The sequence below is a fragment of the Pipistrellus kuhlii genome, unplaced genomic scaffold, assembly GCF_014108245.1.
Source record: "Pipistrellus kuhlii isolate mPipKuh1 unplaced genomic scaffold, mPipKuh1.p scaffold_m20_p_1, whole genome shotgun sequence".
Taxonomy (NCBI): Eukaryota; Metazoa; Chordata; class Mammalia; order Chiroptera; family Vespertilionidae; genus Pipistrellus; species Pipistrellus kuhlii.
In genome coordinates this window covers 41,614,766-41,758,944 of record NW_023425404.1, presented here as the reverse complement: position 1 = coordinate 41,758,944, position 144,179 = coordinate 41,614,766, and the positions used below count along the sequence as shown (strand labels likewise).

Here is a 144,179-nt window from a genome sequence, read left to right as displayed (position 1 = left end):
AGTAAGGCTGGGGTGACAGTCTTTGATTACTACTTCAAAAGTTCTTTGTTCTGACACCAATTTTGTAATTTCATTTTAGTACTAACTTACCTAATTTTTCAAAACATTTCTGTAATAATCTTTTTAAAAAATCACTTTTGGGGGAAAAAATACTAGAAGTTATGGCCTCCAAGAAACTTCAGCAGTCCTCTGATATTACAGTCTGCACCCCATTTGGCACTGATCTGTTTCAAGACCCCTCCCTTCATCTTGGCACCCTGAACTCAATGTGGAGAAGGTACTGGGGAGGAGGGAAGGTTGAGGGCCAGCATCTATTGTCAACACCAATTGCCCCAGCCAGGCTTACCTCCATGCTGATGTTTTCCAGCTATTAGGATGGCTACTGTTTTATGAGGTTTTTAATGTTTTTGTTTCTTTTCTTTACTTTTCTTTTCCTTTTCTTCTTCATGGTGGCAGTGGAGCCAACCATGAGCTACTCAGATAAATACTTAAGATTCACACCTAAAATCCTCTCCTACCCTACCTACTGCCCACGGTAGGTACATTCTACCATTGTAATTGAGCATGTATTCATGGCAGGCTCTGTGCAAGATAATAGGAAACTTCGGGAGGAACAAGATACGAAGGAGCCTGCCCTTTTGCAGTTACAGTCTAGCGCAGTACTGTCCAATAGGAATATAATGCAAGCCATTGGGTGTAATTTTTAATTTTCTAGTAACCACACTTTATATATATATATTTTTTTTTTAATTGATTTTTTACAGAGAGGAAGGGAGAGAGATAGAGAGCTAGAAACGTCAATGAGAGAGAAACATTGACCAGCTGCCTCTTGCACACCCCCTACCGGGGATGTGCCGCAACCAATGTACATGACCTTGACCGGAATCGAACCTGGGACCTTTCAGTCCGCAGACCGACGCTCTACCACTGAGCCAAAGCGGTTTTGGCTAGTAACCACACTTTTTAAAAAGAAACAGGTGAATTTCATTTTAATAATATCATGGGCTCTTTTATGCCTCTCCCCCCAATTCAAATGTTCAAATCCTAACCTCAGCGCATCACAGCGTGTATTTGGAAATAAGGCCTATAAAGAACTAATTAAATTAAAATAAGGTCGTTAGGGTGGACCCTGTTTCAATATGACTGGCCTCACAAGAAGAGCAGAGTAGGACACAGATGCACAAAGGGAGACAATATGAAGGTACAGAGAACATACAGCCATTTACAAGGTGCCCAGAAGTAACCAGCCCTGATTACACCTTGATCTTGGTCTTGGAGACTCTAGAACTATGAGAAAATGAATTTCTGTTGCTTAATCTACTCAACCTATAGTACTTTGCTACAGCAGCCCCAGAAGACTAATACATATAATATATTTAGTCCAATATATATAAAACATTATCATCTCAACATGTAAGCATTATAAAAATGAATTAATGTGCTGTTTTACCTTTCTTTTTTGTACTAAGAGTTGAAAATCTGGGGGCTATTTTACACTAGTAGCACGTCTCATTTCTTTTTTTTTTAATATATGTTATTGATTTTTTACAGAAAGGAAGGGAGAGGGATAGAGAGTTAGAAACATCGGTGAGAGAGAAACATCCATCAGTTGCTTCCTGCACACCCCCTACTGGAGATGTGCCCGCAACCAAGGTACATGCCCTTCACAGGAATAGAACCTGGGACTTCTCAGTGCGGAGGCGGGCACTCTAGCCACTGAGCCAAACCAGTCGAGGCCACACATCTCTTTTCAGACTAGCCACAGCTGTAAGTGCTCAATAGCCACCTAAGGCCAGTAACTGTGGTGAACAGTGGAGGTCTAGAGACCAGCCCTCTTCCAGACCACAGCCTGAAGCCCACACAAGCTCCTTGCTTCAGGGCTGCTTGCCTCAGTGCTCCTTGCAGTTTGTATGTGTGCTTGTTTTTCATTCATCTGCCAGACCTTCTTACTTCCCTCTGCTTCTGTAGCATTTTATCGTTGGTTATGGAGAGAGAAACAGCAACCCAGGCTGAGTTAATCATCCTGTCAGGAATCAGAAGTCTCCAAACAGGATGGGAGGGCTGGAAAGAGGGGGGAGATGTGAACTTTTAGACACACACACTGTTCTTGGCTGGTCAGGATACAAATCAAAGAGCATTGTAATGGCTCAGACATCTCCCTGCTCAGTTTTACACAAGTTTTCCTCTGTAGATAGTTGGGTTTTTCCACAGCTTCAAAAACAGAGAAATTGAGTAGGACATTCAAAGGTTTCGAATGTGCACTGAGGGCTCTGAAAAGAAATAATAGCATAGAACTCCAACTTCCAGGGTCCCCATAGCAAAGACACACTTCTGTGTAAGACCCACTGAGACACAGATGAATAAGATAATTCTTGGCCAAAGACGGCTTTATTCCCATCTATTAAAAAGAAGAGCTATTTCATGTATCTTCAAACATTTCCTTCCCCTATGTGTTGAACACTGGAGTTTCAGCTTTTGTGTTCACTTCTAAAGTTCTGATTCATTAACACCCTAATGAAAATTCATAATACTCTTTAAAATATACGTAATCCAGATATCAGCTGGCATTGACCTATTTCTTAGTATCTAATAAAATAGTTTAAAATCTCCATGCTATGGGTGGTATAAAAATGCAGTGGCCTTCTTGAGACTTCCGCCCATTTCAGAGGATGGGGGAACTCCCTAACTTCCACTTTTGATTCTTCCCCTACTGAGTAGATATTGAGATGAGGGTCCTTTATCATCCATTCCCATCCTGCTCAACCCTGTTCTGCCCTGGTTGTTCTTGTCCTTAATGTCTCCCCAATGTATCCTTCTAATCAAGATATTTTGAGTGAATAGAAAGCATTATTGAAGGTAATACAGAAATGATTTAAAGTTCAATGATAGAGATTTGTATTGTAAAGGTTCAGTGGCTATTTCCTCAACGTGGGCACCAGCCAAGATCCATCTTGTTGCTTCTCTCTCTCCTTCATCCCCATCCTCTTTTGTCTCTCCCTCTACCCTGAGCTGTGTCTAAACCCTGTTTATTTCTAAGGTACACCACTTCAGCTCTCACAAGTTTGCCTTGCTCCTACAGACCCCCACACCTTACCCTATGGTTTCACCTGTGCTTCAAGTAGCTTATCAAGGTATTTTTGCTCTTTAAAAAATACCTATAACTATACTTCAAAATATCTCAATTGAGTCAATTTTAAGATTTGTATTCATCTGTTCTGTGAAATTAAAGAATATCCTTTTTTTCTCTTTCTTCATCCTTCCTTCCACCTGTACTCTTTCCATCCATTACATCTCCATTTGGGGTCTGCTATTCCCTCCTTGCCAGAATCCAATTCCTACTTTAAAAATAAAAATGTGCCCTGGCCAGATGGCTCAGTTGGTTGGAATGTTGTCCCATACACCAAAAGTTGAGGGTTTGATTACCAGTTGGGGTGAGTATGGGAGGCAACTGATCAATGTTTCTTTCTCACATTGAGATAGATAGATAGATAGATAGATAGATAGATAGATAGATAGATAGATAGATGATAGATAGATATAGATATAGATATAGATATAGATATAGATATAGATATCTTTCTCTCTTTCATTTTCTAACTCTAGAAATCAATGAAAGCATATACTCAGATGAGGAGAAAGAAAAAGAAAGGAAGAAAGAAAGGAAGGAAGAAAGAAAGAAAGAAAAGACCAAAAGAAAGAAAGAAAGAAAGAAAGAAAGAAGAACGGAAGGAAGGAAGGACGGAAGGCAGGCGAGAGAGAGAGAGAGAGCAGAGAGAGCGAGAGAGAGAGCGAGAGCGAGAGAGAGAGAGAAGGAAGGCAAGGAAGGCAGGAAGGACTGACAGGAGGAAGGACGGAAGGAAGGAATGAAAGAAAGGAAGCAAGAAAGAACGCCAGGCCGGAAGGACAAGGAAGGAAGAAGAAGGAAGGAAATATTATAGGATCTTTTAAGTTTCACTTTCATAGTTCCTTGTTTTCATTTTCTCTGGCTGATAGCCAAATGTGAGCTGATGTTATATTAAGATGTTTTCTTTTTCAGTGGGTATTAGCACTCTAGCAGAAGAGCTAGGGCCTTACCAAGCTGACCAAAGCAAGTAAAAATGCAGGTGTCCTAATCTTAAGCACAAGTTACAGTTATCTAAAACCAGAGCACCCCCTTCGCCTTCCTGCCTTTGGTGGCCATCATTAGACTTGAACAGAAGGCTGGTCTTCTGATAAATAAGAAAGGTGACTTAGAGGAGTCTAACATCAGAAGAAGAAGTAAACAGATAATGTAACTCATTTCGTCTTGATTAGAATCTCAGCATCTTAATCAAAGAGCACCTTTGGTTAGGGATGCAGCCCCAATGGCCTCATAATCAGAGTCTGATTATGTTTTAGGAGAGGCTCAAGGGGAGAGAGAGGCTTTGCTATGAGGTGTCAGAGTGTGTGAGATACACCTTAAGAAGTGGGGTTTCATCTTCATAGCCCCCCCCCTCCCCAGCAGGCAATTATTTCCCATTCTTCTTAACTCACCTAGTATCTCTTCATCTATGCCCGCCTTACAGCACTTACTTTCTGCCTTCTGGGGGCCTTGGTACTTGCTTTTCCCTCACATCAATGTATCTCTGCTCAAATGTCATTTCTCAGGGAGCCTTTCTCTGACCAGCCTATGTAAAAAGAATACACTGTCTATTCTCGCCTCTCTCTCCATTCTCTGCTTCATTTTTATTCACAACTCTTACCACTGTTTGACATGACATTTTTACCTGTCTCCTCAATGCACTGTTAGGAATATTGCTCTCTGAGAAAAGAGACCTTTATTACAACTTTGTTTCTAGCTTGCAAATAGGCTGGCATATAGTAGGCACTCAATAAATATTCATTAAATGGATCAAAAAATCAATCCTTTTTTTTAACCTATTTTCTATGTATCCCTCACAGTATTTGGTACATGGCTTAGCATTTCTTAGGAACCTAGTAATTATTTGAAAAGGGGAGGAATGAAGAAAAAAAAAGGTAGTAAGGAATGAAAGAGGAGAGGAAGAAAAATAGGTGAAAGAATAGGGGAAGGAAGGAAAAAGGAAGGAGAAAGAAGAACTAAATGGCTAAATAAATGAATAAGTGAACAGGTTCTACAAAAGCAACAAATCATCTTGGGAAATTATGGGAAAGACTGCAAGCAACATTAAAACTGACTGGTACAAGAATGAATAGAGGCTTTTTTCCTTGGTATAGCCATTTACTGCAGAGAGTCAAGATGCAAGGAAAATTACTGCAGGAGAATGTCATCCTACAGTCTGGCCAAGTGAAATATTAAATGAATTTAGGCACTAGCATTGCTTGGCCAAGAGCCACAGAGCTAATTGTTACTTGTTTGAGTCTCTTAAGATTGCATCATTAAAACTTGTATTCTCAGTACAGTGAACAAATAAATGTCTGTGATCCCCATAATTAAAGGATGGTCTAGCAAATTAAGAAAATTACTTTTTCAAAAAAGGAAATTAAGATATGGAATCAGTCCAGGAACTTATTCAACTGCCTCTGTATAGGACCAATTCATATTTTCCCCCTGTCTCTTCAAACATCTTTTGGCCATAAAAACCACTCCTCTTCATCCTCATCTGACTCTTATTAGCCAAGCCATGCTGACTAGCTTTTATGTTCCAGCTACTCAACCATTAGGTACATATGAGGGTGAGTGGGCTTATTCCCTAATGAATAATCAAAGGGCACTGAAGGAGTCCATAAGATAGTAAAGCATAGTGACTAAGAGTTCAGGATCTGACATCAGATTCCTGGATTCAGATCCTGAATCAGTCTTTTAATTGCTGTGTGATTTTGGACAGCTATTTAGCCTCTTAAGTCTCAATTATTATCAGTAAAAATATGTAATAATAATGTGTATGTCATATTTGTGTAACAAATATGGTTTATGCCCAAAAAAATGTGATACATTTTATATACAAACATGGTGTTGTAATGGTGTATTTAATATAGTTCTTAGCAAAATAATTAGTGCCCAATAAATGTTAGTCCTTTTCTGTCTTATTTGGATTTTTTTTTTACTCATTTGACAGATAAATTCCTTAAAGAAAGAAACCATGTCTTCTCTTTTCTTGATAATGATTCATTTTTACTAACAAAATGTTCTTTTAAAAAAGGTGTGTACTCACTTTAGGGAATCAGCAATCTCCACTTATATTTTGCTAAAGATAGCATCCATTGTGAAGTCATTGGAAAGACTCATGAGTCTGCAAGTGGTTAGTATGGACCTGTGTAGTATTTTCAAGTAATATTTTGTTCCCTATCATTTCTTTTTTTACTCTTCTCTTCCTCTTAAACTTGCTGTCATCTTTGACTTCATTCTTCTACTCCAGAAACTTACATTGGATATTTGCCACCAAATTCTTCCCACTCACTTGTTGTATAGTCTTATGAAACTCAACCCACATTCTCCCATAAAACACAAAACCTAACTGATGAAGGATAATGTGATTTTCTAAAGTTGGGGGTTTGGTCTCACCACTCTCCCCACTTCCTGTTGAGTCAAAATGCTACTCCTTGTATCAGCTGGAATGGAAACAAGCATGGTAGACACCATGCTCTAGAATACTGAAGCCAGCAGGTGAGAACACAGCACTGACATCTTTGACCCTGATCTGCAGTCCTGCTGAGCGACTTTGCCAAGTCAAAGACTGTTTTCTTGCCATTGTTGAGGCTATAAGGAACCATTCCATTAGTCCCACCAACTTCATCCCATTGATGTGTCCCCTTTCCATGCCCCAGATCCATCAAGAGGGATCACAGTGCTATAGCAAGAATATCCAACCCACCACGGTGTTCATTTGCACTATGGCAATTCAGAGGTTTCCCATAGAAAGAGAATTTTTAAAAAGATTAAGAAAGGAAAGGAAATAACACCTTAATTTTGGACTTCTGGCCCTCACATCTTTTGGAGAATAAATGTTTGTTGTTGGGGGGAAAAAAGGGGGGGGGGAAGAAAGGAAAAAGGGAGGAAGGTAGGGAGAGAGGGAGGGAAGAAGGAAGGAAGGAAGGAAGGAAGGAAGGAAGGAAGGAAGGAAGGAAGGAAGGAAGGAAGGAAGGGAGGAAGGAAAGGAGGGAGGGAGGGAGGGAGGGAGGGAGGGAGAGAGGGAGGGAGGGAGGGAGGAAAGAAGGAAGGGAGGGAGGGAGGGAGGAAGGAAGGAAGGAAGGAAGGAAGGAAGGAAGGAAGGAAGGAAGGAAGGAAGGAAGGAAGGAAGGCTAATGGAAGTCTGCACATATCAAAAAAAAGACTCAAATGCATTGGAAAATGATAAATCTGAGTATGCAAAAAAAAAAAAAGTCAGCGCACAATTACTTTCTAAAGAACAGAATCATATTTGGAGATCACAGATAATTCTAGTTTCACCATCTGTCAAAAGCTTAAGCCTGTTTTCTTACATAATCAAAACCTGGGTACAGCTGATATTAATAATACATCTGTATTAATCATAATTGCTTCAAGCTCCATTTTGGCACAATTAAGGATAACCATAATCTTTTGAAGAGTCTATAGTTTATTCTGTTTAAAGCTACGGTTAGAGTTAATGCATTTTTATTTTTCTACTTTCCATTCAATTAATATGAAATCAAATACACATTTATTTTGATTGTGTCAACTTTTATCTTTTGTTCCATATACCAAAGCAATAAGTTTGAGTGTCTATTATATAGGAATAGATTTATGCATTTTTGTTACCAAATCCTATAAAATTCTTAAAATATGCACAACAGTATCACATGTATGCAAAGGTCATATGTAAAATGGCTTCAGCCATCTAGTTTGAAGCTAAGAGCTCATGAGTACTTGAAAACTAAGGAACTTGGCACCAAACGTAGAGATTGCTACTGGCTACATAGCTGCCCAGTGAGTGGCCTTCTATTGCTGGTTTACTACCAGCAATAGTCACATCTGCAACCAGGCAAAGTCAGGCTGCCAAAGGGTAGGGGTCACCATAAAACTATCCTGAAGACATTCTGTTTCTGGGTACCTTCTCACACTACCAGTCTGTCATATTTCACCATCATTCTGCCACTCAAGACTTTCTTGGAAGTGTGAAAATTCCTTTAGCAGATCCATGGCTCTACATATTTCTTATTGCACTTTCAAAGGCATACCCCACCGAAGCCTTCACGAGAAGGACCAGGCTCTGGAATTCATCCTCTGGAATTCTTTGTAATGAAGTTATCAATGTTACTGCCTACACACTGCACACTCCTATGAAAATGCCAATTAATTACCCCAACATGCTCCTCTCTCCCCAGTACCCAGCTTTTTTACTAGAAGGGCTGTAGTCAACTCCATCTAGACTGAAGGTCTTACTTTCCAAGCCAACCCATCTGTTCCATCCTTCCAATCTTCTAAGCTTCCCCTTGACAGAAATCTTTTTTGTCTGGTTCCTGAAATCAGCATCCCTCTTACCTCTGTCCTACAACTTCTCTGCTTCGTGTTCTAGCCTCCCAAAAAGAATATGCAGATTACCTGAGTCACTGAGCCTAACAGCCTCAGATTTTGACTGGGCCAACTCTTTTCCTTGCTAAGTGGCTCCAGCATACCCTGCTTATCACTAAACTGTGTATATCCTGGTGGTGGGTCCACTGTGTGCAGGCAACACCCCTCCCATGCCACCTATGAGACACTAACGTCTGCAACAACCATGTGTGAGACAGGTTTGGGACCCTGCTGATGATGCAGCAGGGGGATGCCTCAGGCTCCCTTGTGTCACAAAGAGTCAGGTCACATCAGGCTTTCTATGGCCCCCTTTCTACTATGTAGGCCAGACCGCACTTCAAACTCTGACACAGCAGGCAACAGTGACAATTAGGTGCACCCAAAATGGAATTCTATTAAGGATGAGAAGTCAGATTTTAAGAGTTTCTATCATATGCAATCCATAGCAGAGGTGCCCTTTGTGTATCTGACCATCAATGATTAGATTTTCTATGGAATGCAGCATTCTGTGAAGTGTAGTAAAGGACATCTTTGGAAAATCATTATGAAATGATCTGTATTAAGACATTTATAGCAAGAGACTTGAAACATGTTAGGTTTTCAGAGTAAAGTATAGATGAGCTTTAAGAATGGAGTCCTAAGTTTAACACTACTTTATTTCCTTCATCCGTTCCTACTGTCTTGAGAGAAAGGAACAATTCATCTCTCTTTGACTCTTTATACTCATTGACATGTTCCTTAAATTACCTTTCTTATAATTATTTCACAGGTATACTCTAAGATAAATTCTCAAAAACAGACAAATCTTACTCTGCATCTTACTTGGTTTTCCACATTCTCCCTCGTTCTTTTTGCTGGTTCCTTCCAGGGGTCGAACTAACCTCTTCTCAACCTTCCCCCTTACAGATATTCTCGACCACTGTTTCAGCTGGCTTGTCCTAAGCAACATGCCCGCCACTCGTTTCACATGAATAAATTATCTTACAACCATTCTGTTTAAGTCATATGATTCTTTTCAAAGTAAATGATGCAAGATGAATTAGTATCCCTACAGACCTTGAGTCCAAGAATCCACTGAAGTAATCTGAGTGAGGTTCTATAAGTTGACTTTCAGAACAGGTATGATCGGGTATAAGTGTTTGTTTTGTTTTGTTTTGTTTTGTTTTGTTTTATTTTGTTTTAATAAAGAAGAGTTCAGAGCCGAAACCTGATTGGCTCAGTGGATAGAGCATCAGCCTGCGAACTGAAAGGTCCCTGGTTCGATTCTAGTCAAGGGCATGTATTGTACCTTGGTTGCGGGCACATTCCCAGTGTGGGGTGTGTAAGAGGCAGCTGATCGATAATTCTCTCTCATCGATGTTCCTGGCTCTCTATCCTTCTCTCTTCCTCTCTGTGAAAAATCAATAAAATATTTTTTTTTTAAAAAAAAAAGAGTTCAGAGAGAGGAGTTGGAGCATTCCTTGCTTAAGAGCAATTTATATTGCTATAAAAAATCTGAAAGTCCTGAGATAATTACTAGTTTTTGCTTTCTTTGATAATATATCTATAAATTGTTTTATGAGATGTTTTCAACCTGTAGCAGTGAAAATCACTTATTTACCCAGCCAGCTGTGACAGTATTAACTGAAGAGATAAATATGAAACAATCTCAGGAGATAATGGATACCAGAGGCCTGAAAATCTACTGAGAAGTTTGTGGAGTAAAAAAGAGGTGTCTAAAGAAGGGAGGAGAGGGGGTCTGGGAGGGGATGGGGGGGCTAAGGAGCTGAAGAACCCAAACAAGCAGAAGGCCACTGGAGATTCTTTCCAAACTCAGCCAACCCCTTGCTCCAGCTTCCTCCTTCTCCCACCTTCCTCCTAACTTTTTCCAGCTGAGGTTTCAAGAGAAAGGAGCGGAGATGAGGCAAGGGACAAGAGTCAATCATGGCATCCAAGGATGCCAAGGGAAGGAATAGCAAAGCAGAAGCCCTTGTTTCCCCAAAGAAGATTATAGAAACAAAACACCAACTCCAACTTCTGAAGGAACCTAGGAAGGAAGGGATGGAGGGAGGGAGAGGGGGAATTGAATTCCTGAGGGAAAAACACAATGTTCATTAGAAATCAGATACTGTATAATCAGCATTTCTTTTATTCCTACTGTCTTCTACAAAAATTAAAAGTCATATAACTTCCCAAGGCCAATTTTTGGGTAATTTAAGTGCTTTACTATCACCTCCAGGCAAATACGTTAAGAAAAGGAAGGGTTTGTGCACATTAGGTTGTATAAGTTCTGTGTAATTGATAGCCAGTGTTGAAAACTTTCATTGCCTCAAATTTAGACGTGAAGATATACAAGGAGCATTTTTGCATTTTCATGTTTTAAATTTTCATTGTACTTCTGACAGAATTAGTGAAATAAAAAATGCTGTGGGTTGGGTTTTGTTTGTATTTTTTTTACTTTTTTGTGTTTTATTTTTTATTTTATAGACTAAAACAGACTTTGCCAGCCCTTTCAATGATATCACAAATACTTAGTGCCCTCTACTGGCCACCCAGCCACACTGCTGCTCCATGGCCTCTGAGGCTTCCTGGATTGTTTTAAACCTTCTGCAGCCACAGTGCTGTTTGGATTGAACATAAATCATATGAGAAACAAAAAGGGAAATAGGTATGATGGACTCTAAAATCAAGCATTAAAATTACTTACAGCAGGGTCAATAATTATGTATATTTCCTCTTTCAATAAAAGATTTAATTGAAACTTAAGGGTATTATTATGCTAAGTGAAGAAAGTCAGATGGAAAAAAACAAACACTGTGTGATTTCACTCTTATGTGGAATATAAAAAATTCCAAAACAAACAAATAACAACAAATAAACAGAAAACAAACTCATAGAGGCAGATAACGGATTAGTGGTTTGTGGGTGAAGGAAGTGAGAAGAGGGCTAAACAGGTAAAGGGAGTCAATGTATGATGGATAGAAACCAGGCTTTTGATGGTGAACACACTGTAGTACATACAGATGTACAGTTAGAATGTTGCACACCTAAAACTTGTATAATGCAGTAAACCAACATTACCTCTGAAAAAAAAAGGGGGGGGGGGAGTGAGGAATAAAGGAAGGAAGGAAAGAAGGAAAAAAGGAAGGAAGGAAGGAAGGAAGGAAGGAAGGAAGGAAGGAAGGAAGGAAGGAAGGAAGGAAGGAAGGAAGGAAGGAAGGAAGGAAGGAAGGAAAGAAGGGAGGGAGGGAGGGAGAGAGAAGACATGTGTAGGTGAATAAGATTTTGAAAAATGGAAAGTGTAAAAAATATAATGGTAGAATTTGGATTGCAAACTAAATAATTCTGGCTAACTTAGGCAGAAAATAAGTTTACTAAAAAAATTTCAGGTAGTTCATAAAATTGATGAGATATCTAGAAGCTGGAAAAAAATAGCAGGAGAAAACTCAGACACAGTAACAAAACTGAAATAGACTAGTTAGGATTCCATGGTAACTGCCATAGTGATTAATCTCTAATTGTCCTACATCTATATGTCATTGCCTCAGGATTCAAAGCCTAACAAAGGAAGTTATTGGGTCATTTGGCAAAATCTCAATAAGGTTAGATAATAGTATTGTATTAGTGTTCATTCCCTGCATTTAATAATTGTGCTATGGTTATGGGAGAATTTCTCTTGCTTTAAGGAATAACACACTGAAGTGTTTAGGGGTAAAGAAGATCATGTCTATCATTCCTCTTATAATTTTTTAATCTTAAAAAAATATTTAATTTTATTTTTCTTAAAAAACCACCTTGCTACATTGGCTGAATTGCCAATAATTGTGGCTTTATATAACTCATTTCAGAAGTAGACAATGAACTTAATCAAATCTAACCAAAGTCACCCAGCGAGCTGGGGAGTGATGAGAGACCATCATGGTAGCCATAAGGGGGGATGCTAATTCTCTCCAGGTTTAAACATCTTAGACTGACCTGGGAATGGGTTTAGGGAGTCAGACACTGAAAGGAGAAGTACCTTTGGGAGGAAAATTGGACGCTGTCAGAGAGCAACCCATTCAAACTCCTAGAGAACCATTTCTTTGCAGGAACCTTGAACCCTGTAGTGTTGGATCCCATTGCTTTTATATGACATTACAGAATGACTCTTGTTGGGTGTGTGTGTGTGTGTGTGTGTGTGTGTGTGTGTGTGTGTTCCCGATAGAAGACGTTGTCCTCTATACAAAGGTTTATCTTATCCTCAAATATGAGAAACTCAGAACTTACAAATTTGCTGGGGGTGAAAAAGAGAAAAGTAACAAATAATCCAAGAGTAGTTTGCTCTGTGAAGCCACTAAAAGAGTGAATTGTGGTCCTGACTCAGCAGTGTTGAATCATTTGTGGGCCAGGAATTGGACAGGCATTGGAGGAACAGAAATACATAAAACAGTCTCTACCCACAAGGATTCCAGTTAAGTAGGATACAAAGACAAGTGAACATAATTAGAATATAACACTGCACACTCAATGGTAAAATTATGCACAAAGTGGGAGCAAAGAAGAGAAGGCTCAGCAAGATGCAGGATTTCGAAGTCACTGTTTGTATGGCACCCCCAAATTCACCACATTCAGTCAGTGAGGATTTGGCGGTCACCCTAGTTTCTCTCATATACTTTTGATACATGGTTGCAGAGGAAAAAGCTGGTGGTAAATAGATTAACCGAGTATGATTTTCTTATAATCAGATAAGCATCAAACATAACTAACAAGCTACTCAGAAATATGCAAGAGAGAGTTTCAAGGAAAGGATGGTAGGCTGTGTCAGCAAGAGATGAGGTTGAGGAAAATTCAGATTCCTGGACTTGGCAAAAGGTCACTTCTGAATTCAAGACAAGCCACTTGGGTACAGAGATGAATACAAGAAGCCAGGCTCAAAGGAAAAGAAAAACACACAGGCACAGGTACTGTTGTAGGTGCAGTTACCTTAAGTGACACCAGAAGGGAGTATTTCCTCTCGGACAATGAAGGTCAAGAGTGGGCTCTCCAGTCCTATAGACCTGGGTTCAAATCCCAGCTCTGCCACTTAAAACAATTGGCCTACATTATATGAAATGCTGAAAGATATTCTTTAAGAAGAAGAAGAAAAAGGTAAAGATAAAATTATGAACAACAAATACATGACTATCAAGTGAATCTAAAAATCAAGTGAATAAAAAAATCTGCTGAACAGAATAAACTGATGAATATAATAGAATCAGGGACATAGAAAGGGAGTGGACTGACAATTCTCAGGGGGAAAGAAGTGTGGGAGGTATGGGAAGAGACTAGACAAAAAGCATACACCTATGGATGAGGTCAGTGGGGGGAGGTAAGGGCAGAGGGTGGGTTGGGAACTGGGTGGAGGGGAACTATGGGGGGGGGGGGAGGAACAATTGTAATAATCTGAACAATAATGATTTATTAAATTTTAAAAAGATATTTGGCCTGCAAGTCTCCGAAAAATGGGTAAGTGCAGCACCTACCTCATAAAAGTGCCTAGCACTGAGTAGACACTCACTGTGGAAACTCTGAAGGAGCCAAAGGAAGCACCATAGTTCTTCAGTTCTAAAACTCGTATTTTAACATTTCTGAAATCAGGATGTGTCATAGCTTAATTGCTAGCATTTTCCCTTCTTAGCAGCACATCAAATAATGAATCATCTAACAATCAATGGCATCTTAGGTTTAATGAGAGAGTTCATCCCTAATCCTGAAGCAGCCGAGTAACTGGCCTGACCTTATGCAAATTGGTTTATGAAGAAATGTCAAAGTGCACATTTTGCTTAAACTCACGAGGTTTAAAGGAATCTCTGGCTCCTTGCTATTAATAATATGGTCCACAAACTAGCAGTATCAGCATCTCCTGGATCTTGTGAGAAATGCAGAATCTCAGGCCCCATCCCAGACCCATTGCGTCAGAATTCTCCTTTAACAAAGCCCCGAGGTAATTCATGTTTGCAGGCAAATTTGAAAAGCACTGTCCTCACTGTTGTTGTTTTTCCTTAAGTACTCAGCAAAATTGCATTCTTTCACTAAAAATATAATGGCAAATTGGGATTTAGTTAATGCTTTAAAATCTTTCAATATTTATGATACATTTGGGGATTAATATAATTAGAAAAAAACTATGGAAATCACAGATAATATTAATGCCAAAGATGGGGAGATGGAGAATAAAGTTTTAATTTAAAAAAAACAAACAACTATTTCTCTGCAGCTTTGATGAATTTGGTTTTGATATTATGCTCCAAATTGGCACATTTGTACTGCTGGCCAAGTGGAGTACCAACTAGATTGAACACTTATTTTGCATAAAGACTGAACATTTTGAGTCTCCAATTAACCTGGCCTGGCCAGCCTAAGCAAACAATAGGCTTCCAGATATTCTATTGAACGTCATAGAATTGGAAATACTGGAGTGTTATGAAATGCGTTGCTTGGTAATAACTACCGTAGAAAATATGTCATTAAAAAGGACTTTTGTGACATCCTGATTGAGGACAACAGTACAATCATGACCAGATATAGCACAACTTTGATTATCCTATTATTCTCCGTGGCGTGTTCCATCAAAAGAGAACATAAAATTAAAAAGCGCAGCCCTGAAATGGAATAGTTAATGCTCCACATATAGAGTCTAAATTGGCTGCCAGAATGCAAATAACTAGAGTGATGCATGCAAAAAGATGACTAGTTCAGATAAACCTGGACACTGTTACTTTATAATGCACATAAATTGGGTTTTCCATCATTCATGTAGGTGGAAGGAATTGGATTTGGCTTTCTTTTTTCTTTTTTTAGTCCTCTTGGTTTTATTACGCTGAGTAGGCACACACGACTCCTCTCATAGCCCCAGGAATCTGCTGGCCATCCCCAGCTTCTTGCTGAAGGGGTCCCTTTGCCAGCTTGTTGGCATGCCCTTGACCAGAATCAAACCTGGGACCTTTCAGTCCAAAGGCCGATGCTCTATCCACTGAGCCAGACCGGGTAGGGCTGAATTGAAATTTTGTTTGCAACTTAAAGTGACTATGACAGTGTTATTAACTGAGAGTAACCAGAAGAGTCATGGCCTGGCCACTTTTCATCCAGTGTCGAGCACAGATTACTCCCACTCAATACATTTCATACGGAAGATGGGAGACCAATAAAGTTAATGTCAATCACAGGCCACATCCCACACTTCAAGCCAGTTCAACTTTGGGTTACAGACTGCCTAACCTAAGAAATTCACATTGACAGTCTTCCAGCCTCTAAGAACTAGAGCAATAACTGCTACTAAAGTGCCTATGTAGGGTACCTGGGTTTCATTTACAAATCTCATTTTCTTTCTTGAACTTAAAATGAGATTAAACCTGCCACTTACCTAAACTGATGGTGCTCTCAGTAACATAGAGAATGACACAAAAAGGAAGTGACGGAAGACCAAATCAGCAAGCCAAAACAAAGGCAGATTTCTCCCTTGTGGCCACAGTCTCCAGATGTTAGGAAACAGCTGAGATGACACCACAAAGGCTCCGAGGAGATATCTGTCCCTCTTTTTCTCCTCAGGCATCAAACTGAGAAACTTCTCAAAGGTTCCTTTGTAGTAAATGGTCAATTTTTAGGGCATTTTTCCAGGACTGGGCTTTCAGGCTAAAAAAAAAGGGGGGGGGAGGGAATATTCCACATGGTTCTATAAAACCAGATAAACCAGATGACCAGGTGAGTCCTAGAGCAAATTAAGCTTGAAACATCACTGGAGGCAGAAATGACAAAACTGAAGTTGTCCAACTCCAGGCATACCATGAATGACAAGGCAGGTTTCTTTGGAAAAGGAAATAATGCTGGACAAATAGAAAGTAGCAGAAAAAGAGAAAGACTAAATATGAGAATAATTGACTTCATAAAAGAAGCCATAGGCATGAGTCTAAAGGAGCTGAACAGGGCTGTTAAGGCAGGACACTGGGGACATCGCTTATCCACAGGGTCGCCAGGAGGCAAGGATGACTCAACAGCAAGTAAAACACAACACCACACAACAAGAGGAAAAAGCAGGTATGTCAGATGATGGTGAATTAGTGAGAAAAGAAAGAGGAAAGACACAGCGAATCAAAAGAACAGAAGTAAAAAGTGGCAAGTTACTTTTCAGGGTTTTAAGTGGAAGTAGAGAAAATAAGATAGAATTTCAGACAGATATACATATTTAAAGAAATGGACTCTAATTCTGGAATATAAGTAAACTACTATAATATTCTGTGAAGATTCTGAATACTTCTCAACATTTCCTTTTGAAATCCTAATTAAATGAAAGGTCATAGTTCATAGCTTATCAGCTGCTCTTCATCTATTTAAAATAATCCATGAGGAAATATTAGCTCAAGGCTGTTAACAGTGTTCAAACTAATAATACCTCAGAGGGTAATCACCTTGGGTGGAGGTTGGGTTGGGGGCGCGGGGAGGAATGCTCCCAACTTCACTATAGAAAAATTGCTAATCTTATGACCTCAGTAATTACTTTAAAAATCACAGAATAGTTCTTGTTATGGGGCTGGGTAAAGCCTCACCATTTATCTATATCTAAGTCTGAGACAGCTGCTACCCTAACCTTGTCTACTAGACACAGCATAAATCACAGGCCAGGAAGCTATGAACAGTGAAAGGACAAAGTTATGAAAATTTATGGTCATCCAAACAAAACCAAGTGACTATATACTGATTTATTTTTAGATCATCCTCTAACCACCTCTCCTTCATGATTTGAATTTCGGGAAAGGCAAGTTGACACAACTGGTGACTTATAACTAAAGCTCATGTTTAAAATAGTACTCAAAAAAGTGACCAAAACCTCATCGCTCCTAATAAAAAAACATTTATCATCAAAGGATTGCTCTATTATTAAAACTCTTTTAGGAAGTTAGTTCTCCATCCAGATTACCATCCAGGTAGTTTGTCTGAATCCTGTGAATATTGGTCTATGCCTAAAAAGATCAGAAGTGGATGACTGAAGGGCAGATTAGCAATAAACAAAATTATTTTTATTTTAAAATGTCAAAAATTATAACTATTGAGTGGGAAAGCAAATTGCAGAATTGAATATATAGTGTGATTACTTTTTAATACTAGTAATCTCTAAATATATAGATAGATAGATAGATAGATAGATATATGCACACACATACGTACACACACTAAGTGGCCAGATTATTATGATCTCTGATATATATATATATATATATATATATATATATATATATATCAGATAATTATGATATATATATATTAGAGGCCTGGTGCATGAATTTATGCATGGGTGGGGTCCAGCCAGCCTAGCCAGGGGGAGGGGACATGGGGGGTTGGCCGGCCTGCCTGCTGGTCGAACTTCTGGTTGAGGGGACAATTTGCATATTAGCCTTTTATTATATAGGATATACACTGAGTGGCCAGATTATTATGCTTTCAGAGATCAAAATAATCTGGCCTCTCAGTATATATGGTTTGTGTGTGTGTGTGTGTGTGTGTATGAGTAAAAGAGAGAGAAGAAGAAGAAGAGACTATACAGGGTGCCCCCCAAAAAAAATCTATACACATTTTAATAGCTGATAGCTCAATTTTAAAAATAAAATGTATTTTAATAAACACTCTCTTTATAATTATTCAAAGTATATGTATACATTTTGGGATACCCTATATATTAAGTTCTAAATAAAGGTTGTACCTAATGTACATAGTTTTGTATGTTTGTTTGTTTGTTTGTTTGTTTTGAAATAAGCAGTCATTTATTTATTTAAACCAATGAAAATACCTTTTTTTATCTCATCCTAAGCCTTACCAGCATGCAATCTTTTAACAGTTTTCTTCTCTGGTAAAAACAGGGCATATTCACAGGTTATGAAGGAAATTAGACAATCTATTTCATTGGCTTATAACATTTTCTAAAGCCAACAACCCAAAATTAAAATTTATATTCAAATTATATTATGGATTATTATTTATTTTAATGTGTATATGTCAACCTTACAAATCAAATGAAAATAAGACTCTTGAGGAATAAATGTTTTAATAAAACAATCTTGCATTATATAATGAATTCCATTAATAATAAAGTATTATAACATTCTGCTCCTTTGACATTTATTAAATTTTTTATCAGCATGTCAATATACAAAATAAAAGTTTGGAAACACTCTGGTTCTCTTATCATAATCCAACTGAAGTATAATAAAAACTAATATGAAAAACAAAGCTCAAACATTATGATTTAAACAATAGCAGAAGACACAGAGAAAATGAAGCTGTGACTCAGAAAGAAAGGATCATTGGACCCAGAATGAAACATGAGACATGAACTCGTCATCTTCTTGTCTCCACACCTGAGTATCTAACCCAGCTCACCATGCTTCACTCCACTGCCGGTGGAAGCATTTTCTCTCTTCCCATATATCACCTTTTCTCTTAAGATTGCAACCCAACTTTACTAACTCTCCTTTACTTTACATTTTTTCTCCTTTCCCCTCAACATATTTGTAAAGACTCTCCCCCGTAATGTAACCTTCTCATCCTACTGTCCTTTAGCTCTTCTCTCTCATTGGCAACTTTCTCATGGAAGTCAAATTATCTCTACGTTTTTATGCCAATTCACTCACTGTAGTAAGGCTTCAAACACTCCATCCCCAACACTTGCATGTCGCCTAACAAAGGTCACTGGCGACCTCCATCGTCAAGTTCAATGTACTCTCTCCTGACCCTATAATAGAATTCTACACCTCTCTGCTGCATGCAATGCCATCAACCACTTCATTCTCCTTGAAACTAGTTTCTTGACTCCTCTATCACAGATGTCTCCCTCCACCTCCCTGACTGCTACTTGTCCAGTTCATTTGCTGACTCGGCTCCTCTGTCTCTGATGGCCCTTATATGTTGACACTCTCTGGGGATCTGTCATTCTTGCCAATAGTGTCAGTGGTCCACCAGATTCTCTTTGCAGTTTTAATACATAGTTTCAGCAGCCTGAACCTGCTTCTCTTTACACGTGCTGGGGTTCACTTTGCCTGTCTGCACTAAAACCCGGAAGTGCTTGAGAAGTCACATCCCCGAAGCAGCCACTAGCCAGTGCTGGCAGGTGCAGGAGTATAAATACTCCCTCTCCCTAAGTCCCTATCAGGTCATCTCCCGTGGAACCTACCCTGTCTCCAGAGCTCCCCTTGGGTTTAAAGCAAGGTCATTCTCTGTGAAATTTTGCTCACTATCACACACCTTTCTTGACTTACTTCCTTTTCCTGATCCACCTACTTCCTTCCCTACTTGTCTTGCCTATTAAGCCATGTTTACATGAATTCTCATCTCTAGACTACTCCTGGGGAACCCAATCTCAGGCAGACATTGGAAATCTTTCCTCACACTGCTCTCTCTATGGGTAATTATTGTATATTCATGTTCACAATATCATCTCTTATCTGTATGCTGATGACTTCTAAATAGTTCCATTAAACACTATTTCCCTCTTGATCTTAGGCCTGTGCACTCAACTGTATACTTGGAAAACTCACCCCTGATGTCCCCCAGATGACCCAAACCCAACACATGTACAAACCTGAACTCAGAATTTAGAACCAGTTGGCTCTTTTTGTATCTTCCCCTTATGCTAGAATAAGGAGAAGATACAAAATATCCCTCTTCTGGCACCACCAGGAACCTGGGACACATTCATCATACTCAAGAGGTCTGTCCTTCCCTTACCCTCCACATCTATCCTGTCCATTCTAGTTTCTTAACACCTATCATATCAATCCCCTCAGTTTTTTTCTCTGGTATTGCCTTGGTCAGATCCCCATTAGCTGTTTCCTATACCTTTTTCATGTGAAAAGAAAGCATAGTGTACTATCATATACTACAGTGTAGGGCAGCTCAACTCGGGCACTTTGGGTTCAAATCCTAACTCTCCCACATACTACCTGTAAAATGTTGAGAAAAGTACTTATATTTTATTCACCTCAGTTTCTTTATTTGGAAGAAAAAGAAGAAGAAGAAGAAGAAGAAGAAGAAGAAGAAGAAGAAGAAGAAGAAGAAGAAGAAGAAGAAGAAGAAGAAGGCGGAGGAGGAGGAGGAGGAGGAGGAGGAGGAGGAGGAGGAGGAGGAGGGGGAGGAGGAGGAGGAGGAGGAGGAGGGGGAGAAGAGGGAGAGGGGGAGGGGGAGGGGGAGGGGGAGGGGGAGGAGAACAGTGTAATTACCTATCACCATAGAGTAGTTGCTTGGTCTAAATATAACTTAATAAAGATAATACACTTAAAAGGGCATCTAGCATTTTCTGTTAAAACACACATGCAGCTGAAACCAGTTTAGCTCAGTGGATAGAGCGTCGGTCTGCAGACTGAAAGGTCCCAGGTTCAATTCCAGTCAAGGGCATGTACATTGATTGCAGACACATCCCCAGTAGGGGGTGTGCAAGAGGCAGCTAGTCGGTGATTCTCTCTCATTGATGATTCTAACTCTCTGCTCTCTCTCTTCCTCTCTGTAAAAAAACAATAAAATATATATTTTTAAAAACGCACATGCATATATAGTTATTATTATTGTTTTTGTTGTCTTCCAAATGGTGAATGGCAGCAAGACTAGCTCATGGCAGCAACTAGTATTGGGGATGAGATAATGAGTGTATTTCATCCCAAGTCAGCACAGGCCCAAGAGCAAGACCTCAGTGACTCCAACAAAGAGAGCATCCATGGCACCACCCCAACCCGATAGGACTACCAGAGGCTCTTAGGAACTACAGTAAGTCCTCACTCAATGCCATCAATAGGTTCTCGGAAATTGAGACTTTTACTAAGTGAAATGACACGTAATGAAACCAATTTTACCATAGACTGATTGATATAAGCAAGAGTTAAATTCATCTGGCATATTTCTGGTCACAAAAGCATCACCAAACTTTTAAATAAAAACCCAAAGCACTTCTAATATTAAATGCTGAACTAAATGTGAGTTTTCCATACATTTAAGAAAGACTGATAAAAACAAAAGTGGGAATCAGCCCTGAACGGCCGCCCTTCCATCAAAGGGTGCACTAACCCACACACCCACACTCACTCAGACTGGAACCACTTAGACATGCCAATCAACCTAACATGCACATCTTCTAGATGTGGGAGGAAACTGGAGACAACCTACACAGACATGGGGAGAACATGCAAATTTCAACCAGACAGTTGCCCCAGCTGGAAGTCTATTATTTTTTCTCATCAATGTTATAGAAAAACAATGTTGAATGCTACAACATCATTCAAGAAAATGCTACCTATGGAATTGCCATTTTTGTATTATGTAATTTCATATGGTTCAGTTTGATACTTCAATAAAATATACAGAAATATGTTTACAGGAGAAAAATATTATCTTTAAACCTACTTTGTTAAGGATGTTTAAAGACTGATCCCTCTTTTTAGATCATTTTAGAGTTCCTCTGAGCCATATTCCTGTAACTTAATGTCATATCTCATCTTCATCAAGACCTCATCATCATCTGTGTGATCAAGCAAGCTCAGGACAAGCTTCTGCTTCTCAGCCCTCACTGAATAGATTCCCTGGGCCTCTGCCATGAAACCTGTGAACCACCAGATGCTAATTTTAACCCAAGATCACGGAGTTCTTAGCTTCTCTTCTTGGCTTAAACATTAAAATCCCTAGCGGAGATGTTCCTTCCTGCAGATGTTCTAAAAAGCTGGTGCAGCGTCTATTTCCAACTTGCACAGCATGTCAGCAAGTGTCCTGGTCCATTTTGATGGTGTCTGGGAATGACAATGGCAGCAGTTGCTGTAGAAGCATCTCTATCTTAACAAAAAGAGGAGAGGAAAAGCGCTTCTGGCCGATGCTGAAGGGGTGGGGTGTTGAACAACTAGATGTGCTGACTTTGCAAAGGCAGCTTGGTTTTCAGCATTATGTCCCTGTGAACTCCCACCCCAGGTCCAAATAGTTCAAACTCAACACCACAGCTTCTGGTTGACTGTCCAGGAGAGGAACATTCTTAAATGATTTCCCCGCATGGCATCACTCATCTGCTTTCAATCCAGACCCCCAGGCACTTGTGGCAGATTCTATAAGAGAAGGTGTTTTAGGAAACGGGAAGAGTAAAACATCAAGAATACTAGGTCTACCGAAACTGGTTTGGCTCAGTGGATAGACCTGAAAGGTCCCAGGTTCGATTCCAGTTAAGGGCATGTACCTTGATTGCAGGCACATCCCCAGTGGGGGGTGTGCAGGAGGCAGCTGGTCGATGTTTCTCTCTTATCGATGTTTCTACCTCTATCTCTCTCCCTTCCTCTCTGTAAAAAATTATATATATATATATATATATATATATATATATATATATATATATATGTGTGTGTGTGTGTGTGTGTGTGTGTGTGTGTGTGTGTGTGTGTATGTGTGTGTGTGTGTGTGTGTGTGTATACACACATATATATAAATAGTACTAGACTAGGTCTGGGGACCACTCTGACACACTATGAGGAAAAGCAAGGCTCTTGGCTTGAGAAATGTTAAATCAAGAGTGGGAGTGAGGAAGACTCCCCGCTCATCTCCAGGCACTGATGAGTTGGGCTGAAAAGACAGCCAGGATAGAAGGGAGGACATTAATACGTGCACAGCAGTGGCCTAACTCCAGTGGCCACTCCTAGGCTGACAATAAGGAGACAGGGTGGCAGCAACAAAGGAACTCAAAAGAGGACGCCAAAAGCTGCTCAGAAAAGGGAAAGGAGAAAAGAAAATAGATCCAGAGACAGAGAAACATCGATCAGACCATAAAACCTCAGAGGGAAGTTAAATGAGGACGGAGAGAGATCAACCAAAAAGGACTTGTATGCATGCATATAAGCCTAACCAATGGACTCAGGCAACAGAGGGGTGAGGGCATGAGTGGAGGAACAAGGACATATATGTAACACCTTAATCAATAAAGAAATTTAAAATAATAATAATAATAATTTTAGAAAGTAAAAAAAAAGAAAAAAGAAACATGTGGAGACAAAACAACCAAGGGCTTTGAAAGAAAGCACACATGTCTAAAGGGGATTCGCTTTTTAAGTTGTTTGTGTTGGGATGTGACACAAATCCTCTCCTCCGCCTTTCCTACAGTCTTCTATCGCAGCCGCTGATTGTTTTATGCAACCAGAAATCTTTCTGTTGGCTATGGACCCTAAAGAGATTCTGAGGGTGGCATCTAGGTGGGCCCGGGGATTGACCATGGAGATGCTGAAACTGGGCTGCCGGGAACATCTGGGGGAAGCTCATATCCTGAGGCCCTCTCAGAGGCTGCGCTGAATCTTGAAACGCTCCCCTCTCTTCAGAAGAGGCTTGACTGACTCCGGGTTCGCCTTAGCTCTAAGAACAGAGGCTTCTTACAGAGCAAACACTTGACCCTGCATGACATCTGAGTCAGACACAAAGCCAGCAAAGAGCCATTCCCTGAGTTGCAATCAATAATGTACGTTTTCTTTTCATTTATAAGTAAAATGGAAGGTGAAAGCATCCCAGGGTGACGAACCTAATGAAATGATGATGTTGTAGAAACACCGCAGCAAAGCTGCACAAAAGGTAAACGCCAGACGGTAACAGCACTCAGGGGCCCAGGAGAACCATGGCGCCCTCCAGCCTGCACCACAGTGGCGGGCTTTGGGCAGAGGCAGCCGCTCTTGATGCGGCTCTCCATGCGAAGGGGCCTAGCTCTCTCTGAAGAGTAGCTCCTGGGAGTAGCTCCCAGCCTGAAGAGCTGTCGTCTGAAAAGAAGCAGGAATGACGTCTAAAAGAAACCAAGGAGATGAGACAAGTTGGTACATTTTCATCTATGACTTTCACACAGATGTGTGAAAGTAGAAACAATCTGAATGGATTTCGCTAAAATACTAAAGAAAATGGGGTACTTAACTATGTGCATGCACTGCCAGGCAATCCTTGCAGAAAGATACTATCTACTCTCTCAGCACAATCGTTAAACGGGCAGGAAGTTGGGGAGTAGAAGGCCATGGTGGCAGCACCTGACATTAGGGTCAGCAGCCAGAGGAAGCGGTTGCACCCCCATCCTCTCAAAATGCCAATATCAACCTGACCAGCCAGTGAAGGCAGGGGGCCATCCAGGATGCAGGGATGGACGTGCAGCGGAGAGAGAGCTAACTGCGGGAGATGAGGGTAAGTGGGGACAGTGGAAAGATTTTTGTTGAATTCCAGCTTGGGAGCTGTGATTCAATCTCCCAATTGATTTGGGCAGGGGCAGGAGACACTGTGTTATATAACTGATTTACCAAGCCAGCTGAGCTCCCAGAGCCAATTCTTCAAACTAAGAGAGAGAGACAGGAGAGGGAAAACCCAACTAAGTAAACAAAATCCCCAAGACCTGGGGTACCTGTAGTTATCAATTTCCTGTTGTGCAGGAGTGGGCAAAAGTAGGTTTACAGTCATTCATATGGAAATAGACATTCAGGTTAAAAACAAAATAACATAAGAATAAACTCTGTGTTTTGTGCACTCACAATTGTAAAACTACTTTTGCCCACCCTGTATACCAAATCATCACCTTGTACACTTTAAATATCTTACCATTTTGCTCATAGATTAAAACTTAAGAATTACATTAAGGAATTCTAATGTATTCCCAAGGTTGAGAATTCCTTAATGTAGGCAGTTGATACAAAGGTGTTTTCAAATAGTGCCTTTTCAAGAGAAATTTTACTAAACATTTTTTATTTGTTTCTTTATGTTATCAAATGGTTGGACACAGCAAGGTGGACATTTTTAACGTGATGTTTATATAACTTCAGCTGCAGTTACATAATTATCCAAGTACCTAATCCACCATGGTTGCTAACTGTTTGCTTCTTGAGTTTGAAACAAACTGGGGTACAAAGAATCCTTTCTATTCTTTATTGGAGTTTGGGTAATACTCTATCTGGACCAATGTGACCTTGGAATTAAGCAGTGAAGATGGCATTTGCCAGGATCTGTATATTTTATCTGCTTTAATTCTCCCAATTATGAATGGCCTGGCTAGGACTCCTCCTTGAGTCTTAAATGAGGTGCCCACCATAATCCTGTCCTTCCATTTGTGCTCCTGTCTTGGTCCATCTTTTCACACAAAAATAAAATGCATCTACCTTTCAAGAGAGGTGAACAGGATGTTTAAGTAGAAGGAGTTGGGGTCTTTATTTTAAGGGACATTTAATGAACCATTTGTGGGTGGATAGAGCTGAAAGAAGAAATGTTACTTGAAGCACTTTTTATACCCTTGTTATGATCAGATTTGCATTTTCCTAATGACTTTGAGGTTCCAGGTCCATTAATTAGATATGAGCAGGTACACAGCATTATGCACATGAACTATTCAATCTCATTTTGGAATATTTCCATCACAAACACAAATGTTTAGTCAAAGAGGCATCTTCCAAATATTATAGTCTTGATTTACAAAAATATTCAAAGAAAGAACTTTTTTATCTCTATGATTTCCTTCCCAGGAAGAAAGCTGCATAGTCATGAGGGCAGCAAATAGGTATTATCCTCTAAAGAATCAGTAGAGCTAGGGAAATTCAACAAATTATTCATTACTTCCTTACCCTCCCCCCCCCCCCCCCCCCCCCCCATCTCTTCACTCCAACTGCAAACTTTAAACTCTGAAGTGTTCAAGTCTTGGACTTTTAATCTGTCCCTTTTTTAAATTTTTATTTATTGATTTGAGAGAGGAAGGCAAAATCAGACAGACAGACAGACAGACAGACATCGATTTGTTGTTCCACCCATCTATGCATTCATTGGTTGCCTCCTGCATGCACCCTGACAAGGGATTGAACCTACAACCCTGGCACATTAGACAATATCCCAACCAACTGAGCTATGCGGACAGGGCTCAATCTGTTTCTTTTTAACACCTCCCTTCTTCTTTGAAGTCAAAATGCATCTATTGCCTTCAAGCTCAACCTCAAATATATTCTTTCTGGATAAGTTTCAAAACTAGTAATTTGCCAGATGTTTTAAATTTTAATTGCCATTCTTTCACTAACCCAGTGATCCATTCAATAAATGCTGAGCTGCTACTACATGCCAGACACTGTTTCGGACTCCATGTGGACGTTGGAGAGAATAGAGAAGAGGGCACTCGATTCCTGTAACCAATTATGTAATTACAAAAAGGTCATGGAACGCCGGGGGGGGGGGGGGGGGGGGGGGGGGGGGGGGGGCGCGCGTGCACGCAGGAGGGGGATGTCCCAGGGAAAGGCTGACACCAATCTCAAACAGAAAATGATGCAATGATGTGTCAACAGTTTCAAAATAAAATTTAGAAAGCACACAAAATAAACTAAGCAAAATAAGTCAGACAGAAAAGGTTACGAACCATATGCTTTCACTCCTATGTGAGATATAAAAGAGAAAGCAATAAAGGAACAAATGAGAAAAACAAACAAAGACAAATAGACACAGACAACAAATCGATGTCTGTCTGTCTGTCTGTCTGTCTGTCTGATTTTGCCTTCCTCTCTGTGAAAAATCAAAAAAATATATTTTTTAAATAAAATAAAATAAATAAACTTTTATCTTGAAATCTTAAGAAATATAATCGAAGGAAGTGATCGTGTGCCCAAATACATATATACAAAAGTATCTTCATCATATTTTAGCACATTTATTTAATTTTGTGGTGGGGGAGGGGTGTTAATCCTCATCCAAGGATATTTTTCCATTGATCTTTTAGAGAGAGTGGAAGAGAGGGAAAGATCAATGTGAGAGAAACACGTAGATTGGTTACATCCTGTAGGCACCCTGACCAGGGCCTGGACAGGGGAAGAGCCTGCAACCAAGATATGTGTTCTTGACCAGAATCAAACCTGGGATCTTTTGGTCTGCAGGGCAACACTCTATTCACTGAGCCAAGCAAGTTAGGGCTAACATAACATTTAAAACCAGGACTGGGAGAAAAAAGAAAAGAAAAAAAAAAAACAGGACTGGTTAAATAAGCTATAGTGCATTGTATGATAAGCTATTCTGCATCCATTAAAAAGATGCTGCAGAAATTTTCTAATTACATAAAAATATGCTCACAACATGTTGTTAAGTGAAAACTGCTAGTTTCAAAATGATTCCTCTAAAACAGTGGTTCTTAACTGGGGCCTATTTGTCTCCCAAGACATTTGTCAACGACTGGAGAAACTTTCAGCTGTCATGCTGGGATGGTACTATTAGTATCCAGTGGGCGGAGGCCCTGGCTCCCGATGGCATCCTACAGTGCATCAGTCTCCACAACAATTATTTGGTCCGAAATATCAATAGTGCTGACGTTGAAAAACCCTGCTCTTAAACGACACCATGCACATTGAAAAAACAAATGCCTTTCGCGTGCGTAGTGTCGTGGATGATTTTTAGTGTTATTTTTCTTGGTGTGCTTATTTGGACTTTTGTTTTAAATGAGGAAGTATTGACTTTGTAATTGAAAACAAAAAGAAACTATTAACAAATGTGATGCTAAAGTCTGGGCTCATTCTCTCAGCCTCACGGTGCGTTTCCTCAACTGGCTCAGGCATTTATGTCTCTTCCTGCTGCCCTCCTGGCTTGTGCACAGCCTGCTGCCTGTCTCCGTGACGGGTCTGAACAGTATCTGGTCCTGACTTAGTCCTGGAAAGAGGGTTGATGTACTTGTCTGCTTAGTAATGAGCTAATATCGGTCCAGAGAAGTCATTTGTTCTGTTTTGAATAGCATGTACTTAGATGGATTTTATTCTAAGGAAGTTAGGGGACCTTCCATCCCTCATCACAGGACACAGAGAGACCAGGATGCACAGTGACTGCCTCAATGGCTGAAGTTCCTCTGCAGTAAACCTGCGGTGCAATTCATTGTCGCTTTTTCTGTTGTTGTTAAAACGGTGTGGTTTATAAGGGCCTAAATGGGCTTGCTAATTTGACTACCACTCTTTTTATAACATATTTTTACTGACTTCAGAAAGGAAGAGAGGGAGAAAGGAATAGAAACATCAATGATGAAAAAGAATAACTGATTGGCTGCCTCCTGCACGCCCCCTACTGGGGATCAAGCCCACACCTTGGGCATGTGTCCTGACCAGGAATTGAACCAGTGACCTCCTACTTCATAGGTTAACACTCAACCACTGAGCCACACCAACTGGGCTTGGCTACCTCTTTTTAAGGCCACCACAGAAATAAAGAGTAGCAATAAAATTCCTTTTACAAGATCCCGAATTTTATCTGCAGGGAACTTGGGGCCAGGGGTGCTCTACTGGTTGGTGAAATGCTATTGGGGTCTCTGCAGAAACTTTTTCAGGATTTCTATTACTTTATATATATATATATATATATATATATATATATATATATATATATATATATTGATTTTGTTCAGACAGGAAGGGAGAGAGATACAGAGTTAGAAACATCGATGAGAGAGCCATCGATCAGCTGCCTCTTGCACACCCCCTAGTGGGGATATACTCACAACCAAGGTACATGCCCTTGACCGGAATCGAACCCGGGACCCTTCAGTCCCCAAGCCGACGCTCTATCCATTGAGCCAAACAGGTTTCGGCCAGGATTTCTATTACTTTAAATATGCATGTTTTATTCATCAGGGAAGGACAAGCATTGTCAAGTAGGCAAGGCAGATTCTGTTTTCTCTTTCACTGGACTCCTTCCTTTTCTAACTAGAGCTTGTATACCCCGTGCTAGAAATTAATTTACTGTGATTCTTGCAACATACCCATTTATTGGGACCCACAATTGTGGGTGTGGTCCCTTTGATTACTTCAAATGTCCTCCCCCACCAAATAAAGATGCAATTAATTCATCAATAGCTGGTTTGCTTCCATGCATAAGTACTAGTTTATGATGATTCCGTCAACACCTGCACATTAATTTATTTCCCATTCAATCAGTGTTTAAATGGACCTGGGATCAGGCAGAATAAAACACACAGTTTTGCATAATTTATAACAGAGCAAACAGAAATCATCACAGGACGCTAGGATTAGCAACCTCCCTGCAGAAGCACAGCTGACTTAGGAGATGTTGGTGTGGTTTTTTTTTTAATGTCCCCAGGAATAAATCCTTTATAAGCACTATATTAAATTCCTAATGCCCGTCTGACAATTAACTTTGCATTAATTACTTTAAATTCTCGTATGCTGTATGCAGCTCTGAGCAGAAATCCTACAGAGTGAGCTAACTGTGGAGGCACTTCCTGTCATGCTCCATTAACTTAAATTATTAGGTTGTTCACAAAGGCATTTCTCCCCAGACTTGTCTAGGGGGCAAGTTCATTATTTAGTACCTGTCCCTCTGTGCTTCTCTCACCTTCTTCAAGCCGTGCTGCTGATATACAGGTTTGCCTGTGGGAAGCTGGGCTCCCTTGGAAAACTGAATTGACAATTGTCTAGGAACTCTCTAGACCAAAAATTGCACTTGCTGGTTTCTTGCCTCCTCCACACTACTAAGAGAGAGGCTGAGTAAAACGTGCTCTAATTTTTTGTCTTGGAATTTTTTCCCTCCTCCTCCTCCTCCTTAATAAATCATTACAAATACCATTGAATTCTCCTCTTCCACTCTGCCACCCGATTTCCCTCCTTCAATTCCCAGAGAACCACTGTTTCCGAAGTGGATGTCTCCTTCCAAGCATGTCTTTGTAATTTCACTAACTGGTGTATATCCACAAACAATGCAGTACATTATTTTACATGTATTTAAACTTCAAAAACATGGTCTCATATTGAAGGTGTCCTATTATATATTACTTTTTTTCACTAAATATTTTAAAGTTATATCCATGTTGTGCGTACATATAGATCTAGTTTCTTTATTTTAATGATTGTAGAGTGAAGATGCAAATCAAAACAACAAGCGGTACCATCTCACGGCTGTCAGAATGGCTATCAACAACAAACTACAAGTGTTGGAGATGATGCGGAGAAAAAGCAACACTAGTGCACTGCTGGTGAAAATGCAGAATGGTGCAGCCACTGTGGAGAACAGTATGGAGTTTCCTCAAAAAACTTAAATGGAACTTCCATTTGACCCAGTAATCCCACTCCCAAGAATATATCCCAAGGAACCGGAAACGCCAATAAGAAAAAATGTATGCACTCCTATGTCCATAGCAGCACAATCTACAATAGCTAAGATTTGGAAACAGCCCAGGTATCCATCAGCAGATGACTGGATCCGAAAACTATAGTACATCCACACAATGGAATACTATGCTGCCAAAAAAAAAGAAGGAATTCTTACCATTTGCAGCAACCTTGCTGGAATTGGAGAACATCATGCTGAGTGAAATAAGCCAATCAATTAAAGAAAAATATCACATGATCTCACTCATTTATGGATAATAAAGAACATTATGAACCAATGAACAAAAAGATAGATACAGAGACAGTAAAGCATCAGACTGTCAAATTTCAGCAGGAAGGTTAGGGAAAGGTGGGGGAGATAAGAGATCAACTTAAGGGCTTATGTGCATGCATGTAAGCATAACCAATGGACACAAAACGCTGGGGGTGAGGGCATGTATGGGAGTGAGTTGGGGGGGGGGATGTAAGATATGTACACAGATAATACCTTAATAAAAAATGAAAAAAAATTAATTATAGTAGAGTGTTCCCTCATGAGACCATGCCACAATTTATTACCTATTCCTGTAGTGAGGGATTGGAGCCAGGGCAATCTAGAGGAGAGGGGGCTGTTTAAAATGGAAGCTCTCATATATCACAGGTTTGAAGTTAAACAATTCTGTTTGAATCCCATGTGAACCTGGGCAAGTAATTTGACCTCTGCAAGTCTCAGAGATCGCCTCCGTAAATTGAGGATAACAGCACTTACTATTTTTGGTTGATACATATAAAGAGCTTATCACACCTAGTGAATGTTTGCTGTTACCATCCTCTTTATTTTAATGGGTCTTTGACAAAGCCTAAAAAGTGGGCTCCTTCCCTTTGAAGCGACAGGCCCAGGCTGCAGGCATTACCACACCCGGGTTTAAAGTGACCTACGTGAAATTCAAAGTCCTCTCAGCTGAGAAGTGATGCATTGGATATTTTATTATCCTTTCTCTTGCCAAGGAAGAGCTTTAAATTGATTTCGTTTTTTCTGGCTCTAAGCTGGAGTAATATATGCATGTGATCATCACAGAAGTTCCCTGGTCCTGTGTTAAGCAAGTGCTGGGGGATGCAAATGAGTGGGATGTAATTAAGATGCTTACAGCTCGGTAAAGGAGATAGATGGGTTGTCACCCAGCTCTCATACAATGTGACGGAGTCCAAGTTGAGTTATGAGAAAGTTGTTAATTCCATGGGAGGGTGCAGAGGGCTCCAATGATGGTGTTAAAAATAGAGGACATTATTGAGCTGAGAGTCATTCTGCCTCTAAATTCCCCAGTCTGTGGAGGGCCGATGTCCTTTATCTCTACTAATGATCTCCATCAGCCAACAGAAAAGTGTCCCCCTCGAGGCCATCGCCAGTAGGAACAGCTCCGTGGTCTAAGACCTGAGCTCTGGTTCTCTTCTAAGTACTGCCCACCTGCTCGCACCCGCCTAAACTTCACCCGTGGTGGTCTCTAAAGTGGGATGTGACCACTCAGAGGCTTTGCAAGACAATTTAATTAAGATTAAAGCTTTTATTTGCATCTAGCGCTCAATAATCCTTTTATAATATATGTGTGTATTTTTATAACCACATGTTAGCACATCAATATAATAAACACACGCATATACATATATATTGAAAGTGAGAATTCTTTTTAGTGATGGGGTACCCAAAATCATCAAAGGCAACTACCTTAATGTGTTAGATAGAACTTGTGGTTTCTAATGAAAGAAATCGGCTCGCACTAGCTCATGGAGGAGGGGTACTCTATGGCGCTCTGAACTGAAAAGACCAGGTAACCTCAGGCATGCGGAACCCAGGGTGCAATGATGATGTCATTTAGTTACAGACTTGGCGAATGGACAGTGCTGGTACAGTGGCCTCATCCTCTGTCCCTCGGCTCTTTCTCTGTGTTGAGCAAGATGGCAAATGTGGGCCTGCACTTACCCTCTTTCAACCTGACACCCAGCCAAGGGCTGACGACCCTCCTGCAATAGCAGCGAAGCCCCAGGGGAGGCTCACTGGTCTGGTTGGGGCCCCGGCCCACTCAACCCCGGAGGTCAGTGGGAAAGGAATATTCCAGCCACTTGATTTAAGACCATGCTGTGGGGGACAGGCTTCATGTAGATAAACCCCACAGGAGCCACACGGCAAAGGTCTGACCGTGGGAGGAGGAGGGAGACCTGGGGAGTGGGCAGACAGGACACGTCTGCGAGTGGAACCGATTGCCCGGAGGCGGGTCAGGATGGGACAGGTCCCATGCAAAGATGCAAAGACCCCTACCCAATGGGTAACTTTTGCTACCATTAGAGGTGGGCATGAAAAACCAAGGTAAGCTGCTGCACTCATTTTGAAGCTGAGGAAAGCTTTATGTGAAATGTGCATACACGTGACAGCACCCAGTCGAGGCGAACGTGGTTTCTGATAAACTCCCAAGTTACAGAAAGACCCGGATGGGACGTCTGTCCCTTTAGAACCATCGGTGTGCTTTCTCTGTGTATCTTACGGTGGCCATCATGTTACAGGCTCTGCGGTCAGAGGGGCCTTGGTTTTTCTCTTGACTCTGCCACACAGTAGCTGTGCACAGGCTGGTAATTTACCAGAAACTCAGACTCTCGTTTATATCGCCCGACCCTCCCTGGCAGTGCTGTTGTTGGGAAGATGAAATGAGAATGCCTAGCATAGTTCCTAGAACTCAATAAATCGGAGCTCTTGTGTTGACACTGCTCAGGCTATTTCCCTTTACTGGCGGTGTGGCCCGTTTCCTCCGGCTGAGGACACAGGGCTGATCTGTCTTTGGAATCCCCGCTGGGTCTGCATCGAGGTCCGCATGTAGCAGATGTTCCATAAATACTTGCAGAATGAGGAGTGAGGGAAGGAACGCAGCTTATTTTGTTTCCAGTCATTCCCATGAGGCTCTATTATGAAATGCTGCTCAGACTTTCAGCTCTACCAAAGGGCCAACTATTCTTTGAAGAAGAAAATTATTTTTTAGGGCTTTGCCTCTAGTCTTCTGAAATATGGACCAACATCACCGCAGAGACACTGAGCAGCGCCCTGGGACTGGGCTGGATCTGGGCTGAAGTGCAGAATGTTTCATGGCTCATTCCACAACTTTGTCAAATAAGTTGAGCTGTTTTTCCAAATGGACCACAGGAGCCTTGAAGGAGCTGTTCTGGCTCTCTCCAAAAACACCCTCCCCCCCTCACAGGGAAGCCTGGCATGGCCTGGGGCTGTCTGGGCCGCTTGGAAGAGTAACTTGGGAATAAAGGTGATGGGTTTTCTCAGGCCAACTCCGCACTACTGTGACTCTCAGTGTGCGCGGAGGGCGTTGCCATGGAAAACCGTTATTTAAGAAGACAGGCTGCAATTTGGGAAGCAGTGATCAGGCACAAAGTGGTACACATTGTCCGCATGCTGCTGGGGACCTCGGTTTCGAAAGTTCTATTTGTCCAAAGAGTCACGGTAGTGCAGAGTTGGCCTGAGAAAACCCATCGCCTTTATTCCCAAGTTACTCTTCCCAGCAGCCCAGACAGTCTCAGGCCATGAGAGCCAGAACAGCTCCTTCAAGGCTCCTGTGGTCCGTTTGGGAAAACAGATCCCCATATTTGACAGAGTCGCAGAATGAGCCATGAAACACTCTGCACTTCAGCACAGATCCAGTGCCGAGCCCCAGGGCGCTGCTCAGTGTCTCTGTGGTGCTGTTGGTCCATATTTCGGTGTCAACACAAGAGCTCCTATCTATTAAGTACTAAGAACTATTCAACAGATTCAGTGCTGAATCCCAGGGTGCTGATCCTCCCAACAACAGCACTGCCTTAGGTGCACTGGTGCCCCAAACACTATCAGAACCCCCAGCCTCAGGAAGGGATTAGGGGGTTGGCAGGGCTCTCACTTCACGCCCCAGACTGGAAGCTTCCTGAAGACAGAGCAATGACTCAGGAACGCTCCTCTCCCCTGGGTGCTGATAGTAAAACAGACAGATGAAGGGGTAGCGTCAGGGCTAATTTCTGATCAGGACCAACGTCACTTTGGACTTTTTATGTGAAGTTTGAAAGATTCTACGAGGGACAAAGGAAGTTCGGTCATGTAGCCCCTCAGTCCAGGCGCTGAGCAAGATGGAAAGGACTGCCTGCTGCCTACGTGGGGAAATGAAGCTAACCTGGCAGTACTCAACAGTGCCATTCAGGAGCGATGTCACCAGCCTGCATCCGTCCACAAAGACCAACAAGGAGGCGGCTCTCCGTGGATAAAAACAGCTCAGGGAGCCCTGGAGTCCACATAAGCAACTTCAGCAACACAGCGGACATGGAACCTGAGAACAACTCACAGCAGAGAAGGAAGACAGATGCATTTCCCCTGCATCACCAAGAGGGCATTGCTGGGCAGGAAGAGTGAGCTCTCAGCTAGAAAGCGTTCCCCTCACTCCGAGGAAAAGGGGGGGGGGGGGGGGGGGGCGGCCAGCGCCCTAGCCTGTCAGGGGACCGCGTGAAGGTCCTGCCTCACTGCCACCCACTCCACCGGGCACGGCTGGGCCGCACAGAAAGGCCAGGCCCAGGGAGGAACGAAGGGCCTGCCAGCAGCAGCCAGGCCGCAGGAGTGGCCGTGGTGCCCAGGGATCCGGTCTGCAGGCAAGCCTGGCAGATGTCGCCACCAAAGAAACGGATGGCACAGCACCCTGGGCCGCCTGTAGACTTCATCAGCTTTTGCCCCGCAGGTATTCACATCTGCTGATGCTACTTCCTTCCCGTGTGTGTGTGTGTGTGTGTGTGTGTGTGTGTGTGTGTCCCCGCCCAGAATCCCTCTCCACACCACCCTGTGAAAGAATTCTGAAACCTAACAGAGCAACCCACACTGGGCGGATGAGGGAAAAGGCCCCACTGCAATGGGGCAATGGGGGGGAGAGGCTGGCACAATCCTGCCCTCACCCCCACCCCTGTGCAGTGACTCACAATCCGGAGGCAACTTGCAGTTCTGCGATTTCCCTGAGGAGGGAAGGGCTTGACGTAGGCGCCCTGACATTTAAGAGCTGCAGCTGAAGGCCAGTGGGGCTTGCATCCATGAGACCCAGAAGGCTATCGCAAACGGAGGACCAGTCCTTAAAGGGCCCGGGCAGGGCACCCCAAAAGGCCCAAGTGCTAATCACACCCCTCCCCGCACTCTGCTGCTGGCCCGGGGGTGCGTGTCTGAGCGCACCCCTGAGAGTGAGCTCTGGCAGGGAGAGTGTGCTCAGGAATTAGGCCGTGGTCAGTGGGCAAGGAGAAACCACAAGCTTGAGCTATAGCACCACCTTCTGGAATACGAAAGGCGGGTTTGAATTGTAAGAACCAAAGAAAGTAGAAAAGCTTAGTTAAAATGACCACTGTTGGCTGATGATGTGATCTTATTTATTGAAAATCCCAAAGACTCAGCAAAAAAAAGCTACTGGATCTTATCAATACATTCAGTAACATGGCAGGAGGTAAAATCAATACAGAAAAATAAGTTGTTTTTCTGTACACTAACAACATCTAAACATTAAAAAAAAAAAATACACTGTTCATTCACATTAGCATCAAAACTAATAAAATACTTGAGAGTAAATGTATCCAAGGTAGTAAAAGATCTGTATAATGAAAACGACGAGATTTTGTGAAAGAAGTCAAAGAAGATAAAAAAAAACAAATGGCCGAAACCGGTTTGGCTCAATGGATAGAGCGTCGGCTTGGAGACTGAAAGGTCCCGGGTTCGATTCCGGTCAAGGGCATGTACCTTGGTTGCGGGCATATCCCCAGTAGGGGGTGTGCAAGAGGCAGCTGATCGATGACTCTCTCTCATCGATGTTTCTAACTCTCTATCTCTCTCCCTTCCTCTCTGTACAAAATCAATAAATTATATTTAAAAAAAAAAAAAAAAAAAAATGGAAATATATCCCATGTTCACAAATTTTAAGGGTTAATATTGTTAAATGTCCATGATTCGCAAAACTATGTTTAGATTTAACACAATTCCTATCAAAATCCCAATGGCATTTTTCACAGAAATAGAAAAAAATCCTAAAATTTGGATGGAGCCACAAAAGACCCCAAATAGGCAAAGCAATCCTGAGAAAGAAGAACAAGATTAGAGGCATCAAACTGTACACAAGACTATAGTAATTTTACAAGTATGGCACAGCCTGGCCAGCATGTCTCAGTGGTTGAGCGCTGACTTATAAACCATGAGGTCAAGTTCGATTCCCAGTCAGGGCACATGCCCAAGTTTTGGGTTCAGTCCCTGGTGTGGGACATGCAGGAGGCAGTAGATCAATGATTCTCTCTCATCATTGATGTTTCTATCTTTCCCTCACTCTTTTTTCCTCTCTGATATCAATAAAAAATATTTTTAAGTATGGTACAGCATAAAAATAGACACAGAGACCAATGCAACAGAATAGAGAAAGCCCAGAATTAACCCCTGTGTATATGTTAAACTAATATTTAATAAAGGAGCCAGGAGCATCCACTGTAAGGACGGTCTCTTCAACAAATGGTGCTGGGAAGAAACTGGAAACATGAATTGAACCACTCAAAAAGTTAAGTGAGATGTGTGAAGGGGTTAAAAGATAAAAATGGGGAGAAACATACATAAATCACCTATAGGCTGCGTATTCTGTTTCCCAAAGCTTAATTCCAGGCTATATTTTTCTCCCCACCACCTTCCCTTTCTCCTTCCCTTACCATATTAATAGTTAGAAACTGCTTGGACACATAGTGGATAAGGAAGGGAAGGAGGGGTAATAATAGTCTATCCTCCAGGAAGCTGCAAAAGAGACGTACTGTGGGCAAAAGAAGACAAGAGTAAAGACAGGTGCACATCCTGTTCTGCTTCTACATCCTTTCCTTGCCCCTAAGATGATCTTAACCCCAAACAGAAAACAGAGAATTGGACTCTGCAATGTTAGTTTGCTGGCGCAGTTCTTGAGATTAGGTAAAGATTCCATGGAAAGCAGTAAAACTCCAGCATTTCCCTTTTTCCCCCATTAAACATTTGGCAATAGAGCCTTTATTATTCCTCAGAAGGAAGGGGAGGTGGGAGGGAGGGAAGAGGTGAAAGAACTTGTATGCGTGTATGCATAACCATGGACACAGACAATAGGGTGGTGGAGGTGAAGGGTAGGCAGTGAGGGTGGACTAGAAGAAGTCAATGGCAGGGGGGGAGGGGACATAAATATTATTCTAATTAGAGAGGGTTGTGTTTGTAGAGGAACTGATTCCTTTCATCTGCATCCAGCATTCCATTTTTGACGCTTGTCTGGACACAGAACTGCCCCTGTCATATGTATGCTAGTTAGCCAGAATGAGGTTTGCTAAGATATGGGGGGAAATTAACTCAAATGGATAAAAGAATTAGACAAGAGGCCTGAAACTGTAAACCTCCTACAAGAAAACACGGCAGAAGATCCTCTACCTTGATGATGTCAATTGTGGCAAAGATTTTCTGGAAATGACACAAAAGCATAAACAGCCAAAGAAAAACCAACAGCAACAAACACGTGGGAATATATCAAACTTCAAAGCTTCTGCACAGCAAAAGAAACAATAAAATGAAAAGCCAACAAAACAAAAAAAACTGGAGACCATTTTTGCAAACCATGTATTAGATAAGGAGTTAATATCTGAAATATAAAAAATTTACACAACTGAATAGCAAAAAAAAAATTTTTTTTATTAAAAATGGGCAGAGGAAATTGACATTTTCCCAAAGAAGACATAGAAAAGGCCAACAGGTACATAAAAAACACCATTAATCATTAGAGAAATACAAACCAAAACCACAATGATATACCACCTCACACCTGTTAGTATGGCTATTACCAAAAAGACAAAAAAATAAGTGTTCTATGAGGATGTGGACAAAAGGGAACCCTTGTGCACTATTGGTGGAAATGTCCATTGGTGCAGCTACTGAGGAAAACAGTGTTGAAGTCCCTAAAAAAATAAAAATAGAACTAATATAACTACCATATGATCCAGCAATTCCCCTGGATTACATACACGCACTGCAGCTGCCAGTGTGCCTGCAATGACCTTGGCCTTTGCTGCTTGCCCTGGGTATATATCCAAAGGAAATGAATATAAGATATTGAAGAGATACCTATACTCTCATGTCCATTGCAGCATTATTGCCAACAGACAAAATATGGAAATCACCTAAATGTCCATCAGTGGATAAATGGGTAAAGATGTGATATACGTACACATGAATATATTTCAGCCATTAGAAAGAAGAAAATCCTGCCATTTGTGATAACATAGATGGATCTTGAGGGCTAAATGAAGTGTCATACATTGAAAGATAAATACTGAATGAGGTGGAATCAACAGAAACAAAATTTTAAAAAGAGAGAAAGAGAGAGAGCAAGCAGATTGGTAGCTACCCATGACTGGGAGTGTGGGAAATGGGGAGATGTTAGTCAAAGGGTAAGGTCTGGGAATCTAATCTAGAGCATAATGATTATAGTTAGTAATTCTGTATTGTATACTTGACAGTTGTAAGTAGTTTCAAATGTTCTTACCACAAAAAAAAAAAATGGTGACTACATGACACTATGGTGGTAAATGTTTTACTATACATAAATGTATCAAATTAACACATTGTACACCTTAAACTTATACAATATTATGTCAATTATATATCAATAAAACTGTAACCCCTACTCTCCCAAACCCCAAAAAGAACCAAAGTACAATTCAAATCCTGTTTTTGTTCAATGGAGGGATGGGAGGAGGAAGAAAGTTTCTACTAGAAAGACTGGAAATTCCTTAGGTCTGAACTGCAGGAAATGAATTGTGTTTTAATATGGCAACTTACATTTGCTCACTGCTGGGAAGGAGGACACATAAGTAACAGGGTTTGTGCATGCTGGGGAAAAAAATAGGGCCCAAAGCTTCAGACTCAGATGAAGAATGGAAAGCAAGGAGGGGCATGAAGTAGGGCTATGACTCCAATGGAAAGGCTGCATCCATCTGGCTGGCTTTCCTACGGAAATTTGGACTGAAGTGGAAGGCAATACAAGCAGATGTATAAGCCTGCTGAGGCTACCAACAATCATGTGAACAGACTGACAGTTGGGGCAATCTGACTACAAGGCAGTCATGAAAGCTGGACAGGAAATATTTTCTCCAATACGAGAAGCTAAGGCTTAGGACAGACTCTGGTCAAAGTCTCTGTAAAAAATTAATAAAATATATATTTTTTTAAAAAGTCTTAAATGAAAAAGCAAAGGGAATGGGCTCCTCTTTCTTTCTATCCTGTTTCTATCAGAGAAAGGCACTGGGTTCACATGCATAGGCTCAATTACTCAGCTGTTGATTTGAATGAAAAATTCTGTGTGAAATAATGATAGTGAAATGAACTTATTTATAATGGTGATTTGAGATGTGTCCCATCAATGAAGCATCAAGAACCTCTGTTTTAGCATGATCAGAAGATGACCTGTTCTGCTTTAACTGGGCCACTTCCAAGTGGACGATTCCAGCACATTATCGTGTGCAGAGGAGCAGCGAGAGGCTAATCGCGGGAAGAGGGCAACTGCTGCTTCCTTCCGAGAGGAAGAACAGAATGATTTACATAGACTTGAGAGTGAACATCTCCCCCTTGAAAAACTGTTTTTGCAGAGATCGAGACCTTTCTGTAGCAGCCTACTGCAGAGGTAATTATGGCGGTTTAAATCACTGGTGCTCTTGGTGGATAATTTTATATCCTCAAAATTATGCGTGGAGAGTTTTAAATGGCCACAGTTTTTCAACATATCAGTAAGTAGAAAATGAACAAATCAAATTCCAATTCATTTTATGGATCTAATATTGCAATGATGCTTTTAGACACATAAAAAATATGTTCACTTAGAATATAAGAATGTAGGAAAATGGGCAAATGCAGCTGTATTATCAGCAATTAATATTTTATGTTTCCTTTATTGATATTTATTTTCTGCATCAAAGGATATTCACTAGGTATTCTTTCTTGTGAATGCTATCTGTGAGTAGAGCCAAGTTTTTATAATTTTGGGGGGGCTCTTGTTTTGTTTTCCATTTATAAGGCTACAGTCGAGTTGAGAATTCCTTCCTCCAGTTAAGGGCCATTTGCCATAAGGGCAATCAATATTTCATGCCCAAAAAGGGGTATTTGTTTGGAGTAACCACTGTCATGGGCCTTGGGGAATTATTTAAGATGAAAAAAATATTCATGACTCTCCTTTTCCTCAAGGCCAAGATTTGGTGACTTTAGGTATCCTACCAACAACACAGGCAGACAACTGGACCTTCCCTCTCTCAGTCAGAAGAGTTGGAGCAGGCCCCAGATTTTTCTCTCTCACCTGGTTCATTATTTTACAGAGCAGCACGAAGGACTTCTCTTAGTTGGCTGGATTCTCAGAGTGGTTCTGGTTGTGGGCTGACCTGGTGAGAACATTGGTTGCAAGGACCTGAAGTCCCAGTTAACAGAATTATAGAGTATTTCCTGAGTGTGGCAGAAAGCAGAGTGCCGATCCAGGGTCTAGGGGTGAAGCCAGGACTTGGAGCTGGAGAAATAGTCTAAGGTGCAAAAGGTGAAATAATATTTTAACTAAGAATCAGAGTCAAAAGCTGGGAGGCTGGGAATAAGTTGGGTGGTTGAGTGGGAGGTGGGTGGGGGTATGAGGTTCTGGACAGAGGTCACAAATAAGGAGAAGTTCTGGACGATGACGGAAACATCTTGAAGAAGGGTATTCTTGACGTGTTCAAAGAAGAGTCTAGTTGCAATGAGAAGAAAACTACTTTCCAAGGAGAAGGTTTAGAAACACCTGCACAGGTTCAACAGTGGACCATCCATCAAGTGGGTGATGGGAACGCTGCTTCTCTGTCTGTTGCCACCAGACATCTGGAGAAGATTAAGTACAGCAGGTCCTCAAGTAATGTTTGGTTCAATGTTGCTCTGTTATCACTTTGGTGAGATGCCATAAGAAGTGAACCCTTGTTTATGTAAATCAGCCTACGGTATAGTAAAATTAGTTTCTTTATACATCATTTCACTTAAAGTGTGGAAACTATGGATGATGCTAAATGAGATCTTACTGTACAAGAGAGCCAACGTGATGGCCAAACCAAAGTCTGGATAGACACCAGGAAATGATCCTAAGTATTTCAGGTCTGGTGAGGGAGATGTGAAAAACTCCAAACAGGGATTTCACTCTCTTATTTAGGCTGGAAGCTTTTCTAGACAAAATGTCAGCCGATTGGAGTTAGTGTGCACTATGTGACGGAGTGATTTCAACTTCCAGTGAGACAGACAGCTGTCTCTCTGGGTCTTTCTAACATCACTGCCGTGGCTGCCCACTGCAGCAGAACTTCCTTTGGCCCAGAAGGATTGAGTGCACCCTCCTACAGGGAAAAAGAGCAGGCTTTCCAGCAGTAATGCCTCTCCTCTCAACTCCTCCTTATCTCTTTGCATTTCTTTCCATTCTAGCACAAAGAACCTTAGCTCTAAACTATTTCTGAATTTTTAAGCAAGCAATTTATCATAGAGTCTTTGAGCTGGAAGGAGCATAGAAACCATCTTGTGTGAAGGCATTATTTTGTGGATTAAAAACTGAGGCCTGTGATGCTCACCCACAGTGATAGATGGGAGACCTGTGCTTAGAGTCCAGGTGTCCTGACCTCATTACATCACATGGAAGATATAGGAAATAATGAACTTTTTCAAAGAAAGCCAAAGGGGGAGAGCTTGAAGTACTGACGTGTGACCATCTCCCTCATCACTATTAAGGGGCAAAGAAAAGTCGAGAAGACAAACACTATGGTACTCATTTGCCTTGACCGGGAATCATAAAACTCTTATCAGCCAGAAATTATGGGGATGCCATCAGAGCATAGAGAGGGTGATTATTTTACTGCCTTGAGCTTGGATTACTGATCTAGATGTGGGAATCTCATTTCATGGCTAGTTAGAAAACAACAGACACAACATTAACAAAAGCTAAAAAGCAGCTCTTATTTGTCCTTAAAACTGGTCAGTCCATAGACTAGTCGAAATAAGTTATAATAAAACTAGAGGCCTGTTGCACAAAGAAATTTGTGCAATAGGCCTTCCTTCCCTTGGCTTCCAGCACCAGTTTTCCTCCACTCCCACCAGAGTCTGCCTTCTTGATCTTTTTCTTTTTCTTCTTTTTTAAATATATTTTATCGATTTTTTACAGAGAGGAAGAGAGAGAGATAGAGAGTTAGAAACATCGATCAGCTGCTTCCTGCAAACCGCCCCCCCCCCCCCCCACTGGGGATATGCCCGCAACCAAGATACATACCCTTGACCGAAATCGAACCTGGGACCTTTCAGTCCACAGGCCAACGCTCTATCCACTGAGCCATGCCTTCTTCAGCATGCCTTCTTCATCTTTGCTGTAGACTCCTGGAGTCTGCAGTCTTGTTTTTGCTGTGACACTCCACTCCTGTAGATCCCTTTGCCTCCCCACCCCCACCTCCCTCTCATAGCAGGCATCCTGCCCCACCTGGCCACTCCTTGCCTTGAGCAGCTGGGCAGCCGCCATCTTTGGCCTTTTAATTTGCATATTCACTCTGATTGGCTGTGAGCATAGCGAAGGTATGGTCAATTTACAAGTTTGTCTATTATTAGGTAAGAAGATTTATTTCTAGGCCAAAGATCACTGAATTAGTTTAGCAGTTTCACTTACAAAAAAAAAAAGTTAACAGAAACAATCATTTCCTCAATCCTTTACTATTTCTTTCCTGGATCCTTCAGGTTTGAGAAGACATTGCCTTGAAAATTGGATGAAACTGCAGTCCCCAGCTCTGAGATTGCTAGCACTGATGTCTAGTCCCATTTCTAGGTGTCTCCTGTCTCTTTGCCTTTGTGCTGTCCTTGTGTAATGGAGTGGGGGGAGGTAATGGAATCCCTTGCCATTGTGCTGGGAATGGGAGAGAAAGGAGTGACAGGTAACCAACCACCTGTCACTGGAAAATGTTTTGAGACTATTAACCAAGGTTCTTTTCTTCTTTGGAAATTTCCCCTTTGCTTCTCCTACTCGTGGAGGTAGAGAGCAGTTGATGCTGGTTCCCTTTTGAGTGGATGGGGCAGTATAGAAAGAAGAAACACAAGCAATTCTTTCCAGATTTGGCTTTCAAATGCCTTATATGACCCAGCAGTCCATGACTGAAGGGCTGGTCGCTCTCACACTCACTGACTACTGGGGGGCAGACGCTCAATGCAGAAGCTGCCCCCTGGTGGTCAGTACCTCCCACAGTGGAAGTGCTGCTCAGCTGACTGGCCCACCAGCCCTGTGGCAGCCACTCACTCCCTCAGTAGACCTGCGAGACCAATCTCCAGAGAACAAACCAGGCATTGGTGGATTGACGCCACTGGCCTCCTGGAAGTCAACCTCAGACACTGCTGCCGCTTCCCCTCCCTAGATGCTCTGCAAGGAAGAAATAATATAAAAGCGGCTACCAGGTGGCTCCCAACAATCTGTGCGAATGTCAGCAAGATGGATCGGGTTTCTGGCTGGCAAGATCATGCCCGCCCAGAAGGCTGATTGTGTCCCAACCCCCTCATGGCTGGTGAGCCTCTCACAATCAGGACTGCCTGGGTGTGGGCCCTTGGCAGACGCAGCAGGGCCAGAATGAATGGGAGAGGCAGGCAGGGGTGGCAGGCGCTTTAAACTGCCGATTTCAGCTCAATCCCCGCAGGCCACCCCAAGGGGCCCCATCCATTCATGAATTCATGCACTGGGCCTCCAGTTATTTATAATAGTCAAGACATTAACACCACTAAGTGTCTTTTGATGGATGATTGGATAGAGAAGACGTGGTACATATATACAATGAAAATACTATACTCAGCCATGAAACAATGAGATATTGCCATTTTCAGCAACATGGATGGATCTTGAGATTAACATGCTAAGTGAATTAAGTCAGATGGAGAAGAATTGTATAATTTCATTCATGTGTGGGATATAAACAAAAAGCAACAAATGAGCTAGCAAAATTCATAGATACAGACAACAGAATGGTGGTTACCACAAGAGATTGAAGGGGAACAAATATGTGGTGAAAGGAAACTGGACTTCAGGTGGTGAACACAGAGTAGACGGATGTCTATTATAAAGTTGAACACCTGAAATTTATGTAATGTTATTAACCAATGTTACTCCAATAACTTTTTTTAAATGTAGCCCATCTTTTGGTAGCTTTCTGAGGGAATATGGGAAGTAAATTGAAATTTTGTGTGTTTTTTCAACTATTAAAAGACTTCAATGTATACCATACTTTTAACAAAGCACCTGAACCAGCATTTACTGAAGAGGGTGGAATTATCCTGGGTGGTGCAGGAAATTAAACACAGATGGCACAGGTGGTGCATGGCCAAATACATTTTTGTTTTAAGTATAACTTATTGTAATGTGTATTAGAAAAAGTATCCCCAGCCCATTGTGTCATTCGGGACTGCATTAGGGGCATGTGAAATGAATTTATGTAAAAAAGGTGAGCCTTAAAGAAAAACACAAAGCAAAGAAGGTGGTATACAAATTAATAAGATTTAGAACACACTAACTTCTTTTACAGAGGCAAGAGAAGCCTTGAGAAATTAGCATGAATGGTTATTAAGGACATTATTAATCTCTGGAATAGTTCTTGCTTGAATCTGAATCCTGACTCTGCCTTCTACTAACTGGGTAATGCTTTATATAACCTTCATAAGTCTCTGTATCTGTAAAATGGGGAGGAAAATAACAATACTTTTGTCATAGGACTGTACTGAGGAGTAAATTCAAGGGTTAATATCTGGAACATAGTAAGTCTTCAATTAATGTTAACTATTATAATTGTTTTAGCGATGGAATGATACTGAATCCTTGGGTCAGTTTGTTAAAAAATCTAGCAGGGGAAAAAGAAAAAGTTAAAGAAATGAAGGCCAGTGAGTTGTCAATATTGAGACTGATTCTGACAGGTCAGAGTTTCTCAACATCAGTACTATTGACCTTTTGGGCAGGATAATCCTTTGTTGTGGACCCTCCTGTGCATTGTAGGATGTTTAGCAGCATCCCTGGCCTCCTCCCACTGGATGCCAGTAGCACTCCCCCTAGTGGTAACAACCAAAAAGATTCCAGATGTGAGCAAATGTCCCCAGAGCCAAGACTGTGTCACACTCCCCTGAACTATGTGAGAAGTATCCACAGTGTCGGGCCAGGCAGTCAGCGCTCACTAGATGTTTGTCCTCTTTCTTACCTCCTTCTCTTCTTTCCACTTCCCCCAACATGGGCTGTGAAAGCAGGAGGAACAAAGGATTGAGCTGTGAAAGCAGGAGAAATCAAGGACTGAGAGACAGGTGGCCATTCTGGTCCAAATTCTAATCTCATAGCCAGTAGCAGAGTTCTTGTGAGCTCCACTAGCCTTGAGAGGAGAAACATTTCCAGTTTGACCATAAGGAATACATAAGAGCTATGCAACTGGAGGCCTCTAAGGCCTGTATATTTATGCATATTAATAACACATTGCTGAAATCATTGCACATAAAGCACGGAGACTGCCTCCAGAGAGACAAGGGCAGAAGGTGACCATTTAAATGTTGACTGTGTGCCTTCAGACCATATTTTGACTGGCATCCTGAAAAGTGATCCCTTTTGGGGAAACCGAAGCAACCACAAATAAGTCCACCCTCAGACCTTTCTATGATGAGGGTGATGGCCACACTTGTTTATGGGGCTACAAACTTAAAACTCTTATCAGCTCTGACCGCTATTGCCAACCTACAGCAAGCACACAATTCTAAATGGAAGAGCAAATATTTTCCCTCTTTTTCTTTTCCTTTTTTTCACCATCTCCAATTCACATGCCTGTGTTCTGACCAATAGGTACTATTTCAATATGTATCTTTTTTTTAAATATATTTTTATGGATTTCAGAGAGAGGGAGGGAGTATAGAAACATCAACAATGAGAAAGAATCATTGACCAGCTAGCTGCCTCCTGCACACCCCACGCTAGAGATTGAGTCTGCAACCCAGGCATGTGCCCTGACTGGGGATCAAACCATGATCTCCTGGTTCATAGGTCAATGCTCAACCACTGAGCCACACTGGCTGGGCTCAATATGTATCTTTTTTGTCATATATATATATATATATATTATTGATTTTTTTATTTATTTTTTTACAGAAAGGAAGGGATAGAGATAGTTAGAAACATCGATGAGAAACATCGATCAGCTGCCTCCTGCACACCCCTCACTGGGGATGTGCCCACAACCAAGGTACATGCCCTTGACCAGAATCGAACGTGGGAACCTTCCGTCCGCAGGCAAACACTCTATCCACTGACAAACCGGTTTCGGCTATGGATCTTTAAAAAAAAAAAATTTTTTTTAAGAAATATAGGCAGGCTCTGATCTAGCAAAAAGAAAGAAAACAGAAACACTTCCATTACCCGGCCCCTGCCCAGCAGCTGGGACACAGTGCCTTGCTGCACAGCCCCAGTGCGGGGATCTATGCTGTGGGCAGCTAAGGCTAAGACAGAAGGAGAGATGCCGCACAGGGAAGTGGGAGGCTGGCTGTACGGGAAGTGTGGGGAAAGAACAGCATGGCACTACCTCAGACAAAGCAGCACGAAGTGTCTTGCTGGGAAGCTCCACAAACAGAAAGAACCACACTGCATGTGGAAACCAGAGACAGGAACAGAAGACATTAAACGAGGAGACAGTGGAATGAGTACCATAGTTTGCTTCCTCGACTTTTCTTTGCCCCTTAATAGCCTACAAATCACCTCATCATTTCCCACCTCAGTCTCTGCCTCTGTAAAACAATAAAGCTTACTCTGCCTACCTCTCAAGATACTGTCAAGATCAAATGAGGCAGTACACGTGCACAGAAATTAGAAGACCTGAGTGTGGCAGGTGCTACCTTTCTGAGTGAGGCCTAATGTAGCTCTGGGTCCAAGAAACAGAATAGTCAATATTATAGTAATAATTTAGCATGGTGACAGATGGTTACTAGGCTTACTGTGGGGACCACATTTATAAGGAATATGAACGTTAAAACACTATGTTGTACACCCAGAACTAAAATTGCATGTCAGCTATGCATTAATAAAATCCCTTTTTGTCCTTAAAAAAAAAAAAGCAGCAGCACACATTGCAAGTGGTGGGTAAGAGCAACAGTGATGAATGCACTAAATGTGCGTTGCCTGGAGAGTTACATGTGTTATTGATCACCACAGCTGTCTGAACTAGGCATTTTTATTTCTGTTTTGCCAGCCAAGTTAAGTGATTTCTTCCAGGAGCTCAACTCAGTCCTGCCTATTTCCAGACATCGTGCTCTTCTCACTCTCTCACACGCTCCCCTAATTTTTTGTACATTCATAGGCTGTCAGTATGGGGAGCCTGAAGTATGACTCTCATTTTTAAGCTTTCCATTGCTTATAACTTAGTCCACAGCTCTTGTCATTCTCCACCTAAAAAATAGAGGCAGGCTCTGATCTAGCAAATCCTATATAATAAAGAAGTAATATGCAAATTAACCCTCATACCCTTACAAGATGGCTGCCTACAACCAAGCCAGCAGGGCAGTTAGTGAGGGATGACCAAACAACTGATCAGCAGGCTGAATGGAGCAACCAGGCCAGCTGGGGGGCCATGAGGGGTGACCAGGCCAGTAGGGGGAGGGGGGGTGATATTTGGGGGTGACCAGGCCAGCAGGCAGGGCAGTTAGGGGTGACCAGGCCAGCAGAGGGGGTCAGTTGGGGGCAACCAGGCTGGCTGGGGGTGGGGGGCAGTAAGGGGTGACCAGGCCAGTGGTGGAGGGGATAGTTAGGAGTGACCAGGTTGGCAGTGGGGGCATCCTAGCCAGCAGCAGGGGGCAGTTAGGGGCAATCAGGCTGGCAGGCAGGTGAGCAATTAGGAGCCAGCAGTCCAGGATTGTGAGAGGGATGTCTGAGGGGTTCCAGATTGGAGAGGGTGCAGGCTGGGCTGAGGGGACCCCCCCCCCCACACACACACACACACCCCATACACAAATTTCGTGCACTGGGCCTCTAGTCTGTTATAAAAAGTAAAAAATAAAAATGAATTTTAGAGACCAGCCTTCCATTTTCCAGGGTATGTGGGATATGACCAGGAAAGTGGGGCATCTTTGTCACAGCCCTGGGGCAGCATGGAAGGCCACCTGTGCACAGATTTCCCTTCATACACAGAAAAGCACAGCAGCTGTGACAAGGCAAGAGGGTGTGTGTGGGGGGGAGGGGGGTCTTCAATCCCAATATTACTGTTCTGTTGTTGCTGTAATACTCAACACAAATTCAGTAGCTTAAAAGCAACACGAATGCCTCATCTTACGGTTCTGTCTGTCAGAAGTCTGCCCCGGTTTCACTGGGCCAGTGGTCAGCAAACTCATTAGCAACAGAGCCAAATATCAACAGTACAATGATTGAAATTTCTTTTGAGAGCCAATTTTTTTTTAAACTTAAACTTCTTCTAATGCCACTTCTTCAAAATAGACTTGCCCAGGTCGTGGTATTTTGTGGAAGAGCCACACTTAAGGGGCCAGAGAGCCTCATGTGGCTCGAGAGCCGCAGTTTGCCAACCATGGCACGGGCTAACGTTTCTTTCTGGAGACTTACCTTTTCCAGTGTTTGGAGACGGCCCTCATTCCTTGGCTCAGGGCCATTTTCTGCATCTTTAAAGCTCGTTCCTCTCCGAGGTCTTTCCACCATCACATTTCTCTCTGGCGGACGCAGGCAGAACACGCTCTCCTCTTAAAAAGATCCGTGTGATCAGATTGGGCGCACCGGGGCAAGCCAGTCTCCTCTCACATTCTTCCCTTGAATCACATACGCACGCAAACTCCCTGCGGCCGCTCAAGGTACCACATACTAAATTCCTAAATTCTGAGGATTAGAGTGTGAACATCTTTGGTGGCATTATTCTGCCAAACACAATCCTCATTCCAATTACAATAGGTGTAAACTGGTTTGGGAACAAACACAATTGACTCTTGGTAAAACGTACAACTAACATAGGGGAAGCTGCAACGTGTAGGTGCACTAGCGACCTGGCCTAACTAGCCGACATGCTGTGACTGCTCAGCACCCACTGTGCCGCTGTTTTACAGAGCGATCGGACAGAGTTGGTTAAGCTGGCGCAGTGTTAAACGGGAGTCAGTATGGGATAGGAAGGAACAGGAATAACCAGATTTTTAAACATTTGAACTTGGCTCAGTAGTTCTCCTCTGAGAGGATGTTTTGTTCCTCTCTCCTTAGCCAGAGATTTTAACATTTTCTGAGTTCCAAATGACATGTGTGTGTGTGTGTGTGTGTGTGTCTCACTTGTAATTTGGTTGTAATTTGGTTTCACACTCAGACTGGAAGCTCCTTGAGGACAAGCCTTGCGTCTGATTTACTGTTGCACCCCATGATCTGGCTCGGTGTCTGATACCGAGTGAGGGCATGCAAAGATTTAAAGGGATAAATGAGGAATACCCACCTTCCACATCCCCTTCTTCCAGGAGTAGCTATTCAGGGGGATTTACACCCTTGGTGGTCAGCCAGAGTCTTACACAGTCCTCCAAAGGCCTAAACGCATTGTGGACCAGTAGTTTTATTGCTAGCTCTACCCAGTGGCCAGGTAAGTTTCCATTGAACGAGTACAAAAACCGTTTTACATAAATGTTAAAGGCACACTTTAAAATGAAATACCCATTGCATTTTAGTTATTCCATGTTCTTATAAGCTAATATATTCTTAACGTTTGATATTTTGTAAAACACTGTGTAATATGAAGCGAGAATCCTCGTGATCCATCCGAAATGTGTTGTGTCTTATGGGAGGCTAGAAATGGTGCCTGACACTGAAGGTTTAAATTAGAAACACTCCCATATGTTGGCCAATGTGAGTGATGCTGAAATGAACATGGCGGTGCATCTTTGGGAATACATGATTTCAAGTTTTTCAGGTACGTAGCTCCAGGAGAGGGGTTGCTGGGAGAACTGGGTAAAGATGTGATACCTTACACATTGGGATACTACTCAGCCATAAGAGAGGATGAAAGAGCACCATCTGCAACATGGATGGACCTGGAGAACATTATGCTAAGTGAAGTCAGTCAGAAAAAGCACAGAACCATTCGGCTCCACTTATATGTGGGTATAAAACTGGAAGTCATGAACACAAACAGCCATGTGGTGGTAGCCAGGGAAGAGTGGAGAGAGAAGGGGGGGGGGGGTCCTAAAATATAGTGAGATTTGACTTTGGGTGGTGGGCACATAGTGCAATGTACAGACCTTGTAGCATAGAAACCCACACCTGAAACCTCTATGTTCATGTGACCAATGTCACCCCAATAAAAAAATTCCAACAAGCTTGTTGATGGGGAAAGGGCTGTCTCCCAGATCTCTTCTGCAGGAGATTGTAGGCTTTGATTGCCCCGGCTGGTTCTCATTTTCTCTCTGATTGGTTTAAAAGCAGGTTCACATGGATGGGTGCAGCAGGAACCACCAGAGCTAATTCCCCTGGAGACAGCAGCAAGATTACCGTGAGGTGAGGCAGTTGTGCAATTCTCTTAAGACAGTATTGCTAGTCTAGGTGGTGATTTACAATCATCAGGTCAGCCAGTGAGACACCTGTGTCCTTTTCTCTTCAAATGTTTACTGAAGGAGACAGCATCATTTAAGTAGAATTAAACAGAGTTGCTTCACAATGTGTTTACTATTTGCTTGGTGTTTTTGTCAGTTATTTCAGGGTCATTGTTTCTGCCAGATTCTTTCACCAATGGTGCAAACAAGCTCAGACTCCTGTTCACAGAACTGGGACAGATTATGGATGTGGAATACGGATAGTAACCTTGTCACAATTGCAGGTTTGTCACTAGACTTCAACAATTCTTCCACCAGTTTTTATTTAGATTTGGACACTGTCGAAACTCATTTTGGAAGTTCTTTAGAAATAACCCAGGTATGTTTTGTATGGCAATAGGGGTGGGGGTGCCCTCTGTGAATGGTAGAGAAATCAGTGGACAGTATAGTGTGGTTTTATCTGCATTCTTGGTCTGATTGCTCTTGTCCTCAATTCACTTGAATATTTCTATAAAATTGGTTAATTATTAAAGCTTGTCTTTATGGTGATTTGTTTGCACTCAGGATATTTTAGTCTCATGGTAGTTCTGAGTTAAATGCAGCTGTAAAGGATGACAACCAATTGGTATGTCTCTCACATGGTTTCTTTCTGTCTCCCCCGTCCCTTTCTCTCTCTCTAAAAATCAATGGAAAATATATCCTCTGGTGAGAATTCAAAAATTTTTCATCTGAAAAAACAAACAAAAAACACTCATGTTTCAGGATTCCCTGGGATTTCCCTGGGGTTCAAAGAGCCGTCCCCAGAGTTCCCTGTCAGTCTTCCTGAAGGCTGTGGATTTGGCTGAGGTGAGAAAGCAGCTTCCAGCCACCCCACTTCCCAGTCCCCTGCACAGGAAACAAACTGCTGATGAGACCTTTACTAGTACCTCAGAGAAAGTTCTAAATTTCCACAAGTAATCTCTCATCTGTCGCAGATTTTGAAGATGGAACTAGGCGACCATCAGGTGCCTCAGGTTAGCGAACTACAGCAAGTATAGCTCTTACTAATTAATACAGGGCAATTTTACAAATGTCTTTGATTATGTATACATTTCCCCCAATTGTCACCAATAATATTGTTTATAAATGAGCCATATTTTACAAATAAGAACACAGAGGCAAAACCACATAGAATTCAGGTCTTTTAACACTTAGCCATGGATCAGTTAATTTATTACTAATACTGAAATAAAAATTTAGCCATTACTAATTCTATAATCCTAAAAACCTCTCATTTATTCTAAATTCTGCCCTAAAAAATAACATAAAAATGAGTTCCTAACACTATTAACATACTTAACTTGTAAGTAATATAAAAGTACAGAAACATGAAGTATTAAGTATATATTTTTCTTTAAACATATACCCTACCTCAATAGTATATGTGGGTGAAGTTATTTTCTTCCAAGTAATTGATACTTTACCTTCGTTTAGTACATTTAAAAAATAAATACATAGTCAATTACTAAAGAAATTATTTTATGTGCAAATAATATGTAGACATTTTACCCATAAATTCAATTTTCCTGAAAACAATTAGCTTTTTAAAAGAAAAGCTCTTGGATTCCCCTGCTTCTAAATTACTGTTGAGTGAAAAAAATAAAGCCTGTTCTACCAGGAATCTCATTAGAATTTTCTCAAAAGTGAAATTAGAGAGCAGAGTGCCATTTCAGAATCAACTATTCAACACTCATCCCAACATCCACAACTGCCTTTCTGAACAGGTAAACCAGGTCAAAAGAATCCAACAGAATTAGGCTTCAAGATGAGGCTCTTATGTTCTTCTAATATATTAATAAACCAAAACATGAAATATTGAAATCAAAATAAATGAGTACTTGAGGCTAATTATCATTCAGATTGTTCGTTCCTTTTCATATCCCTCCTTCTATAAAGTTAATAAAGGAAAGATTTTTACTGAAAAGAACATTTTATTTTATATATCACTAGCCATGAATGTTTGTCATCAGTTACTACATAAATGCTTCCTGGTGCCATTATCCAAGTGGCACCACCATTTTATGTCCACAATTCACTTTGTATTTATAAAATTTTCATAATTTACATCTATCACTATTAGTACATCTATCACTGAACATTTAGCATTGAGGTGCAATCTAGCATCCATATTATCAGATGTTTTGCAGATAGTAATGTAGAAGAGATGTATTTTTAATCACCTTTTCATCTGAGTCACCATATGTAAAAAATAAATCAATAACTTAGAGCACCTAAGTCTCTAAAGGACATTTCCAATGTGCTCATTGAAATAGTTAAACAGGATTGTCCGAAACAACTTCCATGTCCACATCCTCTTGTAGTTTCTGTACCATTTTGTCTTCCAACTGCTTTCCTTTGCCTTAAAAAGAAAAATTAAAACTTTTATCAACTCAACGTGACCTTACAGAACTCATCAACAGTTTATAAAGGATCTTGGATGTTTTAAAATAAACTTGGCAATTTCTAAGATATTAAAGAATGGTAAATAAACTTATAAAGATCTTATAATATGCCAAGCGTTAAGAAGGCATTCTACTTACATTTGCTCATTTCACCTTCATAATAAGTTACATTTTATTTCATTTTAGTTACTGTTTTGGGGGGGGGAGGGTTAGAGAGAGAGAGAGAGAAGGAAGGAGGGAAAATGATAGAGAAACACAGATCTGTAGTTTCACTTAGGTAAGCATTCATTGGTTGATTCTTGTATGTGCCCTGATTCTTGTATGTACATCAAGGTTGTGACCAGGGATCTAACCCACAACCTTGACGTATCAGGACAACACTATACAACTTAGCAAGCCGGCCAGGGCACATTTTAAAGAAGAGAAATCTGAGGCACAGAGACAGGTGAACTTGCCTAAGGACACTCAATTGGTAAGTCCAGTAAGTCAAAGTGATGGAATTTGAACCCTGGCTCTTATGGATCCATGATCCCTGCTCTAAACACTGTACTACCAACCTCAGAGGGTTATTTAAAAACTTAGATAACAATATTTCATTCTTATTGTGTTTTAGGTGTCAGTTTCTAACATCTACGTATATGTGAAACAAATGTGCCAGGATTCTATTTCGTTTTAATAAAATTTGGTACAAACACAACCAAGGTACACCTTTAACATAAATCTACTCAACATGTGCTTACAGAATTTGACCTTTCCTAATAAGCTTTAGGCATGGAATCATTCGGAAATCAAGTCTTTACCTAAATCTCACCAAAGTACTTGGTGCCAGCTGACTAAAGACTGGTTTTTCCACACCTCAAAAGAAACTGCACACAGACAACTGCCCAAGTGAGTGACTACTAATCCTATTTAATAAAAGCCTAATATGCTAAGTGTCCCACCGTTCATTTGACTGTTCAGCAGGTTGCTATGACACACACTAACCACCCGGGGGCAGACTCTCCGATCAGTAGGTTAGCTTGCTGCTGGGGTTCTGATTGATCAGCATTGGACAAGAAAGGCCCGGACATGCCTAGAGCTCGCCAGTGTTCCCTGCCAGGCCCTGATCATGCACCGGTGGGGTCCCAGATTGCAAGAGGGAGCAGGCCAGATCGAGGGACCCCACTGGTGCACAAATCTGTGCACCAGGCCTCTAGTAAGTTACATAAACACAAAGAGAAGGTTTTAATACAATACTGTAGTTCTCAAAACTTACATTATCAGAATTGCCTGGAGAACTGCTTAAAGAACAGAGGCCCAGAATCAAAGGGCCAGAGCCTCTGTAGTTATGCTAAGCTCCCCAAGTAATTCCCATACTGACTAGTCTGAGAATCACTATCATAGAACCCTTTCCTTTAATAAAAACAGCTATGAGGCAAAACTGTCTATGAAATTGTTACTCAACTCATTTTGATTAACTTGGAGAGATAACTTACAGAAAAGATTTTATGAAGAAGAAAAAAAAACACATGTAAAAAAAAATTGACTTAAACTGGAAAATATACTAAAAAACTTATAACTATTTAACCAAATTATATCACAAATGTTCTGAGAGAACATTTACATGAAAAAATACTCAACCTTAAAGAGCTAACTGATAACAAATTACATAGGCCACAAAAATCTAGATTTTTTTCCTCTCTCTACTTAAAGCAGAGAATTCCTACACAATGCTTTACTTACATGCAATAGGTGCCCGGATGAGATGGATGTTTTGCTTGACTTCTTTGATGTCCTGAACTTTCTGTAGTTCTTTATTTTTCTTCAACCTATGGTAGCAACATTTAAGGCCAAGATTTCAGTTACTAAAACTTTAGACATTAACCTGTAATTTTTAAAAATAAAATTTACTAATTAAATAAGCCTTATAGATGAGGAATGGGAACTCAATTATTTTCTAGTTACAAATTAGCTTAAATAAGATTCCTACACTACAAACTTGTTCATTCAGTGTATACTTAGTACCTAATAGGAAATAGAATGAGGATTCAATATATATTTGTGGAGTGCATGAAGGAATGAGATTGAAGGGAGAAATTAAGTGTCAGAGATCAATGTCTATTGTATACATGCAGAGCAGAGCCTCCATCATCTCTCCTCAAACAGGGAACAGTCCCTGTTACCTGACTTTTTAAATCATTCAGTGATTACAAGAGCACAAACTCATAAGACATTCAACAAAAAACTAACAGACTTGTTCCCAAACATTTTGGCATTCTCTGTAATGTTTTCACTATCTTTTAAAGCTAAAAAGCTGTTGGTGCATACTTCTTTTCTATGACAACCTGCCATAGAGACAAGGATTAAAAAAATGTGGCAGCCGGGACCGGTTTGGCTCAGTGGATAGAGCGTCGGCCTGCGGACTGAGGGGTCCCGGGTTCGATTCCGGGCAAGGGCATGTGCCTTGGTTGCGGGCACATCCCCGGTGGGGGCTGTGCAGGAGGCAGCTGATCGATGATTCTCTCTCATCGATGTTTCTGACTCTCTGTCCCTCTCTCTTCCTCTCTGTGAAAAATCAATAAAATATATTATAAAAAAAAAAAATGTGGCAAAATGCTAATAGAATATGCAAGTTATTTATATTATTCTTACCAACTTTTTTAAGTCTAAAGTTATGTGGGGGGGAAAACATGCCTCTAAATGACTACTAGCAATTATTTTTCCAAGAGTTACTCTATACATATATTCATACCTGTTCATTATAAATTTAGCTTGACGTTTCTGTTTGATCTCTTCAACTCTCTTCATTGCATCAACTACAAAAAAATTCATAAGAGTTAGCAAGTTGTTCACATTCAAGCAAGAGCTTTAACAATAACTTCTTTACTCTTTATTCTGATTTAGAAGTTTATTAAATGAAAAACTCATTTTTTTAAAAACTCTACTAAAACAGCTGAGGTACCCTTTGCTGGCATCACTGTTAACTATTTTTTACTACCAGAATCATTTCTCTAAGTTTTATTTTACAAAAGCTTTTACTACTAAATTGTCCTTCTATAGTAAAGCAGTCTAATGCTTTTCAAATTTTATTTTACAGAGAACTCAGATTAATAGCAACTAATACCATTCTCAGCTCGTCATCTCCATAAATGAAAGACAGCATCTTTCTGTCATAAAGACCAGTTTTCCTTCCAGTTCCTGGGAAATAATCAGCACATTATAAATACTGGTAAAATGAACCAGTCAACCACTAAAATCCGACTGTTTTGGAAAATGTGTACAGAAGCTGAGCCCAACTATGCTTAGTACCTACCGTATTTTTCGGACCATAAGACGCACTTTTTTCCCCCCAGAAGTGGGGGAAAATAGTCCCTGCGTTTTATGGTCCAAATATAGCCTACACATATACTTTTAAAAAAAAGTTTTTTTACTTGCCCGGCTCTGTGTGGTCTCTGTGTGCTTGCCCGGCTCTAAAATGGTTCTAAATGCTGCTGTTTACTTTACAGGGTTGATTACATGTGTTTATGACTGTGATGTTGGGTTTTAATGCACATAAAATATTTTAGGACACTATTTGTTTCAGAATCTTTTTTTCTTCATTTCCCTTCTCTAAAAACTGGTGCGTCTTATGGTCCGGAGCGTCTTATGGTCCGAAAAATATGGTATATCAGCACTGTCCAATGTAAGATATGTAATTTTAAATTTCTAGCAGACACATTAAAAAGAAACAGGTCAACATTAAATTTAATGATATATTTTGTTTCACCCACCATATCTAGAATATTGTCATTTCAACGTGCAATCAGTATAAAAAATTATTAGACATTTTATGCTTGCTTTCATACTAAGTCTTCAATAACCACATGTATTTGGTATTACCGCACATTTCAATGCAGACTAACCACATTTCAAATGCTTAGCTGACCCATTGGCCTCAAATACTCATTTCTTTTGATTTCAATATTTCATGTTTTGGTTTACTAGCAATTAGAAGAACATAAAGGCCTCATGTTGAAGCAGAATTATTGCTATGTGCAAAAGGCAATTCTAAAACTGGACTCTGATTCCTCCACGCAGTTCAAAAAAGTAAAGCTTTTAGAGGGTGTCAAATACCACCACAAATGCCCATAACATTCAATTCTTCTCCCGAATTCTTGTGACTGACTGGCTGAGAAAAACGTGTTGAAAGAGATGCCCTGTCTGTGATCCATTACAAACTAATAATGTTTAAAAAATGCTAAGCTTTAGGGACTACTAGTTAACAAACTACATCACCCTCAACACAAGACTAGAAGTGGCTGAAGACATCAAGGCGGGAAGAAAGGGCAGGGCCCGGGGCCATAAACACACACAAATAATGGAATCTACAAGCTATCTTAAGAACTCAATTTTACTACATGTGTACTTTCTGTCATTTCTGCCTACTTAAAAAACAACAAACTACAAGAACAAGATATTGCTTTTAATTTCAGTAACCTATAGCTTCATTTTTACCTATTGAGTAAGACTTTCTGCACTTTTTAATTTTATCAAATCACTCAATTTTACATAATACACTATATCTCTAAATCAAATCATCTCAACTTGTAAAGTGTGCTAAGTTTTGTGTATATTTTAACTATACCACACTCACCCAACAAAATATTCTCTTTTTTTTTTCCTTCAGATTTCTGGATGTTTTGTGTGTGAGCACTTTAAATATTATCAAATTTAATAATTACATTATTTTTATAATGGACACATCAGCCACTTGGGGAAAGGATTTTGAGTAGCTTATGAAAATTCCTGGCATTCCCTTGTGACTTACTCGTTTTATTCCACAGCTCTCGCTGGTATTTGACAGGTTCATTTCTGCGTTTTTCAAATTCAAATGAATTATCCTGTAAAAGGGGGACAAGTTTGGTTTTTAGAGAGGTATGAAGGAAACATTTCTTAAAATTTATTCTCCTTTTGACAAGCATTCGGAATGTATTAAACTATGGACACACATTAAGATTCCCCCAAAGGTGATCCCAACAATACAAGTTCTTAAACCTTTTCTCCTTTACACAATGATGTACAAGACAGCCCTACTGAAAACTTTTATCTATATCCAGTGATTCCCAAAAGGAAGGAAGGGAAGAGCTCAAACTTGATTCCTCAGGAGGCACATAGCACTCACAGGATCAAACAAACTGAAAAAGTTTCCCTAACTTCCCATTCCTAGATGGGATCATAGTCAGAAAACTGTGTATTAGGCTGAACCATATGAAATTAGCATTTTTCATAGATCAAAAGAATCAAACACTGAGAATTTCATGTGGTTCAACCTAAATACCCATCATGCTTACACATTTGAAGACCTATACACCTTCGTGCTAAAGCATAAAGCTATGAAACTACACATCTTCAAGGCAATATAATGCTACTCTACATGACATAAGCTTTGCCCTGAAATTCTTCAGGTCCCTTCTTAATGTAGTTGGTATTTTGACAGTTAATAATCCTATTTATCTTAAAACATGCAAAACAATTTTGGAAAAACTACAAAAGTACTTATTGGTTTCCAAATCTACCTCACAGGAATATGGAACTGCACTAACTCCATGTCTGGCTAGTTCATTTATAATACACATGACTCTATTTAGATCACAACAACATCAACAATGACAAGGTCACCAGCAAGTGGGACTGGTATTCTTTCTTCATTCATATAGTTGCCACCTACAATTGAAGTGCTTGTTTCTGCTTGCCTATACTGAAAATTATTTTTGTAATGGTAACTATAATTTGGCCTTGCATCTTGTAAAAAAATATTCATTACATTCATTGAAAATCTCTGATTTTGTTAAGGAAGCCAACAAGGGCTTCATGGCAATTCTTAGACACTGCCCTTACGGAGTAGGGGGGTGGGACAATAGCCGTGGGTTTGGGGGGAGAGTAAGCCATGGAGGGAGGGGAGTTTAGATCTTCCTCCCTCGAGGGGAGCCTGTGCAGCAGCGTTCAGCTCCTCCCTTTGAAGGGGCTGAATGTGGACAAGCTTCCCCAGATCCTTTGACCAATTCAGGAACAGCAGCAATATGAGGACAGGGACTCACACACGAAATTCCTTTCTCACAGCAATACTAAGAACTTCTCCGCCTTCAGACACATAGTCTTGCTAAGGAAATCTATATACTGATAAGTGAGTCTATTACAAATCTCATCTGAATCCTCACTGCTATTCAAGAATCCTTTAATTAATTTTTTAACTTCCTCTCAAAATCCCTCAACAGCAATTTCCAGCTTTACCCTTTTCTTTGCAAGCGCTAAAAGTAGTTTTCTGAGACTAAGAAAGATCAGTTCTACAAACTGGATTACAGTTGTTGTTTTTTTCCTTTTCAAATCCTACAGATTTATGGATTATAAGCTCATGTAAAAATTACTACTATAACCAAATACAAAAAAGTCATTCATCAATCATGTTGCAGGAAGCTTTGTTATAGTTAATTAAATACATAACCGCCCCAACTCCTCCAAAAAAGAACCTGAAATTTTTAGACTGTAAAAACTATACTCACCACTGTGAGCTCTTTACCAGCTGCTTTACGGAAAGCTTTAGTCCACCTGACCTTGCGAGGATTGCGCTTCTTTTTAAAGTTTTTATGACACTTGGATTTACAAAACCTGAACACCTACAAGAAAAGTTAAAATAGTGAGAAGTATTAAAAGTTTGTTTTTTTTATCATAGGGTATTACCCCTCCCAGACAAAACACACTGACAATGTTCCTCACTCACAATTGCTTCTACTTACCATACTATTAAGAAATATATGGACATACCAGGTTAAATGGAAATTGAACTATTTTTTTACTATCATGCACCATCATAAATAAAAGCTGAGGGCCCTGAAAATATGGTTACAAACTAACATTTTTATAAAATAACAGTAAAAACCTTATCCTTATCTTGAATCAGGAATAGTTTTAAGGAAAGTCATTTATTTAAATCACTTCCCATTTTACAATAATTCTCAAAATTCACTTTCTATATACCTCTGCTGGGGTAAAAGTTTCAAGCCACCATCCCAAGATCTCCTTTGGTTCTTTCCATCCTTGCATAAAATAATTTCAAAAAGCAACTAAAACTGGCTATAGATTTGTTTTCTAAAATCTACTTGGAAGAATCTTCATTACTACTTTAATTCTCCACCTTAGTAATGCTTACAATTTAAGGATGCCTCGATGTGCTCCTAAAATAGATTACTGGGACTCATTGTGCAAGTCTAAACTGCATTATTTTGTTACTTTGTAATGTCTTAAAACACATTACAATTTGTGTGCTACCAAGAGAAATATGAAAAGAAAAGGTATTTTTTTATAGTTAAATTACCACACCTGAGAAGATGTGACCCTTAAAAATAAATCAAAATGAGGTATAAACATTTCCAACTGAAATAAGGCAAAATACTTGCATGTGTCACAAGCCAAAATACTTTTCCTTTTACGTATACTTTCTTCTATGGGGAACTTCAAGCAGGTCATTATACACACTCAAGCATACTTTTCTTCGAAATGGTCAATACTAGGTTAATCTAATCTAGGCTCATACCTCCTGGAGAGCCCTCTTCAGACAGACCTGAGTGAAAGTTTGTCTGCATTCTTGAATTAATTTCAAAGTAATAAGAAAATATGAAAACTATTGTAGTCTCCTGGAGTAACTCACTATGAAATCACTATCAGTAAAATTTCTTTGAGCATTTCCAGCCCAAAGTATTATAACCTTTTTAAGTAAAAGCCTCCTATGTTTAATACTTACTATATAACTCCTAGACATATTCCCATTTCTGAGCTATATCTAAGAGGGATTTGAACTTGTCCAGGGTCTTCTCAATTCCAGAAAGAGCCCAGGGGAAGTTATAGAGAAGTCTATTTGAACTCCAAATCTATAGACATTCTCTGACAAGCACATGAAACATCTGAAGAGGGGATGGGGATTCAATCAGCAAATAAGGTGCATCTACTATGTGCCTGATGTTATACGAGGTATAGGAATACAAGAATAACTAAAACATAAATCCCTACCTTGAGAACTTAGGCTAGCAAGCTAAGTATGATAAAGTCTCACTTTGAAATAGGAGAGATTGAGATCAAACTAGGATATAAAAAATGGGATAAAGTTATATATAATAATCATGTATAAAGTAATATGGAAAAACACAATAAGGTGATTAAATCTCACCTACAGGGTAATCCTGTTTGGTGGATGGATTTTGTGTGAGACAAAGCTCCGAAGGCTAAAGTGTCCCTTTTAATTTTGTCCTCTAGCATCATCCTATCTTCAACGTGCAAACAAACGATCCATCTAATCACACCTCCGTCCTTTGCCCCTTTCTTACTCCACCAATTCAACATTTATCAAGCACTCAGTAGGGCGTATTTTTCCTGTTTATAAACTATGTGAAAATATGGAGCATTATCACTAATTCCACCTTTAAGAGGCTACCTAAGAAGTATAAGAGGAGAAGTCTCTATGAAAGATTTGCCTCAAAAGCTAAGCGCATAAAGGCAGAAAGACTAGTTCGGGGGCTAGAAAAATGACAGGTGCCGAACCTGGAACCAGGGCAGGAAAAGAGAAAGCAAAGACCACTCACTATCCTTTGCAAAGGCAGAATGAATAGCACTCTTAACAACTAGATACAAAAGGGGAAAGATCCAAAGGTGACTCTTCCATTTCTAGCAAAGCTGTCTACAGATGAGAGAGATTAATTCAGAGAGCAAAATGATCTGAGGTATAGTAAGGAATGCTCCTTCAGCGGGCTCACTGGTGGGTTCAAACAGGATTACCCAGGCAGGTGGCAAATTCAGAACTGGAGCTAAGGGGATACAGATTTGGGATTCATCAACACAGATAAAATGAGAACAGGCATGCCTCATTTTATTGCACTTCACCCTATGGCACTTCACAGGTGTTGCGCTTATTTACCAAAAGATGATGACTCACTTCATCTGAGTGGTGGTCTGGAACGGAATCTACAATATCTCCAAGGGGTGCCTGTGCTTTTCCTTCATTCGTGCTTCAGGGTCTCCATTACTTCTAACTTCTCCAATCCGTTTGTTCTGATCCCCTGGTCTTCCCTAACCTTCCCTACCTCACTGACCTCAACTTCCCAGGTGTCTGTCAGATCAACATCCAGCTCCAGATAGCGGCTCCCACATCTGTGGTTCTAATTCCAAAACACAGCTGACAAGCACTGCTGGACAAAAACCATTAAATCATGATGACCAGGTCATCTACAGAGCCACACTGCCCACTGTGAATTTGAATCCAACCTGGCAATGATTCATTTTATACTAATTATATATACACCACATATATATTGCTCTTTCAAGTACCCAAACATAGATTTGGTCGCTCACTTTCAGGAAGAACCCTTGCTCCTGACTTAATGAGTTCAATATCTTCCGTCTATAATAGAGAGAGAACTCAGTGAAGCAGAAACTGTAAATTCCTTAACATGTCAACATCATCTCCACAAATTCATGCATCGTTCACAAAGTCTTTCACAACCAGCCCTCACGGTGTGGCCATATGTGTGTTAGCTTATGTTTACAGATTCATCTTTTTGCAAATACTCTTGCATTTGTATTTATAGCCCTACCCCCAAGCCTCTGTTACCACCCACGATGCTCCGTCCTGAGCCTTTGCTCAAACTGCTCCCTTTCCTTCCACCCGGAATGCCCTCTCCACACTTGCTCGTGCACAATTCAAGATCCAGGGCAAATGCCATCTCCTGCCCGGGCCTTGTCATCTATACGACCCCCCAAACACACACACTCACCTCCAATAACTGCATAATACGTAAGTCTACTAAGCCTATAAGTGTTTCCCAAAGTGCGGTACGTGTACCCCCAGGGATACAGGAAGTTTGGTGGGGGTACGCGTTGCACCGGAGTTCGGTGGGGATATGCACTGCACCGTGCTTAGCTGCGCCTAATTCTACGTTCTCATGAGTACGAGGGGTTCTCAGCGTTACGAAAATTATAGAGGGGGTACACATAGGTCAAAAGTTTGGGAAACACTGGCTAAATGAATGAAACATTTCCATCAACCTCTACACACTATGGACAGAAACAAGGCTTCTCCACCTCCAAGCTGCGGACATTAACGACGACGCCGGACTGGGCACCCGTTCCACAAAGCTCCCTGACGTGTAGGGTGGCCGCCCGGCCCCGCTCCTCCGGAGCCTCGCAGCAGCCCACCTCGCCCCAGGGCGGCCCGGTGGCCAGCTCCGTCCCGGACGCCCGCAGGCGAAGCCGCCCAGGCGGGAGGTGGAGGCCGGAGCCGATGCAAAGCCTCCCTCTCACCGGGGGAAACCGGCCCGGCCGCCTCACCTTGCAGTCGTTGCGGACGAACATCATGCCGTGGCCCGGGTAGATGGGCCCGGAGCAGAAGTAGCACTTCTCTATACGCATGTTGGACGCGCGTGGGGACCCACCACCCCGACGCCGGCCGCGAAAGGAAGTGACGTAGCGCCTGAACCGGAAGTGGTTCTTCCCCCCAAGTTCCCGACCCGGAAGAGGCGAACGTCCGGGTAGCTGGGGCCTCGGGAGAGCGACCCGGCCCTGACGGCGCCCCCCCGTGGCCGCGCCGGCAACAGCACCGCCGGCGGCGCAGGCGCGGAGCCGCCGCGTCGGCCTGGCTGCGGTCTATGGGAAAAGCGAAATGGGGCTTCGTGCTGTCCACCGAGCGCGCTTTCTCACAGCGCCGTTTCCTTCTCTGCCACACGCTGTCCCTGGTTTGCGCTTTGCTCCATCGGTGTTTCCCCGCTACAAACCCATTTCTCCATTCCCTTCCCCACACCCGCCCCAGGTTCCCGCCCCAAACCCTCCTGCCTGCGCCCGGGGACCCTCCGCTCCTGGGGACCCTGCGACCACGCAGCTGAGCCTGAGGCTCGGCGGATGTTACCAGCAATTCCCTCCCCATTCAATTCAGACTTATGGTGCTGTTCTCCATCTTTGCTTCGGCCCCCTTTCAAACGACATGTATATGTGGCAGGAAAAGCCCCAAACCCAAACATTTCCCCAGGTGGTTTCCCCAGAGCTCAGGACTCCTCCCCCAGAGGCCATCAGATCCTTGGAGCACCTGCCAGAGATTTTCTGTGCATAGCCAAACATTTTATATATATATATGGTGTGTGTGTGTGTGTGTGTGTGTGTACTCTCTCACCTTTATTATAACATCGATAAGCATCCCAGGCACCCTTTTCTGTGTTGTTATCTGTCTCCTCCACACAAAACGAGCTCTAGGAGGGCAGGGGTTTTTGTCGTTTTGTTTACAGCTCTATCCCCAGTACCTAGAACAGAGTTCCCTGGCTCATGAATAAGCATTTAATACACTTTTTTTAAAAGTCAATGAACATGTAACATTCTTTTTCATAGCTATTTATGTGTAATTGTATAAAGGTGTTTTAATGGATTGCCTATGGATTAACATGTTTCTTAAATTTTTACATGATAGCCATCTACACTGCTATACCTTTAAAGAAGGGGGATTAATCTGTATAGAACTGCTGGGTCGGAGGATGTGTACAGTTTTAAAATTTGGTGTATAATCCTGAATGCCTTCCAAAGGTTTGAACAACCAGTAAGATGCTTCTTTCACTATCTTTTTATCCAAGGTGATTTTGCCAGTCTAAGGTCAAATTTTTTTATTATTTTTTAAAATATATTTTTTCAACTCTATTTTATTGATTGATTGATTATGGTATTACATAATTGTCCTCATCCCCCCATGCCCATCCCAAACCCCTCCCCTCGTATTCCCCCACCACCCTGTTGTCCCTGACCACTGGTTAAGCATATATATATGCATAAGTCCTTTGGTTGATCTCTCTCCGTTTCCCCCACCCTCCCCTACCTTCCCTTTGAGGTTTGACAGTCTGATCCATGCTTCCCGGTCTCTGGTTCTGTTCTTGTTCATCACTTTATGTTGTTCATTATTTCCCCTAGATGCAAAATATATTTTTATTGATTTCAGAGAGGAAGGAAGAGGGAGAAAGAGATAGAAACATCAATGATGAGAATCATTGGCGGGCTGCCTCCTGCACGCCTTCTACTGCAGATGGAGCCCCTCAGGTGGATACTCCATCCACTGAGCGAAACCAGCCAGGGCCGCATTTTTCTATTATTACTTGAACTTGCATTTAATTGTGAAGTTAGAATCTTCCCAAATATTTGGAATTCACTTTTTTCTGAAATGCCTATTCATACCCTTCAGTTTTCTTCTGCATTACTTTCTTTTTTAATATATTTTATTGATTTTTAACAGAGAGAAAGGGAGAGAGATAGAGAGCTAGAAATGTCGATGAGAGAGAAACATCGACCAGCTGCCTCTTGCACACCCCCTACCGGGGATGTGCCCGCAACCAATGTACATGCCCTTGGCCGGAATCGAACCCGGGACCTTTCAGTCTGCAGACCTACGCTCTACCGCTGAGCCAAACTGGTTTTGGCATACTATTTAATAGTACTTTACATATTAAGATTAGCCCTCTACTGGCATTTAGAAATCATTTCCTAATTTATCAAGCCCTCTTCAAGATTGTTTTTCATAACTTTTCTCCATTATTTAAATAGCATAATTTTCACATTTGAATTTGCAGCTACTCTGGAATTTGCTTACGTGTAAATAATGACATAGGATTACAGTTTGGCTCCCCCAACTAATTCAAAATATCACGTCTCTTTGGGTTTACCTTTGGACTCTCTGCTTTGTTTGATATATGTATCTATTTATGTGCCTGTAACGAAGTGTTTATTGTAATTTAAAAAAAATATGTTTGTATTGATTTCAGAGAGAAAGGGAGAGGGAGAAATAAAAACATGAATGATGAGAACTGGTCAGCTACCTCCTGCACAACCCACACTGGGGATCGAGCCCACAACCTGAGCATGTTCCCTGAATGGGAATTGAAATGACATTTTATTGAAACAACTATTTTTTAGAAGGTGGTAAAGTTCTTTTGGACAAGGTGACATCAGAACATCTTTAAAGGATGGGAGAGAGCGCCATGCAGATATATGGAAGACTAGCTACCCAGACAGAGAGAATTGCTAACATTCCTGAGGCAGGAGCACACTTGTCTGCTCCAAAGCCAGTGTACCTGCAAAGGAGTGAGTGAGTGAATGAGTGAGTGAGTGAGTGAGTGAGTGAGTGAAATAAGGTCGGAGAGTCCAGCTCCCCACATACTCCCTCCTCATCCAATCAATTACGATAACCTCCCCAATGCCTCTTGAATCCATCTCTCAGTCTTTGTTTAGGCTTTTACCCTCCTTGTTTAGTTCATCTAAGACTGGCTACACTTCCCACATGATACATGCTCTACAAATGTTTGATGTAACATATGTGGCTTACTTCCTCCAGAACATGTTGTCTTGGTTGGCCCCTCATCAAGGACCGGGTGGAAATTGTGCCCTTGGATTTGATTTCCTTTAGTACTGATCTCTGGTTTGAAACAATGTGATGGGAAATGAAGTTGCATTCACATACAAACTTGAGAGACTAGACCACTATCATGTAATAAAGAGGTAATATACAAATCGACCATCACACCCTCACACAAGATGGCCACCACAAGGTGGCTGGCAGGGGAGGACAGTTGGGGGTGACCAGGCCTGCAGGAGAGGGAAGTTAGGGGTGACATGGCTGGCAGGGGAGGGCAGTTGGGAGCAACCAGACCTGCAGGGGAGGGCAGTTGGGGGCAACCAGGCTGGCAGGGGAGCAGTTAGGCATTGATCATGCTGGCAGGGGAGTGGTTAGGGGGTCATCAGGCTGGCATGCAGAAGCAGTTAGGGGCAATCCGGCAGACAGGAAGGCAGGCAGGCAAGCAATTGGGAGCCAGCAGTCCTGGATTGTGAGAGGGATGTCCCAGATTGGAGAGGATGCAAGATGGTCTAAGGAACACCTCCTGCCAGTGCACAAATTTCATGCACCAGGCCTCTAGTCTATAATAATAAAAGCGTAAAATGCTAATTAGACTAGACAGTCGAACGACCTTCTGGATGTCATTCCGGACATCCTTACTGATGAAGCCTTGGGATCCCTGTGGGATCGGGCCTAAACCGGCAGTTAGACATCCCCCAAGAAGTCCAGGATTGTGAGAGGGTAACAGCCGGGCTGAGGGACTACCCCCCCCCCATGCATGAATTTCATGCACTGGCCTCTAGATTATAAGCTCAATTGGCACAATGCTCACTGAAGATACAATTCACTTTTACATCGTCTTATAAATATTCAATAGAAAAAAGCACATTGACTCACAAAAACATGGCACTTCAATAACAAATTTAAACAAAGGATTTCCAAAGAGAATACAGATTGTTTATTTCAATAATTAAAGACAGTTCATGTATGTGCACTGTATCAGGTATACACATTTTAACTGTATATTATGTTTAAGGCCATTAGGGTCTGTGGCTAATTGCTCATTTGGTTCCTAAAAAAAAAAAAGACAGAAGCATACAAAATTGTCTTCTTTTAACTCTACAAACAGACCATATAAAATGTTCCCTGATATGTAAATGTAAAAATATGATTTACTCCACACACAGCTTATGGCAACTTGAGAAGGTACCACTGTGACCATGACTCTGCCCTTGAAGTGTCTGAATCTTTCCTCGCCAGAATATACAATTCAAATGCATAGGACACAATGGTTTCTTTAGGATTTAAAAGAAGTTCTCATTTTAAGGACAGAAATACATAACATCTTAGTAACCACAGCTAAGTTTTTTAAGGAAGTTGTGGCAAAAATAAATCAAAAAATCATTTGAAAATAATCATGTAAAAGCAATTACTTTCCAAAAAAGTTGTATTTTTCTAATTACACTTTGCCAAACATTTGCTACCACAACACACATTTATATTTATTTTATGTAAATCCATTTATTTAAATTATAATATATTGTTCTCTAAATAGTTATTAAACACTTTGGAAATTTTAATCTATTTAAACTACTTTAATAAATAAGAATTGTCCCCTTTAACCTTTATAAACTGCCACAAAGCACATCGTAAGACCATCTTTAATTGGGTATAAAGACACTTGGGCAATGTAGAAGATTATGTGACCTTGGCAAGACCCAGCAAATACAGATGCCCCTGATCTCAGTGGAAAATACAGGCTGCGAACACTTCATTTTTTCTTACATTGAGCTAGAGTACAAATGTAACCGCTTAAATATAAACATCTATCATCCAGTAAATAGCAAAAGGACATTTTACATCATTAAAAACAAATTCCTTCAATTCCGCCAATGTAAAAACAAAACAGGTTGCAAAGATCCAGAGCCTGATGGTGAAAACAGAAGGTTGGTAGTTCACATGCCAATTCAAAGTGAGGTCTGAGGACACCAGACCAACGTTATAAATATGAAGGAAAAGAAGCAAAATGTGTACTTATTACAAACAACTTCGCATGAGCACCAGTTTTGTTCAGACGTGGCCAGCATGTAGGCCAAGAACAAAGGCTAAGATCCCAGTGAACTAAAGCCATGGCAATCTAGTCCTCTGTCCCTTCTACCAAACCTTCAGAGCCATGGGAATACAGCAGCCGCACTGGGCATTAAGCCCCACCTCGGCCGCTCCTGCTATCTGAAGCCACCCCTACCCTCAGCCCCAACCCCGTTCCCACAAACAAGAATCACAGTCAGTAGGTAACTGATTGATCCAGTTTATCCAGGGCCTACAGATAGGGCCGTAGTTTGTCCCATATTCATTTTTAAAGAGAATGCTTACATGAATTAATATCTGAGGACCCTGAACCCCATGTTTGTGCATATTCTTGTTTAATATTCAAGGCGTTTAGATGGCGTTTTAGAAGGTCACCTACAGTACAAGTAGGATAGTTTCCTTTGGGTTCAAGGCTGGTGGTTCTATTATTGCCTCTAAGATCTCGAATGTGAGACACTGGGCCGATCTATGCTAAGGCAGGTGACAATATCCTCAGTCATTCTTCATAATAAGCACACTCTTCTGTGGCTACAGAATCCAAAATCCTTGAATGATCTACTGCCATAGGCTAAGTAAGGTTGTGTAAGGCACTTTTGGCTATGTGCAATACCCCTCCTAACTCTCAGGCTGAGTCTTAAAGAAATGTTTAGAAGGCGGTGGCAAATTGATTTAAAAACTGGATGCTTTATTGATTGGTCTCATCGGGACAGTGAGCAGGAGCCAGTACACAGTGCCTGTTCCCCTCTCTCTGTGCTGGTGTCCCCACAGAGGAGACTGCGGACATGGGCCCCTCAGGTCACTGCGGAGCGCCCGCCCTGGGCTTCTCAACAGCCACACGCCCCCTTGGGCTTTCCTTCACTCAGCTGGTCCGCAGAGGGGTGCCCATTGGGCCGCACCACCCCTTCGGGGATCCAGGACTTGTCCACACACCGCTCCATCCGCTTCATGATCAGGTCCAGGAGCGTCTCGATCGCCTCGCTTATGTTGGTCCCGTTGGCAGCACTCGTTTCAAAGTAGGGGATTCTGGAAGACAGAGGGACAGATCGGAGAATGGCTTGTAGAAGGAAAGGACCGTGGGCTCTGCCTCGATAATTCAACTTAGAGAGTTCAAATGTGCAAGGCAGCCAAAGCATTTTACTGCCCCGGCCGGTTTGGCTCAATGGAAAGACCAGGGGCTTGCAGACTGAAGGGTGCTGGCTTCAGTTCCCGACAAGGGCACAGACCTAGGTTTTAGGTTCAATCCCTGGCCCTGGTTGGGGCACAAGCGTGAGGTAACCAATCAATGTGTCTCTCTCACATGGATGTTTCTCTCTGTGTCTCTCCCCCATCCTCCCTCCCTTCCACTCTAAAAATCAATGGGAAAATAGCCTCAGGTGAGAATTAACAAAACAAAAGCATTTTACTACTATAGGATACATTAAAAAAGACTGTCCTGGATAGTGTGGCTCATTGCTTGGACATTGTTCTATACACCAAAAGGTTGCCCATCCAATTTCCGATCAGGGCACATGCTGGGTGGCAGGCTCAACCCCTGACCCCTCACAGGAGGCATGCAGGAGGCAGCCATGGATATTCTCTCTCTCTCTCTCCCCCTTCCTAAAAATCAATAAAAGTGTATTTAAGTTAAAAATATCCAATAATTAACACTGCATTCCTAATAGAGATGTAAAACTTCTGAAAGTGTTTATTCCCATTTTACAAATATTAAACTGTGGCCCAGAGAGACAAAGTAGCCCCATTTCACAGTGCTGGAAAGGAACAGACCTGGTTGTGGAATCTACAGCTGTTTGATTCCAATAATCAACTTAGTCATAGGCTCTACTAGTTCTAAACTTACATACATTATCTGGGGATTTCCAAAACAGGTAAATCCCTTCTACTTGCTGCACATTGGGGTGTGGGGGAAGGAGGGGAGGGGGCGAGGCGGGGAATGCATTAGATTAGAGAGAAATGAGAGGTCACTGGCTGTGTCTTTACTGATTGTCAACTCCAGGTGGCATTCCTGCACCAGCCACTTGCAGACACTCTGAATTCTGCATCCGAGTTCCTCAAGGGTATCTATCTTAAGTGTGCTTATTTTGTTATTCGAAGGCCTGTGGTATAATATATGTATAATTTTTAAAGTAACTCACAAACTGTAAGGCTTCTTTTCACATAATCTCTTGGTGGCCACCCTTTATACATTTGAATTCATCTTTACCACAGAATTAATCAACTGTCAAATTCTTCCTGCTTCTTAATAAAGCCAGGAAAATAATAATCTAATTGTATTTCCTCAAACTGTTGATTTCTACCATTTAGTAAGGAATCTGACGACAACAACAAAAACAAACAAACAAACAAACAAAAACCTCCAAAAGAAAACGGTTTTAACACCTCAGAGAGTCCTGCAATGGAATTCAGTAAACTATTTCTTATATTTATAGGGACTTTAAAATGGCCCACCATTACTTTTCTTAAAGAATGTCTTTAGTTTCCTGTGTTCTCCTACCTTCTTAAGGCTACATTAATGACTCTTATTGCAATTTCAGTTACTCTTGTATTATCTCCTGGCTAGAAGCAGCTTCCACATGAGAACTTTTACAGTTTCCTTTTAAAACCTTCTTTGTGCTTTTCCAGATGTTTGCAGAACATCTGTTCTTATGTCCCTACAAGTCGGTGAGGGTGTTCGTGTGTAGGGATAGTTGGCTATTTCTCCAATGTGATTCCCCACGGTGCTATCTTACTGCATACTTCCTATAAGAGCTATAACTTGACCTTGGCAATTCTCTCCTGTTCTAGTATAGCTTCTAAAACCTGAGTAAGAAACTACGATTTCATTTGAGTATTTCTCTACCCATCTCTAAATTTTGCAAGACATGGTTGCTGCAATGATTCTCCAATGCCCACATTGATAGCCCTTCATATACTGCCTCTAAAATATCTTGATCAGAGAAGGGTCTACCAGGAAAATTACATGGCCTTAGTGGTTTTTTTTAAACCACTGCTTATCTACTGTCAGTCTTTTTTCCTCCCTCTTTATCTGTCCCTTTATCCACAAAATGAAGATAATACATATTTTCTAACCCCCGGGTCTCATGCAGTATTTGATTACCAAGTGTTAAGAGAGCACCCTTTATGTGGACTCAATAAATAATGATTCATCAAGTACCTGTAATGTTATTGAACTAATCCGAGGGAGCCTTCGTGATGTTGCCATTGTTACAGAAATTGAATTTGGGATTGAGAGGACTCAAAACTTAAATATTTACATTTTCTTCTTCTCAGTTATACCCAAGAAGAATCATTTAATGTCTACAGACCATCTCTTACACTCAAGAGGAAGACCTGCTCACTCTATTGCCATTTAAAAATATACTGTTTCATGGAAAGGCAACTGAAAAATGATTCCCTCCCTCCGAGAATAAGAGACTGAAATTGAAAATACACATGCACACAAAAAGGAGTTGAATAGTAAACTTCTTGTAAATACTAGTCATGATAATGTACATCTAACTTTTAAAATTCGCACAAATCTATAATAATAAAAGCATAATATGCTAATTAGACTGGGCAGCTGAACACCTTCCGGACAACCATCCGGATAAAGCCAGGGCTGCGAGGGCCGAGTCCCTTGCATGAATTCCGTACATCGGGCCTCTAGTTCAATTATAAATATCTTTCCAACTCTAGCCTCCTCACATTCACAGAATGTCTCAATGGAATCTCCTTAAACTCTTTCTACTTTCCATAGTTTCTTCCCTTTTAGCTCCTGAAAATTACCTCACAGTCACTTAAAAGGCATATATGAAAAAAACATAGTTGAAAGTACTTTTAAAAACTATAAAACCTAGGTGTAGAAATCACAGACAATTTGAACAACTGTCAGGAGCCATCATCTCTAGAGTTAGGCTTCCTGGAAATAAATAGTTAACAACTGTGTAACACTGGCAAGCTATTCTCTGTGCCTCCGCTGCTTCATCTGTAAAACCAGATAATATCAGGATCTTCTTATAAGGATTAAGTGAGTTCATTTTAAAGCACTTACTATAATTATAGTAGTAGTAATAATTAGCTACCCTTTTTTCTCTAAAATATAAGGGTATTTGGTATCAAGAATTAGCCAATCAGCTGCAACCTTATCATACAATGTGACCAAGATGCATCTTTTTTATATGACCTGTATATTTATGGTTTGAGACAGGGCATTCATCTTGCTGTGTTGGGCTATTGTCATTTTTTAAATGTGACAATCTAACAGAAAAGAGGTTAATGCCCTTGACTAAATTTGGTATCTGGGATCAGGTCTTCCTGGATCAGGATGGCTCACTCAGACTTACCTGTCCCAGCCAAAGTGCTCCAAAGCATTTGCCTCCCTTCACTCCTCAAACACCTCATTTCCCCAAGTGGCCATCACTGAATGCTGACCGAAAATGGACCTTGCTTTAGTGATTAATATAAATGACGGATGCCTCTAGCAGCACTGTGAGCTACTGCCTAATGTTTACTAACTTAAGCAAATATTTGATTGGCAGTATTTCAGGGTATATGAGTTAAGATGTATATTTCATGTCTCTCATATTAAAAGATGTACAATATTAACATGATGTATTAATAGGTTAGATTTATAACCCCAAATTCAAGTAACCAACTTATATCTTTCAATTAAAAGTACACTTCCCTGAGTGAAGCCGATGCAATGGGGGAAGATGGCGGCGGCCGCAGCACAGCGGGCCTGGACCGTGGAGCAGCTGCGCAGCGAGCAGCTGCCCAAAAAGGACATTATCAAGTTTCTACAGGACCACGGTTCAGATTCGTTTCTTGCAGAGCATAAGTTATTAGGAAACATTAAAAATGTGGCCAAGACAGCTAACAAGGACCATTTGGTTACAGCCTATAACCATCTTTTTGAAAGCAAGCGTTTCAAGTGTACTGAAAGTATAAATAAAGTGTCTGAGCAGGTGAAAAATGTGAAGCTTAATGAAGATACACCCAAAGAAACCAAAACTGAAGAGACTCTGGATGAGGGTCCACCAAAATACACAAAATCTGTTCTTAAAAAAGGAGATAAAACCAACTTCCCCAAAAAGGGAGATGTTGTTCACTGCTGGTATACAGGAACACTACAGGATGGAACTGTTTTTGATACCAATATTCAAACGAGTTCAAAGAAGAAGAAAAATGCCAAGCCTTTAAGTTTTAAGGTTGGAATAGGCAAAGTTATCAGAGGATGGGATGAAGCACTCTTGACTATGAGTAAAGGAGAAAAGGCTCGACTAGAAATTGAACCAGAATGGGCTTATGGGAAGAAAGGACAGCCTGATGCCAAAATCCCACCAAATGCAAAACTCATTTTTGAAGTGGAGTTAGTGGATATTGATTGAAATAGCAATGCTTCTGATCTAAAGACAGCAATAACCTTAAAGAAAGTTATGTAACTCATTACAGCTGGTTACTATTGTAATGGAAATGAACTGGAAAATTCAAGGAGTTATGTTAGAACTTGTTTACTTTTTCCCCCAAATTAAGAAATGTAATGTTATAAATCCCTGAAGTTTAAAATATTTTACTACAGCTGTGTAAAATACTTCTTAAGAATTTTTCCTTTTACCTCATGTTGTAAACTAAAAGGCTCAATAAAAATGTACCCAATGTCAAAAAATAATAAAAATAAAATAAAATAAAAGTACACTTCCCTGCCCTTGTGAACCTCCAGGTCATGTGACCAGGAGTCAGGTTAACAACCTGAAAAGCTTTCAACTGATCATTGGAGTCTTCTGAGCAATTAGGGCAACTTGGGTTTTGTTTCTATGGGAATAAAATACTAGAGCTCACTCCTCTCCACTCTCAGCTCTTTGACCTGCCAGACAAGAAGCAAACCAGATGAGATCCACAGAGAAGATCACGAAGTAAGACTTTCCTTCCATAATAAGATGATGCCTCGGAGACAGAAATGTGCCTTGTGCTCACATTTGAAAGCTGGACTTCTCAGCTTGTCTTAAGGGCAAAGAAAGTTTAGTGCATGGAGTTAATATTTGTATGTGTATATCTTCTCGGTGTTGACTTTTAGAAAGCATGTGAGGTGCTTAATCTGAACACTTCCCTGTATCTGTACAGAGGAGTAACCGTGGGCATGGTAAGGAGGCACTGAGATAATACATGGAAAGGGCTTAGCACAAGCTAGCATCCAGCAAACACTCAATAAAGTTCATCTAATGAGGTTTTCTCTAAAAATTATGTTCTGTTTTTCCTAAAATATGGTAGGCAAAAGTTTAATAATCTTAAATTCAAGAGGATCAGTAGTTGTGTGTGTGTGTGTGTGTGTGTGTGTGTGTGTGTGTGTTAACCATGGAAAGGATAGTATTGTTCCTTCTCTCCACATGGTGGCGCTAATATAGCATTACCAGGGAGCAGTATCTCCAAACCTTTGGGGGGGAAATCTGTGCTGCTAATGGTGACATCAATCAGTAAATGACCATTTAATGGCCATTTGGAACATGCAGAACCCCAATCCAGTGTGCTTTTAAAAAATACATGAATCACAAATTTAAAAATGAAATGAAATAATGAAATGAATGGCAAACAGCTTCAAATCAATGAGGAGCATTATCACTTGCCGGTTTTCACTAAGATACCTATATCCCTAGCTCATGCCATAGATTAAGACCCACATCTAACGAGTTGTTTTTCTATTATTTATTTATTTTTTTTAAACTAGAAGATTCAAGTTTCCAGACAGAATTTTTCAGAAATAAAAGCAAGTGCATTTGATAACTCTCCCAAATGGTTCTAGATATTTGGCCCACAGGTGGATCAGAAATTATGGAGAAATTTTTCACTAAAGTAGGAAATAAAATCTCATACTTTTCATAATCTTTTGGATGCTACATGAATAAGCTAGTATAGTCAAGAAACAATTTTCAACCTTTCTCATCTCATGGCACATGTAAACTAATCACTAAAATTCTGTGGCACATCAAAAAATGTATTTTTTGCCAAACTGACAAAAATAGGTATAATTTTTACTAATTTACAAAAAAAAAAGAGATAGTAATTGCCTACCCTTTTTACTTCAAAGGGATTTTTAAATTATTTTTATTTGTTTTAAATATGTTTTTATTGATTTCAGAGAGGAAAGAAGAGGGAGATATATAAACATCAATGACAAAAGAGGATCATCAATCAGCTGCCTCCCACACACCTCCTACTGGGGATTGAGCCCACAACCCAGGCATGTGCTCCGAATGGGAATTAAACCATGATCTCCTGGGTCATAGGTCAATGTTCAACCTCTGAATCATAAGAGCCGGGCTCCAAATGATTTTTTTTAAAATTAGGTGCCTATACTTGTATATAAAGATTTCTGGCCTAAACTGGTTTGGTTCAGTGGATAGAGCATCGGCCTGTGGACTGAAAGGTCCTGGGTTCAATTCCGGTCAAGGGCATGTACCTTGGTTTCAGGCACATCCTCAGTATGGGGTGTGCAGGAGGCAGCTGATCAATGTTTCTCTCTCATCGATGTTTCTAACTCTCTATCCCTCTCTCTTCCTTTCTGTAAAAAATCAATAAAATATATATTTTTAAAGAAATATTTTTGATACCAAGAATTAACCAATCAGATGAAACTTTTTTATGCAATGTAACCAATTAGATACAACTATAATATATGACCTATATTTATGGCACAAGACAGGACATTCACACAGAATGGCTATTGTTGTGTTGGCTGTTGTCCTTTTTTATTTGACAATCTAGAGAGAAAGAGGCCAGTGCTCCTAACTAAATAGGTATTGCACGTTTTAAATTCTTGCGGCACACCAGTTGAAAATCGCTGCAGAAAAGGGCTGAGGTGTGAACTGTCCAGCCTGGGAGACTGTGCCAAATGAACTCTAGATCCTGTGCTGACTTGTGTGGGGCTCTGGAAATTGTCTTGTGTGTTTAGTTGCAGCTGATGTATGTGGTTTTAAAACATGCCCAATGATACATCATTAATTTATTTCTCAAACAAAGGGAGGATGTCATCCAATTAGCAAAGCATCAAACTACTAGAGATAAAGCTATTCATACCCCATTTCCTCTAGGTCAGGCTAGACAACACGGGGTATTCTGCTGAGCTAAACTGCTTGAAATTCCAGAAATGGTCTGTTCTCATAGTATTCATGTGGTAAATAAATGTTTTTAAAGTCATCTTTCATTCCAGAAATTCTTGAGCACCTTCCTCATCAATAGCCAACAGCCTTCAGTGGGAAAACAAGTTGTTTTAATTTTGCAGCCCCTGAAAGTGTAAACCGTAAAAGTTCCCGTCACACACACAGAAAAAATTGTAGCTATATGTGATGATGAGTGTTAACTACACTTATTTTGGTAATTCTTTTGCAATATATATATATATACACATCAAATCATTATATTGTACACCAAAAACTAATACAGCATTCTATATCAAAGATCTCAATTTTTACACAGTTGCTGCCTATTTCTTGGCACAGCACATGAAATATGTACATTCAATTATCATGCTCTCATCACATTCACAATTTTCTTTATTATCCTCAACTCTGAATCAAGGACAAAGTCTCCTAATGACCACCGACTACCTTCTGTAAGTAAAGCAGAGTGTGGGAGGGAATTTAGGGGCAACCAGAGTAAAGTCCTTGCCTGCCCACTGAGGCCGGTGCTCCCTCTGTCCCAACCCTATTGTCCCTCCCCATCTATATTACAGCTGGTGCAATTATTTCAATAACTGTGTGAGAGGGGAAAAAACACCCTTTTTTTGTAGCATAGCTTTTCCAATGAGAAGTCATTGAGCACGTTAGCCTCACCCATGCATGGCATCAGGAGACAAGCGCTTTCTATTCTGTGCATAAGTGTTCTGCCCAGCTATCTGTCAAGGAACATATCTGCCAGCATGCACACCTGACAGTAACTTGGCATCTACACCAGTGGTTCTCAATGTGCCATCCTCAACCACCACCACCACCAGCAGTATCTGGAAATCAATTACAAATGTATATTTGGGGGGCTTTGACCCAGATCAACCAAATCAGAAATGGTGGGACATGGCACTCAGGTGACTCTGATGCCCAATAAAGCTTGAGCTCCAACAGCTTCACCTAGAAGGGCATGTAGGCAATGTGCTCTCTTCTGCAATCTTTGTCACTGACTTTATGTGTTAATCCTCACCTGAGGGCATTTTCCCATTGCCTTTTAGAGAGAATGAAAAGGAGGGAGGGAGAGAAGGAAGGAGAGAGGGAGAGAAAACATCCATGTGAGAGAGCGACACCAATGAGTTGCCCCCCACATCTCCCAGGGTGGGGAAACAAACCCTAAACCCAGGTACAGCTCCTTGACCACGAAATTGAACCCCGGACCCTTTGGTACACGGGCCATGCTCTAACCACTGAGAAACACAGGCCAGGGCTTTGTAACTATTCTCAAAGGTGTTTCAGCAACAGTATGACTTGTAATAGCTATTACTGGCAGGACTGAACATTTGAACAAACCTCTGTTTTGTTCTCTCCTCTGTCTTCAATGACAATATTATTCCATGTAACATACTGCAAAGCACTATTTTGCACTTGTTCTAGCAGAACTTGATTGGTTTACCAAGAAATCACTTTGTTGTGTTAGGAAGGGACTCAAGAACATCATATTACAATTTAACCAAGTCTATAGCAAAAAAAAAAAAAAAAAAAAAAAAAAAAAAGATTTTGCAGGAAATTAGGGGTAAATGGATTCTCAGTTCTACTAAAACTAAATTTCCTGATAGTCATCACCGTGCATCCAGCTCGCTCTTTCCCTTTTGGACTGCTGCATGGAGTTCTCATTCTCTGATTTCCCTGTCCCAGCACACACAGATGTCCCATATTTGCACTGCAACACATCCTTTGTCATGTTTGCAAAGTTTTTCGGAAACCCAGTCTGTCATTCTCTGAATGTATGTTTTTTCAGAGAATCACTTGTGAACCACTGATCCATTTTTATGATTGAGGATAGAAGGCAGCACAATAGTAACAACAAATTTATCAGACAACATACAAATGATATGTAAATATGTCATGCCCAGCTGGTGTGACTCACTGCTTGAGCATTGACCCATGAGCCTGGAGGTCACAGTTCAGTTCCCAGGCAGGACACAACCTACACAACTATACTCTATACCTCCTAAACGTTAAAGGAATTTTGTTTCCATTCCTTTCCATTCTCCTCCAATGGTTTCAATCCCCTTATCTGCTAATCCCATCTCTCCTCATTTTTATTCAATCCAGAAACTTTAGAGTGAGCCTCTCTCTTTAAAATACTCCCCAAACCTGTAATCTGTGCACAGATGAAAATCACCCTTGCGTCCCCAGACTCCCCATATAGTCCGAAAGCAACCCTGGGCTCAGGCATTATGTGGAATGAACCAAGGAAACCAGCAAAGGGCTGAAGAAGCTTGGAGGAGGAGGAAGTCAATTCCGACTCTGCCCCAAAGTTGAGAATATAGCTGTTTGATGTAGCTAACTGCACTGGCTGCCCTGAGTTTTGCTCTTTTGGCCTTTACTAGCACATTTCTCAAAAGCATGGTCTGGGCCCGTGGTTTCCATTGCTTCATCACTTACTTCCTTCTCACCCCCTTGCAACACGGCTCCCAGCTTCAATGCTGTGTTCTCGTGGTATCTGATCTCCCCCCCCCTCCCCCCCCCACCACCCCCCTGCCCACTACATTACAGGAGTGTCTTTTAAGGGAGGAAGAGAGCATATCTCAACCCCTGCGCATGCAAATCACATGGAGAGCTTTGAAAGATACAAATGTCCAGGCCCCCACCTGTGGTGGTTTTAAATATGTCAATGACATTTCCCAGAATTCCCTTCCTAGGTAGGTTGGACCGCAGGGAGATCTGGGGGAATGGAAGTGAAGCAGAAGCTGTTCTGTAGCTGTCACACGTCATTGCTTTCCTGCTGGCTCATCTCGTTGGCATAGGCCAACAGCCAGACCTGCACCTGCTCCATCTTCCCCTCCATCCTCCTCCAGCTTCCCCGACGCCTGGGCCAGGTGTGAGTGTTTAGCTCTGCGAGCGGAGCCCTGGCTGCAGCAGGACGCCCACGCCACCCAGGTCAGAGGCGACAATGACTGACAAGGTTTGGGTCCGTAAGTACGGATCCAGCTGCTTCTGGCTCTCTCTCACTTTGGATCCAGCTTCCCTTCCTGACTGCCTGTCCTCTGGACCATCAGACACAAAACTACAGACTGCCTACCCAGCTCCTACAGGAGCATGAGTCAAACCCCTCTGTTCCCAAGTGTGTTTGTTCATGGAGCCCTGCCTGATAGGCCACTCCAGACCAATTATGTCGGAAGCTCAGAGGCGAGGACTGAACATGAGTATTTGTTGAACGCTCCCCAGGGGCTCCTAACAGGGTTCCCCACCGCCTACCCTGAGTGAAAACCTCCACATCTGACTGCAACTCCTCCCCAGCGTGAGCCAGCCTAGTGATGGGAACCACCCGCTTCCTGGCGCCGGATTTAAGATTTAAAATCCTGTTCTGCCCGACCCTGACCCTGTGTGTTTTCTCTGATTTAGTCCCTTTCCTTTTCCACAAATCCAGCCCCTCCCTACCTCACAGATCACTGCAATCTCCCTGCCTCCAGTCTTCCCTCCTTTTGTTTCATCCCCCCTCTCCTCCTGCCAGCAGCCCCCCTCCCTACCTCCCACCCCCTGACTGATCTGGAAAAGTGCTGATGACATCCCTCTGTGCTCAAAGGCTCTCAGCAACTCCCTGACCCCCAGGAAACCAATCTCACTCTCCTGGCTTGATATTCAAAGCTCTGCGGCCTCTGGCCTCTTCCCACAGGGCGACCTATCCTTGCACTCTCTTCCCAGTGTGAATCCCATCCTCGAGTGCTTTCTGAAGCTCCATCAGCCCCAGGAAGAGCACAGCTGTGTTCAGACAACAAGAAGGGAAAGGGCCTCCTCTGGCCTCTTTGGTTTCTAACAACCAAGACCACTCACCAGGTAACGTCCCTCTATACTACCCTCCTCCACACCACACACTCCTCTCCCACCCCTTCCTTCCCAGCCCCACTGGCTGCCTCCCCCTGATGTTCAGGGTAATTAATACACATACATTTGAGTGCTCATTTTTTTGAGGCAGAAAAAAAGTAAAGTACAAATTCCTGTGTAGGGGTGCCCTTGACACTTTAATCAAAAGTGGCTGACCCCTCCTTTTATGTCCAATGAATGCTGCTGCTATAGGATCCTCTTCCCAGAGCTCAAGAAGGAAGACAGTTTTAGTTGATTCTCCACCACAAAAGCACAGCCTAAACCACAGGGGAATCTTCACACTCCTCTCCCAGCACAGAAAGTTCAAAGCCAAGAAGGCCCTGGTGTACACTGGAGCTCTCTACGGCAGCAGATGAAATGACTTTGAAATGTCCTGGTGGAATATAAAGGATGTCCTTATTTCAGGAATCACCTACTTGCATCTTGTAAAGGAGGCCTTACAACATTAGGACATTTATCCTCAATGCTATTTTTCTTCAAACACCAAGAGATTGGAGAAAATGGGACAGAAGAACTGAACAAAGGCCCTTCTCCAATGCTTTTTCTATGGTCCCAGTATTATGTAATACTAGAGGCCCAGTGGATGGCATTTGTGCACTGGAGGAGGGTCTCTCGGCCTGGCCTGCGCCCTCTCACAATCCAGAACCCCCTGGGAGATGTCCGCCTGCCAGCTTAGGCCCGCTCCCTGCCACTATGCTCGCCAACCATGGGCCCAGCTTCTGGCTGAATGGTGCTCCCCTTGTGGGAGGCACTGACCACCAGGGGGGAGCTCTTGAATTGAGCATCTGCCCCATAGTGGTCAGTGTGCATAATAGCAACTGGTTGTTCTGCTGTTCAGTTGATTAGCGAATTAGGGTTTTATTATATAGGATGATCATGCAAACTAGATATTTGATATCTCCCAAGGCCTACAGCTGAATGCTTTGTTCTGTTTTTTGCTTTTATCTTTTTTGATATTTATTCATATGCTAGTGTTTAAATTGGACGTGTTTACTCTAGATTTCTCCACAAAAATACTCACCCATATTTCTCTGCAAGTCCTCTGGCCTCCTCCTCTTTCACTGCTCGTTGGTCTTCCAGATCACTCTTATTCCCACATAACACTATGTCTGGGTTTTCACAATATGCATGCATTTGTAGCTGGCCTGTTAATGTAAGAAGATAGAAAATTATAGGTGAACAATAATGTAAGTGCATGATCAATGGACAATACATGCAAAAATACCTGATACAGTGCTTTCAAAGCATCAGCGCCCTCATCTGTCAAACTGAATGGATGAGGCAGAGATGTGAAACTATTCCTTCCCTCAAACACAGACCCCAGCTTATGTATGTCAGAGAGGAAAAGGGAAAAATAAGCCCCCAAAGTGTGCGTGTGTGAAAGTGCACCCACATGTGCATCCACACACACACACATACACAAAACAGGTGGCAGTCTTTTTATGAAGGTCATCTGAAAAAAACTTGGAGAATTTCCTAGTGCTTATTGCTACTCATTCTTTTTTTTAGAGAGAAAAATAAATATTGATTTATTGCTCTACTTATTTAAGTATTCACTGGTTGACTCTTTTTTGTGCCCTGACTGGGAATTGAACACACAACCTTGGTGTGTCAGGGCAATGCTCTCACCAACTGAGCTACCCAGCCAGGGTACTTATAGTTCATTTTAAAACTATTTTTTTGTTTTGTTTTTTACCTATTTCCTCTCCACAGCAATCACAATTTTAAGAGTTGTCTTCCTATTAGCTAACCTCTTTCTATCTGAAATGGTTTTCATATTTCTCTATTATTCTAAGGTAGAATCAATTCACTTAACACACAATACAGGATTAAATGAAGAGAGAAAAACCCAGAAGAAACAGTCAATGATTCAGTCACCAGAACCAAGAAAAAGCAGGAGACTACAATTCTTACACCACAGCTTTTAGTTCTTTTCACTGGGAAAACTGTAAATAGACATAATTTTAAATAAAATAAAAAAACTGCACTAAACTGAGTAGTTTAATCTCCCAAAGAAGGAAAATAAAGTCTTACTTCTTACTTGTCACACCCCATAATGAAATTAAAACAGCCCGAGCTTTCACAAAATGTATGGCCTAATTTCTTTTTCACATGGTTAACCAGAAAGTGTTGACATTTTAGTTCCTCATTACGAAGTCTCGTTCATTTTATCTTATCGAACATGATAAGTCAAGGCAACAAGCATTAATTTCAGCTTGACACTTGGTGTGGAATTTCAGAACAATGACCTTTGCCCTAAAGGGACAAGCAGGAAAATAAGAACTCTGCAGGCAAGACCAAACTGTGTAGTTCCCAACAACAGCCGTGCCCTTTCTTTCCCCGGGGCTGTTACCCACGCTGTCCCCACACCCCTGAGTACCCAACCGCAACCTTCCTCAGGGACTCCCCACCCTTCCTCTAAGACTTGCTTCTTAGTTACCGATGCTGTGAAATCGTTCTGGTCTCCAGAGTGGCTCTGTGCTCTGTTAACACCTTACATGTCCAGTGTCATGGTTCTAAGCATGAACTCAGGATCCAGGGTGTCTCCGGTGGGAGCCTGGCTCTGCCATTACTAGCGGTGCCACTCTGGGAACCTAATCTGACTGATCTGTGCCTCCGTTTCCACAGGTAGATGCTGATAATAATGTACTTACTGTTAGGGAATGTACTTACTGAAAGAGGAAAGCACGAGACCGAACGTGGTAAAGAATTATAAATTTATTAGATGACCTGGAACCACATGGGCTGAGCCCCAAAATAGTGCCAGCACCCAGGAACAGGGAGTCAGAGATTTTAAAGGACTCAAGGTGGGCTTTTTCAGTGGGGAATTTTTTATTATTTATAACTAGAGGCCTGTGCATGAAATTTTTGCCCTGGGGGAGGGTCCCTCAGCCTGGCCTGCACCTTCTTGCAATATTGGGATCCCTCAGGGGATGCCCTACTGCTGGCCTAGGCCTAATCCTGCAGCAACTAAACATTCCTCTCACAGGGGATGTAGCAGTGCACCAAGCTGCAGGCAGCCAGGGAGGAGCCTGAATTGGGGCGGGGTGCCATGCCACTCGGGCTCATCCCAGGCTACTGCGCCTGCTGCCGAGGAGTCGGGAAAGGCTCCTACCATGGCAGCTGGGCTCTCCAGCTGTGAGCCCAGCTTCTGGCTGAGCAGCGCTCCCTTGTGGGAGCACACTGACCACCAGGGGGCAGCTCCTCCATTGAGCTTCTGCCCCTTGATGGTCAGTATGCATCATAGAGACCAGTCATTCTGGTAGTTCCACCATATGGTCGCGTGGGCTTTTATTATATAGTCAAAATATGGAAGCAACTCAAGTGCCCATCAGTAGATGAGTGGGTAAAGAAGATGTCACACACACACACACACACACATTATTGGGCCATTAAAATGAAGAATGAAATCTTACCATTTGCAACAGCACTGATGAGCTAGAGCCGTGGTTCTCAACCTTTCTAATGCCGTGACCCTTTAAACAGTTCCTCAGGTTGTGGTGATCCCCAACCATAAAATTATTTTTGTTGCTTCTTTATAATTATAATTTTGCTACTGTTATGAATTGTAATGTAAATATCTGTGTTTTCCGATGGTCTTAGGTGACCCTGCTAGCGGTTGAGAACCACTGCTGTAAATCCTAAGACCATCAGAAAACACAGATATTTACATTACAATTCATAACAGTAGCAAAATTACAGTTTTGAAGTAGCAATGAAATTAATGTCTGACTGATGGCTTAGGCCCACTCCACCTGGGCTCTGAGGGCTCTCAGACTGTGAGAGGGAGCTGGTCAGTCTCAGAAACACACTCAAGCGCTCGAATTTTGTGCACCGGCCTTCTAGTATTGTAATAATTATGTACAGTGACAATTCAGTGCTGGAAATACCAGGCAGAACACTATGTAAAGTATATGACTGTCTACCCACTATGCTGTATACCTGAAACTAATACAAAATAATATTAAATGTAAACTCTAATCTATAATAATAAAAGTGTGATATGCTAATTGGACCAGACGTCCTTCCAGACAACCTTCAGATGAAGCCGGGGCTCTGAGGGAAGCCCAGGCCCGGTGCCAGAGAGAAGCCGGTGCCGGCAGCTGGGGGAAAGAAGGCCTACTCTTGCATGAATTTTGTGCATCAGGCCTCTAGTACAATAATAAAATTAAGAAACAAAACTAAGGTTTTCTATTATCAAAACCATAGCCCATGCCCTAGCCAGTGTGGCTCAGAAGATAGAGAATCGACCTGTGGACTGAAGGGTCCCGGGTTCGATTCTGGTCAAGGGCATGTACCTCAGTTCCAGGCTCCTCCCCTACCCAGGCCTGGTTAGGGCATGTGCAGGAGGCAATCAATTGGTGTGTTTCTCTCACATCAATATTTCTCTCCGCTTTTTTCTCTCTCTGCCTCTCTAAAAATCAATGGAAAAATATCAAGTGAGGATTTGAAAACAAAACAAAACAAAAAACCCACAGCTAATACTAACAAATTACCAAGTAATTTTGAAGTAGGAAGTAATTTTTAAGTGTTTTCATTATAAAGATTTGGATATTAAAAATTTAACATCAGAGCCCTTCCCAATAGATTTTCTAGGTTTATATTAATACAACTAATGGAGGTAAATGTATATTCTCAAGCTGTTATTTGGTCTAGTAGCAGGATTTTAGATTATGATCTCTTCAAAAAGTCAAAATGAGGATATATCCTATCTAATAAAGAGGAAATATGCTAATTGACCATCACCCCCTCACAAAAGATGGCGGCACCCACATAAGGAGGGAATATGCTAATTGACTGCCATGCCCTCAAAGATGGCAGCGCCCACAACCACAAGATGGTGGTGACCAGTCCCTCAGCCCCACCAGGGTAGCAGGATACTGCAGAGCTGGGCCCGCCCCCAGGAGGTCTGGCCACTCTGCAGACCTGCCTCCAGAATCCCCAGTTCCCTCAGATCCCCAGCCATAGGCAAGCCTCTGATTTTGGCTGCCCAGCCACCCAGGGCCACCAGAGGTTCAGGTAACCAGGGCAGGCCGGGGTTTGTGCTGCCGGCAGTGGCAGCAGCAGAGATGTGATGGGGAGGTCGCCTTCCCCTGATCACTGGTCATCTCCCACCCCTGAGGGCTCTTGGACTGTGAAAAGGGGCAGGCCAGGCTGAGGAACACCCCCTCCCCCAATCCAGTGGATGAATTTTCATGCACCAGGCCTCTAGTATATACATATATGTTTGGATAGATAGATAGATAGATAGATAGATAGATAGATAGATAGATAGATAGACAGACAGACAGGCAGGCAGTGCTGGGACCACTTTTGCCAATGGAGTTCTAGAGTCCTTCAGGTAAATGCCTCTCCCTCAAGACGGAGAGGGGGCTCTAAGCATATTAGAGACATGCAGCCAGGGGTCTAATCCATGAAGCCTTCAAAAGGTCTGTATGTAATCTGTGTGATATATGTTTTAAACCCTGGGATGATACAAGACTTGATAGCACACAACAGGCAAGGTGATACTTAGTGATTCTACCCCTCTAGGCCTGTGTATCCTTTTCTATAAAAGGGGGATGAGTCTCTTCTGTGGAAAAGACTGATTATAAAACAACAACAAAAAGAGATTGCATGGAAAGCAGGGCCTTCTACGTGGAGCATGGGAAGCATTCAACAAACCAAAGTCAGTATTATAATACTAGAAAAAGCAGAGTATTTCAGTTATCTTTGCCCCTAAACTAATAGCCACACTTTTTTATATAGCATTTTAAACAGCACTAGGATTTCTCCCAAATCAATTTACAACAAAAGTAGAATGTAAGAAGGCATTTTATTGTAGGGAGTGGGAGGCAGGGAGACAATAACACTTACTTATCCAGTTCCTGACATTGAGGAAACTTTGTTCATTTGTCAGATCAAAAAGCAGAAGAAACCCCATAGCATCTCTGAAGAATGCTGTTGTCAAGCTCCGAAACCTAGGGATATAAAAGCAGACGGATCACCTAAACATGGCCCCACTCCTGAAACATAAAGCTACCACCGGTACCCTCAGCCTCTCACCACAGCTCATCAATAACAAAATAGATGTTTAATAATGTGCCACTGTTTATAATAACTTTACATTATACATGAATATTATTGCTCTTAGAATATTATTGCTCCACTAGATTTAGTGGAGAATGTGATTATAAATGACAATTTAATAGCATAAAGTTATGAGTATAATCAATATTAGGTATCTTACAAAATATAATAAATAGCTACCTAGAGCAAGAATATTTAAAATATATCCAGATTTTTTTAAATGCCACAATTATCAAAAGTTATACTTGGAATGTTCTTTTAAAATAAAAATAGCCTGTATCAATGGGGAAAAAATTTAAACAAATCAGATGCTGCTATTCCAAAAGCGTATAAGACAGTTATTTATCACTTCTGTAAGTTTATGTGTTAACAGACCATGGAATTCAAAAACCCAGCCTGCTGGACAGGGATGACAGAACTAGTTCGTGATCTTTTAGTATCACCCAAGAATTCATTGTCCAACCAGGAGTTAATTAGACCCAAACAATGGAGCTTGCTATGCATGTTTTCTTTGTCCTATGAAGGTTGGCTTGACTTGACATTACAATGTGTTTCATGACCTTTTGACTTCAATCTCAGGCATTAAGGTGAAAGTAGTAATGACTCAGCACCTGCTCTTCTTCAGTACTCTCTCTCTTCCAAGGCTTTATCCTGCTGTGTCCCTCTCTCCCTTCAACAGTCAGTTTCTCCTTGCTTTGCCTTTATACAAAGCCTACAATGGACAGACACAGACTCCAAGGAAGAAAAAACTGGTGTGAATTCGTCATCTAACCTTCTAAGCTTTCTCAACTATTTTTAATTAATGTTTTTGCAAAAATAGTCCTTATATTTAGAGATACATATCAAAATTGTTATGAATAATTGGATATTTGGAATTTGCTTAAAAATAATTTGGGAAAGGAAGTGAGTAGGAATGAGGGGCATATATAAAATAAGACCGGCCACAACTTGATGACTGTCGAAACTGGGAAATGAACACATGAGTTCATTATATACTTGAAGTTTTCCATAATGAAAAGATTTTATTTTTTTATTTTTAAAAAAATATATTTTATTGATATTTTACAGAGAGGAGGAAGGGAGAGAGATAGAGAGCTAGAAACGTCGATGAGAGAGAAACATCGACCAGCTGCCTCTTGCACATCCCCTACCGGGGATGTGCCCGCAACCAATGTACATGCCCTTGACCGGAATCGAACCTGGGACCTTTCAGTCTGCAGACGGACGCTCTACCACTGAGCCAAACCGGTTTCGGCTGAAAAGTTTTTTAAAAGCCTTCAAATGATCTGAGAGAAAAAACCTGAAACCTTAGCTAACTAAAAGCAATTTTACATCTCGATTCCATGTGACTGATTTGGGTTAAAGCAACTTCTGACCACATGGATTAATTCCAACCAGATTTTCCACTCGGTTTTCAAGAATAATACAGACAGGGGTGGGCAAAAGAAGGTTTACAATTGTGAGTACACAAAAGTTTATTTTTGTATTATTATTTATTAATAGTTGTATATTTTTCCCATACGAATATCTGTAAACTTAGCTTTGTTCTCCCCTTTATAACTCTGTGGCTTTTGTGTGGTTGAGTAAATAGCAAAGGTTCAATGGAGAAAAGTGTGTAAACCTTTTAAAAATGAAGAAAGTAAAAAAGAGAAAAGTTGACCCATTTTGAAAAAGATTCATTTTTTTCCTTTGACTTTGTATGAAATAAAGAAATGAAGCCACCATTCTCAACTCAGACTGATAAATGTCCTGCTAATTTGGCAGGTATGGCTTGTCCAGGTGCAAATGGACTCATCAGCCGACTTTTTCCTGCTCCGGTCACTCTATGAAAAGTGTAGCTGCTTTTCCCTTTCCTCCAGTAAGAAGCACGTGCATAACTGCAGACCACATACCTCTCCTGCCCTGCTGTGTCCCATAACTGCAGGTGGATTCTCTGGCCTCTGCCAACGGCTCCGTCCGGCCCATTGGCTCTGTATACCTACAAGAGCAAAGTCAAAGAGGAAGAGAGAACTTACTGAGACCAGTGAACTCTTCTTACTTCCCTATTCAGTACAACTATAGCATAAACCTCTAAAGAAAATCCCATTTGGAATATAACCTTGTTTGTATTTCTTTTCAAATAGTTCTCTGTAGATAATATAATAATTTGTACTACCATGTATATATACATTATATACTTTTATAAATATATTATGAAATCTATAAATAATATATAATTTCTCTAATATAGTCATTAGCTCACTTTTCCTCAAAGAACCCTCAGGTCATGCATTTCAAGAAATAAAACCTTTCTGTGACTTTTCCCATCGTATCTTTAAAAATATTCTTAAAACAATTTTATAGGAAATATCTCTGAAACTCTCTCCATAAAAGCAATGAAAACACTGGCACAAACTGTCAAATCAACTTTTTTAGAACTCCAAATATCAGTAAAAATAGTAAGCTTTGTGCTATTTTAAATTATCCTATTCTCATCTCCCCCTTCCTGGCTCCCAGTAGTCCTAAAAAACCAACATATGCATAACCATGATCAGTATAGCGGCCACTGCAAGCAGTGGAGGCAAAACTGGTTTGGAGCTGCCCCTAAAATCTCATCCCCAGAGAACTGCCAGCTGGGTGTAAAGCTTCAATCCCAGGCCTGGTCTTTATTTTACCTGACTCAGAGCTTGCTCTGTGAGAATAACCCTACCCCTAGGATATTATTGAAAATAATCAGCATCAACTATTTAACATCACAGCTACTGAAGGCAAAAAATACCAGTTGGGGCTAACAAAAAATCTACCCAAAAAGACTAAAAAAGAAAAGAACAGGAAATTGGATGTCTATACAGAGATTTGAAAAAGCTCCAAAATATTCCCTGTTATCTATTAAGCCATGCTCATGTTTAGGGCTATACATATGCCCAGGAAAGACCTGAAAAAGCCCTAAGCTCACACCTCTGGCTGACCTTAAGGGTCTTCTCAATCATGAAGTGAAGGCTAAACCATCTACTATAGTATTAAGCACATGTCACAGCACACACACAAACATACACAAATATACAATCCCTCAGAAAAGAGGACTTTCTGGTTTAAGGAATTTAAGAAATGCTCTATCCACTCATTAGCTGATCACTAAGTTAACTGAGCAAAGACTTCAGGAGCTGCACCAAGAATATACTTTATAGAATTAGCCCAGGTATGTCGCTAAATAAGCAAATAGCAACATAAATAAATAAACAAACAAACAAACAGAAAAAAGAGAAACACTCAGAGGGGGAAGGAATCTGATTTCCAGAGTCACCACATTTTATTATTTCAAATGTCTAGTTTTCAACAAAAGTCATGAGACATACAAAGAAACAAGAAAGTATGGCCCAAATACTGGGGGGAAAGCAACCTATAGAAACTATTCTTGAGGAAGCCCAGATGTTGAACTTGCTAGACAAAGACTTTAAATAAGCAATTATAAATCTGTTCAAAGAACTAAATAAAATCATGTCTGAAAAATTAAAGTACGAGAACAATGCCCTACTGAATACAGAAGGTCAATAAAGATATAGATATCAAAATAGAATATTATAGATATTCTACTACATAGAAGTACAATTCAGTATTCATTAGAAGAGCTCAAGAGCAGACCTAAACTGGCAGAATAAATAAGCACTGAATTTGAAGATAGGTCAATTGAGATTATCTACTATAAGGCATAGAAGGAAAAAAGAATGAAGAAAAATGAAAATTTTCAGAAATCTATGAAACACCATCAAACATACCAACATATGCAAACTAGAAATCCTATAGGAAGAGGAAAGAGTGAAAAAGAGAGAAAACATATTTGAAGAATAATAGCCCAAAAATTTCCCAAATTTGATGAAAAACATTCATCTCTATATTCAAAAATTCAGTGAACTCCAAGAAAGATAAAATTATAAAAACTAGACACACAATCATTAAACTGTCAAAATCCAAAGACAAAGAAAAATCTTAAAAGCAGCAAGTTAAAATGATACATTACATACAAGGGATTTCAGTAAGACTAAGAGCTTATTTGTCATCTAAAACAATCAAGGCCAGAGGCAGTAGGATGACATATTGAAAGTGCTAAAAGAAAAAAGACTATCAACCAAGTGTATCAGCAAAGGAGCTATAAAAGACAGTATAAATGTATTTTTGTAAATCCTTTCTTTCATCTAATCAAAACACAACAGCATAAAGTAATAATTATAAATCTGTGTTGGTGGGTACACAGTGTATAAAGATGTAATTTGAATGACAGTAATAGTGCAAAGAACAGTAAGGTTGTGTGACATACAAAAATCAATCACTGTAATACACCATAATAATAAAACCACAATATACCATATCAATAGATGCAGACAAACTCTCTGAACAAATCCAGGAACTTTCATGATAAAAGCCCTGAACAAATTAGGAATAGAAGTGAACATCCTCTGAGAAATGCATAGTTTATATTCTACTGGTACTTACTGGTGACTGTTAGAATGCTTTCTCCCTAAGACCAAAGACAAGGCTGTCTTCTCTCATCACTTCTATTCAGCATCTTACAGGAGGTTCTCATCAGGGCAATTAGGTAAGAAAAAGAAATAGAACATATCCAAATTGGAAAGGAAGAAGTAAATAGAAGGTGATTGTAATCTCATATTGAAAATCCTAAAGAATAAATACACACATGCAGACACACACACACACTTAGAATGAGCAAACAAATTCAACAATACTCCAGTATTCAAGATTAATATACAAAATAAATTGTATTTCTATATACTGGCAACAAACAATTCAAAAATAAAATTAAGAAAATAATTGAATGTACAATAGCATGAAAAAAGATTAAGATATTTAAAGATAAATTTAACCAAAAAAATGTAACACATACTCTGAAAACTACAAAACACTATCAAAAGAAATTGAAGATCTAAATAAAAGATATTCTATGTCCATGGGTCAGAAGATTTAATGTCGTTAAGATAAAAATACTCCCCAAATTGATGTGTAGATTCAATGCAAGCCCTATCAAAATTTCAACTAGCTTCTTTGTAGAAAGTGACAAACTGACCTTAAAATTCATATTGAATTGCAAGGAATTCAAAACAACCTTGAAAAAATGAAGACTCATACTTTCCAATTTCAAAAGTTACCACAAAGCTACAGTAATCAAGATAGTATAGTACTGGCATACGAATAGACATATAAGTAGAATCAAATTGAGAGTTCCAAAATAAACCTTACATTTATTGTCAACTGATTTTCAATAAGAGTGTCAAGACCACTCAATGGGAGATAAAATAGTCTTTTCAACAAATTGTGCTGGGGCAACAGGCTATCCATATACAAAAGAATGAAGTTGGATCCCTATTCACACTATGCACACAAAAAATAGCTCAAAATGGATCATAGTTCTAAATGTAAGAGCTAAAACTATTTGCATATCATATATCTAATAAAAACACTTATCTAGACTATACTTAAAACTCTTAAAATTTAACAAAAAGACAAACAACTTCAAAACAGATAAAGGCAATAAAAAGTATATTTAAAGAAATAGATAAAGGACCTGATTAGACATTTCTCCAAAGACAATATACAAATAAAGCACATGAAAAGATGATTGCTCAACAACATTCATTAAAGAAATTTAAGTCAAACCTACAATGAGATACCATTTCACATCCACTAGAATGGCTATCATCAAATAGATAATAACAAAAGTTGGTGAGAATATGGAGAAATTGGGACACTCTTACGTTTTCGGAAATGTAAAATGGTGCAGCCTCTTTGGGAAATTTTGGAAACTCCTAGGCATATTTATAAGATATTTAAAAACATATGTCCTCACATAAGAGATATGATAACAAGTCTATGCACACACAAAAATATATGAATGTTAATAGAAACATTATGCATAAAGGTGAAACAACCCAAATCTTCACCAATATATGAATAGATAAAAAAAAATGTGTTGTACGTATATCAACACAATGAAATGTGATTTGATCATAAAACAGAATAAAGTTCTGATACATGTACAACATGAATGATCCTAGAATAAAAGCTAAGTGAAAGAAGCAAGGCACAAAAGGCCACCTATTGTATGATTCCATTTATATTATATATCCAGAGAATAGGCAGATCCTTCTAGAATAGACTAGTGGCGGGAGGCGGGGGGAATGGAGAATGACTGCAAGAGTATGAGGTTTCTTTCTGGGGTGATAAAGTGCTTTAAAATTAAATAGGGGTGATAGTTGCACAACTGTAAATAGACTAAAAACCACTGAATTATATACTTTAAATGGGTGAAGTTTATGTTAAGTGAATTATATCACAAGAAAGCTATTTTTAAAAAAACAAGGTTATAAAATGGAAATTAATAAAGAAACATAATCACATATGTATTAATTTTACCAATTATATGTCAATATTGAAACTTTCATAAAGATCCTATTATTACTCAGTGGATCTGAGTCTCTAGAAGATTCTCTGGTAATGGAAGAAAACACCTATGGCAGGTAGAAGGAAATGAATGCTTCTGTCTGGGAGACAGGGGCTCTGCATCTTTCCCGAGTACAACATGTTCCCTGACAGGGTCTTTGTCATTGATCTCCCAACCACTTCCTGACTGGCTTCATGGTAACAGTCAATTTTATAGCAAGAAACATAGTTAATGGAAAAAGCCATCTTCATTCCTCTGCAACTCTTGACAAAGTAACCTTCTGCCTTCTCCTCCACCACCAATATTTTTTGGTTGTATGGTCCTTTAAAAATAAAAAAATAAAAAATAAAAAAAAAAGAGCCTCTTGTCCTAGCTCTATAGTTGGCAAACTGCGGCTTGTGAGCCACATGCGGCACTTTGGCCCCTTGAGTGTGGCTCTTTCACAAAACACCACGGCCTGGGTGAGTCTATTTTAAAGAAGTGGCATTAAAACAAGTTTAAGTTTAAAAAATTTGGCTCTCAAAAAAAATCTTAATCGTTGTACTGTTGATATTTGGCTCTATTGACTAATGAGTTTGCCGACCACTGCCCTAGCTGATTTGGCTCAGTGGATAGAGTGTCAGCCTGTGGACTACAGGGCCCCAGGTTCGATTCCAGTCAAGACTACATGCCTGGGTTGTGGGCTTGATCCCCAGTAGGAGGTGTGCAGGAGGCAACCAACTGATTATTCTTTCTCACCATAGATGTTTCTCTCTCTGTTTCCCTCTCCCTTCCTCTCTGAAATCAATAAAAATGTATGCATGTGTTTAAAAAAAAAAGAGCCTCTCCCTCATCATTCTACAGAACTTATGTTTCCCTTGTTACTTCCCAGATCAATACACACTACCAGCATTCCTATTCCAACCACACCCTCCTGTCAGTGGCGAGTTCTGCCACTTAGAGTCCATGTGGGATTGCTGAGGCCTTACTTAAGAGAAAAGCCATTAAGAATGACATCAAAGGTGGAAAATATAACAGATAAAATAGAGGTACAAGGGGTAGGATGTTTTGTAGGCTTCAGAGCAATAACTTAGTGGACTTCAGAGGGAAGATACAAGCCAAAAAGGTATCAAAGGAAAATTTTTAAAAAAGCTTCACTTTGTCTACTTAATTATATATAAAGTGTTCCTCAGCACAGCCTTTTAAATCACATTGCCAGGATTAAATATAATACACTTTCTTTTTTCTTTTTTTTAAAATATATTTTATTGATTTTGTACAGAGAGGAAGGGAGAGAAATAGAGAGTTAGAAACATCGATGAGAGTCATCGATCAGCTGCCTCTTGCACACTCCCTACTGGGGATATGCCCGCAACCAAGGTACATGCCCTTGACCGGAATTGAACCCGGGACCTTTCAATCCCCAAGCCGACGCTCTATTCATTGAGCCAAACCGGTTTCAGCTATAATACACTTTCATATATACACCTTAAGTTGATTTTTAAAAGATTTTAATTGATTTTTAGAGAGAGAGGAAAGGAAAGGGAGAGACAGAAATATCTATGTGAGTGATAACATCAATTGGCTGCCTCCTGAATGCCCCCTACTGGGGATTTAGCCTGCAACAGGGCATACGCCTGGGCTGGAAATCAAACACAGCAACCTTTTGGTGTATGGTATGATGCCCAAGCAACTGAACCACAGTGGCCAGGGCTGTATCCTTTAATTTTAGATTCCAATCTTTGTTCTCCTAATTCCTACAAAGTAAACTAAACAGACAGGCACATATGGTCTCAGAGATTACATTTTTACCTTTTTTTATTTTTACTTTTTTTAGAGATTACATTTTTGGATGGGAGGACATAGAACTTACCACTCTCTTTTCCCTGAAATCGATGCCCACTGTTGTAATAAACTTGGAGTTGAATTTACCATCTGTGTACTGGTAAAGTACACTGGTCTTCCCGACTCCAGAGTCTCCCAAAGCTAAAAACTTGATGAGGTAATCATAGTCTCCATCAGACATAATGAAGAACTCTGGTTCACCTGCAAAAAACAAACATTACAAAATATTAGATTCCTCCGTGAATAAAGAGGCTTACTTTCATATCCAGGTCAACAAAGATGTCTATGTAACACCTATATGCCCAACAATTCTGTGAGGAGAGGATTAGATATTGTTCACTGCCCCCAAAGACCTACCCTGTTTCCCCGAAAATAAGACAGTGTCTTATATTAATTTTTGCTCCCAAAGATGCACTAGGTCTTATTTTCAGGGGATGTCTTTGAAGAAGAATATGGTACACATTTATTGTTAAATGAAAATAAAGGAAATTTATTACCTGTATATGATACGGTAGTACGGTAGTTGTCAACACAAACCAGACAAACTGTGAATCCTACAGTATCAAGAATTTACTCATTTATTCAATGACCATCATGTCATCATCTTCTAGAACATCATCATAACAATCCAATTCCTGAATTTCCTGATGAATTTCTTGTGACTCCATTTCTTTCAGAATCAGTGGACCAAATCTCTCATGTTTAGCCTGGCGGGGGGGGCTTATTTTCAGAAAGATGCCTTATATTTCACTCAGAAGGAAACCTGTAAGTAGGTCTTATTTTCAGAGGATGTCTTATTTTCGGGGAAACACGGTAGTAATTTGCTAAAAGAGTTGCTACTGAAATAGTAAATTACTAACAGTTCAGTTTAAATTGAATACAGTACTCCTAAGACAAAAATTCCAAGTGAGAATGATAATCAAGAAAGTAATGGTCATTAAGTCTTATATGCAGATCAACTGAACAAAAATTAACAAGAGAGAGAAAAACACTAAAGTCCACTTTAGAGAAGGAAAATTATTTTTACCAACAAGACCTAACAATGCTTATTTTTTATCCTTTGCAATCGGCACTTTTCATGATTTTTTAAAATTTCCTCTAAATAGATTAAAACTATTCAAAATTTCAATCTGTTTAAAAATGTAGTCTTTCTCCTAAGAAGGCTTCTCTTTCCTTCCCATTTCTAATTCTAAGAAATCCTCCTGAAAATTAGAAAAATAATCAGCTCTCCCATTACCACTGACAACTCTACTTGCCCATTCAAACATACATATTCCCCCATCCACACACATATCAGATCCCCTACCTTATTATAGATGCTGCTAATTTTCCTCTCATCATCTCCTTTCACCCAGCCCCATACCCAGAACCTTTACCACAGTTCTCATAGAATTATTTCCATAGATCCATAAAATTAATATAGAATTATTTCCTATAGAATTATTTCCATAGATCCATAAAATTAATAAAAACTCAGGCAAGAAGATTGCCACCCCAACCCCATCCTCAATTTGGTGACTCACTTTATGCTAAAAAATCCTGATTGCTGAGACCCAAGGGCCACTCCATGTACTTCCTCAGAGTGTCTAAGGGCAGACTAACTTCACATTCAGATATGGCTGGTCGGTCGATAAGGGCAGAGCCTCTACAAACACTCATAATTCTGTTTGCACACTATAAAGAATGGCATTTTACAGATGATGGCTTTCCTATGTCGTAGCTTCTGTATTCACAGGTGTAGGCTGCCAGTATTAATGGTATATAATCATTCTCCAAAAGATGATCACTTGAGTACAAAAAAATATTCTAGTGTATCATATCGCAGCATCTCACTACGCTCCAAGTTATTCAGAAATAAGAGCTAAGAATTTAAAGTAGATCCAGTTAATGTTTATCGTTTTGGGGGTCCCCCTCAAAATGAATGAAGAAGCAGAAAGCAACTCCAAATTCTGCAATGACAGTGATGCAAGGAGACACTGTGGCTGCCTTATTTCCTCTTTACATTTAATTTGAAGAAAAAAAAGTTGGTCATTCCTAAAAAGTATGTTTTACATCATTTAAAGTACAAAAGAAAATGCTGTCACCAATGGCATCACTATTCTAGAATTCTCTAAACCCACTTGAGTGGAATGTAAAGACAGTTGAAACTATCTCTGTTGCACCAAAAGTTAATGGTATCATGGGGGAAGAATCACACATGTAAGTCTACAGATTATCTTCATGGGTTCTGTTTTCTATTCATGCTGATAGCAATACATAAGTTTGTTCCTAAACCAATCACCCATAAAGGAAGTGTTAACAAACCAAATACTATAACTGAAGGTATAGAAATGCCACTGTCAATATTCATCACAGTTTACGTTCTTCAGACTGTACCTTTGGACAAGGACCTGCTTTATCTGAAAATAAATGCTCAGACCTTTCATTCTCTGGGCTCGGTTTTCTGAAGGATAAATAGAACCCAGAAAGGTAAGTGCATTTGACAACCAGTGTTCATTGTAGCCCAAACTTTGTACCCATCACTCACGTTTTTACAAATGCATGTTGGGCTTAAAAGCAACTAGATATAATCCCAGCAGGTTTGGCTCAGTTGTGAGAGCACTGGCTTACAGGCTAAAGGGTCTGTGGTTCTATTCAGTTCTATTCATGTGTCTCCCTCATGTCACTGCTTCTCTCTGTGTGTGTCTCTCCCTCTCACTTCCACTCTCTCTAATAATCAATGGAGAAATATTCTCGGGTGAGGATTGACAACAACAAAAAAGCAGAGCTGGGTTGAGTCCCCATGTTTCTCACATGCCATCTACCCACACTCAGGGGCTTTAAGCCTTGTATTTCATGTTTCCATTCTATGAAAAAGAAGATAATGTGCACTATCTCAAGACATTGTTCTAAAGATTAAATGGGATACTCTTTTTCAAAGAATATATTTTTATTGATTTCAGAGGGGAAGGCAGAGGGAGAGATAGAAACATCAATGATAAGAGAGAATCATTGATCAGCCGCAGCTTGCATGCCCCTTACCGGGGATTGAACCCGCAACCCGGGCATGTGCCCTGACAGGAATTGAACCGTGACCTCCTGGTTCATAGGTCAACACTAAGCCACTGAGCGACGCCAGCCAGGGTGAATGGGATACTCTTTGTGGAGTGCCCAGCACAATGCTTGGCATATCCTGGGTACTCAGTAAACATTAATTTATTCCTTTCTCTCCATTGTGGACAGAACAGACTGACTCTGAAGACCTTGAACAATTTCTGAAATTGCCACTGGGAAGCTCAAAACATATATTTAGTACTACTTTTAATTGTTTTTATTTTATTGTTGTAGAAAGAAAGAATTCAAGGAACGATGACCTGTAATTGAACCAGCAACCTTTCAGTACATAGGATGATGCTCAACCAACTTAGCCACACTGGCCAGAGCTCAAAATACATATGTATAGCACAAATGGCTGCTGACTGGCTCACAATAGTTTGCTGAATCGACAAGGATAACTTTCAAACTACTTTGTTGGCAGGTTCAAATGATTTTCAATTCACTTTGAATAGATACGTTAATTTCAAAAGTTATGAAACAACAGATTGCTGTGTTTCATACAAATCTGAATCTACTTTTAAGCTGATTCAGATTTGTATGAAACACAGCAATCTGTTCCGACAAACTCATACTTGTTCAAAAGAATTTGAATGGTTCTGCTAGTTCAGCATGAAAGAGTTGAGTAAAAGAGGTTCCACCTAGAAACCATCTCTGACTGATCTAAGACCACCCTGGCTAAAACCAGGCATTTAATTATTTGGGTCTGGGTTTTGTTTGTTTTGTTTTCTGTTAATTCTCGCTCAAGGATATTTTCCATTGATTTTTTTTTTTTTGAGGGGGGGGGGGGGGGGGAGAAACATTGTTGTGTCTCTCTCACATCAATTTGTTGCCTCTTGCACATACACAGACCAGGGCCAGGGTCAAACCTGCAAGCCAGGTACATGCCCTTCACTGGGAATCAAACCCACAACCCTTTGGTGCACAGGCCGAGACTCTAACCACAGAGCCATATCAGCCAGGGCTACTTGGGCCTGTGTGGGGTTTTTTTAGTGTATATTTTTTATCGTTGATATCTTTATAGATATCTTCCATTTATCCCCTACCTCCTTTACCTCCCTTCTCCTAGCCTCTACCCTCTCTCCCAGATCTTCACCACCTTATTGCTCATGTCCATGCGCTATGCATATAGGTATACAAGTTCTTCGGTTTATCTCCTCTCATCCACCCACTCCCACATCAAAGTATGTCAATCCATGTCTCCATGATTCAGGTTTTATTTTATTGGTCAATTCATTTTGCTCATTAGATTCCACAAATAAGTGAAATCATGTGATATTTGTCTTTCTCTGTTTGGTTTATTTCACTTAGCATAATATTCTCCAGATCCATCCAGGCTGTCCCAAAGTGGGTCTGGTTTTAATAGCTCAAATTGCTTCAGACTGCTTTTAGCTAGCTCTAAGTTCACATCTGGAAAAGCAGGTTCTCACTGGCTCATAGAAGGTTTGATTGATTTAGAATATATTTTTACTGAATCAAGCTAGTGCTAACCAATTAAATCTCTCTCTTGCTCTAATTTTATCAAACTGCTTGTAAATAGTTCAAGTCATCTATAAAATGGTTTTTTCTGGCCTAGACTGATAAAAACTGTTTTTAAAACAGTCCACACTGACAGATCACATGTTCAAACCATTCAATACTAGAAATATAACATAATAATCAGAAGGACCAAAAACAATGATTTGTTGCTCTAAACTTACACTGAACCAGCAAACATATTTTTACTTACAATTACCCTAATTGTAATTACTCTATACCCCAAAATGTATCTCCTCCACAGTACAGTTTCTTTCTACACTTGAACAGCTTGTACAGTAAACAGTTTGGGAGAAAGAAGTACTGGCAGAGGAGAAACTCAATAAACAATTGGGAAAGATGAATAAACAATGGGGAAAAGCGTGATGAGTGACAAAGGCTTCCTTGGTTGAGAAGCCACCTCCCGTTTACCTCAGGAACCTGACAAAAAACACATCAACCCATGATCAGATGATAAAATAAAGAGGTCAGCCCTGGCCAGTGCTGCTCAGCTGGTAGAGCTTCGTCCCAAACCACACAGCCCTAGAGACAGCCCATTGGATTCTCAGTCCGGCGGGTACAAGCCTGGGTTGCCCGGCTTTCAGGCTCGATACCCAGTAGGGGACGTGCACAAGCAGTCCATCATTCTTTCTGTCTTATCAATGTTTCTCTCTCTCCCTCTTCTTCCCTCTCTCTCCCTCAAATCAATTTTCAAACATATTACAAATATATAAACAAATAATAAAGAGTTCAGTTGGGGAAACTTAGCAAATTAGGGGGCTAGGTAATATTTGTCCTAAACTGGCCACCATGATGAAGTGGATCTGGGTTAACAGACCAGAAGTCTAAATTTTCTTGCTGTTTCATGATGGCACCATGAGGCGGTGAGTAACTGGGTCTTGGGCAGTCTATCCACATGTTAGCATGGGCTCAATTGCAACATATTGTTGAGAGACAGAGAAAATTGGGGGTTTATTAATTCTAATGAGCATCCATTTTCTTATTTTAACTTTTTAAAATTGGGATGCGCAGAAACTGGATTGGCTCAGTGGATAGAGCGTCAGCCTGGGACTGAAGGGTCCTGGGTTCGATTCCAGTCAAGAGCATGTACCTTGGTTGCGGGCACATCCCCAGTGGGGGGAGGGGGTGTAAGAGGCAGCTGATCGATGTTTCTCTCTCATCGATGTTTCTAACTCTCTATCCCTCTCTCTTCCTCTCTGTAAAAAATCAATAAAATATATTTAAAAAAATAAAATTGGGATGCATCTTACATTTCACGGTCTTACAACTCATGATACCCTGCAGCTGCTATTAAATCAGGGGCACTGGAAATATAGTTGTGTGAAAACCTTTGATTTGTGTCCTCTAACGAGATCAAGACCATACCATCAACACATTTTAGGTATGAAGAAGCACAGCAGTAAACCTACCTCAGATGGCCATTGTGAGGATATATATATATCTGGCACATAGTAAATCCTATGTAACTGCTATTACATAGTATTAGCTGCTATTAACTGCTATTATTAGTATTAACTGCTATTAGCATCATCATATAGCAATCTAGCTCCCAAAGAACAATATGCAGACAATAGTCCTTTCCTTTCCTAGAACTGTCAAGAAAGAACTAAGTCCTTTGACTAAATTGAATGGATATAAAGGATCTTATGAAGAACTTGAACCTGAGGTCATTTCTTTAAACTCTGTAAATACCTTGAAGAAGTAGCAGGTAAATAACTCAAGGAAATGTCTCCTAAAAAGTTGAGAATGCCCCAATTTGGGAGATGCAAAAGACTCTTATTCAGCTCACTTCTGTCTCTCCTCCTTATACAAATATTTTTTCAAAGTGCTCTCCACCCTCACTCTCATCAGATCAACAATAGAAAGCAAGGAACACCCACTTCCTCAACATGTACTATGTGGTGATAATTTCCTCATGAGAGAAAGTCAATGATCTTCTTCCTTACTTAAAAAATAAAAGATGCTTAATTGGTTTTTCTGGGAATAAAATAGAAGAGAGTGTTAAAGATCTAGTTCTTGCTCTCGCTTTCTCACACACACACACACACACACACACACACACACACACACACACACCATAGCCCAAATTCTCCATGAAGCTTCCTATTAAACTCATTCATAGACTACAACTTTTATATCTCCTCTCAAGGCAAAATAATTTCAAAACTCTTCCAGATAACTCAGCCAATTCTTAAAAGCCAAAATTTCCCTCTATTGTCCATGGGATGGGATAATATTAACTGAATTGAGCAACTACCATAGGCCATAGACAGTACTAAACATTCATGATTTTATTTTATCTGCTTATGATCCTTAAAGGGAACTTAATGTCTGTACAAGACTTACACTGTATACCTGGCCAGTTTGGCTCAGTGGATAGAGCATTGGCCTGTGGACTCAAGGGTCCTAGGTTCAGTTCCGGTCAAGGGCACATACCCGGGTTACAGGTTCGGTCCCCAGTGGGGATGTGCAGGAGGCAGCCGATCAATGATTCTCTCTCAACTCTTTCTTTCCCTTCCTCTCTGAAACCAATATATATATATATTGGTTTTTAAAGACTAACACTGTAAGAGTGGTGTTTTCTTAATGTGATGGCAAATAGGGTGGGTTCAAATCCTGACTCTTTGTGTAATGTGGTCCAAGTTCTTCAAACTAAACCTCCATTCTTTCAACTATAAAAATGGAGATAGCATTACTAACCTCATTGGGTTATTTTTAAATTAAGTGACAAAAACCACAAAACGTTTTTAGACATTGCTTGGTTTATGTTAAACATTCAATAATTGAAACTTGTCTTTAGTTTATGAGGTCTCTATCCATCGCAAAAGCTACCTTAGCATTCCAATCTAACAATGAATTTTATCTGTGTGATTCTGGGCAATTTCAAACCTGGAATTCATCAATTGAATGTTCTATTTTTCAGAATAGGAAACTGAGGTCCAGAAAAGGCAAGTGAATAGTCTAAAGTCAGCCAGCTGGTTAGATAATGGGGCTGAACTAGGTCCAATGTCTTCTAAATTCCAATCCTATATTATTTTCTAACACACCAAGATTTTAATTTTATTTGTTTCCCCTCCTTCAGAGCCAAGAGCCTCAATTATCGTTGCTTTGAGTCAGAATCAAAACTTCTCTGCAGAGACATTTTACTGGAAAATATTTTCTATTTGTGAAAATGGTTATAAAATATTACAATGTCCCTACATAGTTCATGGATTTCAATTGTCCTCCCCTGATTTTTGTGTAGAAATAGGCACATGTGAATTTAACTATTAGTTTTCAAATAACAGCACATAACAGCATTTTTGTGAACTATATTGCCATATATTTTCAAACATTTTATATATTTTATTGATTTTTTACAGAGAGGAGGAGAGAGGGATAGAGAGCTAGAAACGTCGATGAGAGAGAAAAATCAACCAGCTGCCTCTTGCACACCCTCTACCGGGGATGTGCCCGCAACCATGTACATGCCCTTGACCGGAATCAAACCTGGGACCTTTCAGTCCGCAGTCCGACGCTCTACCACTGAGCCAAACCAGTTTCGGCTCTTTCAAACATTTTAATGTCCCCTTATCCAGGGGTGCAGTTAGAGAAAAAGTTTCAAATACCAATGACCTGCATAGAACTCTAAAGTCTATCAGTGTTTTTAACTTTAATGTTAAGAAACAGTAGGCTTTTCTTGGTTCCTTTCTTTTTTTATATTTTATTGATTTTATACAGAGAAGAAGGGAAAGAGATACAGAGTTAGAAACATCAATGAAAGAGAAACATCGATCAGCTGCCTCCTGTTCATCCCCTACTAGGGATGTGCCTCCAACCAAGATACATGCCCTTGACCAGAATCGAACCTGGGACCCTTTGGTCCACAGGCCGATGCTCTATCCACTGAGCCAAACCAGTTAGGGCTTTCTTATGGCACCATTGTTGACCCATACCTGGCATTCTGGAGGACACATATAATAGAGAGAGCAGAAAGGGTGGAGAGAAGTCATACAGAGTAGGGCAGGACAAAAGAGGCATTTTACAACGTACTAATATATCAATAGAGGCAACTTGTATTTACCATTGCATTTCCTATACCCTGAGATGAAACACATCCACTTTCACTACAGACACAAGATGTATGCTGTCCCATAGTGAGGTTGTTCTTTCCATCAGAGGAGACAGCAATTGGAACCCAGCTCTTCTTTGTCTCCTTATTGAAAGATGAGTTTGAGTTATTAAATTCAGAATATTCTATAGTAACTGCATTAGACCATCACTTACAACCTATGACCCATAAAAGCACTCCTATCATACAGAGTTTTGCAGTAATAGGTCTATCCTTAACAGAGAAAGGAGATGTTCATGGATAAAAACTGATAGGACCTAAGTTTGCATACCTTTTAGCCTAATATTATATTTATAAATGTGCCTGTGACATAGGAATATTACACTTCCCCATTTAAACAAAGTGAAAAGACTAAGTTCTAATAGATGGTGATATTCCAACATAGCAAGTCATTCAGAGGACAAATATATTATCAGTAAATACTGTTGAATTAAATGTACATTTCCAAATGTATCCTCATTTGCAAAAGCTTCCTCCAGACATTTGCAAATTCTTTATAAATATTAAAGAGAAAAGACCAGGATAAAGAAAAAAAAAATCAGCATTCTCAACCCTAAGTTGATCTACTATTTCTGAAATGTTCCCATCATCTCAGTAGATGACCAACATAACAACCCAACAAATAATACAAGCAACTATACATTTTAAAAATGTATGGAGACCACTGATTCATTTACTCAAAAGATGTTATGTGCTGCCCAAGCCTCTTCTACCATCAGAATATGATTGTCTATAAGAATTTATGGGAAGTAAACTTACCCAAACATTGAGTGTTATATAACTTACAGTTTGTGACAAGTACCTCCTGTTTTATACACATAGGTAACAGGAAAAAGGGCACACTATAGATCATGCCATTTGCAAAATACAGGTAATACAGAAGCAAAAGGAGTGGCTGTTTGTTTTGCTGAGTAATACCTCAAATAATGTGGAAGCACCCCCATAATGAACACAAACGTGTCCCTGCAATGGAATGTCCAACCCATGGTTAAATGTGCTTCCAATGACACATGAACCAGCCATGTCTGTAAGAATTCATCAGAAATATAAAGTCTACTCCCACTCAGTAACTGCAATGGATTAAGGCTTGCAAAGCCGATCATATGGCATAAGCCTGGTGTTTTTTCCACTATAGCTTAAAAACTCAGAGAATAAGCTAAAAATCTTTTCCAAAAGTGGAAAAGGAGGAGTGGCTGGTTATCAGGGGGAATTCTGGTACTAACAAGCTCTGAAGAGGCCAAGTGATGAGGTGAAGACTGTCAGAGTGCCACCAAACTCCCGGGCCTGAGACTCAAAGGTGCAAATACTGGGAGTGACAGTGATGCTCGCACATCCAGGACTGTGATAACCAGGAGCACCTAACGGACTTGCTATTAGGACATTCCAGCATTGAAAAACACAGAACACCTTTCCATTTTTGACCTAGAAATGGAGTCTGCCCAGCCTTGTCTTGCTAGAACACGGGACGTGCGTGAGAAGAACTTTGACCAACAGCCTGGCTCCAACTTGCATCTCAGCTATTGTACTTCAAGCCTTTCGTGTGCTACAGTTCTTGAAATGTGCCAACCTGTCCAGGAAACACACCAAACCAAAAAGCAAACCACTTCACTTTGTGAAGGAGCAATGAGGCCTCTTTCAGTCCAAGGAAAATATTAGGATGAAAAAGAAAAAATTATGAATTATCTAATAGAAGAAGCAAGAACTGTTGAGGATGACTGTCCAAATAATAAAAATAATTAAAGAAATACCCTGAGTTGCAGTACCTGGGGAACAGAGGGACTCTTTTATCACTGCCTTTTATTAAATATGAGAATATGAGTTGACAAGAGAAAAATGCTGGCTAGAGAGTGAGAGAAAGAAGCAAGAGTAATCAGCCCTGCCTAATGTGGTTCAGCAGTTAGCACGTCGGCCCACACACTGAAGGGTGTAGGTTCAACTTCTAGTCAAGGGCATGTGCCTGGGTTGTGGGTTCGCTCGCCTAATCGGATATACTTCCTATTGATTCACAAGAACACCACTTTCCTTGTTCCAACTGTTCAGTACGCAGGAAGTTAGACTGTTTGCATTTCTATCAGCAGCTGTTATAGAATGGGATGTGCCTTGGGTTTACTTATGCAAAAGGGCTGAGGACCAATAATGTACAATACTTGCAGCCATCCAGCCAATTTCTAAATCAGCCTGTCGGATCACAGTTCCCTTTTTTTTGTTACTGTTGCTGATTGCTAATTTTCTTGCATTTTGTTCAGTAAATGTGATCTCCAGAATATCCCATTTTGCTAGTTAAGTTTAGTGAATGTCCCATGATTGTTACTGTCTTTTATTGAAATAAAAACTCTTATAGTCAAAGTAGTTAAGTAGGCAATTTAGACACCTCCACATTATGCTGCTTTGCTAAGTTATTCTGCCTTTAGTGCATATGTTACTTGAAATTCTTATAAATGGGTCACTAATTGAAAAGGCTTAATTTGCACTAGCCTTTTCTCTTTTTCTTTCCTTTTTAAAAAAAATTCTGAGTGGATTCACTTGTCCATTCTTGTGACAATATTTAAGAATGTGTTGTTTCATTTACACTCACTAAATGACAACAAGATTCCGACACACCTGTTCAGCCCATGTTTGTTTTCATACTGTTAGGACAGTCAACTGAGCAATAAGGAATGAACACAATCTGTTGCATCATAGCATTTTATTCTGGATCACTGTAGAGATGACTTTATGTTTGGGGAGCTTCTCGTTTGGCTTCTATAACTACGAGAGCTACTCTAAGTCCATAGCAAATCAATGTCTTCATAGCCAGAGTCTCAGAAACATATATACATAATGCCATTGCAGCAAATCGTACTGCCTCACAAAACTGCTCTGGCCCAGCTGATTGCACACATTCTACAGCAAGTTTCTTCAAGTGAAACCTTACATGGCACTCTGACATACAAAATAAATGAAAGTAAAATCATCCTGATGAAAGGAATGAAGATAAGGCCCCTCACCTTCAAGGTCTGTGGGCCCCACAAAGACCTAACAAGAGCTCCATTGTACACATTTGGAAAACCGATACAGAAAGCTCTACGTTCAACCTGGCTCTGAATCAGGTCATTTGCCTTCAACTTTGTACCCAAACACTTCCTGTCTACCTAAACACCTTAGATTGACAACTCACTTACAAGGTCTCCCAGGCTTTTTTATTCAGCAATTCCTAAAGGTGCCACCTCTCAGATCTCCCACACTTACCACAGCCTTAGGGATCTTCTCATCTGGGAGGGAAATCTGAAATGTGTGGGGTGTTCCTGCTGAGAATTCCAAGAAGGACAACCTGGAGTTTGAAGAAGTCTATAGGAAAGAATCTTGGGACAATGCTCATTTGACATTCATAAGGAAGGAAGAGCTGGAGTCTAGGACTGAATAGCCCTGGGAAGATCTAGACCAAACTGGATGGAAGTGAACCAAGAGGCAGCACCACCCCTTAGGACAGGAAACTAGCATCCTTGAAAAAGTGAACTGTGGGAAAGATATTTATAACCAGCAACATTGGTTATCTTTTCCCGTATCTAAAAGGACACACTGAGGCCATTAGAAAATATATCCAGCTCAGCTGGCATGGCACAGTAGTTGAGTGTGGACCTATGAACCAGGAAATCAATGGTTTGATTCCCGGTCAAGGCGCATGCCCAGGTTGTGGGCTCGATCCCCAGTAGGGGGCATGCAGAAGGCAGCCAATCAATGATTCTCATCATTAATGTTTCTCTCTCCCTCCTTCTCCCTTTCTCTCTAAAATCAATTTAAAAAAAAATTTTTTAAGAAAATATATTCAGATTAGTCTTGATGGACTCAAGAACCTAAACTTAGGTGGAACCCTCAAAGTCAATATATTCTTTGAAGAACATAGCAAACTTAGGATAATTGAGAATACATTATTTTTTGCTATATTAGAAACCACTTTATACTAAATTAAAGCACAGAATATCATAGAGAGGCACAAAACATTTTTTAATACCAATCATAGAAAAACAAAATTATTTCCACTAACAATCTTTTTCTATGAATTTAGAAGAAATTGCTACTATTGTATTTTATCCACAGAACCCCTTGTACCAGCTTATAACTATGTGATGAGCAATGTTTTACAGGCATACTTTGGAGATATTGTGAGTTTGGTTCTAGAATCACTATAAAGTGAATATTGAAATAAAGTGAGTCACACAATTTTTTTTTGTTTCCCAGTGCCTATAAAAGTTATATTTACACTATGTTATGGTCTACTTAGTGTGCAAATATATTGTCTATAAAAATGTACATACCTTAATTAAAAATACTTCATTATTTAACAATGCTAATCACCACCCCAGCCTGCTGGAAAAATGATGCTTAACATAGAGTTGCCACAAACCTTCAATTTGTAAGAAAAAAAAATGCAAATTTGTAAAGTGAAATAAAGTGAAGCTATAATAAATAAAATGAGGTATGCTTGTATATAAAAGCTTTGCTACTTAAAACTCCTATAAAGTTACAGGAAAGAAGAAAAGGAAAGGCAAATGGAAGATGGGGACAGAACAACTCTTCGTGCTGCCTATCAGAGCAGACAGCCTCATGTAAAGGTGGCACAGAATCAGTTTCAGGACTCCAGCGGTTACGTATAAATGGAGGTGCCAGAAAGATGGCCAAAGTTACATCAAAGTCAAATACAACCAATTAAGGAGAAGTTCAAGAAAGAGAAAGAGCCGAAACCGGTTTGGCTCAGTGGTAGAGCGTCGTCGGTATGCAGACTGAAAGGTCCCAAGTTCGATTCCGGTCAGGGGCATGTACGTTGGTTGTGGGCACATCCCCAGTAGGGGGTGTGCAAGAAGCAGCTGATGGATGTTTCTCTCTCATCGATGTTTCTAACTCTCTATCCCTCTCTCTTCCTCTCTGTAAAAAATCAATAATATATATATATTATTTTTATTATTTATTTATTTTTTTAAAAAAAAGGAAGGAGAGGAATGGCTTATGGATTTGGAAGAGAATGTTCCAGGAAATCAGGAGGACAGCTTGCCATACAGACTGGAGAGACCACTTACTTAGCTCAACAGAAATAATAACTAGAAAAGGCCCAACTAGTTGTCACTTCATCAAAAGTCAAAGAGATTCTCTTACCTTTGATAAAAACTAACTGGAATTTAAGAAAACATAACCAGTGGGGAGTATCTGTGGGAGGAGCCAGGGCTTATGGAAGTCCTCCTACTCTATGTAATTGTGAGAACCCTGCAGGAAGAACTGTTTACAAGAAAGCTCTATGGTCCTAACTTCGCTTCCCTCAACTTCCTTTTCCTTTAAATAAACATTCCTTCATCGTGGCACACAGAGGGTGCACGTGGCTTGCCATGTCTGCAGGCACTGGGTTGCAACTCTTTCTTTTTCCAGAATAAATCGCTTAGGTAACGAAACACCTCATTAATATTTTTCAGCTGACATCTAAGTCAGGGCAATTTATTCCATCCGCTTGCTCTCTCCTATCCTTAGCCCATTCAGTCTCAGGCTCCCCTTAATTGCTCCAGCCAGGTTCCTTCTGCCCTGGACAGATGGAAAGCCAAGCATCCAAGTTAGAACTTGGTCCTCCATAGCTGTACTTTGTCTTTGAACTTTGTGAACCAAGCCCCTCTTCTCTGAATGCACTTCTGAGAAAGACATACAGTAGATGAAAGCAGAAGGCTAAGAACCCAGAGACTAAAGTGAGTGGGCAATATAATCACTCAGAAAGAATCAAGAAGGGCCTGTTTAAAAAAAAACCACACCAGTGACTAAAGAAACTTCATTATAGATTTACTATATAATAAAGATTATGTGTTCACAGAAAAAGCATGAATCAGGAAGAGAAGAAGCTAAGAGATAAAGTTATAGACAAGAGGAGCATAAAGATAGGAACACCATGAGATGTGAATATCCACGAGTTTATAAGACACTGATAAGCAACAACTTCGGGAATTTTGTTTTAGTGTCGGAAGGAAATTAAAGAAGCATGATATTAGAGAATTTTTAATGAGGATGAAATGAGATTCTATATACGAGAGAGTTGACTGCAAAGTAATTTAAAAGGTTTGATAAGACACACAAAAAATTGATCACATAATTCTACAATCATGGCTTAGGAAATTCACTTTTTAAAGTATAAAGTTAATCTCCTCATACCAACACACTTAATGGCCAAGGTTTATAAGTTTAGTGGGTTTTTGTTTTTGTTTTTTAATATATTTTATTGATTCTTTACAGAGAGCCAGAAACATCAATCAGCTGCCTACTGCACATCCCCTGCTGGGAATGTGCCCACAACCAAGGTACATGCCCTTGACCGGAATCGAACCTGGGACCTTTCAGTCCACAGGCCGGCCAACGTTCTATCCACTGAGTCAAACCAGTTTCAGCAAGTTTAGTGTTTTGATCTCAGGAATTATCTTTTCATTTAAAAAAATGATATGATCAATGTATCCTTTTTAAGTTAAACTTGCCCATATGTATTTGTACAGCACATAAAAACACAATTGGCATATAGCTATCAAGCAATGAAAATATACTAAAACTTCTAACAATAAACCTCAATAATGTTAATCAATTTTCCCAGCAATGAGTAATCACCTTAAAAATTCACACATAGCCGAAACCGGTTTGGCTCAGTGAATAGAGAGTCGGCCTGCAGACTGAAAGGTCCCAAATTCAATTCCGGTCAAGGGCATGTACCTTGGTTTCGGGCACTTCCCTGGTAGGGGATGTGCAGAAGGCAGCTGGTCGATGTTTCTCTCTGATATTTATAGCTCTCTATCCCTCTCCTTTCCTCTCCGTTAAAAAAAAAAAAAAAAATCAATACAATATTTTTTTTAATTCACACATAAATATCCAAGAAAACCTCTTACCTATTTATATATTAGAGTCTACTGCAAAGAACATAATAGAGAAAACCATTCTGCATAGAAATTACAAGTAGTAGTTTGAGATAGTCTCCATTAATTGCTGGTGCCTCTAAGCAGCTGGAGTACACATTCCTTTAGCTCCTCTAAAACATTTCTAAGCTATGAATATTTCTGCCACAGGAAGAAATAGATATTAAAGTTCTATTACTTATAATCTAAAAGGTCTTGATCTTATGTTCCCTGGAGAAGACAGAAGCTCATAAAAGAACATGGGAACACTTCTACTATTAGGAAATTAGTTCCCCATGCATTCTAGTAGAGACCTTTCACACTTTTGTTTAGATACAAAATGTTTATGAACTCAAGAGATATAATGTGATTTTTCAAACCAAAATCTGAGACATGAAGTCTGCCAGTGTGCTTTTTGTGACCCTTTGGGGAAAAGATAGAGTTGGAAATACAGTTTAGTTGTCAAAGCATTAGAATTTCTAAGCATCTCACTAGTTTATGGAGAAAATGCACATGAACGGGTGACAGGGGGCAGTCCCAGAGAACCCGTGCAGCTGGTCCTCACAACGCACTCTGTGCAGAGGACACACCTGATTCTTTGGGTTCTCTTCACTCCTGCCCACCAGGCTCAGCGCGGAGGGCCTCCTGATTCCGTCGTAGAGAAAAGGGGAGGGAAGTTGTTTCCATGGAAACACCCTCACCTACGTGTGCTCCTTTCTCACTGCCTCAGGAATTAACAGAAGCATCACAGATTAAGTCAAATGCTTCTCTGCCCACTCCACTCGCACCCTGGAAACTCGTCCTCATAAGGCCATCCAACTCTGGACATTCCTTTAACCAGTTTCTTCTCAATGTGTCTGAGTGCTTTCCCTGCTTAACTTGATGGGTATTATGCTAATTCTAAGTGCTCCTCTGCCATCTTCAGAGTATGTCTCATCTCCCCAGTAAACTTGCATTTTTCCTGAAGTCTATCTACTTCTTTTTAAAAATATATATTTTATTGATTTTTTTACAGAGAAGAAGGTAGAGAGACAGAGAGTTAAAAAAAATCAATGAGAGAGAAACATCGATTAGCTGCTTTCTGCACACCCCCCCACTGGGGATTTGCCCACAACCAAGGTACATGCCCTTGACCGGAATCGAACTTAAGACCTTTCAGTCTGCAGGCCGACGCTCTATCCACTGAGCCAAACCAGTTTCGGCTTGTCTATTAATACTTACTGCTTCGCCACCGACACTCACCAGTGGCTGACAGGAGGCCAGCTGTCACTGAACTGCTAATTGTGTCTGCCATCTGGCTTTCTCTAACAACCTCTTCCTTCCTCTGGTTCCCTCTGTTCCCCGCTGATTTCATTCAGGAGTGACTCAAAAAGTGTCTTGGAGCTCCACCGATAGCTGTTCTTTTTTGGTAAACTAAATTATATTTGCGTTCAATTCAGCAGTATTTAACAAGCAACTTTTACCTGCCCAGCACTGTGCTAGGAGCTATGAATGGCGGTCACTCCCCTCACATACTGGTAATTGGGATGAGGAGGCAAAATGAGCTCCTTGTCAACAAAGGACAAGCAAGTCAAGATAATAAGGGAGAAAAATGTCTGGTACATCGTATAGACCACCCAGCACAGGACATCAAAAGTGAAACAGAGGGCCCTGGCCAGAGAGCTCAGTTTGTTGGAGCATTGTCCTGATACGCCAAGGTTATGGGGTTTGATTCCAGTCAGGGCACATAGAAGAATCGACCAATGAATGAATGCATCAATAAGTGGAACAACAAATCTCTCTCTCTCTCTCTCTCTCTCTCTCTCTCTCTCTCTCTCTCTCTCTCCCCTTATCCTGATTCTTTTTTTTTTTTCAGTGAAGTGGGCTAGTGGTCAGAAAACCTTCACTCTGCTTCTTACTTCTTAGCTGTGTGACCTAGGGCCAGTCACCTCACCTCTCCCAGCCTGTTTCCTCCAAATGGCAATATTCCAATTAAAGATTATTGGAATTAAAGGATACATTGGGTGAATGCATTTTATAAACTGTAAGCTGCTAGGTACATACATGTAAGATGGTGGTTTTATAAGACAAGAGCACCCTTGGCAGTCAGAAAGACAGAACTATCTGACCAAGGCTTCAAGCAGGAGCCAGAGCCTGAGCTGAGCACCTTCAAAGTCATGAAAGGCGTAGCTGGATGGGGAGGGAGAGGAAAGAGCATGTTTGGTGCAAGAGCTTGTTTTCACTTCAATGTGACAAGTACTGAGAGCCCCGTGAACGACCTCACATGCTATTGTACAAATGTCAGGAAGAAGCCACTCTTCCCCACAGAGAGACACAAGAGAAGTGCACAGCTATCAACCATCCCTGGAGGAATGATTCTGAGGCGATGTGGCAAGCTGAAGAGGGCTAGAAGACAACCATCAGCGTGCGTCGTCCTAGTCACAGCTCTGCTACCAGGTGTGTGAGCCACCGTGGCTCACCACCTCCTCCTGGCCTTTCCTTCTCAAATAGGAAATAAGAGGTTTAAACTCAATGGTCTCTTCCCTACACAAACTCGCTATGCTGTGTGATTCCGGGTTCAAAGTCCAAACTTTAGCCATGAGGAATGTAAATGGGGTCCTGGTGGCAGCTGCCCCTTGTATCCCCTCTCACTCCTTAAAGCAGTTGCCCTAGGTAAGGGCAACAGCAGTGAAGATGAAACAAAGGAACCTATGAAGCATTAATTTTTAAATAATATAATGCATTGCTCCATTGGGGAGAAGAAGAATCGAGAGAGAGAGAGAGAGAGAGAGAGAGAGAGAGAGAGAGAGAGACAGAGAGACAGAGAGACAGAGAGAGGGAGAGAAGCTGAAAGAAATGCCTGAAAACCATCCCCATTCCCTATGGTCCCACATTATCTCTGTTTTTGGGAATGAAAGGTCCCAAAAGAAGACTATCACTGGGCAAACCACGCAAGAGGGAAACCACGCAAGACCCAGGGCCGCAGCAGGATGTTCTCGGCTGAAGTCAATGACACAGGATGTGATGGGCAGTCCCTGCCGTTCCCATGAAACATCATTCCTCAGCAGTAAGGTATTTTATCCGTCAATAAGGAAGGGGGAAACGTCAGCGAAGACAATTGGATGTCACTTTGGCTCCACACATTCTCTCCACGGGGAAGCCTTCATGAAGGCATCTACTCATTCAAAACTTAGCCCTGGCCCCTCATTATACACCACCCAGCTGGCTACACATTAATGAAAACACAGACTGCCCAGGAGTAATATCATCTTCCTTCAGCCTCCATCTCAGTCTCTCTCATTTGGCTTGAAATAGCTACCATTTTACCACTGATGTTAAGAAATGACATGCCAAAACCTTCTCTGATTACTGAATTCCTGTGGGTTTTCAGAGGAGAATTAGCCACATCCCCCCATTTTCTTACTCTCATTTAAAACGCCTCTGCTATATGTCTGTGTGTCTCCTGATGCAAGCCAGCAAGAGTTTCCCTAGGAAATTGCTTCCCAACCTTCTTCATCTATTTGTATGACAAACTGGGGCAAACGCTCATGACTGAGAACAACAGATCTGGGGGCTCTAGCAATGCCAGATCCTGTCCATCCACCCCAAGAGAAGAGGGGTTCAATAAATGTCTCAACACAATTTCAGGGTACAGGCACACCACAGAGGCTCTGCTCTAGGTAGGTAGTGTGAAATTCCTGGGGTAAGGACATATGAATGTTCAGTTATCAAAATAATTTCAAATTGTTGTCCAATATACTTGCTTTATGCTCCCAACTTCACATCTTCAACAACATTTGGTGTTTGTTGTCAGACTTCTCAAAATGGTAACATATTGTGATCTAAATTGCATTTCTCTGATTGTTAATGTGGTTGAGCATCTGTTTTTAATTTGTTGGCCATTCAGGTTCTGTTTATGGAAAAGCACATTGATATGTTTTCCCTGTTTTCCTATCGGGTTGTCTTGTCTTAGGAACATGCAGGAGGGAGTTCTTCCTACATTCCTGATGCTAGTCCTTCATCAGTTATAGATGTAAATATCTTCCTGTTTGTGGTTTGCCTTCTCACTTTTTTAATGGCTTAGTTTTCAAGCAGTCTAATCTAGCTATCTTTTCTTTGGTAGTTGTTTCTGATAATAGCCTGTCGAAGAAATCCTTCCTTACTTACTGGTAAGGAGATAAAAATATTCTTCTACATCATTTCCTGTAGGTGCTACCATTTACATGTAAGTCTTTGGTCCATTGGTAATTTATTAAGGCATATGGAGGGATTCGCTTTCATTGTTTTTCTCTGAGTGTTACCTAACTATCATAGTACCATTAATTGAAGGAAAAAAAAATTTCAACATATACGGTCAGATCTGTTTTAGGGTTCTCTCTTCTGTCCCTTTGGTCATTTTCACTACCCATGGGCTAAGGTCACAAGGCCTTAATTACCAGGACTTTACAATACAACTTTATGTCTGGGAAGATTAGTCCCCTCCACTGTACTATGGACATTCTTGACCTTTCACACTTCCATCAAAGTTCCACATAAATTCAATCTATAGATGAAATTGAGAACACTAACATATTCATGATAGGACACCTATCTGTGTCCATGTATTTATGTCTTTTAAATGCCTTTAAAACTGTTGTCAATAAATAAATTCTCTTCATAAAGATCTTACACATCTTTAGACTTGTTGATACTTTATATTTGTGTCACTATTGTGAGCAATATCATACATATCTTCTATTTATTACTTAGCCATACTAATGCTAATGCTTTGTTAGCTAAAAATATTACATTTTGTTTATCCTTTCTATTCTTTATACCTTTTATTTTTGTTTTCTGTCTTACTGTGCTAGTTATGATCAACAAAAGTATTGAATAGACAATTCATAGGATATGTCAAATAAGCATTAACCTTTAAAGGGAATAGACACTATCAACAAAATGGTCATTGATGCCAATCCGATAAAAATATAACTGATTTTTTATGGAATTAAGTAAGGGCTTCCAGACATCAAAGTATAGGCCAAGCTTAGAGCCATAAGGAGGGAGCAAGTACTGGTTGTGATTGACTGGGAGGATGAGAGAGTATTCATACTTGCAAAGGAGTAAGACAGAAAAAAAAAATGTTATGATGCATTTATGGGACATCGACAGGTGGATGTGGCAAATGGGCGCATGGGGACAGGAGAGGGTGTGTCCAAACAGAAGCTGAAAGATGGGAGTTTGGGGCCTTCGCCTGTAAGGACTCCTATATGGCACTAACATGTTCCCATTTCCCCTGAGCAATGGAAAGCCACTGCCGGCTTTTGTGAAGGAGAGGGACACAAGGTTTGTGCCTGAGAATGATGTCTCTGGCAGCCACATGGAGACTGGGAATACACAGAGGATCAGGAGGCTATGGAGAATGATGGTGAGTGACTTGTGTCAGTGATGGTGAAGATAAAGAGGAAGAGATTAATTCAAGATATATTTAGGAGGAAGAAAAATCAGTATAACTTCTTAACTGATTGGACTAGGCATTAAAGATAACCAAAACTTCTAGTTTGATAACTGAATGAATAGTATTATCATTAAGTCAAAGGAAAAGATGGTTTGAGATGATCATAACTAAAAGGTATTAAGTATTTTTCTAAGCCCTTTTAAATACTAATTTAATCCCTCACAACAACCCAATGAGCTCTCTAATTTACAGATGAAAAAACATGCACAGTAAGGTTAAGTAAGTTCTTCCAGGTCACACAGCCAGTAAAAAGCAGAGCCAACATTTGAACCCAGATACATTCTCAACTACATTATATTTTCTGGGACACGTCCAACTAACTCTCCCTCCTGTCTGAGGGACATTCAGGGTCGTGTTTAATTGGCATTTGGAAAACTAAAGTAGGACACAAAAGAAAAATAAGAGTTAACAATATGGGTTTTAGAGTCATCACCATAGTTGATTTCTTGAGGCCAAAGGAGTGATTATAAAGACATTTAGAGTGGAGAGAGAGCCAAACTATCAGAATCCGTGAGAGATCCAAAAAGGACACCAGGAAAGAGATTTTGTAAATGGTGGTCCGTAAGCTGGACAATCACCACAGCACAGAGGTACGAGCTTGAAAAGTCTGGACTTTCTGCTTCTTGTGAAAGAGGGGACCCATTCCATATTGCCGAATGACGAATCTAGCATTCACACCCAAAGGATCCCTGCACAAACTACATGGAGGAGAAGAAACGCCCAATACAGCATGGAATGGGAAAAACAAACAAAAAATGGATGCTCTCAGCTCCTGGATGATTTGTATCTGTGTTTGAGCAAAATGGCTCCCGTCTCCAGAGGCAGCAACAATGCCAACTCCTCTCTCAAGCAGCACCCTCATCTCCTTCATCACCTCCCTCCCCTCCAACCCGCACCAGCCCAGCCTCTGCGCAGCCGCCAAAGGGCAGGGACCTTGCCAGGACACAGCCGCACCAGAAACGTAGAGGAAACAGGAAGCTGTCGTATTGCAAAGACACGATGATGGAAGAAGAATGGCTTCTGCAAAAACCAGCTTTTGCTTTGAATGGGCACGTTCCATGACTTATTAGCTATCACGTATGCTGTAGCCTGAGCTCCAGCTCTAAATCAACCAGGCGCAGAGGGAAGGAGGAGGAAATAATAATAGAGAAAGATGGGCAGATCTCTGAGGAAGCTTTAATCCTAACAAGGGGAAACAGAAGCCGAGGAAGTGGTGAGCATTTCCTCTCTGAGCTCTCAGGTACTGAGGGCCTGAGGAGGGCAGAGGCTGAACCGGCAGCAGCAGCGGCCCTGGGCTCTGAGACCCGCTCACTTGCGCAGGTCCTGGTTGCCATGGCACCATCGGCTAGCTGGCAGCCTTCTCTTCAGCCACAGTTTCTGTCTTGTGGGCAGCAGCAGGAAAGAAGAAAAAAAAAAAAGCTTGTATTCTAATGGCTGCTAGGTCACTGAATACTTCGTCTTGGAAGAACAAGGAGAAAATGTAAGAGACAGAGAAAACAACCAAGACAAGATTAAACCTCTTTGGAATGTTTTAAATCCAATCTGGACATTCTATGGATGAACCTCCCTCGTGAAAAAACATTCCTCCCTAAAGCTTTTTTTGGGGGGCTGGGGGTACCTGTAATCCAAGAATCTTGGCAGAGAGTGTCAGCTTTTTACCAAGGCTATTTCCCACGGTGCTTTCTGAACAGATGAAAAGCATGAACGTGTGGCAAAGAAAACAAAGGGAGGCATTGGTCAGCACGCCACAGTGGAAGGCGGGACACTGCCTTTGCTCTGACACTAACCGGCCAAATGACACTGGCACTTCCAAATCTCAGTTTCTTCATCTGTGAAATGGGGAGGTTTTGCTAGATGGATGTAAGGATCCTCCACTCTGTCAGCCTATGCTGAGGGGACTCAGGAGTCAGAGAGCCCTTCCAGGTCCCTCTCAAAGGGCATTCGGCTGCTCATATGCCAGGACTCTGATTGTGCCCAGGGACCCCTGACTGTGAGAGTGACCCCAACTCAATGGAAAAGACAAGAAAACACACACAGGACACAGGAAGTTACACCCAATGTTTGATTAGTGGTCGGTAAACTGTGGCACAAGAGCCACATGTGGTTTGCCGCTCTGTTGACTAATGAGTTTGCCGACCACTGGGATAGGGGCTTAATCACAAGGAACAACAACAGCCTGTAATTACTGGAATCGAGAGTCTAGGTCAGTGGTCAGCAAACTCATTAGTCAACAGAGCGGCAGACCACGGCTCGAGAGCCGCTTGTGGCTGGTGAGCCTGGGTTTGCCGACCACTGGATTAAACCAACGTCAATGGGCAGAGGCGTGTCTCATTCATCTTCACACACTCGACATCCAACACCGTCTAGGCCCTTGGCTAACAAATGGTTATTGAGTGCACTCGCAGGCACATCTTTAGAATATGATATTATTAAATATTTCAACTATGAGTTGAACTGTGCTGCCCCAAAATTCATAGGTTGAAGTCCTCTCTCCTCGTTCTTCAGAATGTGACCTTACCTGAACACAGGGCCTTTAGGGAGATAGTCCAGCGGTGGGCCCTGACCCAGTATGACTAGTGTTCTTAGAAGAAGAATGCTGGACACAGACACGCATAATTGAAAGATGACAGGAAGGGACTCGGGGAGAAGACGGTCATCCACAAGCCAAGGAGAAAGGCCTCAGAAGGCACCAGCCCTGCTCTCAGACTCCTGGCCTCCAGAACCGAGACAATAAATGCCTAGTGTTGAAGCCCCTCATTTGTAGAACTTTGTTGTGGCAACCCTAGCAGACAAGTGGTACAAATCCAAAAGTAGTGAAATGTGCTTCAAAGTCATCACCCAGATCTTTCATTACTGCATACTAATTACCACCCAAAATCTACGGGCTCTTCCTTACATAACCACGATGCTACTACCAAACCTAACAAGATGAAGGCAACTTTAATTCATAGGAAAGATAAGCCTTATAAAAATACAACTTATACCAAAACACATACTTGACATAAAAGCTATTGACAATATTAAAAACAAAATCCCAATAAGCTTGAATTTTTGTGAAAAAAATATCCTCAGGGGATAAACAAGACTCAGAGAACAATTCAATTCCTTAGTCAGATCTCCTAATCAACATCCTATCTGAGAATAAAAACCTGACACTTTATTAAAGTACAGAAAAGAAAAGAGACATGCAGTCAGTGCACATATCCCCTCTATGGTCATTGAAAATGCGCTTTTCTCAACTAAACTCAAGAAATTTAGCAGACCTCTTAAAGTCTTTGATTTAAAAAAAAAAAAATACCAATATGTGCAGTGGTAGTCTATGTTAAATTGCACACTTTAAGTGCCTGAAAGTGACATGGCAGAACTCAAAAGCTTAAAAAAAAAAAAAAAAAAAAGATAAATGTAAAACCATACCTGGACAAAGTATAAATCCTCAGTTGTTTTTCTAAGACTTGAGAGACTGGAGTTCCCAACACTTCAACAATTAGACAACTTCCAATCACATGTCCTCTTCAAAAAGCTTACTTTTTGTCTAATACAAAGAGAAATGTTAAAGTCAGAATCGCCTCCTTACAAAACTTTTTCAAAAGAGTCTTTTGAAAAGCAGTTTGCTCCATCAACTTTCAAAATCAGGCATCGCTGCAAAAACCACAAGCCAGCTAATTAGGCTCAGCTGTTCGTCATATGGTCTGCAGACCAGTCAAGTGATTTTACCCTTTCAGGCTCACTAAAACCTGGTCTGACCGGCCTCCCCGGCAGAAAGAGGCTTCTTGTGTTAAAGGCTAGTCCGTACTTCAACCTGTTCTCTTCCCCCAATCAAAAAAGTTGAACATTTGTTTTCTTGAGCAAACATCTTTAAAAGTATCTTGTTCCCAAGCCCCTCCAAGGAATAAAGGACACACATGGACGTGGTGGAGGGAATGAGGCTAAGATGACTGACTAGAACTCTTGCTTGTGGCCTCCAGACCCATAAGTAAAACTACTTGCTGGGAGGGCCACCCAGGTATCTTTCTGGCATCTCAAATGCAACTTACCGCCTTTGCTCTTCTCCCCGGCCCTGCTTCAAAACCACTTCTCTGTGTGTGTTGAATAACACAATCCCAGCAATCACCCAGACAGAAATCAGATGGTCCTCATTGGCTCCTCCCGTTCTTCCCCACCCACTTCCGATTGGCCACCCCATTGAAGGGATTGTTCCTTCTCTCGCCTTATTCCAAGCTTTTATTTCCCATCTGCTGGCTACAATTAACCATTTATTTGGTTTTCTGGCCCTCATCCTGGCCCCACCCCTGGCATGTCCTCCATATGCACCCGAGGTGAACTTTCCAGAAGACAAACAGGAGCCCAGCACTGTCCTCTGTAAAACCTGCCAATGGCCCCCACAGCCTCCACAGTGGAATCCCACTCCTTAGGCTTCTGCCTTCAGAGATTCTTACTCCTCCCTGCCTCCTGCCTCCAGCACCAGAATTATTTGTAATTCTCTAAACCAGTGGTTTTCAAAATGTGACATCAGCATCATCCACATCACCTGGGAAACTGTGTAAAATGCACATGTTGGGGCCCAGCTCAGGCCTGCTGAACCAGGAATCCTAAGGACGGGGCAGCAGTTTGTGTTTTAACAGCCAGCCAGGTGATTCTGATACACGCTGAACTGAACCTCTGACCTGGAAGAGACTTATCCTTTGGCTCCTCCTTCTAAGGATCAATGCTGAGTTAGATGCCTCTTCTCCATATTTTTCCTCAAACTGGTCAACCCTGTATAATTCAGACTTTTTCCTGGTTGGTTGGTGAACATCAGGAATTGTGTCTTAATTGATGCACTCATTCCACCATCTTTTATTGAACACTTACCTGACACTGAGATAGATGCCAGACATAAAACTAGTGACTTTGCCACTAGAAGCCACCCTGACTTTAGCAGCTCAAAGTGTCACTGAAGACTCTACCTATCCAATTTACAAAATCCCATCACCAACAGAAAGAACTGTGGGAAACTAAAGAAGTGGACGTAATCAGTCTGACATCTTTCATGGTAACAATTTTTGGTTCACATCTGATGCCGACTCAGATGTATAAAGGGGAAAAGTGCATTTTCATGAAAACTTATGTACTATTCTTTATTACCTCACAGCAACCTTTGACTTTGGAGAATAATTTAGTAGAGGAATGTAGCAAGATTTTTATTTATTTTTTTAAATATATTTTGATGGATTTCAGAGAGGAAGGGAAAAGGAGAGGGGAGATCAAAACATCAATGATGAGCGAGAATCATTGATTGGCTGCCTCCTGCATGCCCCTCAATGGGGATCAAGCCCATAACCCGGGCAAGTGCCCTGACCAGGAATCAAACTGTGACCTTCTAATTCATGGGCGGACACTCAACCACTGAACTACACTGGTGTGGCTATAGCAAGATTTTTAAATCCCAGATTAAAATTCATCAGAGTTAGCTTCATCTAATTACAGAAGTTGAATAAAGTTTCATATTAGCACTTCTCAGCTTTCATCTTGCATAGGACTCTCCTATGGATTTTATTATAATCCTAATTATGATTCAATAGGAATCTGAATATTTGACAAGCACTCAGGTGATGCCCAGGTAATATTAATGCACCCAGTTGTGGAATTACACTTTGAGTAGACAACCCCATTTTTCATAGAACTATAGGTCTATCCAGGAAAGCAACAACACCTTTTTTGACCCCTCTGCGTGGAAAGCTTTCTAAAATGTCTTTCAGACTTCAGGATAAAGGTGACATCCAAAACACACACATTTAGTTTTGCTACCTTCCCACACCTCACTAATATAACAATAAAGGGATTGTATTTAGATATAAACTCACAAAGACAAAGTGAGTAGAAATAACAGCATTAAAATATTGGAAGCTAGAGCCAAAACCAGTTTGGCTCAGTAGATAGAGCGGTGGCCTGTGGACTGAAAGGTCCCAGGTTCGATTCCAGTCAAGGCCATGTGCCTTAGTTGCGGGCACATCCCCAGTAGAGGATGTGCAGGAAGCAGCTGGTCGATGTCTCTCTCATCGATGTTTCAATCTCTCTCCCTTCCTCTCTATAAAAAAAATCAATAAAATATATTTTAAAAAATATTGAAAGTTAGAAAGTAGATGGACATGAGGTAAGGGATTAGCAGACCAGGAAAGGTGACTCATCTGCCAGGAGGAAAGGCCAAAAAGCAACTCATCACTGAATCTCCAGGAAGGCTCAGCCTTTGGAGACTGAACATCCCTGGGGGTGGGGAAGGGTAAAGTTACTGCTGAAAGTGGTGGAAGTCTGCTTAGATCCCAGCCTTGTGATGCCTCCAGCTCTGGCAGAAGTCGAAGATTTATTCTCTGGAGAGAGTAAAACGCTGAGGGTCAAATCCTTGGAGGCTCTCGGAGGCATATCAACTTCAGTGGAGACAGAGGGAGGCAGTGAGAAGTTACATATCAATAATAAATATTGAGACGCCCCACCCAACCACCACCCACCTACACGATGACTTCAGAATGCAGGCATCCTCCACCAAGCATGTCCAAATGATCTTCTCTGGACAATCTGCCCAAGCCAGGAGGAATGGCCTAGGATAAAAGGAGCCAACAACGTACTGATCTAACTAAAGCTATGATGTGCTGTGGTACGAAGGAGGGGATGGAAATGGTACACAAGTGTAATAATATAGTAGGTAGAGAACCAAGCTAAAATTCTCTTTTTCCATAGTAAAGTGTCAATGGGTAATGCCTAAAACTGAAAATAATCAACCCAAAGATGTCATTTAGAGACAGAAGCTGCAACTACCAGCAAGCATCAACTAAGAATTGAAAGCAGGTGACTCTGGGGAGCAGGAAATGAGCAGGGGGAGGGTACTCTGATGGTTTTTTGCCACAGGCTTTGTAGATGTACATCCATGTGTGATCTTGATAAAAACTTTTAAATTAATACAAAAGAAAATGAATGCCCGTACTTTAATATTTTTTTCTCAGCTGATTCGGGACATCACAATGAACATCACTAACTTGCTGTGCTCGGGGTCTGGGAAGGACTCACACTGAAGCGGGATGTTGAGGATCAGGCTCTGGAAAGAGGCCGTCTGGCTTTGAATCTCAGCGATGCCACTCACTGACTGTGTGAGCCTCAGCAAGTCACTTAACCTGCCTGTGCCTCAGTGTCCTCATCTGTGGAGGGGATAATAGCAGGGTTAATTTGTAATAATTTAATATTTAATTAAATGTAATAATCTAATACCTATAATGTATTTAGTGTTTGGCACATAGTAAATGTTCAATAGTAGTTGTTCTTGTTGAGGTATGTTTGCCCCTGTAATAAATGCCTCCTGACCTCTGTACCGACTGTGCTTTTTTAATTGGTTTATTTCATTTTCCTTGGCCACACCTTTCTAGAATCACCCATTCCCCTTTCCAATGTGCAGTTTCTTTATTTTAAAATATATTTTTATTGATTTCAGAGAGGAAGGGAGATGCAGAAACATCAATGATGAGGGAGAATCATCCATGTCTTCTGCCTTCTACATGCCCCTACTAGGGATCGAGCCTGTGACCTCCTGGTTCATAGGTCAACACTCTACCACTGAGCAACACTGGCCAGGCCAATGTGCAGTTTCTAATTGACAAGACATCTGGAAAACAAACAACCAAGCTTACTAGAACTGTGTATAGAGTGTATAAAATAGAAGATAATGGGCACCAAGAAATGTGAGGCTGATTGGCAAGTTTCAATATAGGAACCAGCTGTCTGACTGTGTAGAACCCATTGGGTTTATTTCCTAACTGTCAATGTGGGTCAGCAGCTGGTGACCCTCAGGGTAACCAACCATCCCAGTTTACCCAGGGCGAGCTGGCGGAGTTTCAGCCCTGGAAGTCCTGAGTCCCTGGAAAACCCAGCTCTGGGCAAATCCCTTCATCTTTTAGAGCCTGTTTCATCATCTATAAAATGAAGGCTAATATCTACTTTGGAAGTCTGCTGAGGATTAAATGAGAAGATGCTGTATAATACCTGACACCTAGAAAGCTCTAAATAAATAAATGGTAGCTCTAGCTACTATCCTGTTATTATCTACTCTACTATTAGTGGCAAACAAATTATTATTAGAAATCTAACCTGTACCTTGATTATTTTTTTATTTTTTTAAATTTCTATATATATATATATATATATATATATGTATATATGTTAATATACATATATATATATATAATTGATATTTTACAGAGAGGAAAGGAGAGAGATAGAGAGCTAGAAACGTCGATGAGAGAGAAACATCGACCAGCTGCCTCTTGCACACCCCCTACCGGGGATGTGCCTGCAACCATGTACATGCCCTTGACCGGAATCGAACCCGGGACCTTTCAGTCCACAGACCATTGAGCCAAACAGGTTTGGGCCCTTGATGATTTTCTTACTGGCAAGCTGAAATGTTTGTTCTTGTGCATTTCCTTCCACCCTTGTCCTACACAATCTGTGCAGGAGTAAGGACATATTAAAGGGCTTTAATATTTCAACATTTCTGACTTCGGCACTGGGCAAAGGCCATGAGCCCACCATTTTTTGATATATATTATCTCTCCCACACAGCTTAAGTCTTCAAGCATATTTATGTCAGGGGCTGGCTGCTTCTAAACTTCAGACAGAAATCAGAATGCCGCCTCACAAAGAAGGACCTCAGGCATCATACCTGAAATTCTTTTTTTAAAGTTGCACCATTCTTTTTCCCTTCATAAGGGCACCAAATCACTGTCTCCTAATGGACTGACAACTCACTAAATATGCCAATTCTATCCCTAAAAAATAAAGGCTCTTATCAAACAGATGAAACACCACTTCTGACCTCAAAAGCTGAAGTAACTCAGTTCTCAATAGATATGAATTACAGCCTGGAGAAGATTACCCACATCCGTGCACCCCGCAGCACAAGGGTGAGGCTGCCTTCAGGAAAGTTGCACAATTAGCGGTAGATAGGGGAAGCATCACAAGTTACTCAAAGCCAAGACATGGGCTGGGAACCCTCCAGGAGGCCGCAGAGAGAACACGAACAGCCAGGCATGAGAGAGACTTCTCCCTGTGAGCTCCAAGCTCCCTCCTCCCGGGCTCATGTTCCCTCTGCCAACGTTCCCACTCCGGGCCCGAGGCCTGGGAGCGTGGAACACTGGAGAGCCACAGGCGCTCAGAGAAGCCATGAAGGGCATCGGATCCAACCACTGGTAAGGATGAACGGATCCTGGAAATAATTTCTCCAAGTCTGTTCTGATGCGTCTGGCAGCAGGGTCACCTGGGGTGATCACCTGATGGAAATCCGAAGTCTGAGTTCCACCCAAGCCTCTGCATTGAGAGGGACCTTCAGGCATTTGCATTTATAACAAGCGTCTGAGGGGACTCCCAGTGACGCATAATAAGGTTTGAGAGCAGCCGCTCTAGGGAGAAAACATGCAACAATAGCTAGGCGGATAACCTGCAGGGAAGTCCACATTGAACCACTGCCAGTCTCAGATTCCACATCTGTAAAAGGGGAAGACTCACACCTCCACAGCAGGATGGTGATGAGAGTGAAAGGAGAGAACAAGTAAGAGCCTCCAGCACAGAGCCTCACACCCAGCGGGTGTTCCTTAGTTAACCCATCCCCTCTCTTCTTGTGTGCATGCCATTCTAAGAAGGTTTAGAACTATTGGTCCGGGTCCGTTTTGAATAAATGTCACCAGGGAAAGCAGATGGCTGGCTTAAGTTAAAGCCTCGACTTTAATGAGTCACCAGCGCAAAGGCCGAGGCCAGCAGCTCTAACCCATGGCTGGCGTGTAGAATGTCTGGTGGACAGTGGTTCCCAGGCCTCCCTGAGCGTCGGAATCGCCAGGGCGGCTTTAACCCAGACGGGCCCGTCTCCGGAGTTTCAGATTCCGGAGGTCTGGGTGGGGAGGCGGACCTGCATTTCTAACCAGCGCCCGGAGCGTGCCCACAGTGTGGGGCCCAGACCACACTCTGATCACCGCTCTACAGCCCCGGGTCTAAAATCTAACTGATCTGACACGTGGTAACAAAACAAGAAAACCATGCTGCATGCATTTCCTGTTTGACACCAGGCGGGTTAGTTACATGTAAATAAAGAGAAAAGTAATAAACCAGCAGTTTCCGAGGCTGTGCTGCCTCTGTTCCAGAGAATCTTTCTTACTGTATTTCTTTTCAATTGAAATTTTATTTTTCAATATTATTCTGTACTAGTTCCAGGGGTAAGGCATAGTGTTCGGACAATCATGTACGTACAGAGTGGACTCCCTGATACTTCAAGTACCCAGTTGGCTCTATAAATAGTTATGATGATATAACTAACTAGATCCCTCCGCTGTAATTTACATCTCTGTGACTATTCTGTAAGTACCAATTGATACTTCTTGGTCCCTTCACCTTTTTCACCCAGCCCCCAACCAACCTCCCCATCAGTCTGGTCTCTGTATCTCTGACACGGTTTCTATTTTGTTTGTTTATTTTGTTCTTTAGATTCCACACATAAGTGACATCATACGGTGTTTGTCTTTCTCTGTCTGACTTATTTCGCTTAGCATCCTTGCTGTTTCTTGAAAAGCCCAGAGAGAAGCCTGGGAGAGGTGAGTGCCATCTGCCTGCCCACTAGCTGTGTGGCCCTGAGGGAGGCCCATGATCTCCCAGCCTCAGTTTACTCACGGGAACCAAGGTGGGCTTGGTTACGGGCTCCTAAACCTGGTTGTGCGCTGTCAACTCCTACAGCGGCATTTAAAATAAAAACATGGGTTCTGCAGGCCTCACGCTAAATCTGAAACTTTAGAACCTCCGAAAGAGAGACTGAAAATGTGCTGCTTTCTGTGGGTCTGTTTTAAATAACACCTCCCTGTGTGATTTTTCCCGGGCGGCCAGTTTTGAGAACCCATTACCAGGGCGATCTTCCAGGCCTCTGCCGGCATTAAAGCCCTCTGATCCTTTTGATTTCTAAGTCCCTGTGCCCCGAGTCTGTGCTTACTGAATAACCTCCTTTTATATACGCTTCCCATGGAGTTTTTACTGCAGGAAGTGAGTACATTAGTTCTCAAAGCAAAGGAACTAGTCTGCTTAGCAGTTCCTTTTCTCATGGATCAATAAACTGGCATCCTGGTTTCAGTATAAAAAAAATTTTTTTAAAGCCCAATGTGTGAGACAAATGAGAAATGACATAGGATGAGGGGCGTCACGGAGGCCAGCAGGGCACAGATCACAGACCCTCAGAGACCACCACCAGAGCCTCTCTGGGAAATTAAAAGTCAATGACCAAAACCTCTACCCTGAGTCATCAGCTCATTTTGCCGCTTAGAACTGCAGTGGGAAGCGACTGAGGAATTTGAAACAGAAGAAGGGTATGGCCTGATTTGTACTTTTAAAAGTGCACTGGCTTTGTGTGAGGAATGGGCTGGGGGAGGAGTGCATGAGGGAGGCAAGAATGGCACCAGAAAAGCAGCAAGACAGGCAAGAAATGCTGGCCTTGAACTGGCACCTGGCACAGAACCACAGTGGGCGCCAAGATATTCCCGGTGATAACAGAACCCGCTTGCTTCCCTTCCTCTGATAAGACACTGGTTGTTGGTAATGTTCCATCTGAAAGTCACTTCCTTTGAACAGCAAAGCAACACAATTTTGGACTGCCCACCTCACCACTGGTTCCAGCCAAGAAGTATTGGCATAAGGATATAGCACATGGGGAGCCCGGAGACGTGTCTTCTGAAACCTTCTCTGCCATCAGCCAGCCATGTGACCTCGGGCACAGCTTCGAACGAGTGGGAGGGGAGTGTGCACTGGGAGGTTTCTGAGGTGCCTACTGGCCCTTAACTGGTGTGATGCTGTAAGAGTAATAAGTGAGGTCTCCTAATCTAAGCGGCAAAATGAGCTGATGACTCAGGGTAGAGGTTTTGGTCATTGACTTTTAGTTTCCCAGAGAGGCTCTGGTTAAGCAGGAAATGGGTGTTCATAAAGACACCGTGCAGCCTTACTATTTCCATGGGAAACTCTGGTGGCGGGAACTTTGGGAGGTAGACACGCCTGGTCATCAGAGAGCTCATCGCCTGAGGTGCTGAGGGTACAGGTCTCTGAGGCATTTAGGCACCAAACCTTCCATCACATCGCGCCCCCTCTCCCCCACCCCCGCCTTTGCTGAATCACAGGGCAGCCTGGCTCTTACTTCCTATGGTCAGGCTGACCACGGGGTCCACGCCTCTCAAACAGCCAACCTGGCTCCTCCTCAAGCTCCTCCCTCCACGTGGTCCCTGAGGGCAGTGGTCCCCAGTCCTGGCCCTGTGCCACATGGAACGCCTTAGACTTGGGGTGAGGGAGAGATCAAAAAGACAGCAGTGGTGCAGTTAGGCTTCGTGACTTCACATGACGGGGGCCAGAGGCGGGGGGAGCTGCAGGCCAGAGAGGCTTCCTCAGCCCCCGCACCACGGACACCTGGGGCAGGACCACCCTTTGGCATGAGGGGCGGTCTGTGCACCGTAGGACGCTCAGCAGCATCCCTGGCCTCTGCCCACTAGATGATGCCAGGAGTAACATGTTTTATGTTTGACAATCAAAAACATCTGCAGACATGGCCAAATGGCCCCTAGGGATGAGGGGGTCAAAATCAGCCCCCGATTAAGAAGTTCTGGTGTAAGAGCACATAGTTAATTATGGGCAATATCGGAGACTACAGACCAGAGGACCAGCTACTGGTATGTCGGCTCCTCTACAATCAAGCAGGAGCCCCGGAACTCTGCGGGAGTCACTCCCTGAGCAAACACCGCAGCCCACTCCCAGCCCTCCGCGCTGCAGCAAGGCAGGGCAACGGGGAGCTGGCCTGGCCCCGTTGGCAGAAGCCCCGCCAGCACAGTCAGCAGCCTGCTGGGCCACATTGGGTCTCCAGTACCTGACCTTCTCTTTCCAAGGGCTGCTGGACGCTTTTCCTCATTCCAGGGGTCACCCTTTGCAGGGGTGAGATTCATTATGAAAAAATAAACACACATATTGCAAGAAACAAAGAAGTCCCAACCATGACCATGGATTATATTTTAAAATTCTTAGGTATCTCAAAGGAACATTTAAATCATGACCTATTTCTATATGTGTCATTTTTCCCACGTCAGGGGTAGTACAACAATAAAAGCACCTCACTGTCGCCGTTAGTTTGCTGATTGAGACCCTGTGTATGCTTTTAATGATATAATTACACAGGAGATGCATAAACCAGCCAAGCTAGATAAGACTGGATCAGCTGCCCAGGTGGTGAGATCGGGGCAAGATAGAGCAACTGCAGTTAATAAGAACAAACAGATGTTTTAGTCTCTTGGCAACCAGCTTTATTATCATGCTTTGATCTGGCAGCTGGTAAGGCTTTATATAAATTAATCAACAAAGCTATAGAAACACAAAATTAGTGGCCCTGAAATATGGTATTCTAGTGGCAGTCAGAGAACGCACGTCCATTTTCAGGGCAACTTTCCTAAATAGATACACATGACCTTATAATAATAATAATAAAATAACCCATCTCTAAAGGGCAAGTCACATATACCTAACCATCTACATTGGTCCTTATCACATATCTGCCATATTTTTTCTACCAAAATACTGAGGGACGAGGAATTTCATAGGAGTGGGCCACACAGAGCAAGCAGGCTTTCCATAAGACAATACTTGGCTATTGTGGAATTACTCCCAGTCCACCTTAATCAAAGCATCCTTCAATAAAAATTCAAAAGGGACAAAAATATTAACAGGCCCTTAAAAGGAATAAAAACACATACAAGGAAATACAACCAAATGGTGGCCCTCGAAAAAAAACTCAAGGGTGCCTCATGACAATGGCTTTGATTGCAACACACTGGATCTGGGGACTGGGGGGAGAGCGTGATATTGGAGTAATCACACAGCGGTGGGTCAACAGGAAACATAAGCAATTTATACCGGACCTCGTAGGGAAGACACTGTGCAGCAGACTGAAAGGGCAGGGCGGGGCTAACTCCTTGGAATGTGAGGGCAGGGGGAACTGGACCCTAACCCTCACCCAACCAATCAGAGTCAGCCAAAGCAGTGACATCACCACCCCTATGAAACCCCTTGATCTGTTGAAGCTCATGCTCTTCCGCCACGCTGTCGGCGTAAGTGGGACAGAGCCCATGCTAGCATGGAACAGGCTTTCTGCTATTGCATCTGACTCGGCTCCCTGGTGGTCCTTGGGGATCACGAAATCTGGGCATAACAAGACCAGCCACTGGACCTAGAGTCCCAGTTCTGGCTCTGCTACTAACTGTGGGATCTTACAGAGTGACTTTATGTCTCTGGATATGAATTTCCTTACTGCAAAAGTCTAGAGCAACACTAAGTCTCCTCCAAATTCTTTCTCCTTCCAATTCTTCTGAGTTTAAGAGTCCTCTCTGTCCTTACATTGGACACTTGTGCAGTCACCAAAGTGAGCTCAGTCACTATCTGGACATTACCGTGATCCCTGCATTTCCTGTGCATACACATGGGTTAACCTGACTATGGTGATCAGATTAAATACAAGACACAGTTAAATTTGCATTTCATAAAAGCAAATACTTTTAAAATACAAGTATGTCCCAAATATGGCATGGAACATACTTACAGAAATAAAATATTCATTGTTTATCCAAAATGCAAATTTTTTTTTTTTTCTAAATCTTGCACCCTACCTCTGATCCCACATAGAAAGTTCAATTTTAAAAATTGTTTCCATACATGTGGGTGGTTTTAAGAGTGGCTGAGGCACTCAGTGGGAGACCTCCTCAAGAATAGCATGTACAGTCACACACACACACACACACACACACACACACACACCAGGAAAAGAGGAATAACTTTCAACACTCCTCTTGAGTAAGCCAGGCAGTAAATACAATGAGTGTTAGGCCTCAATGATACCAGACAAAAAATAAATAAAAATGTGATGGACCCTCTGCCCCGCACAAGCAGACAGGAGGCCAAAACAAGCTGGGTGCTCCCTGCTCCACACATCCCACCCTCTGAACGTAAGTTAATCACACACCCTTTATCTCTTCCTCCAACTCCGAGCTCACGTCTGCTCCCAAGGTAATCAGCTTAAAGGAAACCAGATCATAAACTCAAGCTTCCTGACCCAGAGGCAGAGGAACAAATATGACCCAAGCAGAAACGGCAACAGGCTTAACAAGGGAAGGCAGTGAGAGGGAAACATTACCCTCTTCAGGAGGCAATCTTGTTTTAACAACGGCGAGACAATCTTGCTTTATAGGGGCTCACGCTTTTTTTTTTTTTTTAATTTCAGCTTTATTGAGGTAGAGCTGACATGTGAAATTATAATTTATTTTTAAAAAGTAAAAATAAAGTTGTAAGTAACTTAAAGCGTACATCGTGGGGGATTTGATGCACATGTGCAAGGTGAAAGGATTCCCTCCGTCTGGTTAAATAGGGGCTCACGCTTGACACAGGCAAGCCCTGTTTTGTTTTTCAGGAGATATCAAACCTATCGTGATTTGTTAGGGAAAAAATATATATCACACATATGTCAAAATAATGCCTTTTCACACTGCAGTGAAGATATAAATAGAGCTCATTCTAAGATAGGTTTAAGTAACAATGGAAAGCAGATTCAATTTTAAAGATGACGTAAAGTTTAATTACCATACACTGGAAGCCAATTAACTCAATTCTTTCTAAGAAAGAGCAGAAGGAAGGCCCACTCAACTGCAGCCAGTACGGCTCCATCAGCAGTAGCAGGGTGAGCTGGACTAAAACAAGGTGCTTGGCCAAAACCGGTTTGGCTCAGTGGACGCGGACTGAAGGGTCTCAGGTTCGATTCCAGCCAAGGGCACGTACCTTGGTTGCGGGCACATCCCCAGTAAGGGGTGTGCAAGAGGCAGCTGATTGATGTTTCTAACTCTCCCTCTCTCTTCCTCTCTGTAAAAAATCAATAAAATATATTAAAAATAAATAAAACAAGGTGCGTGTAGCTATTGGCTAAGAGAAATTAAATGTGTGGCTGACATTCAGCAAGCGTTCATTGAGCACTCCTTTTGTCTAAGATACCTTGCAATATAAGCCTCAAAAATGAGCTGGAGTCCTGCTCGGCCTCCAGGATATGACAATGTGTCATGGTTATAAGGACATACACATAAACAGTCGACAGTCTAAAGTAGTCATTTAATTATCAGGTGCCTCGTTAGTGAATCAGTCTCATAATTAAATGTCAAAATGAGTTTCCAAGTAGGCAATTCCAGGTGGATGCCGGAGAAAGATTAATTCAATGCCGTACAAAGCATTCATCAAGAAATGAATTTCCATTTTCTTGAATTTCCAAGGAATTTCTTCCTCCCCCTACACAAGCGTAAGAGATGGAATCCCTGGAGGCAGCGAGGCCTGCCAGCCCGAGTCCTCTGGGCTCCACACAGGAGCGCTCCTGGCCACTGTGGGAAGAGCAGAGCCCTCACCTTCCTCCTTGGTTGACCTTCCCTCTCCGAGGAAGGTAACGCATTCTCAGAGACAACAGGAGGATAGAAGAGGAGAGAGATGTTCGCGTAGCTATGGACAATGCTTCTCTTAGATAAAATAGGAAGAAATAGCAAAGCGATAACCATTTCTTATTTTCCCTTTCCCTTTTCAATCATTCAATACATTTTTGAGTGCTTACTGTGTGCCAGAAACCATTCTAAATGCTGTGCATATACCATAATGAAGAAGAGAAATTCCTGCCTTCATGGAGCTTGTAATCTACCAGTGGGAGACAAATATTAAGGGAGGGAGGGAGAAAGAGAGAGAAGTATTAGAGATTCTAAAGAAAAATAAGGTAAGATAAGGGAGCAGAAAATGATGGGAGTGGTGAGGAATGCTATTTTAACTGGGATGGTTCAAGAAGGACTCTATACAGAAATGACTTTTGACCTGAATGAAATGAGTGGGAAGACTGTGCAGACATTTGAAGGAAGAGCATTCCAAGCAAAGGAAACGTCAAGTGCAAAGCTCCTGAGGTGTGCCTGGCTAATGCAGAGTAAGCAAAGGAGAGAGAACTAGAGAATGAAGCCCTAGCTGCTTTGGCTCAGTGGATAGTGCGCTGGCCTGCAGACTGAAGGGTCCCCAGTTTTGATTCCAGTCAAGAGCACATGCTCAGGTGACGGGCTCAATCCCCAGTGGGGGGATGCAGGAGGCAGCCAATCAGTGATTCCCTCTCATCATTGGTGTTTCTACCTCTCTCTCCATCTCCCTTCCTCTCTGAAATAAATAAAAATATATTAAAGAAAATGAAGCCCCATACCATAAAAGGGGCATGTAGGCCATGATGAGACTTTGTTTTCCTTCTGAGATAAAAGGCTACTGGAGAGTCTGAGCAGAGGAGTGAGTGACTTTGGCTGCCCTGTTGAGAATAGATCGTAAAGTGGTGAGGGTGGCAGTAGGGAGGCTGAAGGAGGCTTTGCAGTGAGCCAGGAACTTGATGGTGGCATGGAAGTGGTGAGAAACGGTGATTATCCTAGACATACTCTCAAAGTAGAACCAATGAGATTTGCTGAAGGATTAGATATGGAAATGAGAGAAAGAAGAGAACCAGGGATGATTCCTGCATCTGGAAGAATGAAGTTGCCACTAACCGAGATGGGGAAATTAAGGGAAAGAAGGTTTGGGGTGGGAAAATCAAGAGTCTGGTTCCTTCAGACTGTTGCCCACTCCAAAACCCTTATATCTGTTACAAAACCAAAACAGTGGAAATTGAGAATCTAAATGTCATATGGAAATTTAAGGATGCAGAATAGCCAGAATAATCTTGAAGGGGGGGGAAATAAATACAAAGTGGGAAGGCTCACACTTCTCAGTTTCAAAATTACTACAATGCTACAGTAATCAAGACAGAATAAGGAAAGACATATAGGTTAATGGAACAAATTTAAAGGTCAGAAATATACTCTCACATTTAGTCAATTGATTTTCAACAATCACTAAGACCATTCAAAGGGGAAAATAGTCTTTTCAACAAATGGTGCTAGAAAACTGGATTTCAACATGCAAAAAGAGGAAGTTAGACCCCAACCTCCTATCATATACAAAAATTAATTGTAAATGAGTTAAAGGTTGAAATGAAAGAGCTAAAACTATAAAACTCTTAGAAGAAAACATAGACATAACTTCATGACTTTAGATTTGGCAATGCTTTCTTAGATTTGACACTGAAAGCACCAGCAACAAAAGAAAAAAAATGAATTACACTTTATCAAAATTCAAAACCCAGGCAGGCCATGGAAATTCTGAAAGGGAGGAAAGGAAAAAAGTGGAAAGGAAAAGCAACATAAAATAGGTTATTTGGCTCAGTGGATAGAGTGTTGCCTGTGGACTGAAGGGCCCCAGGTTCAATTCTGGTCAAGGGCATGTACCTCGGTTGCAGGCTCCCAGCCCTGGTGGGGGACATGCGGGAGGCAACCAATCAATGTGTCTCTCTCACATCAGTGTTTCTCTCTGTCTCTCCCTCTCCCTCCACTCTCTCTAAAAATCAATGGGAAAAATATCCTCGGGTGAGGATTAAAAATAATAATAATAATAATAATAATACAGAAAAGAATGATCCTCAGTCAAGTTCTTTCAAGTTCATTAATATTAACCTTTATTCATTTCCAGCCATCTAAAGAAACCCTATTTTCCAGACTGTGTCCCACCTCCCAAGCAAGTTTTTAACAAAAGAAAAGAAAAAGGAACAAGAACAGTGAAGCACCAACAAATTAAATCAGCAATCATTATAGAAAACTTATATGGCAAACACTACTCGCCCCTCCCAACATCTGATTGACAAGCCAACCATAACGGGAGAAGCCATCTAGTAGGGGGAAAAACAGCTGTTAGCCCGCAGGGGGGAGCACAGACACTGTGGAGAAGGTTCTGAGGCCATGCGGCCCAGGTAGCCAGTAGGAACCAGAGGCTGGGAATGCAAAGTCAAGAGCTCACAAGATTTCCTTCACTTTGGGCCTGCCTTTGCTCGCCTGTGATCTACTGGGACAGAGACAAGCCTTTGGCAATTGTCTGGGAACCTGTCATCACATCCGTACTACCCAGCCAACACCTGAGAGCTTTCTGGCTGACTGACAGGAGAAAGGGAACCCTCTCCCACCCGCCAGTTGGCCGTCCCGACCCTGACCAGCGAAGGTGTTGGAAAGACGTTCAGTAATTCAACCGAAACCAGCAAAAGGGAGCAAAGAACTAGCGGTGGGTGCAGGAGGCCTGGGACCTCCCTTCTCTCCTCCCAGTGAGGTTCCTGCCCCACTCACGGGGACCCCTCGCGCCTGGAGGCCACCCGGAGTTGGCCTCAGCCCCCGATCTCAACCTAGGACGAGCCAGCATCAGCACCTGGTGCCCAAGCAGAGCGTCATCCCGGCCAGTTGTCATCCATCCTGGGGTCTGCGCGATGGCCATCCAGGGTCTGAGTGCAGCGAGGCAACTTTTCTGGCAAGATCCGTCCCCCAGAGGCCAGGGGAGAAGAAGCCGCAACCTCCAGCCCAGCCCAGCCCAGCCCCAGGACCAGCCCCGGACCAGCCCGGGGACCAGCCCCGCTCCGGCCGCTGCCGGCTCAGCCCGCGGGGAGCCGGGAGCCCAGCCTCACCTGCTCAGCCCGCGCCGCTCGCTCGGCTCTGTGCGCGCCGCAGCCGCCGTGCCGGCCTTTTTTGGGTCCTCGGCGGGTCTTTTCCGTCTGGCCCCACATCACTTCCCGTAAAGGAGAGCGAGGTGGGGCGGGACCTCCTCTCCGCCCTCCACCTCCCGCCTCCTCCTGTCACCCCGGGGAGCACCCGCCCCACTCCGCTGCCCGCAGCCCCGCCGCACCTGCCGGGCGCCGAAGGTCCGGGCGCTCCTCTGGCTCAGCCAGGTGTCCGCTGCCCTTTCCTGGGAGGCGCGAGGCCGCGCGTGTGGGGAGGAGGGATGGGGGGACTGGAAGGAGGCGGGCGGGGTTCGTTCTGAACACGGGGTGACATTTACAAACTGCTCCGGCATCGGTGCGCTGCGACATATGGTGAATGCCTCTCGCCACATGTCCTCCTCCAAAAGCCATTTTCTGAAGGTGTTTTCTAGGGCATCAGATCGGCGTCTCCACTTGTAGCAAGAACTGCTGAGAGCTGAAAAGTCAGCCCTCCCTCCCCCCGGAGTTCCCTGGGGGCCTCTGTCCCCGGGGGTCCGGCTCTGCCCTGTCCATCCCGCCCGCCAGCTCCTCCCTCATTCAGGCGGCCTGGGCACCGCCTTCCAGCACCAGGGAAACCGTATGACCTTGGGAGAGCGGAGGGGATGGTGAGTATATTTCTGGAAGGGAAGGACAAGCAGGGTCTCTGGTCGTACGGTCTAATTCGGATTATAAAATCACTTAACATAATATTTCTAAGAGTGATAGAGCACTTTATTTAAAAAAAAAAAAAATACAGTAAGGAGAAATCTGCGAGCTTTTGCTGCCCCCTAGGGTTTGCCTGAGCCTACTTGAACCTGCTGCTGGGAAATGGGTTCAGGCTCCCAGGTTCCCACTGAGAGAAGGCCAAATTCCTCTTCCAATGGGCTGGGGTCTGAGCGGTGGCCTTGGGCCTGCCCCCGTGGGCTCTCAGGCAAAGCACTTCCGAACCAAGTAATTTCACTTCCAAACAGAGCAAAATGCGTGCAAACCCTCGCCCAGCTTCTCTTGTCATCTCTTCTATCTCACTGCTCTGCCCCTGCTTGTGCCACAAATTCCAGCTGTCCCAGACCCACCTGCCCCACCCCATCGTCCTACCTACGTACTCACAGTTTACATCACGGCACAATTAGCTTCTCAGATTTAGGTCCAATTTACAAAATCACATATAGAATAGCCATATGAAATGGCCAGGTATTGAAGATCTATTATAGTTAACCTAATATTTCCAGGCAAATATAAGATAGTGACCTCAGAATGAGGGATAGCAAATTTCACACAAGGTGATGGTTTCAAGGGATGTTCCCCAGCTGAGAGAAGGGCCATCAGACTGTTGCTGGTTGAGGGTCAGACAGGAAAAGTAGCCCCCGGCGGAAGTGTAGAGTAACAGCCTGGGAGTCACTGATCAGCTAAAATCTGGGGATGGGAGGTGAAGGGGCAATGCAGCCACTGTTCATGGCTGATATGATGATATGAGACTGGGGGAGCCCCCACTTCAGTACTCCCGACTTGTGCCTGCTGTTATCAGGGGTTTACCGGGTAGATCAGAAAACAGACAGTGGCCTATGGCCCACATTCAGCCAAGCACCCCATGAAGTACCCTCAGGGAGCTTGAAAGACCAACAAGTAAGCAGTTAACTTCAGCGCCGTGAGATAAAATCCCCACTGGATTTTAAATACCGCCACTGGAACACAGACAAATGACACCAAATCAAGACTTCCCAGAGAAAGTGACTAAAGGACAGCAAAGAACACTATCAAGCCCAGCCAATGTGGCTCAGTGGTTGTGCATTGATCTATGATCCAGGAGGTCATGGTTAGATTCCAGGTCATGTGCGAGGGCTGTGGGCTTTTCAGGGACATGCAGGAGGCATCCAATCAATGATTCTCTCTCATCATTGATGTTTCTATCTCTCTTTCCCTCTCCCTTCCTCTCTGAAATCAATAAATTGACCGCCACTCCATCACAAAGATGGCTGCACCCACAGCTGAGGCCAAGTTCTCTTAAGGAGCCTTAAGGAGCAATCAGCAGGGACCTGAGGCTACACCCATAGCTGGGTGGCTAAGAAGGCAGTGCCATGACGTACTCCTATGCCACTCATCAGGGGCCACCTTTCGCCACCACCCGGGAGTCAAGAACGCCCTAGCTGGAGGTTGCAATCCTTTGGGGGTTGCCCATTTGTGCTTGGAGTGCTGGGCCCATGAGGAGACGAACTTCCTCATCCCCACCCGGGGCCCTGCATTTTGGTATTGCACTGGGCCCTATAAATCATTGGGTCAGCCCTGGTGATAGTAATAGATTATAATACATGGAATAAAATAGGAATCTGCAAATCAAACCGACGCATCATTTCTGCAGTAATTCCACCAAAAAGGTAAAACCTGAATCTATCTAATTATGAGGAAGCATTAAACAAATCCAAATTAAGAAACACTTTACAAAACGGTAGACCAGTATTCTTAAAAAAAAAATGTCAATGTCATGAAAGACAGTGACTGAGGAATGAGCCAGAATAAATGAAACCAAGGGGCTATGGCAACTAAATTCAAATGTGAGCCTTGATTGGTTCCCAGAGCAGAAAAAAACACACCTCTTGCTCTAAAGAACATTAACTGGGCTTGGTAGAATTTGGATAGAATCTGAGATTAGATAATATATCAATCTTAACTTCCTGATCTTTTTTTTTTTTTAACTTCCTAATCTTGATCATGCTGTAATTAGAGGACCAGTGCATAGACCTTGGCCTGGCCTGCATGGATCAGGCTGAAACTGGCTCTCCGATATCCCCCAGGGGTTCCAGATTGTGAGAGGGCACAGGCCAGGCTGAGAGACCTCACCAGTGCACAATCTGGGCTGGGGAGGGACCGCAGGAGGGCTCCAGGGCATGTCCTGCCCCTCTCGCCCAATCAAGATGGGCCAAACCTCAGCAGCAAGCTAACCTACCAATCGGAGCATCCTCCCTCTAGTGGTCAGTGCTTGTCATAGCAACTGATGGAAAGATTGGACACTTAACATTAAGGCTTTTATTATATAGGACTAGAGACCCCTGGGGATGGTGTCCCTCAGCCCAGCCTGCACCCTCTCCAATCTGGTGCTCCTTGAGGGATATCCAACTGCCCATTTAGGCCAGATCCTAAATGGGCCAACGGACATCCATCTCATAATCCAGGACTGCTGGCTCCCAACTGCTTGCCTGCCTGTCTTCCTGATTTCCCCTAACCACTTCTGCCTGCCAGCCTGATCACCCCTTAACCACTCCCCTGCCAGCCTGATTGATGCCTAACTGCTCCCCTGCCAGCCTGATCCCCCTCAACTGCTCTCCCCTGCAGGCCTGGTCCCCTTCAACTGCCCTTCCCTGCAGGCCTGGTCACCCCTAACTGCCCTCCTCTGCTGGCCATCTTGTGGTGACCATCTTATGTCCACATGGGGGCAGCCATCTTTGACCACATGGGAGCAGCCATCTTTGTGTTGGAATGATGGTCAATTTGCATATTACTCTTTTATTAGATAGGACTAGAGGCCTGGTGCATGAATTTGTGCAAATTGAAGGGAAATTAATTGAAAGAAATATTTTAAGAGGCTGGGGAGGAACTGTGGGAGAGCTCCAAGACATGTCCAGCCCATCTTGCCCAGTATGGATTGGCCAGACCCCAGCAGTAAGCCAACCTACCTATTGGAGCATCTGCCCCCTGCATCATAGCAACTGGCTGAACAGTCGAATGAACAGTTGGACACTTAGCATATTAGGCTTTTATGATATAGGATTAGGAAAGAGAATATTCTTGTTTTTAGGCCTTGCACATTGAAATATTTAAGAGTAAAGGGCATCATGTGGGCAATTTATTCTCATATGCCTAGAAAAATAATAACATGTGTTTGTTTGTATATACATAAATATGAAGAAAAGACTAAATCAAATGTAATAAAATGTTAATATTTGTAGAATTTGTATAGCAGGTATATACAAATTCCTTTTATTATTTTTGCACCTTTTCTCTAAGTCCAAAATTATTTTGAAATAATAGTTTAAAAACATTTAAAAGTCTCTTCAGAAAATCCCTCAGAATCAAATCTAGTGGCCCTTTGATAATCTATCATTGACTTGGCTTTTCCCTCTCTTTTTCTCCCCCTATCCTGCTTTCCTGATCTTGGGATTAGAATGGATTTATAACGAGACTGGAGAAACCACCACCTAATTGTATTATCCGAGGCCTTGATGATACGCCTTCACCGAGGCACTGGGGAAAACACATGAATTGCTGAGGAGGCCACTGACACCTTTGAAAAGCTCTGGGGTAGTTGTCCTTTGAGGACTGAAATTGACAGAAGCTGCTGCTGCAATAGGACTCCCTAGAATCAATTAGAAGATGGAAAAAAAAAGAATTTCTGAAGGGCAAAGGACAGATGACAGACATAACTACTATACTGGAAGCAAAGGTAGAGTGCAGCCAGGGTGCCTTGACCAATAGGGATCTGTGGTGATGGCTAATATATTTATGGTACCCTTTTAAAATGTACAATTACGTGGTTTATTAAATATTGCAAAAGTTGTATGCTCACCACTATCTAGTTCTTGAACATTTTTAGCACCCTAAAAAGAAACCCTACATCCATTACCAGTCAACCCCGATCCTTTCTTTCCCCTAGTCTTTAGTAGCCACTAATCTATTTTGTCTCTATGTATTTGCCTGTTCTGGACATGCCATACATATAGAATCACACTTATGCCCAGCTTCTTTCATGTTTTCAAAGTTGATCCAAGTTGTAGTATGCATCATATTTCATTCCTTGTTAGAGCTAATACCACAATTTGTTTATCCATTCATCAGCTGATAGACATTTGGATTATGTCCACGATTTGCCTACTATAATAATGATGCTATGCGCATTCATGTACAAATTTTTGTGTGGGCATGTTTTTATTTATCTCAGGTATATACCTGGAAGTGGAAGTGCTAGTCACATAGAAACATTGTGTTAAACTTTTTGAGGAACCACCAAACAGTTTCCTAGCAGCTACAGTTTTGTTTTTGTTTTGTTTTTTAAATATATTTTATTGATTTTTTTTTTATTTTTTTTTACAGAGAGGAAGGGAGAGGGATAGAGAGCTAGAAACATCGATGAGAGAGAAATATCGACCAGCTGCCTCTTGCACACCCCCTACTGGGGATGTGCCTGCAACCAATGCCCTTGACCAGAATCGAACCTGGGACCTTTCAGGCCACAGACCAACGCTCTATCCACTGAGCCAAACCAGTTTCAGCCTAGCAGCTACAGTTTTACTGTAAGTGTATGAATAAGCGTTTTCATTTCCCGACATCCTCACCAACACTTTGAATGGCTGCAGTATCTTCACTAGAGAAAAAAATCAGTTCATCCTCTGGCATTTGATATGTAAAAACTGATTAATGCATCCTTCTGAAAAGGAGGATCAAATTCAATTTAACTTGATGTTAGATAGAAGATTATATTAGTTGGCTATCATATGATTATGTATTCCTACCCAGTCATGTGACTTGACTGTGAATCCTGTGGGAAGTCTATGTACCTGCCTTTGATTTTGGGCTTAACCACATGGCATGCTCTACTAAACCAACAGAATGTGAGAAGACATGCTAAATATTTGCTACAATTGAACAGAAGTTTACAATTCTGTTTCCTCTCAGTTTATCTCAATCCTATATTCTGTAACATCCCAGAGTTCTGCTCATTGAGCCTACATCCCACAATAGGAAGACATACACTGAGTGGCCAGATATTCTGCTCATTGAGCCTACATTCCACAGTAGGATGACATACACTGAGTGGCCAGATTATAATCTCTGAATGCATAATAATCTGGCCACTCAGTGTGTGTGTGTGTGTGTGTGTGTGTGTGTGAATTTTATTTTATTTTTTTAAAATATATTTTATTGATTTTTTAAGAGAGGAAGGGAGAGAGATAGTTAGAAACATCGATGAGAGATTCATTGATCAGCTGCCTCTTGCACACCTCCTACTGGGGATATGCCCGCAACCAAGGTACATGCCCTTGACCGGAATTGAACCCAGGACCCTTCAGTCCCCAAGCTGACGCTCTATCCATTGAGCCAAATCAGTTTCAGCGTGTGTATTTTAGAGGCCCAGTGCATGAATTCGTGCCTGGGTGGGGTCCGGCCAGCCTGACCAGGGGGAGGGGACAAGGGTGGTTGGCTGGCCTGCCTGTGGTCAAACTCCTGGTTGAGGGGACAATTTGCATATTAGTCTTTTATTATATAGGATATCTACTGAGTGGCCAGATTATTATGCATTCAGAGATCATAATAATCTGGCCAATCAGTGTATATAGTAGAGCCCCAGTCAACCTGTAGCCAAGCAAATTGATATTTGATAATTGATATTTGTACATTAATTTAAATTTTTATATATTTTATATGCATTAAAGAAAAAGTCTCAAAAGCTCACTAAACTATTAACTGTATTAATTAAATCAATGTATGCCTGGATAATTTTCACTTTGTACATTTTTGTATTGTTTGGTCTTTTTAATGAACTTACATTTATGATTCTTTCTTCACTCCCTGTTATTTTAAATTACTCATACTGTCTATTCAACTTAGATTAAGCTAGAATGAATTTATTTTTCAAGAAAAAAAATCAATAATAAAAATTGAGTTTATTCTTTAAAAATGAGTTTAGTTTAAAAAAAAACAAAAAAAAAAACCACTTTGTAAAACCCTAAAGACTCCACACACACACAAAAAAATGACAATGAGGTACCATCTCACAACTGTCCGAATGGCTACCATGAACAAATCAACAAATGACAGGTGCTGGCAAGGATGTGGAGAAAAGGGAACCCTAGTACACTGCTGGTAGGAATGCAAACTGGTGCAGTCATTATGGAAAACAGTATAGCTTTTTCTCAAAAAATTAAATACAGATTTGCCATTTGACCCAGTGATCTCAATTTTAGAAATATATCTTAAGGAACCCAAAACACCAATCAGAAAGAATATATGCAGCTGTATGTTCATATCAGCTCAATTTACAATAACTAAGATCTGGAATCAGCCCAAGTGCCCATCAGTAGACAGTGATTAAAAAAGTACATTTATACCATGGATTACTATGCAGCAATAAAAGAGAAGGATCTTTTACCTTTTGAGGTAGCATGGAGGGACCTGGAGAGTATTGTTAAGTGAAATAAGCCAGTCAGAGAAAGAGAAGTATCACATGATCTCACTCATATGTGGAATCTAACTTAAAATAGGCTGATGAACAAAATAGATCCAGAGACACAGAAGCATGGAAAAGACTGTCAAATCTCAGAGGGAAGGCGGGGAGGGTGGGTGGAAGAGATTAATCAAAGAACTTGTATGCATATATACATAACCTGTGGACATAGACAACAGGATGGTAAAGGTTTGGGGTATGGGGGGGGGCTCTAGCAGGGGTCAATGGGAGAAGAAAGGGGGACATATGTAATACTTTCAACAATCAGATTTTTTTAAAGCACTTTGTACATGTGTGATTACATTTGTAGCTCTCACTGAAAATACAAGTTTAAGAAAAAAACAAAAAACAAACACAAAAAATACAAAACATAAAAAAAATATTGTATCCATTCTTAGCAATCTCAAAACATCCTTTAGCTATATGAATAATAGCTTCATAACAAATTAATTCTTCCCTAACCACCAATATTAATGCAAATTTGCTTAGCAGGTTAAATAGATCTGTGTCATACTTTCCACCCTATATAGCACCATGTAAACCTCTAAAACCTCATTTGATCTGAGTCAACCCAATTCTGAATTTATCCCGCCATTCTGCCTGGGATGAGACAGGGCTGCAGTTGAAAGACTGAAGAAGGCTAACTGTAGGCCAACTGAGAGACATTCTGTTTGGTTGGTGTGGCGTGGTAGTTGAGTTTCCACCCATGAACCAGGAAACCGAAGGTTCAATTCCTGGTCAGAGCACATGCCTGGGGTTGTGGGCTTGGTCTCCAGAAGGGAGCAAGCAGGAGACAGCTGATGGATCAATGATTCTCTCTCATCAT

At 41.5% G+C, this 144,179-nt stretch overlaps 3 protein-coding genes across 7 annotated transcripts; 1 reads left to right on the top strand and 2 right to left on the bottom strand.

Moving 5' to 3' along the window:
- Nucleotides 1-52,342: 52,342 nt before the first annotated feature.
- On the bottom strand, nucleotides 52,343-64,108 carry RSL24D1 (ribosomal L24 domain containing 1). The gene is made up of 6 exons (XM_036441387.2): nucleotides 63,916-64,108; nucleotides 60,102-60,215; nucleotides 58,370-58,442; nucleotides 56,315-56,378; nucleotides 55,306-55,391; nucleotides 52,343-53,540 (listed from the first exon to the last, which is right to left on the bottom strand). Exons 1-6 carry the CDS (start codon nucleotides 63,994-63,996, stop codon nucleotides 53,455-53,457), a joined length of 504 nt encoding a protein of 167 aa, XP_036297280.1. The 5' UTR covers nucleotides 63,997-64,108; the 3' UTR covers nucleotides 52,343-53,454.
- A 3,773-nt stretch (nucleotides 64,109-67,881) lies between these two features.
- Nucleotides 67,882-136,251, bottom strand: RAB27A (RAB27A, member RAS oncogene family). 5 transcript variants are annotated; one of them, XM_036441360.2, is made up of 8 exons: nucleotides 136,090-136,251; nucleotides 119,898-120,015; nucleotides 102,573-102,681; nucleotides 95,409-95,581; nucleotides 89,016-89,101; nucleotides 86,911-87,014; nucleotides 82,076-82,199; nucleotides 67,882-70,057 (listed from the first exon to the last, which is right to left on the bottom strand). In XM_036441360.2, the coding sequence occupies exons 4-8, from the start codon at nucleotides 95,559-95,561 to the stop codon at nucleotides 69,859-69,861; spliced, it is 666 nt and encodes a 221-aa protein (XP_036297253.1). In that variant the 5' UTR covers nucleotides 95,562-95,581; nucleotides 102,573-102,681; nucleotides 119,898-120,015; nucleotides 136,090-136,251; the 3' UTR covers nucleotides 67,882-69,858. The 5 variants fall into 5 exon arrangements, with proteins under 5 accessions (XP_036297253.1, XP_036297236.1, XP_045438331.1 ...); XM_036441343.2 differs by lacking the exon at nucleotides 102,573-102,681 and having other exon boundaries at nucleotides 136,090-136,250; XM_045582375.1 differs by lacking the exons at nucleotides 102,573-102,681; nucleotides 136,090-136,251 and adding an exon at nucleotides 135,837-135,954.
- On the top strand, nucleotides 73,691-74,675 carry LOC118720901 (peptidyl-prolyl cis-trans isomerase FKBP3-like). The gene has a single exon (XM_036441329.1). The coding sequence runs from the start codon at nucleotides 73,708-73,710 to the stop codon at nucleotides 74,395-74,397; it is 690 nt and encodes a 229-aa protein (XP_036297222.1). The 5' UTR covers nucleotides 73,691-73,707; the 3' UTR covers nucleotides 74,398-74,675.
- Nucleotides 136,252-144,179: the final 7,928 nt, after the last annotated feature.

Bases quoted from the DNA above. Each gene is read 5' to 3' on its own strand.
- LOC118720901 (XM_036441329.1), top strand. From the start codon at position 73,708: ATGCAATGGGGGAAGATGGCGGCGGCCGCAGCACAGCGGGCCTGGACC.
- RAB27A (XM_036441360.2), bottom strand. From the start codon at position 95,561: ATGTCTGATGGAGACTATGATTACCTCATCAAGTTTTTAGCTTTGGGA. The intron at 89,102-95,408 runs GTAAGTTCTATG...TTGCTCTTGTAG, and splicing joins ATTTCAGGGAAAAGAGAGTG to GTATACAGAGCCAATGGGCC. The intron at 70,058-82,075 runs GTGAGTATTTTT...TCTGTCTTCCAG, and splicing joins GGACTTGCAGAGAAATATGG to AATCCCCTACTTTGAAACGA.
- RSL24D1 (XM_036441387.2), bottom strand. From the start codon at position 63,996: ATGCGTATAGAGAAGTGCTACTTCTGCTCCGGGCCCATCTACCCGGGC. The intron at 58,443-60,101 runs GTGAGTATAGTT...CCCCTTTTACAG, and splicing joins CTGGTAAAGAGCTCACAGTG to GATAATTCATTTGAATTTGA. The intron at 56,379-58,369 runs GTAAGTCACAAG...ATTTTTTTGTAG, and splicing joins AGAGCTGTGGAATAAAACGA to TTGATGCAATGAAGAGAGTT.